Source organism: Rattus norvegicus, chromosome 17 (assembly GCF_036323735.1).
Source record: "Rattus norvegicus strain BN/NHsdMcwi chromosome 17, GRCr8, whole genome shotgun sequence".
In the NCBI taxonomy this organism is placed as follows: Eukaryota; Metazoa; Chordata; class Mammalia; order Rodentia; family Muridae; genus Rattus; species Rattus norvegicus.
Window position 1 is genome coordinate 80,435,272 of NC_086035.1, and position 144,179 is coordinate 80,579,450.

At 41.4% G+C, this 144,179-nt stretch overlaps 2 protein-coding genes and 2 long non-coding RNA genes across 14 annotated transcripts; 1 reads left to right on the forward strand and 3 right to left on the reverse strand.

The window, feature by feature from the left end:
- Positions 1-315: 315 nt before the first annotated feature.
- On the forward strand, positions 316-36,015 carry LOC103694135 (uncharacterized). Its single transcript, XR_005495819.2, has 5 exons — positions 316-535; positions 1,781-1,841; positions 21,765-21,824; positions 24,733-24,864; positions 25,968-36,015. It is a non-coding gene; the product is annotated as an uncharacterized LOC103694135 (long non-coding RNA).
- Positions 19,133-97,728, reverse strand: Mindy3 (MINDY lysine 48 deubiquitinase 3). 11 transcript variants are annotated; one of them, XR_010058840.1, is made up of 17 exons: positions 97,409-97,728; positions 88,660-88,739; positions 84,804-84,864; positions 82,945-83,115; positions 79,893-79,944; positions 78,885-78,999; positions 76,424-76,497; positions 75,168-75,247; positions 64,673-64,743; positions 60,420-60,500; positions 58,753-58,815; positions 39,238-39,310; positions 28,877-28,949; positions 27,199-27,286; positions 22,818-22,889; positions 21,594-21,729; positions 19,987-20,082 (listed from the first exon to the last, which is right to left on the reverse strand). XR_010058840.1 is itself a non-coding variant. In XM_017600495.2 (16 exons), exons 1-16 carry the CDS (start codon positions 97,500-97,502, stop codon positions 19,933-19,935), a joined length of 1,398 nt encoding a protein of 465 aa, XP_017455984.1. In that variant the 5' UTR covers positions 97,503-97,726; the 3' UTR covers positions 19,133-19,932. The 11 variants fall into 11 exon arrangements, 8 of the variants coding, with proteins under 8 accessions (XP_017455984.1, XP_063132316.1, XP_017455985.1 ...); XM_017600495.2 differs by lacking the exon at positions 21,594-21,729 and having other exon boundaries at positions 19,133-20,082; positions 97,409-97,726; XR_010058841.1 differs by lacking the exon at positions 58,753-58,815 and having other exon boundaries at positions 97,409-97,726.
- Positions 51,568-58,740, reverse strand: LOC134482608 (uncharacterized). Its single transcript, XR_010058992.1, has 2 exons — positions 58,612-58,740; positions 51,568-57,423 (listed from the first exon to the last, which is right to left on the reverse strand). It is a non-coding gene; the product is annotated as an uncharacterized LOC134482608 (long non-coding RNA).
- A 14,563-nt stretch (positions 97,729-112,291) lies between the features above and the next one.
- Positions 112,292-112,498, reverse strand: Sec61gl2 (Sec61 translocon subunit gamma like 2). The gene has a single exon (XM_039096455.1). It carries the CDS (start codon positions 112,496-112,498, stop codon positions 112,292-112,294), a length of 207 nt encoding a protein of 68 aa, XP_038952383.1.
- Positions 112,499-144,179: the final 31,681 nt, after the last annotated feature.

Genomic DNA, 144,179 nt, shown 5'->3' on the forward strand with positions numbered 1-144,179 from the left:
AACTCACTGTTAGCCATGTGGGCTGCATCCGTTCACACTCAGATGGTAACTTCAGAGTAACACCTCTTGAAAAAAAAAAAAGAAAAGAAAAGAAAAAAAAAAAAAACCATGGCAAATGCTCTATGTATTCACCAGAATTCAGTTGTGGTGAGTCACCGTCATTTCCTGGCCAGAACCCTCCCTTTGGTATTAATCAGTGTTCTGTTTCTGCTGGTCCTCTGCCATCCCTGGCACCGCTGTTACCATAACAGCTGGCTGGGATTAAGGAGGTTGTCACCGTATACATATATGGAGTTCAGTAACTTAGCGCTGGGCCCTACCAGGCTGCAGACATGGTCCGGGAAGGAATACAGTTGTGAGTCTGGGCTTGCCTCCAGACCTGATGTGCTGTTCACTCATGCCGGCTGCCAGAAGGTTACAGCTTCAGACATCGCAAGGATACAAGAGAGGCTACCTTCCAAGTCTTCACAGCCCAATATCTTACGAATGCTCCTTCGAAAACTTCAAGACTCTTCTCCTCCTTCTCCACCCCTGAGTATGTTTTGCAAAAGGTTCTGAGAACCCCATGGCATCAATGTTAGCCACTAGGAAGTACGTGGTTAGAAAATGTTCTAGGGAATATTAGGATCTGGCTCGAATAAGTCTAGAAGTTGCCAACCTTCCGTCCCTGGGGGGGAAAACAGTCTGACCTGGTAGGAGGTGGTGTCTGAGTTCAGGGAGCCCCTTTTATAATCCATACCCTTGCACCCAAGAGTAAAATTCCTTCCAGTAGAAGCTGCTTTAATTACCAGGGTTATATGCCTGACCCCCTACTAAGCCTTTCATTTCTTTGGGTTCTTTTGACGAGTGACCTCTTTTCAAAATATCTTCTGTCCATTTCTTTTCCCCCTTTCTCTGGTCCTAGCCATGAATATTGAGTGGATTTCTAACTGACCATTCTATAGGGATCTGATTGAAATTTCTCCTAGTGGTGATGACTTGTGGGTCTCTAGTGATCAAGTAACATCCCAGAATATCTTTCCAACTTTATTTGTAGAGCATCATAACTCAGACCGAACACCCAAGTCCCCATCGATCATTTTGGTAAAGGATTAGGTTCCAAATATTCAGCAAAATTCTGTTGGAAAACCTGACTCAAAACTTGGTTGCTTTTTTTGTTTGTTTGTTTTTTGTTTTTGGATTTTGTCATGTATGAAAAGAATCTACAGAATGATAATTACTGTTGCTGGGATTTCTCCCGTTGGTTCCTCTAAGCTATGAGCACTTGCTCTGAGTTCTTTCTTAACTGTCCTATTATTACTTAATTTATGACATTTTTGCCTAGAAGTTAATATTGTCGAGTATGTACTTTATTTCCTCAGAGTATCCGTGCGCTCTCATATTTTTACCAAAGTAAGTGGGACACTTGTCTAGAACCTTCATTTTCCAGGTCCTGGGTTTCATTTTGCCTCATCTGATGGGTTTTCCCTGAATAGCTCAGCCCAAAAGTCCACTACAGTCTTTGCTTATGTGATTGTCTCCAGTCCTTTCTTTAAGGGATGAATCTTTTTTCAGGAGATTTCTAGCAAAGACATTCCTTCTCTCAGAATGTTTTGCACGATCTAGTTAGCTGCTGTCAATCAGTGTTCATTTTAGCTGTATTTCAATGTTCTCTGCAGGTTTTATTTTCTGACAGGCAGTGAGGATCTCTTAGGCAGCTTGCTAATTCTGCACAGTTGTTTGGTGGAAGCCATCACTTCCTGCTGTAGTTTGAGCTAAAAGTAGCTCTCCTTTTGTGCAGCCATGACCCTCCATGTGGCACAGAATGAAAGCAGGCAGTATCACCATCCACTCACTTCAAGGTAAGTGACAGACATGAGGGAGGCGTGGTTAGTGGGAGGGCAGGGAGAAGGGGGCGGGGTTTCTGCTGCTCCTGTAGCTGGAAGTGAAGGCCATTTGATGTGCAGATCTCTGTTTTGGTACTGGGGGGGGGGGGGTGCAGCTCAGTTTGTTAAGCACTTGCCTAGCATGCATGAAGCCCAGGTTCAGTCCCCAGCCGCATATCCACAGAGTGACAGGGTTGCATGCATACACATGATCCCATCACTAGGAAGGTAGAGGCAGGAGGATTAGAAATTGAAGAATATCCTCAGTTACACAGTGCTTTCCAAACTACCTTAGGATGTATGAGACCCTATCTTAAATAAACAGGATTCCCCGATTTGATGAAAACAATGAATACATCTAACGTTAGGGCCTGTGATTGCATGTGAAGGGTGAGTGTGGGGTGTGAATAACATCAGAGTAAAGTGACATAGGAGGTGTCAGAAAGGTAAGAAAGAGCTCATGGCAGGAGGCCCTAAGGTCTAATAGCGGCAAGACTTGGTGGAAAGTAAACTCCTAGGCTTACATCACAGACTGAAAAGAAGGAGGGAAGAAAGATGAAGTAACTCGAAGCCTCCAAAGAATATCCATCCATGTCACTTTGGACCCTCGGGGAGGTCTAGGCGTGTAGAAGCTAGTTCTGAGTTAACGAAATTTCAGTGTTGATAATGTCCTTTTAACAGCAGGTCAGCTACCCATGTTCACTGGCTTAAGAGTGACCTAACCTTGGGTTTCTAAGTTAGCCTGATTGTAGTGTCTGGTGATTTCCTTTCAGATGCCCCCCACCCCCGCCGCCAGCTCTCACTCCCCACCCACCACCACCCATCACCCCTCTACCCCGCAACCCCACCGCCCTCAGCACCACTATATGGTAGAACAACTTTGTCTCTGAGTAGCTTCAAGAATGCACATGGTGTTCTTTCTGGTACAGCCCTGGGGCTATGAGATTGTATCTTCTGTATGGCGATATTCCATAAACATTTCAACTCGATTCTAGAATCGGGCAAAGAGATGGAAAGTAAGCTTACCTTGAATTCTTTGAAACGTGTACCTACGGTGTACCTACCTATGGCATTGTCTTTCAGTTTGCAGATGTGAGGGTAGGGTGGAGGAACGGGGACATTGAATAAGGAGTGAGGAGGGAGGGCAACCTGAGAGACACTCTAGAGGAAAGGGGAGAGGGTATTCTCTGGGGGTGCCGCTGGCTTTTGTTTTGTTTTTGAAAGCAGCCAAGCCCTAAGCTCAATTTGCTTTTGATTTGCTGCAATTGCTGAAGAAGCCCTTTGTCTCTGGCAAAGGCACCAAGGAGGTTTTACAGCAATAAAGCAATCCCTAGTGTGTGAGTTGGGCTCCCTAATGAAACCCTAACAGTGATAAAGGCAGGCGATCCTCTAAGGCTGGGGCGATAATGTATAAAGTGCAGAACAGGATCCTCCATTAAGATGCCTTTGAAAGTAGCTACAACACTGTTTTGTTCCAGTATAGGTGAGCTCTTTAAATCAGAACGTCTGCATTTCAGGGTAGCACTGAACATCTGAGTTCTCATGAGGCCCTGTGCTTTCTCCCACTTTCCTCCCCCTCCCCTCCTCCTCCCTCCTTCCCTCCTCCTCCCTCCTTCCCTCCTCCTCTCTCCTCCTCCCCCCTCTCTCTTCTCTCTCCTCTCTCTGTGGGCAAGAGATTCTTTGTGTGTTTATTGGTGGGGTGGGAGAGGGGCTCTAAGATGCAGGATTTGAGAAGCTGCCACAGTCTTTGGGTATCTGGAAAAAGTATGTTTTCCTCTGTACAACTCAGCCCCGTGTGGAAGCATTCAAAAATCCAATAATGGGGAAGACCTCAGTGAAGCGGTTAACAGCTTGCCAGCCCAGAAAACAGACTTGGGGAGGATCCGGCTGGCACTGGCGGACCTTTGTATGGATGGAAAAGCTTTTCCTAGTCACAAGGGAGGCTGCCCTCAGCATTTGTTCTCTTCTGTCACATCTGTGATCCATGCAGCTGGCAGCCCCCGTGAGACCTGGATATTGAAAGAACCATAAAATAATTCATTTTGTTTTCTGTCTTTCTCTCTCTCTCTCTCTGTCTCTCTCTCTGTCTCTCTGTCTCTCTCTCTCTCACACACACACACACACAGAGACATACACACATATTTTCTCTCTCTCTCTCTCACACACACACACACACACCCCACTCACTCCTTCTATGTATACGTTTAAGTTAGGACTACTCAAATAGTAAGTAAATTAAAGTTAAAATTTGACAGAGAGTGACCATAACCAAAATTCATTATATACAAGTATGAAAAAAAGACTTTAAAAAAATCATTAGAAAGAAAAAAAATAAACACGATTAAGGAGTAATTCCCCACTGCTGAAGTGATTGGATAGACGTTACAGAACTTGAATGCTTCCCTAACAGATGGAAAAAGAAAGACTTAGTTCAATAAATTCACATTTTGTTGCCGACTTTAGCACATGGTCTTGACAACCAGTGGACAAAGTCTAAAGGCCTAAGTCACAGCTTGATACCATGACACCGTGAATGTAGTTACTAAGTGAACCAGATACACAGACAGCCTTCGGTTTTTCTTGAGAGCACTAAAAATTTCACACGACAATATAACTGTATAATGTACCTTTTATTAAACCACCTGAATTTCCCAGAATGACAGTCAAATCCTAGAGAACAAACCCAGAGAGCATTTTTAAACATATGGCAACTTTTACCACCGTGTCCGAGAGCCAGAAGATTTCCTCATTGTATAGTTGACTCTGTCTGTATTTTGGGAAATCTTCCATATAGAACAATATTCTAGACCTATATGTATTTAAGGAATTTGAAGTGGAGTAAATGTGTTCTCATGAAAGGGATGTGTCTATTTGTGGAATATTTAGAATAGACAAACAAGAATAAAGAAAGAAAATATGGGAATCTAGAATTTTCCTTTCCAGAACTCATTACTGCAAATTTGTTACTATGGATGTGTGCATTCAACTGACAAAATAAATGTTCCAGCCTTCCTAGGTTAGGGCATGTTGTAGTAATTTTTAATCCCGACCCAGGGTTCCTACCCTGCCTTTGACCATTTGCTTCCTGGATAAAAGACACACAGAGGCTCTCTATTTATTTTATTTTTTAAAAGATTTATTTATTCATTTATTATATATAAGTACACTGTAGCTGTCTTCAGATACATTAGAAGAGGGCATCGGATCTCATTTTACAGATGGTTGTGAGCCACCATGTGGTTGCTGGGATTTGAACTCAGGACCTCTGGAAGAGCAGTCAGTGCTCTTAACCACTGAGCCATCTCTCCAGCCCGGCTCTCTATTTATAATAAGCCTTAAAGAGCAGCACAAGAAGGGCAGATACTATTTTCTATGTTGTTAGAATCTGTTTTTCTATCGATAATTCTGAGTTATTTTTTATGTATTCGAACTTCACCTGTGTCTCTACTGCCCAGCTATTGGATGTTGGCGTCTTTAACGACATGGGGGCAGGGTCATAAGTCTACACTCACACTCCAGGTCTTGGGGGCCGTCCTGAGCTTTACAATGCACAGTAAAAGACAAGACCTCAACAAGGACGTTTCCTGAGATACTGAGCTTTACTTGCACATTGGACAGTCCTGAGTAAACTGAGTGTTGGTTTGCATAAATGGACCCCTGTGTACCTGCATAGGAATACTTTCAGTCATCCACCCCCCATATTTTCATGTTTTTGCATGTGTGGCTTTTGTGTGCATGATCTACACATACGTGCATGCCTATTCATACACACAAGGAGCCTAGAGCAAGACAGCTGTCTTCTTCAGTCACTCTCCACTGTGTTGCCTTGAGACAGGGACTCTCATTGAAACCTCAGCCTTTTGGTTAGGCTGGCCAGTTGGTCAGCAAGTTCTCAGGGTCTGCCTGTCTATTTATCAATGCTGGGGTTATAGGCACATGCAGTCACACCGGGGTGAGGAGTGGGATTCAGGTCTTCGTGCTTAGAGAACAGCTTCCTTACCTAGTGAGTTATCATGTCCCCAACAGCAGTCAATATAATCACTCCTACTAAGGGCTGAAAGTGAGGGCTGACACCTCTTTACATCCACTATCATTGACCCTTTTCTTTCAAGAGGAAGGCTAGGCTTATAGTGGGTCTTGGAATAATGAATTCCGAGTTATGCTAAACTCTATTTTCCAGTCTGAGTCCAGATGTAAAATCTTCACTAGCCACCTGTGGTGGTTTGAATATGCTAGGCCCAGGGAGTGACAACGTTAGGTGTGGTCTTGTTAAAGTAGTTGTGGCCTTGTTGGAGGAAGTGTGTCACTGGGGGTGGGCATTGAGATCCTCCTCCTAGCTGCCTGGAAGCCAGTATCTTTCTGGCTGGCTTTGGATCAAGATGTAGAACACTGTCATGTATTTTTTCCTAGTTTGTCATTTCCTTTTAAATTTTTGTGATTTTTTTTATATATAAGTAATTATGAAAGTTTTTATACAGCAGTTCCATAATTTCCCTACTTATGTAACGTTTGGAAATCCACTCCCCCTCCTAAGGCCATATGAAAAGTATCTTGGAACTTTTAGCAGTACCCTTATTGTGTGTGTGTCCACTTGGCATCCATTTTGGTACGGGGTGTAAGGTAGGGACCTAATGATATATTTTTTCCTATGGATACAATGGAAAAGCAAATCATCCTTCTACTTTACTTGTGGAATCCATGAGAATAGACACAACTGTATACACATGCGTAAACTTGTGTGTGGTCCCGTACCTAGACCCCATCCTTTCCTTTTGCTTTCTGTTTCTGGAACTGTACCACACAACACTCATTGTTGGGATGTAGAATGTGGACAGGATGGACAGACGGAGTGCTAATTAATTTTAGTACCCATTTAGGTAATGGAAGAGCCAAGGTGGTCCTATAGATACTGGTGTAGGCAGACGTGGCTTCCTCCACATGACTGGTGAGCTTCAGTGTGGAGCGAGGTGTCTGTGTTATTGTTTTCCCGTTCCCATAGCAACACATGTGAAACTACAATGGGATTCAACCCTGTGATGCTTTTAATAGCAGTAGCAGACTGCTTTAGCCTTCACCCTTCTGCCTGTTGTTACACCCAACACAGAAGCCAAACCTTCGTTGTTTTTTATGTTGTAGGGCCTGAGCACGCCCCCCAGCCCCACCGCACCCCCACCCCCACCCCCAGCAGCTCTTTCTGTTTCCTGGATAAATGCTGAAGTTTGAAGGAAGATGGCAAGATTATAGAAATGAGATCACTGCCATTCGAAAGGCATCTTAAAATCTGGGATTCTGCTGGCACCATTTAATGGAATATTCCATGAATTTTTTGAAATTATGTCTAGTAGTTAAAGATGAAAATATATCAGTGGTACCGCTTTACCGCAATAGTACCTATTTTTATCTTGTTTAGTGATACTGCACAAAAGCCTTTAGGTGGTTAATCTTCTCAGGAAATGTAGCTTAAACCATTTCTTATTTTTACTAAAGCACCGTGATGAAAGACAAATGGGCTCTCGTTTTGCTGCTCACATCTTCGTGGTAGCAATCTGATGTCTTACTAAAAGTCTGTTTGCAGCTTGCTTTGGATGTAAGCTGGTGACTGTCGTCTGAAGAGTTTATGGAGCTCTGATAGACACGGCTATAGTTTTGCCACCAAGGTTTATGTTTCTCCTTTCAGATGCTGGGTCTCCATGAACAAGCAAGCAGCGGCACCCAAAATAGCCCACTGAAAGACAAAGCCTTGCTCGACTCAGGCTGTGCTGGGTTTTATAATCAGCTCCGTGCATGCTACAACTTAATTTGGTTCATAAAGATTGCATTAAACAAGTGAGCTTAAAAAGTCAAATATAAATCAAAGATACGGAGTCCACGTCAGGTTGGTCACGCAGCGCACAGTAATCAGAAGGGCCAGGAACTTCCTTAATCAGTAAAACGGTGGCAGGTGCCATTTGCTTTGTGGCAAAAGGGGACTAGGAAAAATGCCAGCAGCCTCTTTGTCTCAAATTCCCCCTTCTTTTCCACCATCACCTTCACATTCAGGAGGCTATGAGTGCATTTCTAACTTGTTGGCTAAACTTCAAATGCTTCAGCGGCAGATAACAGGTATTGAGAACTCACAGTAATATGCCCTGTCTCGTGAGGCCCACCTTCTAGAAGAGAGAGGTGGCCATTACACAGAAAATCTGCGTGGAAACCCTGAAGGACTTTGTAGGTGATAGCCTGATCATTGAGGGTGATTGGTATTTTTTTTTTAACTTTCTGTGTGAGTCAATGACCGAAACTGACAAGAGGGGGCAAGGAGTGGGTGACACAGGTATGGTGTGGGGTCATTTTGACCAAGTAAGGGTGTTCTTTTACCCTGACTGAGAGATAGAGAGCTTTGTGAGGATAATGAGTGACCTATGTTTGAATAGAATCTTTAACCTCTATATTAAGAATAAACCCCACGGGACTAAAGTGGAGCTGATAAGATAGGGGATGGACCAGTGAGGATGGGGCCGCTGGTTTGTTTCTGAGACAATGATGATTGCTGGAGAGTGTGAGATTAAAGCAGCCTCTCCAACTGAAGACGCTCCTGGACACTACAGCACATACATTATGACTAAAGAGTCTGTGTGATGCCTGCTCACCAGAGGCCATGTTACATTTGGACACACATTCGTGGTGGCACAGACTTTATATGAATGTGCGTACCTGTGAACCATAGTAGTCTCATACAGAATAATTTTCACCGTGCCTCAAATATCTCCTGTCAACTCATTCAGCACTCCCGTCTCCCAACCCTGACAGCCACTGATATTTTCTGTCTCCACAGTTTTTGTCTTTTCGAAACTGTCGTGTACTTGGAATCACATTGTCTGGCTTCTTTCTCTTGATGACATTCACTGAGGTTTCCGCCTTACCTTTTCATGGCTTGATCGCTAATTCATTTTACTTATTTCCTTTCAGTTTGCACATGTGTGTGTGCATGTCTATGTGTGTAGAGTATGTAAGTATGTGTGTGTGTGTTTGGGGATGTAATGTGCCTATGTATACACGGAGGCCCCCAAAAGGCATTGGAAGTCCTGCTCTATAACTGTTTTATTTGTTACTTTGAGCCAGGATCTTTCCCTGTATGGGAGATTCACTCTTATTCAGCCGGAGGCCAGCAAATCTCAGCAACACTGCTCTGCCCGCCCCCTGAGAGCTGAGGCTACAGCCCTTTGACTGCAGAGCCATTTCTCCAGCCCCTTAACTGATTTTTTAAACAGCGGAATAGTCACTGTCTGGACATATCGGTTCATGCACTTGTCTCTTGAAGGCATCATGGTTGCATTCAGGTTTTGATAATCACAAGTGAACCTGCTTAAAACCATCCTCTGTGGGTTATCTGAAGACACATAGTAGTGCTAAGAGTTGTGATTACTGGATCATGTGGTCATTCCAGATTTAGCTTGAAAAGGAAGATTCTGTCCTCTGAAATGGTTGTGACATTTGCGGTTCTATCAGTGTTAACTATGGGCTTCTGTGCTCCACACCCTGGTGCAATTGGTGGTGTCAGAGGTCTGGATTTCATCCACTCTAATAGTGTTTGGTGGAACCTCATGAAAAAAACAACAAAAAACAACAACAGCAGCAACAACAAACAAAACTCCAAGTGTGAAGAATGTAGAGCAAGGAGGCAGAGGATGAACTCACGGAGGCGGGTCTGCAGGCTTCGGTGCTAAATGCTAAAGAGTATTCTCTCCTTGTTAATTGGTTCAGTTTTCAGTGTTTTCCAGGAATTTCTAGAAGTTAATTTTCCCCATCCTTATCCCAGAGGTCCTTGGGATGCCCTCTTAGTTTTTAGAAACTCTCTTGGGCCTCAGCTTAGATAAACCCACAAAGTTTGTTGTTAGAAGCTCTCTGACACATGGTGTCTGTCTGTATACAGAGTCTCTCCCATGCCAACTGTTTCTCTCTGAAAAGTCCCTCTGGCTCTGCTTCGGCTTGCTAATTGCTAAACAACCTGCTATTTCCGTTCCATGGTTAGCTTTTCAAAAGAGTGCGTGAATATTCTGACCACCATTTTAGCATGGAAAAAAAAATAATCTCGAACTTAGAATGTTTGTATATCGTTAGGTTTCTGTGGCTGTGATAAAACACACGATCCGGGCAATTTATAGCAGGAAGGGGTTGTGTGGGCTTAAAGTTCCAGAGGGAAAGTCCACGATGGTGTAGTGGGCATGATGGCAGGCTGCTCAAGTCTGGAGATCACATTTCATGAGAAACCGGAAGGGGAGAGTAAACCGGAAGTGGGGTCGAAACAGGAAAAGGAGAAAGTGATCGGAAGTGGGCTCGGGATATTCTCAAAACATGTCTCTAGTGATGTTTTCCCTCTAAGAGGACCATACTACTTCCTCAAACAGGGCCACCAGATGGGGACCACGTGTTCAAATACCTGAGGCCATAGTAGAATTTCTTATTCAAACCAAGCACCGCAATGAACCCTTAACCCTTCGGTTGATTAGGGAGGATTCCTATCTTGAAAGGCTAGCTGGGGGCTGGGGATTTAGCTCAGTGGTAGAGCGCTTACCTAGGAAGCGCAAGGCCCTGGGTTCGGTCCCCAGCTCCGGAAAAAAAAAAAAAAAAAAAAGAAAGGCTAGCTGTTTCTTGGGTGTGTCAGGTTCACTTCTCTCAGTATCTCTTAATTTTCTCTTTGGACTTGCCAGGTTCCCGTCCTCATGGTTATTCTCTTCCTAAGATTACTACTTGAATCTATAAATTGGTGCTGTGGTCTTTTCCACTGAAGCAAACCCATGAGATGGATGGTTCTCGATGCCTCTGCTGCTGGTATCCACTCCTCATTCACAACTTGCAAAGAGAACCCCCTGATTTTCTTTCACTGCCTCTCTGCTATTTAACGGTTCAGATCCCATGGAGAAATTACTGTGGTTTTTCATCATCAGACCCTAACAAATTCTTACAGAACATCCTCTGATGGCATGCTATCTGTATAAGAATAAAGCACGGACTTGCCATCACGGTTGTATACTGATCTCCCCATAATCCCCCAAATGAACCCCTGTCCCCATGTATTTCATTCTAGCTTTCAAACCTATTAAATCTCACCTCAGGGCCTTTCCACTTGTTTTTTTAACACCTGCAATACCTTCTCACAAGATACCATCTAAGCTAGCTCAGTCTTAATAATTTTCTTTGTAAATTTTCATGTATTTATTTGCGTGTGTGTGTGTGTGTGTGTGTGTGTGTGTGTGTGTGTGTGTGTGTGTGTGTGCCTAAGGGGGGATGCCCATGCCACAAGGAGTATGTGGAGGTCATAGAATGACTTGTGGGAGTCAGTTCTCTCTTCCTACTAAGGAGCACTGGGGCTTGACCTCAGGTTTTCATGCTTATCAGCAAGTATCCTTAATTGCTGAGCCCTAAGATACCTCATTCTTATTGCTCTGGTCTCAGGGGCTTCTTTGATACTTACCCTCATCAAGGTAATATGTTGATCAGCCACCCTGTTGGCTCCATTCATTCTGTACCAGTGTCTTAATTTTCTTCTGAAATAGTATTTGCCTGTCATTGTCTCTATGACTGCACTTCTCTCTTCTGAACAGAGTATAACGTCCTCGAGGCCTTATTTGCCATGGGGTCCACAAGGCTCAGTGCAGTGCCTGCCACCTAAGAAGAACTTAAATACTCTGGTTAGTTATATATTTTAGAACTGTGCATGTCCTTCCATTTCATTCTAGATCATTCCTCCCTTTTCATTCTAGATTATTGTCTTTCTCGAGCTCCTTTTCCAGCCCTCTGAAGTAAAACGTTGGGACCGTCTCACTTCCTTTGTGCGTGTCTAACACCGCATCCAGCCAAGTCCTTAGAAGCTCTCCTCCATGTGCTTCAGCCATTCCTTTCCTCCTTCCCTAGTTATGGCTTCCTCATTTCTTAATATTATGTCATATGGTAACAGGCATCAGTTTGTATTGTATTTTCCCCTACTTAGGCCACACTTCTTCTAAGATTTAGAGACATACAAAAAGAAAAACAAAAGCATCACTCTCTATAGCATATTCTAGGAGGCATCAAGAGGGACATGTCATTAGTTATTTTGGGTAATTAACATGTATTATGTAAATATTTTGCTGCTAAAACCCAGTATCCTTGAAGCCACAAATTTAAACTAGTGAAAAATATGTCCTTGGTAACTTGGTGGTATTTAATTCTGAAAGAATAATTGCACAGACCTTTGTGAAGACTCCTACCCCACCCCAGTGCTGGGTTACCCTGAACTCTCTGCAGTCGACCCGGTTTGGTCTCTTTAAGTGTGCATCCCACTCAGTTCATATGAAGTATCTTTAAGAAGAGATTTAGGGGCCTGGGGACATGCATGACTGAGTAAAGTGCTTGTTCTGCAAGCATGGGGACTCAGGTTCAGATCCCCAGTCCTCCAGCCAGGCATAGCAGTGTGTGTCTCTAATCCTAGTTCTAGGAGGCAGAGAAAGGCAGATCCTTGTAGGTCACTGGCCAATCAATGTACATGAATCGGTGAGCTTCCTGTTTAGTGAGTCTATCTCAAAAATAAAATAAAATAATAAAATGGACAGCAATAAAGGAAGACCCTTGATTTGTTAATACCCATAGGCATCACACCCATGAATTGATCAAAAGACGCCATCTAGTCTTAACTATCTAGTATTGTGCTAGGTTCATGAAATTGCCTCTAGTGGGCTATTCCATGACTGAAAGGGGGTATTCTCTGACATGGAGAATGACATCAGGTCTTATTGCTTTGCTGTAAATGTTCTGAGAAGCCTCCTGCTTTCTGTTTGCTGATAGAGCAGCCTGCATTTGGCTTTCTATGTCCACTCCAGCTTTCATGATGATGTGGTATGCCCACTTACGGTACTGAGTTCTGATCTACTGTATTTCTCACAAAAAATTAAGAAATTGTCATTTCCATTTATCAATCATTCTGCACAGGCTGTTGAAGTGATTAATTCATACTTAGAAAGGTTGATTTGTTTGCGGTTTGGGATGCCAAGTTTGTACGTGGTACAAGTACTTCATGAGGTGGTTATAACCTTGGCTGGCCCAGGGGTCTGCGCTTCTTGGTGCTCAACTTTTGGTGTCAACTCAGAGCTTGGCCAACATGTCTAACATCAGCAAATGAGTCCATGCCACCATGACATACAGGTGGAGGCTACCTAACTCTTATCCTTTGGGCCACACCGAGAAGAATCGATAATTGTACCTCAGCTGGATGTCCAAACAGCAGCCAGGATCCACTACTAGCTATACGAGTGGGGTTAACTGGAACTTTCTGAAGGGACTCTTGAATGTGAATGAAATGATTCACAGTTCTGGGAGTTTGAAAGCATGGAACTATTAATAGCTTGTACCTGGTCCAGACAATGTGGCTTCAGGCATCAGGCACCACAATAGCATGGCAGAGAACCAGGGTGTAGAGGGCCAGGCTTGCTGTAGGATAACACCAAAGTCACCAAGATGTCGTAAGCACTACCTTAAGTTCTTTCGAGAGTGACAGACCCAAGATGTCCATCACCTTCTACTAGGTCACATGTTTTTTTTTTTTTTTTTTCCGGAGCTGGGGACCAAACCCAGGGCCTTGCGCTTCCTAGGCAAGCGCTCTACCACTGAGCTAAATCCCCAACCTAGGTCACATGTTTTTAAGGGCCCCTCCATCCCCCAATCACCATGCTTAGAAACAAGCTTTCAATGTACAAGGAAAAGCCACATCCAAATCGTAGCAGGGAGTGAGATAGACTATCTGGCAAAGCAGATACAAAGGGCCTGAGGTTCAAAATCCCACAGTGACCTTCAGAAGAACTTCAAGGAGGCTAGCTGCAGCGGGAAATTTTGAGTGCTTTGGGGTTTGTTACCAATCCTAGGTCAGAAATATGTGACTTCAGATTCTGGTGTGTAAATTCCAGGGCCTATGTTTGCCAGGCAAGCACCATGATTTAGGTATATCTACAGCCTGCTCTTATGATCTTCCTATACAAGCAGAAGAGACATGAGATGGTGGGACAATAGCTTGCGAAGCAGAGCTGAACTTGCTGGAATATTTGCAGACAGGTAGCAGGGTCCTGAATGTAGGAAGGGTGGTACCCTCCTGTCCTGTCCTTGAATATCATGGGCTGTTGGTTGGTCTAGTCAAGGATCCCTTTAAGGCTAGGCTGGTATCAGAATCTCTGCTGTGGGATGTGTGTATATGTGTGCACGCACACATGCACTTGCACGCAAACATATGACACATTGGCCTTGGTAGCAGGTGCTTTCTCCCCTGTATAGCAAAAGCACAGGTCATCTAAGTGCCACCCATCTCTTCCTGGATTATCCTATTCTCCTGCTGACTGATTGGAAGGCTCCCATTTTATTCTCTCTCTTTGGTGATGTCTGGTTTTGTCCACATACCCTGCCCCCCAAATAATGCTATTCTTGTCTTGGTTGTGATGCCTGTTTTAAATAGTTTACTGGAGGCAGACAGGCTTATGCTATTCAAGCTCCCTACTGCCATTACCTACCCTCCTGCACTATGCACGCATGGCTGCTACAGTACAAAACTTTACCCCATCCCTAAAGCTGCGGTCTCTGGTAGCTGGATGCAGGGTTAGGAGTGAGATGCTAGCCCTGTACTCAGAGCCTTCTTTCCTAGCTCTTCTTGGATCTTGCAACCAGCCTTGCCTTATATGTCACCAATGTCTCTTTGTCACACTCAACACGAGATGCTAATCAGCTGAGACTCATTGTGACACCTCTTCTCACATTCAGCTTATTCAGGGGTTACACTAGGTACTACCTTCCTTGTAGACAAAGGAGACTCTCAGAACCCTAGCATTTAAAAGAAAACCCGACTTACATAATTTACCTTGAGAAGAGGTTGATGATTATGATGGCCGACAAATGGGTTATTTGTCAGATATAACTCTGCTGTAGTGTGTGTGTGTGTGTGTGTGTGTGTGTGTGTGTGTGTTCAGTTCAACACACCCCCAGTTCTGTCCCATAAACTACCCGAACTATAGATGCAAGTAAGATCTGGCTTCGCCTCTGATGAGCTCCAAACTGACCAGTGATTAAGTCAGTGAGGTCAAAGCCCACTTCTAGACTTGACTATTGTCAATATTACATTGTTGTCTACCTTCATAGTACATATGCATATGACCTCTTACAAAAGTCACCCTCCCCACCATGTCACAGTTTCAGTGAGAAATACTTTGTTTGGTGAGAATATTGTTATTGATTGCCAGGCAAGGTGATTCTTAACTGAGTATTTACTTTGAGCCTGAATAATTCATCTTTACAGGTGGAGAGAACAGGTCAGAAAACAAGTGTATAGTCCCAGGATATGTGGGTGATGAATGGTGGCCTCCTTGAGGGTCCTACCCTCTCAGTGGATTCAGAGCCTGACTCTAAGCCATGCGATGGTGACAATCTGGGGACTCAGTTATGTGGGACAACACAATGTGAACGGGACCGTGTAAGAAGCGGTAGATTCCCCAGAGCGCAGTGGTTTTCACACAGTGTGTTTCCCTCATTAAAACTGTATGTGTATTTATAGGGAAAATTAATTTCACGAGGTGGCTGGAAATCACTCATATTTGCTTTGCCACTCAAAATATGTTTAGCCTTAATCAGTAGTTTAAATTTGTAACATCAGTTTAGTGTAACCAAGACAAGAAGGGCATTGGCAGGAAGGAAAACACTACTGCAGGGTGCAAACCCGCCCTGACAGGGCGAGATTCTTCAGTGGGAATTTTAAGTGTAGGGAAAACCCCATTTATCTTATACTGAGGCAAATTTCTATATCTATCTCTATCTCTATCTATCTGTCTGTCTGTCTATCTATCTATCTATCTATCTATCTATCTATCTATCTATCTATCTATCTATCATCTATCTATCAATCATCTATCTATCTATCTATCTATCTATCATCTATCTATGTATCATCTAACTATCTATCTATCTACCTACCTATCTATCTATCTATCATCTATCTATCTATTCAAATAAAACTTTACATTACTTACTGGACTCTGAGCTGATGTGACTGGTGTGTGGCTGGATGCATACATATGGAGCTCCATGCTTGCCCATGAGGAGGAGCAAGCAGGGGACAGACATCCTCTAATGAGCACTAGAAGGCTTCTTTTGGTACTTACCTAGTCTGTACAGCAAGTTCCATCAATTCTTGGGCCTGGATGGGATGCTATTTTCAACCACTTTACATATAAAGGAGGCTTATGGTAAGTCGATTGCTCATGGGGAGCAAGCAGTCAGAGGTGAGACAAGTCCTGTCTTTATTGTACTCAACTGTGGAGTCCTTGTGTTTTGGACAGTGTCTTAGTTCAGGTTACTATTGCTGTGATAAAATACCATGCCCAGAAGCAACTTTGGGAGGGAAGGGTTTATATACTCACAGGTCCATATATCAGTTCATCAACAAAAGCAGTGACGGCAGAAACCGAAGGCAGGCATTGATGCAGAGGACATGGAGGGGTACTGCTTACTGGCTTGCTCCTTGTGGCTTGCTCAGCTTGCTGTTTTATCGAACCCAGGACCAACCACAAGCACAGGAGGCATTACCCAAACAGACTGGGCCCTCCTACATCAATCACTAAGAAAATGACCTACAGGTTTGTCTACAGCATGATCTTATAGAGACATTTTCTTTTTTTTAAAATAATTTTTAATTGGATATTTTTTATATACATTTCAAATGTTATCCCCTTTCCTGGTTTCCCATCCATAACCCCCATCCCATCCCCTCTCCCTCTTCTATGAGGGTGTTTACCCACCAACCCACCTAGCTCTCCTTGCCTCTCTACCATAACATTCCCCTACACTAAGGGGTCCAGCCTTGGCAGGACCAAGGGCTTCTCCTTCCATTGGTGCTCAACAAGGCCATCCTCTGCTACATATGCAGCTGGAGCCATGGGTCTGTCCATGTGTACTCTTTGGGTGGTGGCTTAGTCCCTGGAGCTCTGGTTGGTTGGTATTATTGTTCTTATGGGGTTGCAAACACCTTCGGCTCCTTCAATCCTTTCTTTAACTTCTCCAATGGGGACCCTGTTCTTAGTTCAATGGTTGGCTGCAACCATTGGCCTCTGAATTTGTCAGGCTCTGGCAAAGCCTCTCAGGAGACAGCTATATCAGGTTCCTGTCAGCATGCACTTCTTGGCTTCATCAATATTGTCTAGGTTTGGTGGCTGTATGTATACGGGCTGGATCCCCAGGTTGAGCAGTCTCTGGATAGCATTTCCTTCCGTCTCTGCTCCAAACTTTGTCTCCATATCTCCTCCTATGAATATTTTTATTCCCCTTTTTAAGAAGGACTGAAGCATCACACTTTGGTTGTCCTTCTTGAGCTTCATGTGGATTGTATCTTGGGAGGCTCCCTCCTCTCTGATGCCTCTAGCTTGTGCCAAATTGACATAAAACTAGCCAGTAGTCAGCATGGGTAATGTTAACTGTTCTCAAGGCTTCGACTTCCATAGTTCAACGGAATTTAGTTCAAGGCTGACTAACATCTCTGCATAACTTTTTAACTTGGCTGCCCCTTTCTTTTGATCAGCATGTATTCTTTATTTGCACTAGATAAAGTGTTTACATATATGTATATATTCACATGTGAATATATATAACAAATGTGCTTAATTACTTATTAACCTTCTATAGCCAACATAGGGTTTCTGCTGTCAATTCTGTTATTTTGCATTTTTAAACAGTTAAGCATTTAATTTAAAGAAATTTTTTGCAGAGGATAACTTGTAATTTCCCTTTAATGAGTAATAGAACATAGCATTTATGTTCCCTCTTTTATTGTGTGTTTCTCATTTTTTAAAAAAAATCAGTCAACTTTTATAATTCTATTTTTTTAAGGAAAGCCGATGGATTTGCCCTCTTCTGCAATATCTATCTGATTTCATTGCCTTTTCTGCTTAGCCTCATAGCTCAGTGTTTTATGGCTGGCCACAATCTAATTTTAGGACATCTTGTCACCATCTAAATCAGCCCTATATCAATTAGCAGTCATCCAGTCCCCAATCCTGGTGAATACATTTTCATTATTTCTTTTGGGGACATACCGAGGGGGTTCCTGGGTCATATGCTGTCTCAGCATTTAGACTTTTGAGAAATGACAAAAACTGTTCATTCTCTAAGGTGGCTTTGAGATTTCTATCCCTAGGAGTCTATGGGGGTTTCTGTCTTTGCATCTTTGTCAAGTGTTGCTGTTGTCCGGGTTTCTGATTTAGCTTACTAAGTGAGTTTTGAGTGTATCTTGGTTTTGATATGTATTCCTTCAATACCTACTTTAGGTGAGATTGTTACATGTTTATCGGCCATCTGAACACCATCTTTGACAGAATATCTCTTCAAATCATCTACCCATTTGAAAACACCCAAGTTACAAGTTCTCTATGGATGCTATAAAAATTGAGTTATGATTTACAGACTTCCCTCACTCTATGGACCACCTTTTAACTGGCTTGATGGTGGTTCTGGATACATTTTAAATTTTAATGACTGTTAAACCTTTTCATTTTTACCAAATCCAGGGTCACTAAGGTTTATCCCTATGACTTCTTCTGTGACTTTCTTTAAGAGCTTTAGTTTGGAGAAGTAGACTTGTGGTTACATAAGGTTAACTTTCATGTGGGGTGTGCAATAGGGTTCAGATTCAATCCTTGCCCATTTTATTGCTTTACTTTCTGATAGTCCCTTTCGGTTTCCAATTACAAACGTTCTTCTTGTCTGTATTTATTGAAAACTGCGATTTCCTCCTGAGGGCGCAGACCCAGCTGTCACTGCACCAGCACCTCTACCCTATAGACGCTTCCAGCCAGGGCTCTGAAGCACCTCAGCCGAGCTTCCAGATGGAGCTGCCTCTCTGCACTATGTGGTTTCTTTCTAAAGCTCGGGTTTCATGTATCCCGAGGCCGGCCGATCTCACCCAGAGCTCCTGATCTTTCCTTCCATGTCTGAAGTGCTGAGGTTACAGGTGTGCAATCCCATGCCTGATGTTATGATTTTATAGCTATACTGTTTTATAGGAACACAGGGCCTCATGTGTGACAGGCACCTTACCTACTGAGCTACACCCTCAGCCCTCATTTAAAGTGTTGAGTACCAACGGTAAAAGTCATCTGGAGTATTATGCTGTACCATTTCATGCAGCAGCAGTAAGACCCAGGAGGAACACAGTGTTTGCAGAGTTGAAGGCAGAGGTCATTACAAGCATGTGCTGGTCATGAGCCACTAATGTAAAAGTGTAAGGATGTAGTTAAAGAAAAGTCTTTATTTATGGTATTAACTGGGGCCATAATAAATAATGCAATATGCTAATGTAACAGCAGATGTTTTCATGCATTACCACGCTTATAAACATACAAGAGAGCTGGCTTGTAGGAATGAAGGTGGAGAAGTGTATTGAGCGGTACAGTCACAGCGACAGTGTAAGACCACCCAGCCAACACATTCTTCCCCCATCACTGTAAAACCACATCCCTGTGCACCTGTGAACACAAAGAAGCTCCCACATATTATCCTTTCTTATTTGTTTGTAAACATGCTAGTGTCAAATTTGTTACCAAAGGATCAGGGCCAATAATTTGTGATTTATTAGTATTTGTGATGGAAAAACAGATTTAAGCAATGAAAAAAAAAATTAACAAAAATTAACCTTTGCATTTTGGTATGGAGGCTGCTAAAAATACTACAGTAAAATGAAATGAATGGAATGATACTCCAGGCAGGTTTTTGTGACTGATGTCATTATAAAAATGCTATAATATTGTGTTTATAATCTGGTAACGACCAATTACCTGACTGCAGAAGAGATGAACTTTAATTAAAGCTTAATTTTGTTAGTAAATTTCACAGAAAGGATTAAAATAGGATAACCTTTAACATAAAGCTTTAGAACAAATAATTTAAACATATCTTAAACACTGAAAATGTGTTTTTAATTGTTATTTACAGTTAATCAACAATACCAGCGTTTAGCTTCATGTAGCCAGTCATGAATCCCCCTTTCAACACCGGGTTTGACAATCTTCCTTACTAATACTCGGGCAACTCAGTTGAGTGAAGGAGAGCGGTCTGTGGTCCACAGTAACTCAATGTACGGCCATTTGGTTTGCAGACAGCGTTTAATAGGAGTGTCGTCTGTCTGTAGCATGGGGTCTTCAAAACCCATAACCACTGCAGTCCCTTCCACATACATTACCTGTTGAGAGGAAAAGCCAGAAGGTCAGTTAATGTCCCTGGCAAATTCTCGCGTGGGTACAGACAGCTTCCCAGGCAAGTCTGTTCCTAAGGCCTCGGAAAGTTATGTGGAGCTTTACATCTAACTGTTTTGATAAGAATTATGCCCAACTATAGCATCTGCAAAGTAAATTTGTGAATGAGATGGTGGCACAAATTTTAAGCATTAGTTAGCTGGTAAACTTGAGAATTCCAGATCAAGACAAAAAAAAAATACAAAGAAACCAGGTGAATCATAAGCACACTTTACGATGAAAGATAGTTCTTTAGATGATGAACCACAGGATGTGTCTCCCCCCACTGTCCACACAGCATGCTCTAGCTCCTCTGGCTGGGCTACCAAGGCAATCGGTTGCTCCTGCTACTCAACAGAGCAGAGCTCTGCACTCTGAGGTGCACTTGGGTGAAGAGGACGTACACGCATGTTAATGGGATCCGCTGTCTCTGGACGGAATGGTTTTTGAAATGCAGTTCTTGAGTATATTTTACACCGTATGAAAATCATGGAGAAAAAAAAAATCACAAAAGATGTGAGGACAGATACAGGAGTCATGGAAGGGTGACAGGGTAAACTACCTGTGGCAATAATCATATTTGATATAATTTGTCGGGAAGACACCAGAAAGCATTATTTTGCTTATTTTTTTTTTTAAGAAAATACTTGAAATTATTTGACATAGCAGTAGAACCCTAACTCACTATGAAGGACACAATGTGTATATGAAACACATAACTTCATGTTAACTTTGTATTAACTATGTGATTAAAAGGGGTGGCTATAGGACTGCCTTCTTCCAGAGGAAGTGTAGTTATTCACTCAGTGTTTGATACACATGATTGCAATTACGCTCTAACATAATAGCCATGAGCTATGTGACCAAGGAGCCAAAAGAAACAAGCTTCTCGGCCTTCAGCAAGAGTTCCCTCAAGAACACAGCTGACATAGGTAAAGGTTTTATTACTAGGTCATATAATTTGGTTTATAAATTTTACATTTTTAGGGAAGTCTAAAGGCATTAAGGTAAAATACATTTTTATATTAAAATTATAACTCACATTTTCCAACCACAGAACAAAAGTGCTACTCTCTAAATTGTTGTCTAAAAGGAATGTAAGTCAGGGCAGGACCTGTTTCTCCAGCTGCTCACAGCATCAGAGCAGGGAGCCCTCTGCAGAGCAGTGTGATCTACTCTGTGGTCTCCACAGTGTGTGCTGCCTTGCCTACCGGCTGCAGCCTCGACTAGCATTCTCCTGGTTTTTAAGTCTGGTATCTTGAATGGTACTTGACTGAGCTCTCAGCCCTGCTTCTAGCCCTTGCATAACTTCAGGACCTTACACTGTTGTATAAATGACATGCATGCGTTGCTTTTACGGTTGTTACATAGTATGTCATGTTAATACTCCATATGTCTTGATTTCTGATCTTGTGTTAGTATGTCAGACGCTTGTCACAAGCATGATTTGAAGACTTACTATATAGAGGTAGCGTGGCCAAGCAGACCAAGGACAGGATTGGGAATCAGGAACTCAGTTCCAATCCCTGCTCTGTCAATGACTTGCTGGGTGACTCTGGGTGAGTCACTTAATCTCCCTGTCTCAGAGGCCTCATCTGTAAAATATGGATAATATTTGACTACCTTGCAGGGACTGTGGCAGTGAATTACTATTTCGTGATGACGAAGCTAGGCAAACTTCAACAACCAGGTGAGCACTCATTAATACACGATAAGAAACAGCACCCGGGGGCTTGTACTGATTACACTCTATTATAGATAGCAATAAACTCATGAAAAGATTTTTGGGAATATGAAAGGTTTTGATTTATATATTGTTATGAAAATAAAAGTAAAATTTAGCCTTTTAGTTTGGTTTTACTAAAGTAATGTATCTATCATGATCTAGTTTCTGTAGCCATCCTCCAAACAACATGAGATCAAATTGGCAAGATGAAACTCTTCCAATATTGGCTATTCCGACCATGGCTTTTCCCAGAATAAATGTAAAGACAAGAGACTTGCCACAAGAACACAAAAACTGACATTTCATTCAAAAGAGTGAAGTGCTCAGACAAAATTTTTGCCTTGAATGAGGCTTGTATAGTCAGACACAAGGCATCTGTGTGCCTTGTTTTTGACTTAGCAAGGAGAGGTACAAAGAGAAGTGGCTAAAAGCACAGGCTCTGGCCTCCATTCCACAAGTTTCAGTCCCAGCTCTGCCATTTTCTGGCCCTGGACAAGCTGCTTACCTGGGCTGAGGGCCCTCTGCAAAGCAGCCATATAGACAACACTGACCTCAGAGGGTAAATACTCAATACCGCCATTTTGATAAATAAACAAAAACAAAACAAAACAAGTCAGTGTTATCTACTTCTGCATTTAAATGGATGAATAACAACCTTCTATGGATTATGCAGAACTGCTGACTTGGAAATAAATGCACAGTCCAGAGTAACATTGTATACAGAGTAAACAGCTATTTTGTCACAGTGAAATGAATACTCCATAGACCCACATAGAGCTTGCAGGCAGGTTACATCTTGGTAGAATTGAATACAGCCAGGTCTTAGACACGTGTCACCTCAGGGAGACTCCTGGAACAGCGTCTTGAAGTAGCAAATGCAGGGGACTCAGAGACAGTCACCCCTGCATACAGTTCACCAACCCAGCTGAAGACAAATTACTATGTGAATTCTCATACCTTTTCATTATAATTTGACTGCTTCAATCCATTGTAGTGGTAGACAGTAAAAGATTCTGGACCACTGGAGCCCTATTATAAATAAAGGACTATTAAAACTTTTCAGTTATATCTTTTTATAAAGCAATTTCTAATGAGCAATGGATATAAAGATGAAAATCTATTACTTTATTGTTATTGGAATCAGTTGATAAGGACAACGTGTATAGAGTTAGCTGCCAGAAAAGCTGAGAAAAGAAGCAGCTGCCTGTGGAAGCAGGGAAGCCCTGAGCAGCATAAGCTTCTGCACTTGCTCAAGTCTCTTAAGTAGATGTCTGTATTACATTAAAAAAAAGGACAAGTGCCTAGCAAATATCACCCATAATACATCTCTGCACAACATTTGCTCCTCAATGTAGAACAAAGCGACACCACCTCTATTTAAACCACAAATACACATTCACCAATGCCTTCAATTTGGCCCATAGTATTGAATCAGAAGCTTCCATTAAAAAATATCATTTCACAGAATCAAAACGAATCATGTCTAACAAGACTTCATTCCCACTCAAGTGTCCTGCTCCTGGTTGATTGCCTGTAGACCATTTCCTGCTGTGCGACTCATTTTCCTGGCCACTCCTGACATAAGGAAGGGTGGGTGTGGACCAAGCAGGGCCAGAATCCCTCCATGCTTCTTTCCTACTTGGTGGGAGGTGAGCTGCTGGAAACTCAGGCTTGAGGCTCTGGGGGCAGCTCCCCTCCCCAAGCTCAACTTTTCAGTACCTGTGAGCTATGCCTTCCCTTTGGGGGATGTTCGTTCTCTCTCTCTCTCTCTCTCTCTCTCTCTCTCTCTCTCTCTCTCTCTCTCTCTCTCCTCCTCCTCCTCCTCCTCCTCCTCCTCCCCCTCCTTCTTCTTCTCTTCCCCCTCCTTCTCCTTCTCTTCCCCCTCCTTCTCTTCCTCCTCCTCCTCCTCCTTCTTCTTGTTCTTCTTCTTCTTCTTCTTCTCTCTCTCTCTGTCTTTTTCCTCCTCCTCCTCTTCCCCCTCCTCCTTCTCTTCCCCCTCCTCCTTCTCTTCACCCTCCTTCTCCTTCTCTTCCTCCTCCTCCTTCTCTCTCTCTCTCTGTCTTTTTCCTCCTCCTCCTTCTCTTCCCCCTCCTTCTCTTTCCCCCTCCTCTTCCTCCTCCTCCTCCCTTTCTCTCTCCTCCTCCTTCTCTTCCCCCTCCTCCTCCTCCTTCTTCTTCTTCCCCTCTCTCTCTCTCTCTCTCTCTCTCTCTCTCTCTCTCTCTCTCTCTCTCTCTCTCTCTGCTAAGAGCAAGGAAGGACCTCCAAACAATGCAGACCACAACATTTTACATTTCATTTTCGCTTGTAACACTTCCTAACTAAAATCTAAGCTCTCAATTAGGTGACTGTTTTCTTAATCGTTCACATGATCACTGTGATTACTTAGATGACAGTGATGGGATTCTTGATTTTGACAGTTTATTTTAACTTAACAATTAAACATTTTCCTTCCTTGAATACTATTTCTGTTCTCTAGGGAATAACTCTTAGTTGGGGACCTGTGGACACAGCACAAAGGCAATGCAACTGCAGGAAGCACTTTCCCTCTGGGGTAGTTAGATCTATCATGGGCTCTTGGGTCAGCCAGGTACCAGTTGAGTGACATCAAACCATTTCACAAATTTTCTGATCTTCATTATCAAAAGTGAGGGGATAACTGCACTCTATTTATAAGGCATTTAGGATATGCTTAATGAAGAGAGCTGCTTCTGCTGTTCTCACTGTAAACCAGCTGCCCTGCGTGGCTTCTCTCTCCTAACACTGCAATGCCCTTCCACTGTAGTTAGCTAAGCATGAGTAAAGCTGACTGACTTAAGTGTTTTCCTTGTTTCCATTCTAACCTGTCTTTGTAATTGACTCCACTTACTCGTAGCTACCTGAACACATTTGCTGAGCTGCTCTGTCAAGTAGGAGGCCGGCTGAGGACGGCAGCAGCCATCGTGAGGAACAGTGCTGGAGTGCACTGAGTACAGATCGGCCAGCAGTGGTGTGGCTCATGTGGAAGGTAGGTGTGACACAGGGGTCTGAGTTCCCACAGGGTGGGAACAGGGAGCAATGGGTAAGTCTCCTGAGAGGGAGGCAGCTGTGCTAAGGTGGAGCTCCATCAGAGTCATCTCGAGGTGTTACAACTTGCTGGGCTGTCTCTGCAGCTCTCGATTCACTGTGCATGGAGAGACGTGAGGGTTCTGCATTTCTAACTCTCTCTTACACATGACATTTGAGACCATGCTGCTCCAAAGGAAAAAGACAGCAAGATCACATGTGTTGTCCAAGGAGAGAAAATGGGTTCCACAGGGGCAATGAGAAAATCCAGGCTCTGATGGAGACTCTGCTCAGAATAACAGGGAAGTAAGCAAGTAGTAAGATGGACTCAGGACACAGCACAACCAACCAGAAAGGAAAGTCCATTTCCTGTGGACTAGAGGGATCTAGAACATTCTTCTACCACCTCAAGGAACATTGCCACAAAGACAGTAACCCTTTTTGGAGTCCATGGGTTACTAAATAAAACGAAAAGGGACACACCATTGGGTGATGTGGGAGGAGTTATGGTGAAGCCCTGGGGTGGATATGATCACACACATTGTGTGAATCCTCAAAGAATTAACAAAATATAAAACTACCAATTCCGTGAGCTAATAAGTCATACTAATATAATCATCAACTTGTAATTAGCACACACATATGGCCGACAGAACTCGTAACTGCCTTACACTGCACAAGCAGTTTTCAACCTAACACAAACATGTTTCATATTTAAAACTAACAATCAATATTTCCAATATTGTCCTTCCTGTCAGCAGCTTTCTTGGATTAAATCCATAGCTTCAAATATTGCTTCAGAACCTTTACGATGCTTAACTGACCATCCACTGATACATCTAAAGTACGTCAGAGTCTAAAAAGGAACTTTCAGGGAAGCCCAATGCTAATATACGGATATTATAATCCAGCAGTGCGTGTTCAGTGTCAGAATAAAAAAGTTTGTTTGGTCTTGTTCCTAAATAATTTGCCAAAGTTTGAAAAGTTCAATTTCCTATGTGGTTAGAATACTGGTTGCTTTCTGAATTTTACCACTCACTTGCATTATTCATAATAAACCAACAGGAACTCCAAGTCTCCAAGTCTGAACTAACTGCTAAGTAAGACTGAATGCCACTAACGCCGATTACTCTGTTCAAGTCAGATTTGTACTCAAGATATCAAATTAGCAAGCTCATCAAAATTAAATAACTACATAGTTGGACACAATTGGCATTTCTATTGGAACAATTTGAATTGCTGATATGATATGACCATGATTATTATGCAAAATCGGTGGCAAAACAAATTTCACACAGACCAAAGAAAAAGGCCGTGAAAGTGGTGAAAGTGGTTCGCCACCAACGCAGGCACAACCAAGGGTGTGAGAGCAGAGCCCGGTTAACTGAGGCAACAAAGCCAGTGGAAGACCTGTCATCCTAAGAGGAGTCAGTGCTGGGCCATTACAAACAAAGCCATTCTGCTCTCCCCTTTCTTCTGGAACTCAGGCTCATTCCTAGGAGCCCCTGCCCCTCTCTTCTTTGGCAGTGTCCTAAGATGAACGCAGGTCCCGAGAGTGTGAGCGTGTGAGCGTGTGAGCGTGTGAGCACAGGCGTGGGAGGAAGCAGGGTGATGTCTCTCTCTTATATACATTTCTGGTCTGCCCTTCTTCTTTAATCTAATACTGCTCTCTGCTACCCATCAGAACTCCGAGTACTGTATAACGTATTGATACCCTCAGAGAATTCTATCACTGTAGTGGCATAAAGCCCTAAATTAAAGAAGCGCATGGCTCCATGAACACACGAACCACACATGTATCACTGTACCGACATGCATACTCTGAGGACACACAGTTGTGCCAGGACACAGACCCACTGTACAGCATACGCCCGATGAGAGGGGTATGTAGATAAAACAACAACACTCTCTCTCTCTCTCTCTCTCTCTCTCTCTCTCTCTGTGCATTGTACCACTGTGCCGACACACTCATCACCATACTGGCACGTGCCACGTCAGAGCACGGCAACACTGTCTCGGAATACAAACATACCCTCTGGGCATGGTGTCACTGTGCTGGCACATATGCTGTCAGAGCAGTGCATGGCTATACAGACACCCACCCCAGGCACGATAGCAGTGTACTGACACACATGGGCTTTCTGAGTCCTACATGGGCTCATACATGTCTTCCTGACCTCTGCACAGAAAGGCCTTTATGTAATAGTTTTGTCCTTTACACTTTAAGGAAAAATCCTGTTCACAGATGGTCATCTCAACAGAACAATGAGTCAATATACTCTGCTGAATATGTTACCTGGTCAGGAAAAAATTCTTGAAGAAATGGACCCAACAATATGATTCCTAATCCTTCTGGATCCAATTTGTTCTTCATGAGATTTATACTATAGGGAGAAGAAAAAGAGAAAGGAAAAGAAAAACACTGAACACCATAGGAGACAAAACCCCATAAAACTATTTTGTTCTTTCATGATTAAATTTCTGGAACCACACGTTTGGATGCCAAAATCCTAAGAGCTATTCTTTTTAGAACTTTAATGACAAATACGCAGGAATGACACTTAATTTGCCAAAACTTGGCTATTTTTAAATCAGAGTAATCTGTTACTATTTAAAATTTAAATTATGACGATGACTTTAGAATATTGTTCCTTATTAGGTAAAGTAATTTAAAAACCAAGGCTTATAAACTCAGGGTATAACTCCCAAAGGCAGATTCCCTTTCCTCCCTGGGTACTGAATTCAACAATCAAATGGAGCATTTACTTTAATAACAACTATTTTAGGCTCCAGGAGTTGGAAAGAAGTAGGCCAAGAGGCAATGGCAGATCAGATAATAAAAGCATGCCTTTCAAAATGTTACTTTAAGACCCAGATGAGGTAGATGCTTAACAACCCTGGACAATCTAACTTGAAGGCCACAGACGTAAAAGCCTGAGTCTAGGGAATTGCAGAGAATGTCATGGCCCTTGCTGGTCCTGCTGCGACCTGAAGTAAACAAGCTGTATGTTCAGCTCCTGCCATTCAGGTGTAACGGAGGCTGTTGGAGAATGTCATGGACGAGCAGGTCTAAGAGGTAGGGAAATGTAGGGTGAGGGTCAAAGGGTGAAACTGTCAATGGTTTATTTAGAGGTTTCTCCCCAGTGCTATTTCAAACTCTAAATGCCAAGTTAAACTTAGCCTATTATGTAACAAGCAAAGTGCCATATTTGGGGGCTAAGGGGCATTGTGGCTGATCAACTTCCCCGGGGTACTTCCCCAGTGCACAGGGGGAGTCTGTGGCTCAAGCTCTTTAGGGACAGACACTGGAGAAGGGCTGGAGCCGGAGCCAGACAAAAGGGTTTAACGATTCCCTTCCTAGGAAGGTCTCTGTTTGGACTAAGTGAGTTCTAGGCTTTTTGTTTGTTTTATTAGAAATGGAACTTGAGGGATGTGTTTGGGGATAAAACTTTTAAAATACGTTTTATGAAAAGTTACATCTTTGTGATCTCTAGCCAGGCTCAGTAACATGTGGTCTCAGCTCTAGCCAGGCTCAGTGACATGTGGGCTCAGCTCTAGGAGTTGCTAGAGCAGGACCATCACAGACCCAGGATCATCAGAGTGCTCTATGCAAGGAGGATGCAGAGGGGCTGAGGAAGGCCACTAAATTGTGATCTGAGACAAAGGCAAAGTCACTATTTTCAATATAAAATCTCAAGAACGAAGTCTTTTTAGATATAGAAAATTCAAATTATAGCGAAAAACTTATTTTAAAAAGCAAGACAACCAATGGTGAGTCAAGAAGCATCAGTATGTTTAATAGGTATGTTAACCTCTGTCTTCAGATTGGATTAGGCCGTTTCCCTAAACTTTTATTGTTTTGCTATTTAGATTTGTTTTTTTTTTTTTTGAAAATGGGTAAAAAATGTATGTAATGCTTCAACTTGATAGAATCTTTTTTGAGTGATCAAAATAAGATTTCCAGTTATACTCACTACTCGGGATCTGAAACAAGGTCCAAGGCTTTCATGACATCCTCTAGAAGTGTGTCGGCTATGAATCCATTATCTGGAACACATATTAAAGAGAAGTGGGAATAAGAACATTTCTGATCAGGTTCTGGGAGGAGAGAATCCCTTTACAGAAATCTGAGGAGTTGTCTGTTTTCCCAATAAGGCTCACTGCTCCTAGGTACTCACTCAGATGGATTTTCTTAGAAATACAGCCAGAGATTTATCTTCGAGGGAGGAAAAAAAATGACTTAAGAACTCCAATTAAACCTTAAAGTTAAACTATATTTTTTAATAAAGGAGCTTTACAAACCTGCAAATGGGTAAAATCTCTTTCCACTTAAATGATAGCATTATTCAGTAATTAGCTAAATCTTTAAATTGTCATGAAGAAATCAAAGTGAAAAGAATTCTTTATAACAAATTCTTTTGTTTGGTTGTTTATTTTCAAAACAGAGTTTCTGTGTGTATCCTTGGCTGTTCTAGAACATGTTCTGTAGACCAGGCTGGCCTCAAACTCATGCCTGTCTCTGCCTACAGAGTGATGGGATTAAAGTCATGAGTCACTACCACCCAGCACAAATTCTGTTTATAGTTACAGTTTCATTGTACTACATGTAGTGATCCAGTTCTATTTAGATAACTGATGGTGTAAAACTAAGAAAAAAAAATTGAAACAGGCTTCACATTAGCTAATAGCTACAGATTCAATTTAAAAACATTTCAACTGAACACAACAAAACAGCCAACACACCTCAGAAAAAAGCTAAAGCTGAATGCAGCTGAGGCAATGGGCTGTCTGAAAACTCCAGCCTCAGCATAGGAGCTTGTCGCCTGCTTAGAATCTGCAGGCTCCTTGCTCTCTGTACCTAACCTCTCTGTCCAGCCATTTACTATTCATCTTGTACCAGCATCTAGACAGGGACTCCATCTGATGGTCTGTCTGCTCCATTCACCTCTCCCAAAACCAGATCTGCCTTCACATTCAAGACATAGACCAGTCCCAATCACACTTCGTCCCAATCCCGCCCCCTTGGAGTTCATCTGACTTCATTCTACCTAAGCAAAATGCAACCATCAGTCACATCCTGTTAGAAAACTACTCTACTACTACTCTACTCCTAGCCTACTGTGTCCATATCAGACAGAGATTAGCATTAATTCATTATTATTATGTGGTTTCAACAAGCCACTTTAAGAGACTGATCTGGGGAAAAAAAAAACCAGAGAAACATTAAAATCAAATGATATCATACATCAAATGGTCTTTACAGTACAGAATATTCCACCCAAAGATCAAAGAATACATACCCTACCCAGCAGCCCTTAGACATTTCTCTGGGATACAAATGCTAAATTTAGAAAGTTTGAAATAATTGGCCATAATGCAACAAACTTAAGCTCAAGCCAGTCTCTAATAAGTATGCAAACTCACGGTGAATAAGTAACTGATTATTGAACGATACATGGGTCAAACAAGAAATCAAAGTAGGAATAAAAATGCTCCTGGAACAAAATGAAAGCACAAAACCTCCCAGACACATGGAGAGGAACACGGAGAACAAAAACAAAGCAAAACAACAACAAAAAAAGAGTACAAATAACTTAATGATGCATCTCAAAAATGTGAAAATCAAGGATAAATGAAACTAAAAACCAGTAAGCAACAAGAGAACATAAAAATTGTAGGGATTATAGGAATAGAAACATGGAAAACAACAAATCTAAAGTTGATTCTCTGAGATGATAACAAGACAGACCTTGGCTCAACCCATTGAAAGGAAGGGAGGAAAAAAGGAAGGAAAGAAGACAGATCCAAATTCACAGAAGCAGATGTGAAAAGGGAAATATTACAATAAACATCCAAAAAAATTCAGATCATAAGGGAATATTTTAAAAACATGAACTACATTATATTGGAAAGTCTTAAGAAAAAGAATTTCTAGATTCATCCAAATCACAAAAATTAAACCAAAAGGAGAAAAACAACCTAAAGAGACTCATAACAAATTATGAGATAGAAACAGAAACAAAAATCCTTTTAGACTAAAAACAGTGTAGGACCGGAGGAAGGATGAGAGATTCACAACATAATTCTACCAGACTGTCAAAGATCTACAACCAATCCTTCTTAAATTATTAAACAAATGAAAAAGGACAGAAAGAAAAAAGAATACACACACACACACACACACACACACACAGAGAGAGAGAGAGAGAGACAGACAGACAGACAGACAGAGACAGAGATAGACAGAGACAGAGAGAAAAGGAAACAGCAGGAGTATCCTATACTCCATCTGTGAAGCCACTGTCACTTGAATACCAAAATTAGATAAAACCCACACAAAAAGAAAACTATAAGCCATTATCTCTGGAAAAGACAGACTCAAGGATACTGGCAAACCAAATGCACAATCATAATCAGGTTGGCTTTATACTGAACAGGTAGGAATGGTTCAACACAAGCTAGTAAGTCATGTAAGTGGAATTAACAACAAAAATCACATGACCATCTCAGTAGATGCAGAAAAACTGTTTGACAAAAAATCCAATATGCTTTCATAATAAACGTTTAAAAAGAACAGGACTAGAGGAAACATACCTCAATGTTTGGCCCACTGTGGTGGTTTGAATATGTTTGGCCCAGTGAGTAGCACTATTGATAGCATGGCCTTGTTGGAGTAGGTGTTTTATAGTGGGAATGGGTTTTAAGACCCTCATCCTAACTGTCTGGAATCCAATCTTCTCCTAGCAGCCTTCAGATGAAGATGTAGAACTCTTAGCTCCCCTGGACCATGCCTGCCTTGACACTACCATGTTCCCACCTTGATAATAGTGGACTGAACCTCTGAACCTGTAAGCCAGCCCCAATTAAATGTTGCCCTTTAAAACCCTAACTAAGATAGAAGTTGGTACCAGGGATTGGAATATTGTTGTAATTTTTTTTTCGAAGACTATAGATTTTGGGACTTTGGACTAGGTGGAATGCTCTAAGTGGGGCTTAATGAGCTATCTTAGAAAGAATATGGAAGCCTTTGTTGCTGAGGGCAATTTGAACTGTGGAAGACTAGTTCTAAAAGTTTCAGAGGAAAAGAATTTTAATATGTGGCCAAGAGACTGTTCTTGTGATATTTTGGTGAAGAATGTGGTTGCTTTTTGCCTTTGTCTGAAGAGTCTACCTGAGTCTAAGGTAAAGAGATTTATAGTAATTGTATTGACAAAGGAAGTCTCAAGAAAACCCAACAGAGACTTCGGTCTCTGGTTAAGTCTCATGAAGAATATTTTTAACAAACATAACAAGCTTAAAAAGGAAAAATATAAGATGAATGGTTTAAGTAATAAACAGGTACCAGGAAGTGAAATGGAGCCGAATCCTGTGTTCAAAGAAACAGATTAAGGGAGTGGTGACTTTGTGGCAAGATCCCACCCAGCTAAGCTTATTGTTTGTGTGTTTGCCATTGAACAAGAAATAGTTATATCATGTTAAGTGTTATTATTACTTGTCTATTGTTTTCACTTAGATTTTAAATCTGGAATGAACTACAATCCAGAAATGAAAGATACAGGCTTTTGATTTGGATCTTGAGGCACAGTGACCATGAAAAGCTTAGGCACAGGCAAGGTGGTACACACCTTTAATTCCAGGAGACAGAGGCAAGCAGATCTCTGAATTCAAGGCCAGTCTGAGACACAGCAAATCCTAAATAGAGGAAAGTTTAAATCCAGGTGTGGTTAAGACCATAGCTTTAATCCTAGTACTTCGGAGACAGATATGCAGGCCTCTGAGTTCAAGGTCAATCTACAAAGCAAGTTCTAGGACAGCCTAGCTTACGAAGGGAAAGTTAGAAAACAGAAAGCTAAGGATAATATACAATATAAAAAGGGGGGCCATGTTCCAGCCCCAGCAAGCAGCAGAACTTGGCGGCTTCAGCCATGTGACTCTGGCTGTAGAGTCAAGAATAGAAGAGATTACTGGGAAAATTGATGCTCGTTAGCTGGAGCTAAGAAATCAGTGGTGATTAAGAGACTAGCATTACTCAGGTGAAATCTGGGAAGTGTTTTCTGAGAGCACAAAGAAGCTATGTTTCAGGTCAAGGTTATACCTCCTGCTGCAACTGGACTTGGCAATGTGTAAGAATCATTCAAGTGGTACCAGTTTTGAAAGCATGGAGGGATGGTAGAGAGCAGCTGAGACTTGGCACTGTGAGAGGCCTTGCCTTTGGTGAAGGAAGGTGAGCCTTAGTTGCAGTTGATTGATCAGGACTGAAGGGGCCATGCAAAGAAGTTGAAGTTTGACACCATGAAGAGAGACCATGAGAGGCTATTGGTGAAGCCTAGTTGTAACTGAAGAGCCCAGTGTATTGGAGATTCCAGTACCATGGGATGATCACCAGAACAGCAGCAGCAGAGAGAGTAAGTCAACCAGAGCCTAGAGTGCTACAGAGGGCAGAGCTGGAGAAGTGACGCCAGTCCTTTGGAGGAGCCCAGATGATCATGTGTGGATCCCAGACATTGGAACAAGAGGCTGTGAAGTTGAAGTTCACTTGGAGACCCCAAGATGTTTGAGATACCAGAGCTGTGGGATACCTGCTGAGGAAAGCTGCTAACAGGGAGTGGATCTAGCCCAGGAAATAGAAGTTTGTTGTAGTCAACAAAGATGAAAAAGGAGTGGAGATCTGAAGACGGCTTTGCAGTCAGACATGGAGACGCAGACTCTGGAGTGTGCCCGGCTGGTCTACTGAAGACTGCTTTGCAGTCAGACATGGAGACGCAGACTCTGGAGTGTGCCCGGCTGGTCTACTGAAGGCTGCTTTGCAGTCAGACATGGAGATGCAGACTCTGGAGTGTGCCCGGCTGGTCTACTGTCTTACTTTGGGGACTACAGTTAAGTGATTGGATGAATTTCAGAAGAGACTTTGAACTTTGGACTTTTAACATTGCTGAGACTGCTATAGACTATGGGGACTTTTGAAGTTGGACAATATGTATTTTGCATTATGCTGTGTTTAGGTATGGTCCCAATAGACTCGTGTTCGAAAAAGTCTATGGGGGCCAGGGAGTGGAATGTGGTGGTTTGAATGTTTGTCCCAAGGAGTGGCACTATTAGGTGTGGCTTTGTTGGAGTAGGTGTGTCACTGTGGGTGTGAGCTTTAAGACCCTCATCCTAACTGCCTGGAAGTCAGTCTTCTCCTAGCAGCCTTCAGATGAAGATGTAGAACTCTCAGCTCTGCCTGCACCATGCCTGCCTGGATGCTGCCATGATCTGACTTGATGATCATGGACTGAACCTCTGAACCAGTAAGCCAGCCCCAATTAAATAGTGTCCTTTTAAGTTTCTTGGCTAATGGTGTCTATTCACAGCAGTAAAGCCTTAACCAAGACACTCAGCACAATAAAAGTTATATATGAGAAACCTATGGCTAACTTTATCCTAAGATAACAAAAACTGGCAGCAATCCCACTGAAACCAGAAATGAGACAGGGCTGTCCACTATCCCCATTCCTTTTCAATATTGTACTTGAAGCACAATCTGAAGCAGTAAGGCAAGAGAGAAATTAAAGGAGTTTAAGCAGGAAAAGAAGTTAAACTATCCCTATTTGATGATGACATATTATATATAAGAGCTTCCAAACTGATCTCGGCAAGACAACTGTATGTAAGGCTCAGGGAACATCATGCAAGAGGGGACAGAAAAACTGTACAAGCCAGAGGACCAAAAGTCTGCTGTGAATGTTCACCTCCTAGAAATGTCAGGAAACTATACCCATGAAGTCCCAACAGCATGTCTACCTAAAGAAGCCCTGAATACAGGTAACAATGGGCATGCCAACACAAGTAACGATGGGCATGCCAACACAGGTAACGATGGGCATGCAAACATGGAAGGAAAGTGTGCTGAGAAGGGGAACATGGCCTTCTTTGGGGAAGAGCCCTTCAGTTCAGTACCCACAAATGGTCATTGCTGAGGTCACACACATACAAACAACTAATGGTACAGACTAGTCAGGCTGTATTTATAATTAGGGAATACATACACACACTGATATGTAACAATTGAAAAAAGAGGACAAGAATTTGAGAGAGCAAGAGAATGGCACATGGGAGACCTGGAGGGATGACAGGGAAATGATATTATTCATTTATGTTTTAAAAATTATGAAGAAGTTGAGTGTGGACAATAAAAATATACACAAAATAGCACAGAAAGTGACCCAAACTCTGCAGATGCCAAAATTAAAATGACACAAGCAAAGTCTTGGGAGGGCAGTCAGAAATGACAGAGGTTCTGAAGAGTCACAAGCTATTCCCGTGCACAATGCACAGTACTCATTCCGAGAGGCTGCCTCTATCTATGTTCCATTAGCAGTGAGCGAACAGCATGTCTTTTTCTTTTTCAAGGGTTAGATAATTTTCTACAGAATCTTGTCTAAGATTTCTACTCCTGTAACAAGGCACACACAGAACACAGGGAGCCTCATCTCACAGTCGTAGGCGGGTCAGGATGATACAAAGGCCTCTCCTATTTGTTATCGTTTTAAACACTATCTAAGACAGACTGACCTTGTTTCAAAGGCCCCAGATCACTTGTAATAATTAAAATCACACAGACTTAAACGTGAAGGGTTAGCCCAACCACAACTTGTCCAGTTACAAATAACTGGAGGTCTAAATAATAAAATAACGTGTTTGAAAGCATTTTCAAAGACCTTCAAGCCCATAAGCTTGCTTTGATGGATTGGAAAGATAGAGAAAACAAATTATGTTGTTTAGTTAGGTCACAGCTAACTAGAGCCTAGAGCCTCTAACTGTGAAACAGATTTTATTTGGCCACCAGCAGACAGGAGCAACCGTCTGGAAGTCTCCCTGCTTGCTGGCCGTCATGGATCTCTACCTGACGTTCAGCATCTTAGGGAGCATAGCAAAAATGTCTCTTCCTGTGTCGTTGTCTGCACACTCGTGCCAGGCTAGCTTCATTCTTTAAACTTTATTGCTACTCTAGAAAAATTCCCATTATAGCAATTACCTGAGAGCAAAGCCCAGATTCAAATACTTTTCTCCATGAAATGATCACCAGATAAAATTGTGGACTTGCTTAAAAGTTTCCCTAAGTGGGTTCAGCTCAAGGGGAGGCCTTGGGGCCTGACACCATTACTGACGCTGTGGGGCATTCACAAAAGGGACTATCATGACTGCTCTAGAAAAGACCAACAAGCAGCTGGAAGGGTCAGATGCAGATGTGTGCACCCAACCAGGGAGCAGAAGCTGCTGACCGCTCTGGCTGAATTAGGGAAAGGCTGGAAGAAGCTGAGGAGGAGGGCGATGCTATAGGAAGACCAGCGGTCTCAATTAACCTGGACCCCTGATATCGCTTAGACACTGATTCACAAATCAGGCCAGACTATTGTGAATGCCCCATAGCTTCAGTAATGGCGTCAGGTCTTGGGGCCTCCCCTTGAGCTGATCCCACTTTGGAAAACGTTTAAGCGACTCCACAGTTCTATCTGGTGACCACACCAGCTGACATGAGGCCTCCAATCATACACAGCAGATGACTCCCAGGTCGGGTTCAGAGAAGACGCATCTAACCCCACTGAGGTCTGGTGGGGTGGGTATGGTGGGATGGTGGGGATAGCCTTGTGGAGACGGGGCGGGGGGATGGGGTGGGGGAGAGGAGGTATGGGATGTGGAACCCTGGGGGACGGTGGACCAGGAGGGGAATAAAATCTGGAGCATAAAAATAAATAAATAAATAAATAAATAAATAGATAAATGAATGAATGAATGAATGAATGCATAAGGGTTCGCTGCCTGGTAAATTGTTCTGATTATGTTCTGAGCAGCTGTTTATTATTGTCATTTTTTAGTTTGTGATTTAATCATGAAACCCTGCCAAGTAATTAAAGTGGCATAATAAGGCATTGCTAAGATTAAAATTTTGATAATATTCCAAATGAGAAATTAGCAATTTAAAAATACACCTTTGATCATATAACTTTGTTTGACATCAAAATAAGTAGCAGGTTTCTAGAATCTTGAAGAATCTAAAATACAATTGCTCAAGCAAATGGCGAGTCAATACCAGATTATTAGCAGCAGTCTAATGCCAACTCGTTCAGAGCAGCTTGAGCGTCTCTAAGACTTCAGCTGTAAAACAGACATAGGTAATTGAGGGGTCAAGACTGGTTGGTCTAGAACATCTGGAAGCTACTCTTGGTTGTTATACACACAAACCTTTGACACATACAAAGTTAGAAGGTGATAGTATCCATCTCCTAGATTCAGGATGAAGGTTTCCTGTGTGCCACTGTAGGTGTATACCTGTATTCATAAGGGTGTGTGTGCACTCACGTGTATGTAGGTGAGAGGTGGATGTTGGGTGCTTTGCTCACTCCCTTTCCACCCTATTACTGAGGCAGGTCTCTCACTGAACCCAGAGCTCGATGACTTAGCTTGGCCAGCTGGCCAGAGATTCTCCTGCTCCTGTGTCCTCAGCAATGAGATCACAGGCACATACCAACATGGCTACCTTTATACCAACATGGCTACCTTTATACCAACATGGCTACCTTTATACCAATGTGGGTTCTGGGAAGCTAAATTTAATTCGTTATGCCAGCATAGCAAATGCTTCCCTAACTGACACATATTACCAGCCATATGCACATGGTTGTAATATTACACAACCATTAACTGACTAATGTCATTAATAGCAATATTAATTACTATTAATAATAAACTAGTCTATTAAATTAATATTACAATTAATATTACTATTGAATAATAAATATTATATTACATTTAATATTAAATTAAAAGTTTAATATTAAATTGAAGCATACCATGGCTTTAATATATTCATGGAGGTAAAATGTTTCCAAGTTGTGTTGTAATGTTCCACAAAAACACCAGCCACTGTTAGGGGCTGGAGAGACAGCTCAGTAGTTAAGAATACTTACTGCTTTTGCAGAAAATGTTGGGATTCAACCAGTTTTAATTCCAGCTTCAGGGTATCTGACACCTCCCTGGCCTCAGAGAGGCCATACACAGAAGTGCACACACATGGCATTACCCAGCCCCCATGCTTGGCACACACACATACACATATACAAAATAAAGCAAGTCTCAAAAACCCCAAGCCGGTGTAAGATGTGTCCTGGAAAAAGTACTACTGGTGGTGGCTGGCCTGCCAGTACAAGTCCATTCACTTATTGTCATGGTGAGGGATGTAATATAACTCATATCAAGCAATATAATTCATGTTTCTAGAGGGAAAAGGCATTAAGGAAAATTTTATTTTCATCTCCAAATTTGTATGTGTATTAATAAAGCAAGGCTATATAAAACAAAATATGAAATAAAAAGTAAGCAAGCAAAATGAGCTCTTCTCCCTGGACTATCATGGCTTCCTGCAGTGATTTACCTAAGCAGGGTCACCTCTCGCCAGCGCTCCTGGCTAAGCGAGTGTATGGCCGAGTACGGCCATGGAATTTCAGTTCCTGTCTTCTCTGTCACTCATCAACAAGGCATGAGGAAGGGCAGGTGTCCAGAGTAAAGAGCTTAATGCTGAAGACACAACTCCAAAGGCCCCCCTGACCTCACAGCTTGGTTTCTATGTGGTGATTTATGTGGGAATAAGTTGTCTTTAGGGGAGGCAGAGGCAGGGTTAAGGCATAATGTCTGACTCAGTACAGAAACGAAGGCCACAACTCCTCCGTGACATATAAATGACATACATGTGCAATATCCTAAACTCATGTCAGTAGAATAAGTGTGGGATCAGGAGGGATTAGGATGCTATTCTTCCACAGGAGGATTCTTGTTTCAGTGATTGTGTGTGTGTGTGTGTGTGTGTGTGTGTGTGTGTATGTGTGTGTGTGTCTGTCTGTCTGTCTGTAGGCCATAAGTGTCATGCCCTGGAGCTGGAGTTACAGGAGAGCCTACCTATGGGTGCTAGGAACCCTCCTTGGATCTTCTGGAAGAGCACAGCGCTCCATCCACCTGCTGAGCCATCTCTCTGGGCCCTAACTGGTCAGTCAGTGTTTATTCAGACCAGGAGCTAAGGAAGACTGTAAGGGAAGCCGGCGTCTAGTATAAGTAGACAGTCAGGATCTGAAGAAAGACAGCCACTCAGTGGTAAAATCTGATGGGAGCCACAATCTGCAGCTTTGCTGCTTGGCCTCTTTGATTTTCATTTTCACTGCTTTTTCTAAGGTTTTTTTTTTTTTTTTTTTTTTTAAGAACCGCCTATCTTCCATTGAATAATCCAACTCATCTTTTGAATAAAGCCCGAGTATCAGTATTTCAGACATAAAGATATACGATGTATTGACAGGATTTTTACCTTCTGGGTCATAGGTCTGAAAAACTCTTCTGGCTTGTTCCGAAGGCGCTTCAGGGGCAACTAAAGCCATATCCTAAAAATAGAATGAACAGTGTCAACGAGACGTGACATCGCGATATTAACAGTGAACATCCGCGTGGGAGGGAGGAATAATGGCATTCGTAATCAGAATAAACGCAGCATAGGCGAGTGGCCAGAGACAGCGCCGACTCTCTTTGGTGATCAATTTTACTTCTCGAGGATGGAAATGAGACTTAAGTCACAGAAAACTGAGAGGATTTCATGCCAACATTACTAAAGCAATTAATATAAAAAAATCAATATTCAGAGAACCCATAAGTAATGGGTTTATACTACTGTTTATGTAAAGAAATACATAGCTTCAACTATCTCCTAGTCCCAGTGAAGCAAAACTATGACAGGAAGTATAATAGAACAATGGCGCTGTTCTGACAGCAAAGACTCAACTGCAACCACACAGGACTGCAACACCAGTTACCATGGAGACAAGAGCAATGGGACACATCCATCACGTCTGCATGTCCAGTTTAGCTCCAAAGAGTCCTTACGGCAGGGTTACGCCTTCTCCCTCACAGTGAGCTTCCCCACGCAGTGGGCATCACTGCTCATCAGGACTGAGCAGAGACGCACAGTGCGTCATTATACGGCCGCATCGCACACATCTAAGCCACTGTGACATCCTACTTCTGCTGACAGGAATGCAGAGTTGAGGGCCCTGTTGATGACTGGTCATATCTTCCGTCTGAGCTTTCAGTTATATTTGTGTTCAATGAGATACAGCTCATCAGAGACAGGCATCCCACCGTACCATCGCAAACCCTCAACCAGGGCTACACAGCAAGATCATCTCAAACCAAATCAAACACAGAAAACAAAACATAGCAGTTTTGAGGTATCAGTGTTTAAATTTAAAATGTTTTATGGGCAAATTTTAAAGAAATTCACTCTTCCTTTTAGCCTCGCCCGCCCTTATCTCATTGATGAAGGAAGGAACTAAACCAGTGACGGGAAGTTTACTGATCTGGGGACTGCCCTCCTCAGGACGGAGCGGCATGTTCCCTTCTGAAGACAAACCGGGAATGTGATGACACAATGTAATCACACATGGACACGCACTTTTATGGACTCTAAGAGAAGAGTGAGGGGCCTTGCTGCTGTGTATGATCAGTTGTGCATGCCGTCTTTCATGCTTTTCACCCCAGGGCCCTTTCCTGCACAGTCAGTGCTATTCTGCACATGCCCAGCACTGTCGTCTTTGGTTTACCTTTCAATGCTGTTCTGAGTTCGTGATTCAGTCCATTATTTGCTGGACAGACGAGCTCTGTCTAATCCTTTGCCTTCATAAACAACGCATCAAACAATGCGAAGGAATAGTCTTATGCAGGCTTAATTGTATTTGTAGGTGAGATCTACTGTGCATTGCTGGATCATAGGAAGGATGATTTGTAATTCTGGCAGGCACTAGAGAGTTGCAAATCCTGTTTGCTTACTTATTTCCAGCATTGTTTTATTTTTGACAGAGTCTCACATACAGTAGGTTGGCCATGAACTCATTATGAAGCTAAGAATGATCTGAACATTGGATCATCTGGCGCCTGTCCACTGAGTGGTGGAATAATATATGTGCATCTCCCCGGGTTGTAAGATGCTGAGATAGAATCCAGGAGCTCCCCCATGCTAGGTAAGCCTTCTTCTAATGAAGGCCACCACAAGCCTCTCGAACAGTGCTGCTTAAAACTCACATCACCAATTGAGCCTTCAACGCATTTCTGGGTGAACATTAGGATTGTCTCCCAGGTCCCAAGATTCTTGGAGCAACGGTTAACACTGGAGTTAGTATCATTCCTTAGCTGTCTGTACTCCACATTTATTCTAATATAAGCATCAGCCCCTTTAACTAGTCAGGATTCTCCCTCCCTGCATCCTCTGTCCTTCAGTTCTCTTCTGTAGGAGGTCTGTGGGAACCAGTGGGTAACTAAGCGCTCCGGTGCTGGCTGGGAGCAGCTTGAGAGCAGAGATTTCCACTGTGGAAAGTGGATGCTCCTTTTCCCCGTTCGCCCGGCCAGCCAACCTTCTGTAGTATCAATTAGTGATGAGAAGATGAGTTTGATGCACTTTAAAAATTCCACATAGTTTCTAAACATTATTAATAAATAGAGGGGAAGAAAAATAAATCAGGCTTTGTTGTCTAAAACCCAAAACTCTTACTTTTCCCATTTCATGACGAAAGGCACTTCCCATGTATATGGTCCTTTAATTTCGGTCACTGATGGTTCACGGTTTTCAGAGTTGCTTTAGTTCTTCCTTGGTACTTTTTGGCAGCTATAGAAATGGAGGGTGACACGGTCTGTACGCTCACTCTGTCTGCTAGCTTCAGCAGTTTTTCCAAGCTGAAGCATTTCCTCTGTAAGATCCCACTCTTGTCAAGTGACTTTGTTTCTTCTACTCCAGGTTGGCCACCTTTTCTTTTCTTTTTTTCTTTTTTATTAACTTGAGGATTTCTTATATACATTTCGAGTGTTATTCCCTTTCCCGGTTTCCGGGCAAACATCCCCCTCCCCCCTCCCCTTTCTTATTGGTGTTCCCTTCCCCATCCTCCCCCCATTGTCGCCCTCCCCCCAACAATCTAGTTCACTGGGGGTTCAGTCTTAGCAGGACCCAGGGCTTCCCCTTCCACTGGTGCTCTTACTAGGATATTCATTGCTACCTATGAGGTCAGAGTCCAAGGTCAGTCCATGTATAGTCTTTAGGTAGTGGCTTAGTCCCTGGAAGCTCTGGTTGCTTGGCATAGTTGTTCATATGGGGTCTCGAGCCCCTTCAAGCTCTTCCAGTTCTTTCTCTGATTCCTTCAACGGGGGTCCTATTCTCAGTTCAGTGGTTTGCTGCTGGCATTCGCCTCTGTGTTTGCTGTATTCTGGCTGTGTCTCTCAGGAGCGATCTACATCCGGCTCCTGTCAGCCTGCACTTCTTTGCTTCATCCATCTTGTCTAATTGGGTGGCTGTATATGTATGGGCCACATGTGGGGCAGGCTCTGAATGGGTGTTCCTTCTGTGTCTGTTTTAATCTTTGCCTCTCTATTCCCTGCCAAGGGTATTCTTGTTCCCCTTTTAAAGAAGGGGTGAAGCATTCACATTTTGATCATCCTTCTTGAGTTTCATTTGTTCTAGGCATCTAGGGTAATTCAAGCATTTGGGCTAATAGCCACTTATCAATGAGTGCATACCATGTGTGTTTTTCTGTGATTGGGTTACCTCACTCAGGATGATATTTTCCAGTTCCAACCATTTGCCTATGAATTTCATAAAGTCATTGTTTTTGATAGCTGAGTAATATTCCATTGTGTAGATGTACCACATTTTCTGTATCCATTCCTCTGTTGAAGGGCATCTGGGTTCTTTCCAGCTTCTGGCTATTATAAATAAGGCTGCGATGAACATAGTGGAGCACGTGTCTTTTTTATATGTTGGGGCATCTTTTGGGTTATATACCCAAGAGAGGTATAGCTGGATCCTCAGGCAGTTCAAAGTCCAATTTTCTGAGGAACCTCCAGACTGATTTCCAGAATGGTTGTACCAGTCTGCAATCCCACCAACAATGGAGGAGTGTTCCTCTTTCTCCACATCCTCGCCAGCATCTGCTGTCACCTGAGTTTTTGATCTTAACCAGGCCACATTTTCTCTAGCCTGACAAGGACATTCAACACTGTGGCAAACCTAAGGACTGAGTATAGACATTTTCGCCCTCTTCCAGAGCTCAGAGAAAAAGGTCTCAGTATTTCACTGTTGAGAATCTTATACAGGAAGGCCTTTACTGTGCTGAGGTGAATGCCTTCTATGGAAATTTTGGTAAAAGGTTTTCTCATCTAAACATACTGAATTCTCTCATACACCCCTGCCCCCATCTAATAAGATAATCAATAAAGTTTGTATCCTTCGTCCTTTTGGTGTGACGTGTCACATTTATTGATTGGTATAGTTCAGAACATCCTCACAAGCCAGTAACACAGTCCTGGATGTGGATGATCTTGGTCTGGCGTTGCTACGTATTCAAATGTATTCAAATGCAAACTATTAGCCCAAGATCTGGTTGCCTCTGACAAGCAAATCCTCACACGTACCAAATGATGTTGTATAGACCTCATTCCCCAATTTAAAGCTACTGGTTAAATAAAAGTGTCTATAGCCAATTACTGGGGAGAATAGAAGTAGGCATGGCTTATGCTACTGGGCTGGGAGTTGCATGTAGGAACCCCCTAGAAAGAGGAAGAAGAAAGGAGAAAGGAGAAAGGGGAGAAGGAGAAATAAGATGGAGGAAACAGGAGGTCTTCATTAGATGTGATAGACCAGGGATGCATGGCCCAGTGAGATGCCACCAGGACAGACTGGCGGATGGAGCTGAACTAACCCAGGCAAGACTGAAACGGCAAGTACTTGGGGAGTGCAGCTGGAGATTAACAGTCTAGGGTACAGAAAGATAGATTAAGGGAGAGTCACCCAGTAATTATGCTAAAACTGATTAAAAATTCCATAGGACTCTACCTTGATAATTGGGGGCTTGCTGGGTGATATTAATAGCTAATAGTTATTAAATAACATTTAAAAATTCCATTTACACTATCTGTTTTATATGGTGTTGAATTCCATGTGCTCACGTATGTATCTATGTCCATCAAGTGTACTGGCTTCCCTTCTTTCCTCCCATTTTGCCTTCTGGTGTGGAACCCATGCTCCCCTCCTCCAGCCTCCTGTGTGCTGTAATCACAGGTGTGTATCAACCTAGTCTGACTTTCCTTGTGCAGTCACTGTCAGTACAGTCTGAGTTCTGTCAGTACAGTCTGAATTCAGAGTTGAAAGTACTCCTTCCTCTGATATATCTATTAATTGATTAATTATTACTTTTTAATACAATTATATAGTTGCACCTGTCAAGGGAATTCATTTTTCTTGGTTATTTTTTGATATGTAATTATTCACTGTAGTCTCATAACCACAGAGCAGAATTATCATTGTTAAAATGTTCATACTGCCCAGGATGATATGTAGATTCAATGCAATATCTACTAAAATTCTAATATCGTTTTTCATAGAAATAGAGAAAAGGATCTTAAAATTTCCACAAAAGAGCCATCAAAGGTCTTAAATGGTCAAGCACTCATGAGCACAAGAAAAATGGGTCCGAGAGGGTGATGCTGATAAAGCAGTGTGGCATGCTGACCCATAATACAGAACAGAGCCCAGAAATGCACCTGGCATGCAAAGTGAGCTTAGATAACACCATCAAGATGGCCCAGTGAGCAGGAGCTTGCTGCCAAGGCTGACAGCCTGAACCCAATCCTGTTCACCACATGGTGGGAGCAGAACTCCTGAAAGTCTTGCTCTGACTTCCTGAGTGCACACACAAAGTAATACATTATTAAAAATAGGCAGAGAAAGGTCTCTTTAACAGTGTAGGGAAGACTGGCTTTCCACATGAAAAACAGTGAAAGTGAACCCTTAGTTCACGTCAGATACAAACATCACTTCAAAATGGCTAAGAACTTCAGAACTCTAAAACTACTGGAAGAAAACAATAGGGAAAAACCACACGGCACTGACCAGGGCAGTGATTCCATGACCTCACCCCAAATCCCAGGACTGAAACCAACAACAGCCAAATTTAAGACTCGTATTTGCAAGCCACACATCTCATAAAGGATTATTACCTCAAATACATAAGGAGTCCACACTTAATAGTAAGATAACAATATTCCAATTTAAAAAGTGGGAAGGAACATGACTAGACATTTCTCAAGCCACACGAAAGGCCACATAATTAATTGAAAACAAACAAATGAGAAAAGCTCAGTATTGGAACTCATGGAAATGCAATTTATGGCAAAAATATGAAATTACCTTGCATTGTCAGAAAAGGCAAGTGTCAGCAAGAAAGTGAAAATGGCTGTCGCTATGGTGGTTAGGAATTAATGCAGGACGACCCAGCCATTGTGAAAAACTGGAAATTCTTTGAAAGAATGACTGTAAAATCTAGGAATCCAAAACTTTGGGATCACGCTAAAGATTTGAAGTCAGGTATACTGTCCGGTTACAGGAACAAGCAAATGTCTCATAACAGAGGAACACATTTTAAAAAACGTAGCACACAATGGAATGCTATTCAGTCTTAACAAAAAGAAATATGGTCATTTCCATTACCACACACAGAACTGCAAACTCTTAATTACACTGAGCCAGGCATGGGAGGGTAAGTCTTTCTTCTCCTCCTCATGTACAAACTCTAAAACAACTGAATCCAGAAACACAGATCAGAAGTTGGTTACATAAGCTGGGGCTAGGAGGAATAGAGGGACGTGAGATCCAAGAACAAAGAATCAGACTGAAGGCAGGTATCTCCTCCCTTTCAGCTCTAGTACATTCTATGAGGAGTACTGACAGTAGGTGACTGCACACTTCAAAACTGTTTAGACAGAGAATCTTAAATATTCTCCCAAAATATCATAAGGGTTGGAGATAATGGACACTAACTTACTCGATCTATGTTATTCCATAGTGAGTTCAAGAGTTATTATATTTCTTTGCATTCCACAAACTTATACCTGTACATTTATAATACCTGTGTAAGAACATAAGACAATCACTCCATTTAGGGGAGTGAGTGGGTTGATGACAGAAACAAAGCATTATGGTACTATTCTTTTTATGTGAAATTTGAGAAATGTACTATTGTTTGTAAAGTCGGGAAGAGACACTGAAGTTTTTACTGGTACAAAAAGGTTAGCCTAACTTTCCCAGCATTAGAAGTGACTCAAACGCAGACACACAAGAAAGAACTTAAAGGTGCCTTGTGTCTAAATTCCAAGCATCAAAAGATAAAAGCATATTCTATGCTAACCCAGCAAACAAGACATGAGTCTTCAACAGAAGAGCACATGGTTCTCTTGGTCCTGCTGGCCACCTTGTCCTGTCAGGACGCTGGGGAGAAGCAAAGTTCCTAGCACAAAGGGCCACGGCTGGGGGAATCTGCATGGCAAATTTGGCTGCATATTCAATGTATTTGTACACCAAATTTGACCAGAAATACAGACTCTTCCTTAATATGGAGGGTTTTATAATCCTAAAGCAGAATACTTCAGTGAGGGTGTCATAATTCTCAAGTTTCATATTTTACATCAAGGAAATAAACTAAAACTTTCATGAATAATTCTGTAAGTATGAGGAAGACTGTCTCCCTCAGATTTTCTACTTCTAAGACTACTATAGTAAGAGCTCTCAGACTTCACGTTTCCCGGGCTCTCAATACACACACCCATAGTTTCTCCTTCTCCTCCTCTACTCCCTCTCTCTTACTCTGGGCCATCTATTAGTTGTTAAAAAAAAAAAAAAGACGTAATCTTTGCACCTTATGTCATAGTCTAACAGATGAAAGAGAAAAACATGTTACTTAAAACATTTTAATTAACACAATTACCTTCTCATGTGAAGTTCAGAGAGACAGCACTAAGCCTCCCATCTCCCACCCACCCCTGGGTTCTGCTAAGCGAAGAGACTGTGATGGTGTCATTCTAAGTCACTCACATGATCAGAGTTACCTGCCTTTCCTTCATCTCTACTTTAACCAGTTAGGAAAGAGCTTCAGTAGGTAAAGCATCTGAAACTCAAATTCTCTTCAGGAGGAAAACATCTTCAACACAAGAGTAAAAAAGGTCAGCTACAGTTACCATCAAAATTGTTTTGTTCTAAATCGACCTCTGTGCACTCGCACGACATGATCAATGCTTTGGCCATGGCACTGATAGGGCGAGTAATCAATGCTTTGGCCATGGCACTGTTAGGGCGAGTCACCTGTGTCCAGCTCACTTACAGGTCAACAGGGACGCTGGCAAGCACACAGAGCTCCTAGACCATCCAGACTCATTCCAGTCAGCTCAACCCATGCTGTTCTGTAGCAGAGAAGCAGGAGCTAAGATATAAAGGGAATACCCAACATGCCACAGTCAGGAACGGGAGTATCTGTGTTTCACGCAGCACTCTGTACTAGCAGTGTAATTACCAGACTGCATTACGTCTTTTTAAAATGCTGTAACTTTACCTCTTCTTAATGTGCACTGAATGAAACAGAAGGCCTGCGCTGGCTGGGAACCAGTAGGGTAACTGAGGAGGTCTTTACAATGTACTCATCACAGCTTTCTTCAAAATCCAGAAGAATCTGTGGTTGTAATCAAAGAAGCTCCAGCAGGTTACCCAGTGTAACAAGTACAGCTAGAGAAATGCTATTTTAGCTTGCAGACATTTTCTATTGCCATTTAGAGTCCCTCCCAAAGCCATAGAATACAAATATAACTGACCTTTTGGTTTTCAGTAAAGTCTAAAGCCACTTCATAATCTACTTCATCCTGACTTGGTCTTATTAATTATACTAAAATCACTTGGGAACTATCAGGAAACACTTTTTAAAATAATCATTAAATGTTCTCGAAACACATAGTATCATTTAAAGACAGGTAGGTAGTGGTCTTTTCTTTTTAGTTTTCATTTTCAAAAACATGCAAAAGCCCCAGGCTCTCTCCGCAGCAAGCTTTCCTGTTGTGAGCCACAGTGGGTGCAGGAAGAGCCTTCGAGGTTGTTCCTCTGCACAACTCTAGGCTCTCCAAGCACAGTGGAAGCACACAGCAGTGGGAGACAATGCCTGTGGGGTATGGGGAACTCCAGAACTACAATCAGTAAAGTCACAAGAGTAGCCAGCAGTCCTGTCTCCAGTACTGCACTCGTGTAACCCACGGTAACTACCTTTTGAGTCAGGCCAGATGCTTCATCCCCAGTGCTCTAGGTACCTACTTCGTACTGATTCTCCTATGTATCGAGGAGTCTGCTACTATACTTGGTCTGCCTTTAGGGAACTTTAGAAAATACTCTTTCAAATTCCCCTATTTTACATAGATAATCCAGTTAAGAATTAAAAAAGAAAACAAGAGTTGGCAGTCACATTGTTAAAGACGGCAGCTAGACCAGAAATGTGGACTGAGATTTCAGCAAACACATTTAGGAATGGTCATACCGTAAGTATGTAAGAGTTACATAAAACAAAAGCTACTGCCAGTAATAAACTCTATTGACTACAGTCTCTTCCTCACTTAGCTAAATTGAGCTGTGGACTCAACTACTGACTAAAGGAAATCAGGCTTTACCAGGGCAGAGCAGCCTTCTCTCTCCCTCTGCCTGCCCAGGGTGCTTTATCTTCCTCAGGTGGATCCCTTGCCTTCTCTTAGGACCACAGAGGGGGTGGGGGTGGGAGTGGGGGTAGGGTGGGGGTGGGTAGGGACGCTTTTCTGAAGCAGGTACACTGAGATGGAGAAGGGTCACAGATATCCACATCAGCCAGCCCACTCAGCCAGAGTACAGCCAAGAGGGCAACCGTCCCAGGAATGCTGAAGCCCAGGCAGGACACTGACAGTCTACTGCAGAGTCCTGCCAAGGTCAGCTCGAACATAAAGCTTCCCTTGTTTTGTGGTGATGCAAAGCATTAACAGAATCTTAAAGTAATAAAATTAGCCTAAAATATGCTAAGCTTAGGAAAGCTTTTAGTTAAAACTTCAAGTTTTTAATTCCAAAATAATTGAAAGGGCTAATTTGTATAGACTTCTTATCAGACTTTCAAAATTTTAGTAAAATTATGTTATATTTATTTTGGAAAACGTGTTAAGTCACACAAATTATGATTTAATCTAAAATATAAATAATTTCTTAAATCTATTCTTTTTCTGTAATGGGTAAGTTATAAAATATAAACATTAGCAGAAATAGTAAAACCTTAGACAGATGGATGAGACGATTAACTTCATTAAAATACAGAAGTAAACTATTACAAAATGCTCATTATTTTAATTTTTAAGAATTTTATCCAATAATTAAAGATACATACAGTGAATTTTCCTCAGAACATTAAATATTAAAGACTATGATTACTTATTTTCCATTAGAACAGGACTGGGCAATTTTAAAAGCCCTAAAGACAGGATCTCCCTCCCGAGTACCTCACTGTGGTGTGACTGGAGCACCACACAGACAGCCCCTGCTCTGCACCCAATCCCAGAGACACAGTGCACTGGCTACCGTGCTTCTCCTTTACACGACGTTAGGCTTCTCTATGTAATTTCTGTTTAGATGGTGATGTGTATTCATATGCTCTTACCGGATAGGAAATGGACTTTATTATAGGAAAGATCAAAGATGACACTATACATACGTGTGCATACACACACGTACACGCACGCATACACACACACACACACACACACACACACACACACACACACACAGAGAGAGAGAGAGAGAGAGAGAGAGAGAGAGAATGAAAATAAGATTTTATAGTCCCAAAGCAGAACAAAATCAAGGCTACAATAATCACACCAACATCCAAAGGAAACTTGAAATGATTGTGACAAGAATTTAGACCCTGTTGTTTTGAAAACAGAACTCCCTGATTGTGTAGTTTACTAACATTTTTTAATGCTTGTTTAGCAATGATTAACCCAAGGTTGAAATGCACAATAAACAGATCATCTAATAATATCTAAAGTATTATTTTCAAATGTAAAGTTCTATTAATGCAAATTTACTCCATAATTAGTGCTCAAAGAAGAATCTGTTGCAAGTAATTCATTCCTAAACCCAATTAACAAAAATGCAGAGAACCACAGGTGAAAATAATGGTTGGGGAAGAGCAAGCTAGGAGGGCAAAGGCCAACCACCTTGCTTGTCACACTGCAGCCTTTAAGTGTGCAAGCACAACTCATGCAAAGACGCACACTGAACCGCAGGCACTCGTGGCTGAGAAATTCACTGATTACGGAAGTGTGGGTGCAGTTACTTCCACAAAGAAAACACACAACACATAACATCATCCAGAGTGCAGCCCTGCTTAGCAAGAACTGGCTTTATCTCCTGATATTAAAAAAGAGAAAGTGAGTTTAGGCCTGGGTGCTAACTCTTCAAGGATGACGTTAAAGGACCTAGTGCACAAGGACGCCCTGTGCAGTGACTTCGCAAGTTCTTAAAACAGCAGAGCAGCACAGAGGGAGTCCTGCAGACTCAGGCCCACAGGACAGAGTCCCCTCAGCAGAAAAAAGGTTGTGTTCTGCCAACGCTCAGAGAGCCACAGGAAACAGTCTCCATTCTACTGAATAGGAGCTCGGTTTCTTTCTAGAAAGGAAGAGTCCATTACTGAGTCTTGCCTGCCTACGTCCCCATCAGAACCCCGAGGGGGAGCTCTGCTGCCTGACTTGCTCTGCAGGGAGATTCTGTGACAGTCCCTTAAGTCCCTTAAGAACCAGCACAGGCAGCTTTTGTGCTTTTCTCTCCGGTCCTTAGGATACTGTGTCGCTGAGAGCAATACCACATTTGCTTTTAACACAAGCTCGTGTTTAGTTAGATCTTTAAAAAGACCAGTAGCATATCAGAAAAGATCTACAAAGCACAGTGAGAAGTTCAAATTCCATAAAATATGTAATACATTTTCAATATGGTTTTCTAATGTGTTCATAATATGGTAATATTCATTTTATTGATTTTTAAGAAAACCAGTGTAATAACATTTTCTTACAATCTTATAAAAATTATTTCTCTTTTGTGGGTCAGAAAGAGACAGCAACAGTTTAAAAAGGTTCAGCCTGGTCACTGGGCATCTCATACAACATGGTGAGTACTAGTTCAGCACCTACAGTGACATCACCGAGTGACATCACCGACTCCCAATGGAGTTCCTCATTAAAAGTTTCAATCAACCCAAAGGTCAGTTATTCTTACACAGGCACATGACAGGCTATTTCAAAAGGGAGAAACTTTTCCTACCTACCCTCAAATCACAACAGCAGGGGTTTTTTTTGTTTTTATTTTGTTTTTGTTTCTGTTTTTTTGTGGAGCTGAGGACCCAACCCAGAGCCTTGCCTTGAGCTTGCTAGGCAAGAGCTCTAGCACTGAGCTAAATCCCCAACCCCACATCAGCAGTCTTAACTCTGACAGACACTTTGATGCTGCTTATTTATAACTACTTGTTAGAGTCCCTTTATTCAGTAATACTGTTATTTATAAGTATTGGAATTGGTATTTAAAAGATACCACAGTAAGTTTAAGGAAATCTTAAACATGTAACAAACAGCGCTTGCTTTAGAATGGCCCAAGGCTTCACTAGGCAGAGTCGCTCCCAATTCTGCCACAGTTCCCAACTGAGACCCTGCACGCCTCAGGTCTTCTGGGCTCCAGTTAAAACTGAATGTGATCTGTTGCGTGGTGATCTTTTGCGGAAAGGTCTTTTACTTTATTTTATGTGTACCAGTGTTTGCATGTATGTAAGTATACCTCATGTGTGCTTGGTGCCTACTGAGGTCAGAGGAGGGTGCCAATCCCCACGAGCTGGAGTGTGACAAGTGTAGTGGGTGTTGGGGACCAAAGGTCCTCTCTTCTTAGCTGCTGAGCCATCTCCTCTTAACACTGCTAACAATTTATGTGATTCAATTACTACTACTCTATTCCTCATCTCATTTACTTAAAATTTGTAGTTTTTCTATGTATAACAAAATAGTACATGAAGCCAAGAAGTTTTTGGTAATCAGTGGATAAATACAACTTTGTCCAAGTGAGTAATAATTACCACTTGCGTAGTATGTTTCTACAAATATAAAATACAATAAAAATTAAAAAACAAAATCAAGAAACTAAAGTTCTAATTTAAAAGAGACAAATAGATATAAATAAACCACAATGCAGAAAGCTTAAATGGATTCTTGTTTGAGGTAAAAATTTGCAAAAATAAAACACTCTGTTGGGTTGCTCGGGAAACTTCTTATGTAGATGGTGAGATTTTAGGCTTCGGTTGGAACATTTCTCCGCACTGTAAAATTTACAGGAGAAATACACACCTGCTTTGCAATCAGAAAACAAAGACATACTATTATAGACTTTTGCTTATCTTTTTTTAAAACTTTGCTTATCTTATATGTAAATATGTAAATATATGAATGCTTATTTAAGAATATGTAAAAAAAGAAGCCAAAGTCATCAACAACTCGACACTGGTAGATTTTCAGTGCCATCCATCAAACTATGTATGTGAATTTTTAAAAACTGTTGTGGTTTTATTGGTACAAATTATTACAAAGGTTTTATACACACACATACACACACATACACACACATACACACACATATATATAACTTCACTGATTTAAATACTTTAAGACACTAACATGGAGGCTCGTGTTACCCCTGAGTGAAATGCCAGTCTGCCCGTCAGCTTGCTTCTAGCACGTGGATATAGTCTCTGCCTTCATTTTCAGAATGGAACATAGCATAGCTGCCACTTCTGTTTACATAAAGCTAATACATAAGCTTACATTTTCACAATAATTTAATAGCAGGTATCCAGAACATATAAGGAAATCTAAAAATTAAAATAAGCCTCTAATCAGATGTTTAAATCAAGCTTGCAAACTGCATCTGAATGACAATTATTTTCAGCAAAGCAAAATTTAATTCTACAGATTTCAATCTTTCACATTTTTAATAAAATTCTTTGAGTCATTTGTACATTCAATATTACTACCAATAACTTTTAAATTACCTGGCTTGATACATATCCTTTCACATCATAGAGAAGGCTAAGTTTAATAGGGTTCTACCTGATATTCAGGTAACTTACGTAAACTCGACTGTTTCTGCTTTTTCAGGCATGCAAAATTAAAATTGGCTTTTCTCTCTTAAACATATTTCTTTTGGAATAAAGAATGGGGCTTGAGTCAGTTGTTCTGATAGTTATTTCCTGTGCTTAATGTAAATTAAAATGAAAAATTTTACTCTCATGTACTATCTAAAATAGACTGCCGTGCACCAGCACTTTTGAAAGAATAGTCACTATGGGAGTGATATGGAAATTAGATATGGAAGAGCGGCTTTGAGCTTAGTTCTCTACATACTTGTCTCTCATTGCCTTAATCTCAAGATCACTGGGCTTGCAAGTATCACGTAAACCCTGAGTCACAAGCAAGTGCATTAGAATAGCGAAGCTACACCACCTGTACAACTCATTGAACTAATGTCGCGCTAAGGCCTGCACAGAGCCCTCACCCCTACGTTCTGGCATCTTCGGTAAAGGAAGGTACTCTGCACACTACCAAACCAGCCACAAACCTACAATGGTGTCCTGCCTGCAAGATACGCTAAGACAGTGGTGGCACCAAGCTTGTGCCGATAACTAATCAGTAATTGATTGGACTTAAGGATCCACTCCACAAGATAGAAACTACATTCAGCATTGCTTGGGTTGCCAAGAATCAGAGACTAGATAGCCCAGGGACCTAGCGTAAAGTCAAATAGTACTGATCTAACAAACACCCCCAAAACCCAAACAAACAAACAACAGAGAGCAACCCAACAACAAACTGATAAAATGACTCCTTACAATATTCTGCTGTACTCAGAGATCAGTGCCTTGTTCCACCACCATCAGAGAAGCTGCTTATCTCAGCTTGGGAACACAGATAGAGACTGACATGTACATAGTACCCAGGGAGTGAGAGACCTCGGAATGCTCAGTCCTAAATGGGATGTCTCCATCGAAGCCTTCCCTCAGAGCTCATAGAACCCACGGAAGAGAAGGCAGAAAGAGCCGGGGGGATGAAGCCACCACAGAAACAAGGTCCTTTAAGTCAGCAAGAGCAAAGCCCACATGAACTCAGAGAGGGACGCAGCATGCACCAGGTCTTCTGTGTATGCATTATGGCTTCCAGTTTAGTGCTATATTGGATTCCTGAGTGTGCAAATGAGGGGTCTCTGATTTTTGTGCCTTCTTTTGGGCTCTTTTCCTTCTGTTGGTTTGTCCTGTCCAACTCCCCAGTGAAAGTTTTGTTTTATATTATTTTATTTTGTTAAGGTTAAAATGAATAATGAATGAATGAATGACAATGTAGCCATGTAAAGGTTAACAACTAAGCCGTCGTTTATACCTGCTGAGGAGGGAAAATCCCTTCTTCTGATGGGTGGCACTGGGTTTATCAACTACTGCAGGGGGAGCCTTGTGTTCAGGAGTGCACTCCCCGGTTTCTGTGCGTATGCTTTGGTGTAGTTACAGTTTGGTGCTCTATTTTGTTCTCTTGGTTTTGCTGTTGAGTTGGGACTTTGTTATTTTTCTGCAAAAGAACTTGAGAGTTAGGTGTGCCTAGAATGCCTTGGGGTAGGGGATAGATATGATCAAATATATTTAAATGTAAAAATGGTGTAAATAATAGTTTAAAAAGAATAGCAAAACTGTCAAGCACGTATCTTTGAGTCCCTTGAAGTCTAATCATCGCACAAACATATCTCATTATACATTTCTACATTTTGTCTACAAAACCCAAAGCATCACCAAGTCCTGTCATTTTACCACAGGAAGCAAACCTCTCATTCATGCACTTTTCCTGACTCTATACTATCACTCTGAGACAATTCAGAAAGGGCCTGCTTTGGGGAAGGGAAAGAAAGATGGCAGGAGAGGAAGATAGGAGGAAGACAGATCTTAAAGGTAGAGGGGCATTTGAAAGGGGAATGATGGGGGAAGAGGTTAAGTCAGAAATGGAATGGCAGGGTGTGGGAACTCTGCCAGGGGTACTGTTCCATCCCTACAGGGCACAACCTGGCCGATGGCTGGGGCCCCAGAGAGGATAGCCAAAGCAAACAACAGGCAGTGGTAAAGTCTGTTTCTTCCCCAGACCAGGAGCAGGAAGGACTAGGCAGATTGCTGGCACAGCTGGACTGACACGGCGAAGTTAAATCCTCTGGGCAGGCTGACTACAAGTGGTCTCTGTCTGTCAACTCATCCGGATCACTCATCTGCAAACCTGAATCCTGGGGATGAAGGGTGGAGTTTTGCCTTTGCAGTCATTGCTTGGTACAACAGCAGCTCACCCAAAATTTAGCATTCTCATGCTTCTTTGTCTAAAAAAAAAATTGTTTAAATGTCTGCTTTTCCCTAGCAACAGGATTATCTAAAGAATGTTCAACTTTTAACCCCAAATTGTTTACAGATTATAAATGACGGTAATATGGACATTACTGCAATTCGTCTCTTTTTGTAAATTTATAATTTCACTTTGGATCTACCTCCCACGGGTCAAAGGAACTACCTTAACAACAATTACTTAATCTTCTATTGATGTCTACATAAGTCAATTTACTTTTCACAGACAAGCGGTTTTTGCTCATTTCACGTCCATAATTAACATGGAGTTTTCTTTACCTTAAGCGGATAGGATAAATAAATTCCAACCCTTCCCTCTGCTTTCCCTAGTGTAACTTCCCACTTCCAGGATTAAAATTCCTCTAACACCCATTAAACTGCTAACAGGTTTAGAGCAATGGATAACTATTGGGCTGCCAATCAAACTGTACAGGTTTAATGTGTGCATTAATGCGTGTAAAAAAAGAAAAAAAAGTATAACCCCTTGCACAGATATCCCACTGTCAGGTCTGCAGCCCTGTTATGATTATGCTGCAGGCTGACCCCTATGAAAGCAGCACTGTCTCGGCAGGTCAGACTCAGACCCACCATCTTCCTCGGACCTGCCTGAGGCCGGCAGCTGCCTTTCGTCCAGATACACTGGCTGACTGGAGAATTTGAGACAAGCAGGGTCTCTCCACCAATAGATGAAATCTCTTGCTGGAGCCTAATGGTGACTAAATTTAGTGGAGGGAGGGGGGCTTGCATAGTGCTGAGAAAAAAATGTTATGTCTATGTAAATGGATCAGATATTGTTTGAGAAAAATGCTTACACCCTCAAAAAACAAAACAAAACAAACAAACAAACAAACAAACAAAGCTGTGCAGACTTACTCTTGAGATTTCAATCCACTGAGCAATTAGGTTGGTTCAATAATCCCTTGTCCCCTGGCTCCTAGCCCTCACTTCTCCTCTGCTTATGTTGTGTTTGGTTTTGATGCTTACACCCTGCCTTGTCCAATTGTTAAACAACAGAGAGCAGCACTGCAATCATCAACAGAGAGCAGCAGGGCAAGCATCACTGCTAACTGGGCTCTGGTTCCGTGCCAAGCTGTCCCCAGTACAGGGGTGGAATACTTTAGTGACGTTTCTCCATTAAAAAATAAATCAGGGGGAGATGTGGGAAACTGCTAATTAAGGTCGAAGTCCTCCGTGATCGGATAGCCTCTGGGCTTGGCACAGAATGGGAGACTCCCTTCATTAGCAGGCTTCTCCTTTGAACTTGTCTGGGAAATTTTAAGTCCTGCATAAGCCTCTACCTGAGCAATGTCCCATAGCCTCAATCAGATTACAGGATCCATTTCCTTTCTCCTGATAAACCTCTTCAGGTAGCACCTGAGAGTCCTGAAATGCTTCCCCATGCTAATGAGGCAGTCCAGATACCCTAAGCCCTAGCCAATGACCTTTGCCCATCCTGGATGTTCCTACTCTCAGTCCCTCAAAACTTTATAAACCTCGAGTCACCCTAGTAAGGTTGATCTGCCTCCTGATAGCTGATCATGGTGTGGTTATTAACTGTACACACTCACAGGGCTTCCAACCCTCATCCCCACGCTCAGCATCTCTGCTTCCTTTGATCTACAAGGCCAAAGATCTACAAGAGTGGGGAGACCCACAGAAGGGTAGAGCAGAGGAGGCTACAGGAAGGGGAATAATTAGAAGCCTATGAAAGCCTATTTATAAGCCTCTCTCTCTCTCTCTCTCTCTCTCTCTCTCTCTCTCTCTCTCTCACACACACACACACACACACACACACACACACACACACACACACACACGATCAAATTGACATTACTCTACATAGGGGATAATGCTCTTCCCAGAAGCACTAGAGTACCCAATCAAAAGCTAATGCCAAATGAGGGGTGGCTCCCATCCAGTTGTGGTCGGAAGGGTCACAGAGCGCCCCAACCCCCGACTATACAGACCATGGCCTGCTCTAGGTCGCTTACCAGAATTTGAGGTGTATGATAGCCCGTTTCTGAGCACACCATGTACTTCGGGCACAGTGCAGGGAGAAATCAAGCTGGTAGTGAGAAAGACATTTCTTCCCTGATGGGAAGAGGTCTCAGGTGTCCTACAGTAATTTTCTGAAATCGAATTTCCACTTTAGAGGGAAGCTCCTTAATACCCAGGAGATTCTAAAGGGAGAATTGTTAAGATTCTGTAAACATCTTGAAGCTTCAGAAAGTCCCTAAAACTGACCATATGCGTAAGTCCCTTACCACCCAGTCTACGTAAGCAGCAAAGACGGCTAAAAGACACCTCCAGAACAGCTGGGCTGCCTGGAAGGGCGAGATCAGACAAGCTGTCGGTAAGAGGCAGAGACCAGCAGAGCTACCTGAAAATCAAATCAAATCAAACAAACCAAACACCACCCTATGGAGAGCTGCCTATGAGCTATACAGTAATTCCAAGTTCCAACTTTCACAAGTTGTCACTCAGGTCGGGGTGCTTTCAAAAGCAGTTGTTTTTGAGTCATTTCTGCTCCTATAAGTAACGAGATTCCTACTCCTGTACTTAATCCCATAAAACTGTCCTGGTTCACCCCTAGCTGAGAAGCTGCACAGAGCTGAAGACTGTGAGGAAGCGGTGGGTCGGTGTGGTCTGTAGTAGACACCCCCATTCACATGTGGGCAGCTCGAACTGCCTTCACTGAATTATTTAAAAAAAATGGGGGGGGGGTAGAGAGGCAAGGGATACATTAGGTAGAAGTTAGAGGACGGAATGGGGGTGTCTGATAATAAAGACACATTATATGCATGCATGAAATTATCAAAGGGTAATAAAAAATTACCCTGGACTGAATTATAGCAACTGCATCACTTACCATAAAAATGATAAAATCTGATTAACAGATCACCTGAGTTGGGTTCAACAAGTCTGATTTCTGCCATTAGCACAGTGAGCTGTTCACAGGGAGATTTAAGCCTGTTCTTCTCACAGCCCTGAACTGCATCCCCGGGATGTTTGCCGACTGCATGGCCCTGAGGACCCTCAGGCTAAGGAGTAACATGGTGCACTGTCTCCCCAACGTCACCTCACAGCCGCCTCCAGCTTTTGAGTGTCCAGCTCTTTTCTTTCCGTGGCTCTCCTAAGGATGCGGGTTTGCTTCAACTACTTCCTAAGTGGCAATGCTCTCCTCTCCTCTCTGGTTTAAGCCCACTGCTACCTCAGTGCTCACTTCAGATATCAATTCCTCTAGGGAACATTGGGCTTTTTCAAAACTCACAAGAATCCTCATGGTATTACAGACAAGCTTGTCAAGATCATCACTCTTGGAATTTCTGAGCGGTAATCGGCCATGGCCTCTTCCATCAGATACACACCTCTGCGAGAGCAGGAACAATGTCTACGTTTGTTTAACACTGTAGTCCCAGCATCTGGCATAATTCCAGGCACAAACTATCCCTAGAAGCCATCTGATAACCGAGCACGGGAATAGAGGAGCACAGCTGCGGCCCACGTACAGTGCATAAGGTGTCCAACCGTTTGCAGACAAGGAACAAGGCTTCCTCATAGGCTGCGAAAATCTGTGAGCAAAGAACAAAGGGGCCTAACTCCAACCAGTAAAAACCAAGATCATGACACACAGAGCCAGTCTATGGAAAGGACAATTTCATGTAATATTATAGTTTATTCTAATAAAACGTGGGGGATTAAATTCATGTGTCTTTGAAGCCATAGGTCATACAGAGTGAATAAATTAACCACAAAATAACTGACAAAAATCAAAACAAACAAAAGATAACAGTGAAAATATAAGTAAAAGTGAAGTATTTTACAAAGATCAAACTAAATGGTGAATAGTTCCTTTTATAATTCCAAGAACAGCAAAGCTTCTAGCATTTTCTATGTAGTGAAGAATATACGAATACTTTAGATTTTAGAATATTTTAAATTGAATCCAAATGAATGTTAATAGTTTCATTTACTATTTATGTAATTTTCCATTGAGGCAGAAAGACTGGGGTACAGCATCAGCCTTGGCTACATGATAAGAGCCTATCCCAAAAATTCAAGTCCCCCCCACACACCCACTTGTACAGTTTCATGTCAGCTTTCCCAATGTTAAAGACTAGGGCTGGAGATAAAGTAATTGTTTTACAAGCACACTATCATGTAAATTGAAACTGATTATCTTTTCTAGAAATATATACTAACGAACTGTTTGCTCAGAATTATAAGTGTTCTGTTTCTGGGTTTGATTTCACCCTTCCTGCCTTGAAAGGGAAACTAACAGCAACGCTCAGACGGAAAATAATGTATGGGGATGGCCTGTATTTTTGTACCATTTACAGGTTAAGAAAAAATAACGTGCACCTTATTCCGTACCTCTACGCTTGGCTAACACAAGAAAAGCAGGAAGAAAATAAAACATGAGATGACCAATTCAGTGAAATTTATACAATTTTTACAGAAGGAGACTTACACTGAAAAAAAAAAAAAAACATGCTACCAAGGTCTCTTGGAGTAATTAGAAAAGTACACTTGGAGTAAGGAACCAAGTATACTTCTCTTCTTAGTCCCACGTCCGACAGTTTTTGTTGGTAACAGTACCACAGACATCTGATAACTCTTTGCTGAGTAATGACTACGACCACAGTGCTAAGGAGTCCTTTGTGCTAGAGACTACCAAATAGCCCAGACTCAAGGCCCACAGCACTTCAAAACCTAGGTACTGTTATAAAGGCCCACTGTAAACAGACAGAAAAAGGCTAGCCCAAGAGATGTTGCAAAGAAGCTAGGGTTTAAATTGCCAAAGCTCTTACCACCCCACTGTGGAAAATACTATATCTTGTTAACGAGTAAGATTTAGAAACCATTTTGCATAAGAATCTAAAATAAAACTAAAGTGGTTTCTTCCATGTCTTGGCAACTTCTGAACAAAAGCAAAAGCCAGAGCTCGGAAGCCAGCAGAGGCAAAGCCACGTAATGGAGTGGAGAAGGAGTTCACTGAGGTGACTCCAGCCCCAGAGCAAGGCAACAGTGCGGTGTGAACTGCTAAGGTTTCTGGGAAACATTCCATTTATTACTGGTTCGATTGTCTCTGCACAAAGATCAAACTAAATATGGACTCACAGTGTTACTTGTTTGCCTAATATCATTGTGGGGAAAAAATCCCCGATAAGCATACCTTGGCAAAAAATACGGTGAGGTGAGTTTCGCTGCCAACAATCCAAATAGGGAATTTTGGAGATTTCAAGTAAGAACCAACCTAGAATAAATTCAGCAAAGTAAAACAAATAAATGAAAGATTTTACGCTGTCCCTTAAATACTTGTGCAGAAATACGTGAAGCATAACAAGCGACTCATTAACACTCCTTACCCACAGAGGTTAGATGCTGAGTACAGAAGGGGTCTGAACCTAAGCTTACACTGTGCCTTTAAAGCAGACACTGCGATGCAGGTCTTACACACACATGTCACAGCTGGAAATGAGGACTTTAGGTCAAGAAATCATTCTCAGCTTTTGCTATATTTACAGATAGAATAGTCACTTCAGGATCTCAATTTGGCACAAACTTAGAGGCATAAATTTATAATTACTTTATAAGGTTAAATAACTATATATGTGTATGTGTGTATATACATACATAATTATATATATGATTGTGCCATCCTAAAGGCTATATATCCATATATGAGGTTGTACCAAAAAACTTGTAAGCGTTTCATTTATGACTGAGATAAAAGTTAAATTCTGAGCACACAGTCCATCACGTTTCCATCAACCGATTCTACACTCTCATGAGGACACTCCTTTAAAAGCAACGAATCTTACCAATCCTGTTCGCTCTTTCTCCTCAGACTGGGAAACTGTAAGAAGCTACTTGCAGCACTCAGGGTACATCACCCCTTTTCTATTAGCCAGCAGCCCTTGTTTTAATGCCATCAGCCCCTTGGAATTTACTCTCAGCGTGAGGGAGGTGGCAAACAGGAACTCGTGTACTCACGGGCAGAAAACCCATTGCTTTGTCCTATGAGAGCAGGGATGAGTGAGACGTGCTAACATGCAACGGAAAACCCATCAATAGGCAGGCTCCTTTGAGGACAGCCGAGAAGGGGATGGGTGAGGAAGAGGTGAGCTGCTCAGTTAGTCCATGTGGCTGTGGAGGTGAGCAGAGAGGTGCGTGCATGGTGGCGGGCCTGGCTGAACTTGAGCACTAACTACAGAGCTAGAATCCCAAGCAGTTGTTCTGATGCCGAGACTGAGTCACACACGGGACATTCTAGATACTGCTTAATCTCTCTCAGAAAAAGCACGTGCACTTCACTTAAGGTAGAAGATTAAAAAAGGGGAGGGGTGTAAAATTTTATAGTAGGAACAAAGGGTAAATAAAATGCTGAACCAATGGTGCACTTTTTAATAAAATCAGTCACCAGAGCACACAACAATGCCCTTACTTTGGAAATCAAAACAACAGCCCTCTAGTAGCTGAACAGAATTACCACGTGGCCAGGTAATTTAATCCTGAGTACACTGTAATGTAAAAACATATGCTTACAAAAATAACATACGGACAAATGTCTCCAGTAGCAGTATTTATAAGGGCTAAAATTGTAAATAATCACTCTGAAATCTTAAATATGAACCATTAAGAATAAAGAAGACTCCTGTTACTTAATTATTCAAGACAGAAGTTAAATTTAAAGTTTCACAACATGAACAGTTTTTTAAAAAATATTTAAAACATCCATCAGTTAAAGGACGGAAACAAATTGATACACTATAAAGCAAGAGTGGTTTCAACATAAAAAGAAATAAAGTACTAATACATGGGTGGAGGAACCCAGGAAGCCAAAAAGTTGAATTGTGATGTCTGGTGTGAGGAAGAAGGTAGTGGCTGTCAGATTAGAGTTTAGAGGTAAACTTAGAGTCTCATGGGGGAGGGGAAGGATGAGGAACACCTTCCAGAATTAGACAAGGATGATGGCTACACAGCCTTATGAGTATAACAATATCCATGGAACTATATACATCCAAAATGGTGATCTTTATGATGCATAAGATATGCTTTCTTATTTTTAAATACACCATTAAAAGCATCATTCTTTATTGGTGTGTGTGTGTGTGTGTGTGTGTGTGTGTGTGTGTGTGTAGGAAGGTTATAAATACGTATTGCTTCATTTGTGTTCCTACCTATATATACTCAAAATAAATGATAATTTCATTATTAGGAACCAATCTGTTCCACAATCAAAGAATGGAGAAATGTTTAGATTTATAACATTTATCCCAACATAACTCATGTCCTTTGTGCCATTTCCCTAACTATCTGGTGAGTACGTGTTGACTGAGAACTTGCACACTGATGAACTTACATAGAGCACTTTAGGCCCTGACTGTGGGGTTGGTATCCTGTTCATACACTCGTCTTATTCTCTTCGACTCCTCCTACTCCAGAGTAGTCTATTTGCCCAGACGTCAGGTACCAGACAGTTACAGCCTATGGCACAGATCCTACTTGATTTATTCAAATTAGGACATCGAGACAGCCTAGGGAACCCTAGGGAACCAAGCTAACACCGCCCCTCTTGCCATGTACAATCTGTGCCTGCAGCTCCAATCTGCTGTTCCCCAGTCCCTATCGAAAGTCACTGGTGGCTTGATTGTCAGCTCTCTTTATCTCTAATTGATAAGAACCTTGCATTGGGGCATTAGAATAATCCTGTAAAAGTCTAATACCATTGCAGAAGAGAAGAGAAAAGTCAAGATTAAAAAAAATGAAGAATCACCATAGAGTTATGTCAGGAAATAATTCTGACGTAACTTAAAATCAATCCAAGGGAAAAGTCAGCCATTTATTTAAAGAGCTGGGGCACTGGGAAGTGGCAGGCCACCAGTGGCTGGAACGGAGCAATGGAGGGAACACTGACCATGATAACAGGATGCAGATGAAGACTGTACGCAGCATGGTGATGGGCTAAGTGAGAAATGCTCCCCTGAGTACGTGTGTTTGAACACTCTGCCCCCACCAGTGCTGCTGTTGGGGAGTTTATCAAACCTTAGGAGGGAGATCAAACACTGCTAAGAATGTTTATCACCGGAAGTGAGGCTTAGAGGCTATAGCCTTGGCTCACTTCCTGCTCTCTCTCTGCTTCCTGTTCCTCCCACCATGCTGTGTGTAGTCCCTAACATGATGGATGCTCACCCTCTGGAGCTATAAGTCAAGATAAATTCTTCTTTAGTTTCTTTGGTCAGGTTATTGTATGAGAGCAACAAAAAAAGGCCAACCAACCAACCAACCAACCAACAAAAAAAAACCCTTAAATCTCTATAACTTGGTGACATATAAGTGTGTGTGTGTGTGAGAGAGGGGGGGGGGGAGAGAGGGAGGGAGAGAGAGGGAGAGGGAGAGAGAGAGAGAGAGAGAGAGAGAGAGAGAGAGAGAGAGAGGGAGAGAGAGAGAGGGAGAGAGAGAGAGAAAGAGGGAGAGAGAGAGAGGGGGGAGAGAGAGAGAGAGAGAGAGAGAGAGAAAGGAGGGAGGGAGAGAGAGGGAGAGAGAGGGGGGGAGAGAGAGAGGGAGAGGGAGAGGGAGCGAGAGAGAGAATACTCACTATTTACAAGAAGGTCAGAAGAGACCTGACTTGTTCTTACATCTTTGTTTATGTGCTGTCCTGAAGAAGGAATGATGGCTGACAAACGGTGACAGAAACAGGAACGTGTGTGCATGTAGATGTGCATGTAGATGTGCATGTAGATGCCCCCCACACACACAGAAGAAAGAGAAGATACATCTTCCGGGTTTTTTGTTGTTTTTTGTTGTTTGTCTTTGTTTTGTTTTTGAGGTGGGGAGGGACATGGGAGGGAAGTTTCAAGGAAGGGTTTCCACTGGCTCTGCAGACCAGGCTGGCCTTGAACTCAAAGATCCTCCTGCCTCTGCTGGAATGAAAGTTGTGAGCCGCCGCCCAGCTAAGACAGTGTTAATGTTACTAAAAACTTTCACTGTCACCAGAACCACTGTGTGATATAAACATTTTAAAATGGGGAAAAACCACAAATCTACATCATCTTTTGTCTAAGAATATGGAGTCTTTTAAGTGAGAAAACTGATGTGATATTTATATGCAATATTTAAGGGTTATTGAGGACTGCACAGGTAGGCGCCTCAATTTCAACAATGAAGGTTCAAGGTGAAATAGCTTAAAGCATATTGATAGAGAGCCATGTATTGCCACCTTACAGACTATCTGTCCTTTGCTGTCACCCAGTCCCTTCACAGGAAGGTAGGACGACCAGCCACCTTAATTCCTTAACACTTGGTTTGGGTTGGGAGTCCAGCAAGGAAGTAAGACAGCGATGAGTGGGGAAAGCCAGGAGTTAAGTTAATGACCATAAGAGTGAAAATACTGCCCACAGCATGGACATATGCAAGACAGTTTACCTTACAATAGCGTAAAGCTTCCATTAGTGTTAAGAATCCTACAGTTGCTTGTTCATGGATACCGAGAAGTTCTGCAAGAAATAAACAAAACCAAATTTAACACTGCATTAGTATATGCAAGTCTAAGTAGCAAGTGTGTATATATATGTGCATAAATATATTTACATTCAAACCATGCCAAAATGTTTTCTTTCACCTAAAACTATCTCTAATCCTCTGCACATATTTACTAAGATGTCAAATCAATGATAGTGTGTGCCTGGTCTTACTGTAGTTTGTCATGCTGTGTTTGGTTGATGTCCCTGGGAGGCCTGCTCTTTTCTGAGAGAAGGTGGAAGGGGGGAGAGGGAGAGGGGAGAGACTGAGGGGGTAGGGAGGGAGAGGAAACTGTGGTTAGGATGTAATAAATAAAAAAAGAATAAAAAATTAAATTATACTATATCAAATAATCATGTTATGACTATCATTATAAAATGATACCAGGTAACTTTGTACTGGATAAATGTAGTGATTCAAATGCACATTAAAGCTATTTATGAAACTGTTTAATATAAACTTTTTAGTTAAAAAATTCACTCAGTAACCCAAAGGAATTATTGGAATACACATATATAAATGTGTGTTTGTGTGTATGTGTGTGTATACATATGGATATATACCCATGACATACATATATACACATATATATGTATATGTGTGTGTATGTGTGTGTGTGTGAAGATATATATATATATATATATATATATATATATATATCTCTTGAGTGACCCTGATTTTGTGAAAATGAGCACATTAAGGCATAAGTATTAGTATTTATTATGGGATGATGGTGACCATAACTACACAGCACTTAAAACATGGACATTTCTCCTTCCTTTCTCTTTTCTTTCTTTTTTCCTTCCTTCCTTCCTTCCTTCCTTCCTTCCTTCCTTTCTTTCTTTCTTTCTTTCTTTCTTTCTTTCTTTCTTTCTTTCTTTCTTTCGTTTTTGTGTATTTGTTTTTCAACACAGGATTTTTCTGTGTAGTCCTGGCTGTTCTCGAACCTGCTCTGTAGAATAGTCTGGCCTCAAACTCAGAGACCCACCTGTCTCTTCCTTCCAGTGCTGGGACTGAAGGTGTACATGACACCAGGCCACATGCTTAAGGTTGTGAACCAGTGAGGACTGAGAAACAATCTCTGCCTCGTGAAGGCTAAGAGCTCACTCGGGCAAAGGGAAATGAGGCCAGCTCTCTACATACGTACACACATGAGCACATACTCTCTACACATGTACACACACACGTACACACACACACACACACACACACACACACACACACACACACACACACACAGACTGTCAGGACCTGTTTCCAAGTCGGGACGGTCCTAGAAGAATGGCAATATCTGAATTGAATCTGATGGCATATGCCAAAAATTTTCCAGCCAGAAAAGATCAAATTTTCAACTAAAAGATAAGAAGAATGAAAATTAATGTACTCAGGTAAGAAATGAAAATCTGCCAGAGCTTCCTGGTTTTCGATATGGAGTCTTACAATGTTGTACAGCACAGTTCCAAACCCTTGGTCTTGGGTCCTTCCGTGTTAGGCTCCTCTGTACCTGAACCACATTCAGTTCCTTACACATATAAACGTGGCAAGCCAGCCAGACAGTGGACGGAAGACAGCAAGAAGCACGTTGTGGATTTGTGTGAAGACAGAGCATGACTTTACTTCTACACAACTGTGGTCGAGCCTGGCTAAACACTGACCGGCCACCAGCAGACAGACGGCTAAACTCGTTGGTATAAGGTCAAGGAAGTGGTAAGCCAGGAGAGCTGAAGCACCAAAGATTCTGTGTGAGATGCTACTCACATACAGGTGGACCTGCAGTGGTGACAAGGCTGTCACAGACTAACACTTAAAGCTAATGCACAGTAAGTAGGACCATAAACAAGATTAAAAGAGCTTTTCTCCAGTACAATTCCAAATAGGAAAAATATTACTATCACAAGCGTATCTACTATCTACAAGTAAAATCTCTTTGGAATTGTCAATAAACTTTAGGAATATTAATAGTATAAATAAAAATGTTAGTCTTTGGGTTGCAGGAAGTAGGGAATAGGAGAACAGCGAACAGCAGAGAGGGTAGAAATGAGAGTCTACAGTTAGCGCACAGGCTGCTTCCTTTCTTCTAAAAGGCAAACAGTGGCAACATCTTCCTCTTCAAAGAAAAACACTTTATGTAGAGAACTAGGGTCTACAATTTTATTTCTAAAATCAATTACTACCACCTAGTGTTACAGCTAGATACTACACCATCTATTTCCTTGGCTTTAGTCAAATGTCTACAATGATTCATTTAAAATACCATTTAAAATACAGAAAGTTAGGCCTCTGTCTATCTTGGGGATGAAGTATTTATATCTGGTCAGGAATCACATGCTCAGGTATCAGGTTTAGATGTTACGTTTTTCTTTTCTTCCCTCCTGACTTTTTGAGAAAATGTCTCACATACTACGAGCTGCCTCAGTGTACTACACAGCTGAGCACGGGCCTCGAACGGGCCTCGAACTCCTGACCTTCCGCCTCTACCTTCCATGTGGAGAATCCTACGATGACTAGCACCATTCTCAGGCCCTTGAGCAGAATACAAACTTAATATTATTGTCGTCTTAGACTTAGCACATCAGTCAAACTAAATCTAAAAAGTTTTATACCAAGTTGTGAAAAGTATTTGCATAGCATTTACTGAACCTACCTGCATTGGCTTTTCTTTAAAATGCTCAGAGTCCTTACCTTTCGCTTACAGGAAACTGGTGATTGCATGGCCATTTTGCCACTGCCTATGGTATCTCGTAAGCATCTCAATTCCTGACTGATCTTTCAAAACTGCTATTTGGCTTGATGGTAAAGAAATAGGACTAATTTTTGGCCCAAAGGTAAGATTCAATTTTATAACTGAAAATAAAGGTTGTCTATACTATACAACATATCCTGAAATATGTATTCATTATAGATTGGTTAAATTAAGCTAATTAAAACACACACACACACACACACACACACACACTCACACACACACACACTCACACACACACACACACACACACACCTTTCTTTAAAAAAAAAAAAACAAACAGGAGAAAAAAAAGAGAAAGAAATATCATCTAAGCCAGATACCTGAGCATGTGATTCTTGACCAGATCTGAATAATTCATCACCAAGATAGATGGAGGCCTAATTTCCTGAGCATGGTATTTTAAATGGACCACATTTGAAAACTTCCTGCCTCATATACATATTTTGAGAGACAACAATACTTAAAGTCTACTCTGGGTAATTTCCAAGCAGAGACTAGTCCTTACCTACAGTCAGCATGCTTTACCACAGACCTCGTAAACTTACTATGTGTAGCAGCAAATTCCTATTCTCTCACATCTGCCCAATCCCTTCCCTCTCTCCCCACCACATTTTACACTCTATTCTGTCAGCTCACCTTCTGGGGAGCCTAACTGGGTCTGCCAGTGCTCAGGCTGCTATCTTCTGTTTGCCAACTGTCACCTCTCCCCACTATTTAGGAACTTATAGGAGCCCTGCTACAGTTTTTAAAATTTGATGCTATGTTGGAAAACAAGTAATCACCCTACATGTAGCAAACACACCCTGAGTGTCAAGCACTGTTAAAAGAAAGAAAGGAAGAAAGAAAGAAAGAAAGGAAGAAAGAAAGAAGGAAAGAAAGAAAGAAAGAAGGAAAGAAAATAAGGAAACAAAGGCAAACCGCAGAGGTGAAGATGACCGATTACCTCAGGGGCAGTTTGGTTTGGGAAGCAAAGGACTAGATAGAAGTGCCAAGTGCCCAGAAAGTAAAACTCTCGGGGCTGAGGCCCTGGTCCCTTTCAGCAGTGAGAACTAGAAGGTCTCCTTCAACAGCTGACATATGAAGTGAGCGCAGAAGGAAGGACTAGACAGGCAGAGGTAGGAAAGACACAGGCCTCAGACACAGAGGAAAACACAGCGAACTGCAGTATTTTGTTCAAGCACAGGTTTATGATTGTGGAAAAATGAGCTGGAAGAGGTTACACAGGATCTTAAGTAAGGTTAAAAAAATCTATAATATAGAAAACAAAGGGGGCTTTTATAAAACAAAAGCAATAGTTAAAAAAATAAAGCAATTAAAAAGCCTGATATTTTATTTTAGGAAAGTTACTTACAATTTCAATTTAAAATCTATGTTTTAAAAAAGATCATAATGGTGTTTTTCCCCCAAAATACAGTTATGTATTAAATTTTGTGCTTAAAGAATAAATAACTAAGACTCAGTTTAAATTAAATGAGAAAAAAAGTGAAGATCCTTTTTAATCCACTGACGGCTCCCTGGGGGTTCCTTCCTGAGAGCTACTCTGCCTTCACACTGAGGAGCCTGCTCTCTTAGCTTACACTCATGTGGCAGTGCTAAAGCATTCTGTTAAGAGCAATACAGGGCAGGAAAAGGGGTTGTTTGATCCATAGTTCCAGGTCACAATCTATTATTATGTGAAGACAGGCTGAACTCAAGCAGAAACCACAGGAGAAAGCCGCTTGCTGCCTTACCACTGAGCACACTCCCAGGCTTCCGGCTGGCTAGCTTTCTTAAACACAGCCCACGCCCTCCTGTCAAGGGATGGTACAGCCATAGCAATCCTCAGTCAGCCACAGCCACAGCCACAGCCACAGCCACAGCCACAGCCACGGCCACGGCCACGGCCACGGCCACAGCCACGGCCACGGCCACGGCCACGGCCACAGCCACAGCCACAGCCACAGCCACAGCCACAGCCACAGCCACAGCCACAGGATGTCTCAGTCATTGTTCTGTTGCTATGAAGACACCACAACCAAGGCAACTCTTATAAAAGAAAGCATTAATTGGAGGCTGGCTTACAGTTTTAGAAGGTCAGTTCTTTATGAGTACAGTAGAGAGCAAACAGGGATGGTGCTGGGGCACTAGCTGAGAGCTTTGCATCCTGATTAAGAGGCAGCAGGAGGAGAGAGAGAGAGAGAGAGAGAGAGAGAGAGAGAGAGAGAGAGAGAGAGAGAGAAACAGACAAAGACAAAGAGACAGACAGACAGACAGACAGAGACAGACACTGAGCCTTAGCCTGAGACTCAAAGCCCACCCTCAGTGACACACTTCCTCCAAGGCCACACCTACTCCAACAAGGCCACACCTCCTAATCCTTCTACTCCCTCTCAGCCAGGTCACCCACTGGTAGCTAAACAAGCAAATATATGAGCCTGTGAGTGGGTGGGGGCTTTCTCATGTAAACATCACACAAGCCACGCTGATTTGGGCTGCTCCTTAATGAACAGGCATTGTGTCTTCCTAGGTGGTTCTAGGTTGTGTCTGTGGTAGCGCTGACAATGAAAAGTAGCCAGCACATCATTTACATTTACTCTCTGAACACTGAAATACGCAATCCCAGTCGAGTTAGACATGCATGCAGACTTGCACTATAAAATGCCTGACTATCTCAAATGTGCATTTAACTACAATATCTAACTTCATCTAGCAATCTGGCTCCAGCTAATAAACCATGTGGTTGAAAGTAATACAATTTCAGGATAGCAGCACTTCTGATCTATTAATCCTGATAAATCATAATTGAAAATGATATTACTTAATTGTAGAAATGATAATATTCCTTAGAGTTTACACTTCCCTATTTTCCATTTATCTTTAAGTTAACTATTGCTTATACTTAACCATCAAATAAATGTATAAAAATGATGAATGGATAAGACATAAGAAAGTGAAACATTTGAAGAAAATATTGGTTTATTTGGGGAATTGATATGGAAGAACAACAACCAAATCCTAACTGAAACAGGAAGCCTCGAACGATTCAATCTTACAGAAGTGAAACCCTGGGGAAGAAAAGATATAACTAAACAGAATTTACCTAAGAAAAGGTTGGGAGAGACTCCCTGCGCTATGAAGAACTAATGGACTTCCAGAGCCTCAGAAACTGTGGTAAGCAACCCCTCCCCCTACAAAAGCGGATGACAAGCAGAAGAAATTCCCAGAGGGCAACATGGCTACAAGCTTACATATGAACAAAGGACCGAGCTCAGGTTCATCAGGAAGCAGAACAAACGTCAACTAAAATGTGTAATCACTTGTCAAAATCTGACCAAATTTTAAAGATGGACAATGTTCAGTTATCCACCAGGATACAGAAAAACCAGAAATCTACAGTCAGAAAGATATACTTTATTAGCTGTGAGGCACATTTTAGAGACAAAGTTGCCATTAATTGTTACACAGATATTCCTCAAAAGAGTAAATCTTCTGAGTATTATCCAGGATTTCGAGTTTAAAGAAAGCTTGAAAACACGCGCTCTCACGCACACTCCGGCATGGACGCCCTGACGGCGTTAGTCCTGAGGCTCAGGTAGCCACTTCAGATGCCCAGCAGTCCATGGTGAATAGACTCACCACACAGTGCAGTGCTGCTCACCAATGTAAGGGAAGCGCTGGTGTAGGGAACACGGTTCAAAGGGAAAGGAATTCGTCACAAACACCAGACACCACACAATTCTATTTATGAGTTGTCAGTGTGCAGTGGACGGATGGAAATATGGGGAGCTGATGAGACCGGGATTGCTTTATAAAGTTATTTCAGTTTTGATTTATTCTACATTTTGACTGCGTGGCGTGCATAGTACAAAAGAAAAAGTCAACCTGTGAGTAAATCCTTGAAACCCATCTAGTTTAGCAAGTCAGTCTTGCAGGAACGTTGACTAGGACTGCCTCACACAGCGTTTCTCACAGATCTGTCTAGAGTTGTCAAACTGGAAACCACAGGCTTAGCAAGGTAAAATGCTTGAGGCAAAAGACACACATGACAGTTCAGACAAGTAACCTTAATAAATAAAGGTAAAAATTTCTTTCTCCATCCTCCACTGAACATTCCCAGGTCACACCTAAAATCCTCCACCACCAGGGGGGATTGCTGCTAGTTAGATAAAACAGAAGACACAGCAACAACCCCCAACCCAAGAGCTTACAAGTGGAATCTGCTCCAGACCCCTCCTCATCGGAACTCAAGGAAGCTGTGTTTCTAGAGCAGTGACTCCCATCTCTCCTCTCCTTTACTTCTGCACATTACTACACTTCTGAGACCACCAGTAAACCTCGGTGTCTTGAATGCCCTCAGGTGAATGAAACCTGTTGCTTTTTCTCCCTTGCATATCATTTCTTCTAAGGAACGTCTACTGCCAAGACTGCTTCACTCATGCCCTGTTTCCCGTGGCTCCTATAAAACTGGCTCCTTTCCTGTGTGCAGCCGAGGCAACTCCCAGTCAGTAAAACGAGAACTGTGCAGCCCATCAAAGGCCTCGGTTCTACAAGCAAAGTCCTCGCCACAATGCTGCAGAGCAGCTCCCTTAAAAGGTAAGTGGTTTGCATCTCAGTCGTCTTATTAAAGAATTACTCTTCTTCCCCCATTCTGCTAGAATGAGATGTTACACAGCTCTCTTTCAACTCTATACTGTGGACAGGGACCTGTGGATTAACTTCTTTCACGTGGGCGAACACCCCCTTTCAGGATGCCTAGCACTGAAGTACATATGTACAGTACATAATGGCAGTATATTGGAAGGATTAAGCATAGCGTCAAAACATACACACCTGTGAGGGCTTTCCCATGCTCTACGTGTTAATGCGGTATTAAAGCAGTTTAAAATCCTGCTAATTCTCCTCACTTCACCTTCATCTCTAACATGAAAAGTCCTACAAGCTCTATGTCCCGTAGACCCTACCACAGAAGGTGTTCTACACAGAACAAGCAGATGCTTCACCATGGACAGAAATCCGGGTGCTTTAGTTCCTGTTGTTTCACTTTGGGCAAATTAATAATCACCCAAGTCTTAGTTTCTTAACCAAACTGGGGTTAAAAACACAGATCCAAAGTATATTGCTTATAGGAAGGAAATAAATAGGCCATTCTCTTTCCCCCTTGTGCCATTGCCTGTCTCTCATTGTCTAAGCTGTGTGCCATAGCTAACAAATTGTCATTCCTGTCTAGTAAGGCTGCCGCTGACAGAGTCCTTCCTCCCTTGTGCCATTTCTCTAAGCAGTGCTTACACAGGTACAGCACTGAGCAGCCTGCATGCTCCCATCCAAGCCTATGCTGTCAGTCTTCTTCCTTACCAGTGATCATCACACACGAACTGCTTCTCAAACCTAGCTGCACACTGGCCATGTCCCAATACCTAAAAACTCTACCCTTAACTGTGCTCAGCTGGGGCCTGCATATTCATGACTTTAAGGTCATAGAATAATGTACACTACTCCATTCCATCTGTCTGTCTCCCTGTCTAAACATATAACGTGTATGTTTCCCCAAAGCCCTCTTGTACATACCACCTGTCCACATTAAAATTCCTGTGTCTACTTACGCCAACGTAAACACAGTGCAAAAAGCTTCCTTCTTGCTCAGCATGTCTACGGTTCTCATTTCAACATGTCTCATTTCACCACGCATCAAATCATCTATGTGCACTTGACAGAACATTGAGCTCTTCCTATGCGCCCTTGCAGACATTACAGAACTCTTAGTATTTGCAGTAGCCGTCTGAAGAAGGCGTTACTTCCAAATAAAAGGATCTTAAGGCAAGAGAAGTCACGCCTCCTTGTTTGAAATCACTACGTACCTTTGCCATTTATGTCCACACTTCCTGCCATCTTTTCTAAACCAGAGATATGCACAGCAAATGCTGAAAAAAGTCTGGATTTTATTTTATGCTTGAACATCTGGACACAGAATTAAGTTCAAGTAACATTCCAAAAGACAGAAGGGAAAATTTAAATACACTCAGGCAGTTCTTTCTGAAGATAACTCTATCTTCTAGCCACTATTTAGTCTTAATCCTTAAACTGTAAACTATCCATCGCAAAATGAAAGTCTTAGCCTTGAATGGCGGTACTTTGAGAGTCAGAAATGAGTGAACTTGCATATACCAGGAACCTTGGCTTATACAAGTGGTGAACCAATTCTGTAAACTGAGATAAGACCTCCCTCACAGATGGTAAGAGCTTATGCACCTAGGGCAGGAGTGCTGGGTTTTATCACAGGATAACCTGAGAGAGATTGTGCAGTGCACAGGCAACTGGGCTGAGAACCTTACAAAGGAACAAGAGACGAACAGTTGTGGGCACAGCAACCAGCAGGAAGGAGCAGTGTCAGCAGCCAGGGGACAGTGAGCTGAAGCTGCAGTTTCCTCTCTGGCTACTTGAACCTGCGGCAGATTTCTCAGAGACCGGGAGGCTTTGGGAGGAGGGGAAGGTGAGAGGGAGCAATCAAAGACACTCCACCCTGCACAGTACATTAGCGCTTTAGCTAGTGGGGCCACCCGCTTTCACATCTACATCCGAATGCAGAGTCCTTAGGCTGTGCTTGAACACAGAGAGCAAACACAAGACAGAGCACTCGGGACATCTTTATCCTTGCAGTGAGCAAAGCCAGCCTCTTACTAAGTCAATTACACTGTACTCTAGTGCAGAAGTCAGGCTCTCATTTCCAAAGTGCACAGTGGAAGGCTGTATGGTATTGTATTGTGTTCTGTAAATTCTGGAGTTTTGGAATTTTAACCCAAAAATTTTCTAACATTGGATCTTTCTGTGAATTAGCTATACATATTTCTAAAATCTGAGGAAAATTCAAATTAAAAGTTGAGAATCATTCATTTGGCAATGGGAAATAGCATTAGTGACATTTTCCCAAACATAGTATGTTCTCTGTTGTTTGGTAACAATGCTGTCAGACATCAAATCAAAGGGAAACAGCATAAACTTGCCTTTGAAGAGAAACTACGAAGCTTCGTATCCTATGATAGACATTATTGCACTTACCCCGCAAAAGGCACATGACTAAACAAAGGAATTTAGAGTCCCCAGTAACAAACGAGGGGATTTCACCCACAGCCACACCGCAGCTGTTTAAGCAAATGTCCTGACAGCGTCCCAGACATGGCGATGCTGGTTGAAGGTGAGTGGATGTAAAGCCCCAGAAAACATCACATCTGCATAGCACCTATGTAACATGTAGATTAAAAGTAATAATAAAAGCCGGGATCTTGTCAGAACGAGTAATTACTTACTTTACAGTTCCCTCTGACTGGCTGCGCTGCGTGCAGTTCTGTCTCTGGACAAGCACCCTGTGCTACACCCACTGAGAGACAGATTACCATCTCTAAAGTTAGCTCCACCATGGTAACAACCAGAGAAAACCAAAACCTTGACCATTGAGCCTGCCGAAGCTCATAGATTTGAGACCCAAGATGGCTTCCAAAAACCTGCACTTAACGTTATGGCGTCTTAGAAACCATAAAGGGTTCTTGTAATCGAAAGCACTTATCTTAGCAACCACATAATGTAGGGCCATTACATAGAGATAAATCTCTCATACTTCACTAAATCACTGGTTGTGCGGGAACACAGCGGAGGAGCGAACACAGCGAAGGAGCTACTTACGCATTCCTGAGCACTCTCTATCGCCATCCCACACGTTAGAGACCGCGTGCCCCGTCAGGAGGAGGTTTATTAAGCTTTGGCTATCAATAAAAATTAAATATCAGTTAAAATAGGCACAAAGCTAGTTCTTCAAGCAATTCCTACAGTTTAAAATGACTTCTTACATTAAATTGTGTTAAAACAAAAAGGAGCGGAGCCCTCCCTCGGCTTCCCTTTCCACGTCCAGCCTTAGCAAGAGCGTCACATCCGTGGGAGCTCAGAAGCCTCCCAGCTTTAAGATACTTTATTTAAATGAATAAAACTCATTTCTCTTACTATTACATTTATTTTTATATGTAATCATTTTGGAATTTGTGATTATATTATTTTTCCTCTCCCCTTCCCTCTCTTTAACCCTTCCCGTGTACCCCTTGCTCTTAAATTAATTGACTATTTTCCTTTAATTGTTGTTATATACACTTACATATAGACACACATACACACATATATATACATACATATATACACACATACATATACACCCATACATACTCTTGAATAAATATAACTGCTCAGCCTACATGATACTACTTGTATGAACATAATTTTAGGACTTAGTACTGGAGAACCAACTGGCAGTGGAAACCTTATTGTGAAGTCATGGGTCTTGGAGAGAAATCTACAAAGACCACTTTACTAAATCAGCATAATCCTTGACTGCACTTGTCCTTACACACCCAATTCTCACCCCTCACCAATGACACTTCTCTTTGCACCAGATGGAGACCATTACAGTTATATTTCACATGCAGTCTTTGATGGAAGATAGGTGAATCTTAACAGCTGAGGCAGACACATGTAGAAGGAAGGACTTGTGTGAGAATAGATTAATTTCACTATTCTACTGATTTGGATAAAATAAGATAAAAAGGAAAAAAAACTAGAAAAGAATTGTTTCAATTCATGAAAAAGCTAACACAGTTAAGAAAATATTTGTTTCAATATTAATGTGGGTAAATTTAGATTTTTTAAAAGGCCATAAATGGATATGTAAAAACACTTTGTTAAAATATATTGGCACTAGTAATGTAAACAAGTTAATTGTCATCGTAAGAGTCATGTGTAAACACCCTGAAACTGGATGTCAACACCGGGCAAACACTGGCACAGGGCCAGTCAAGACTGTAGACCTCTGCTCCCAAAGAGTCCTCAGAGCCTGTCCTGCCCGCAATGTGTAAACAACGTAGGACCAAAACAGTGTTGACCGCAGCCCTTACCTGCCATGCCCGTACACAGGGTCTATCAAAGGCTCGTTTGCATCTTCAATTGAATTCTTTATGTTTTCAATGCCCTAAAAGAAACCAAGAGTTTATTAACTTCATTTAACACAAAGCATGACCAGTTTGGATTATCATGTTAATAAAATACTGTCCACATTACCCAGCCTTGTATTTGAGATGGTAAGAAGTAACTTCCGGAAGATTACTTTCCATTTTCTTTCGTGGGCTCTATGAAGGGCGCTAAGGGACTCAGGGGTTTATATTTAATGTTGGTTAAAGGGACAGAGATAACAATTTTCAAGAGAGAAGAGGAACTCATTTAATACAATGAAGTTAGTATTTATTTATCTTCAAGTTAAATTAAATTAAAACCTAATATACCTACTGAGAATCTAAATTTCTTTAGGTCATTAAAAAAGTTTTATAATGAAGTCACAGACTTTGGAGTTTAGATAGAGATTATGATTAAATACACCAGAGGTACATAGGGAAGAAAATGGGAAGTTTTCATAGGACGATACTTTCTCCCCCGGATTGGTAATTCAAATATAAACGAAATAAAGTATCAGTGATGAGAACAGGCAGTTTGTCATTTCCTAAACACAAGCTCCCGAGACCTTTTCAGTCTTAGAGACGAGAGGCTAGAAGCACAGAAGGAGTGGGAAAGTAACTCCACAGCCACGTTCACCCAGTCTGAGCCGCTGTTCTACTAGAGGCCACAGCTGAGGGTGAAACAGACCACCAGCAATCAAAGTGTTAAAAGGTTGTCTAAGACCCTTTACCACAGGGGAAACAGAGAGCTAGGTGAACCTGACTTGTCATCCTACAGAACGAAACAAAGCAGGCTATGACAATGTCAAAATGCACAGTGGGAAAAAGAGGGCAGTCAGTGGGCAGAAGGGGAAACCACTTTAGAGAGCAAGGGTTCAAAGGTATCCCAGGGAACAGCTGACACAACGGCTGGGATACAGGTCAAAGGTCAAAGGTCAGGGATACAGGGAGCATCCGATTTTGCAGCATAAACACTGGTGGAAAATGAACAGTGAAGAAAAGCTCATGAGGGTGCAATACCTCAGCCCCTACCACTGCTGACACTCTGACTTCCTGACCTCATTCAAGTGTTTGGTCGATTTCTCTTGTAAGTTATTCTTGATTCTACATTCTTGTTCCATTTCTCTTCCATTGTATGGTCACCATCCTGCTTCATTTAGGCTTCTACTACCTTTTCAGGTTCCTTGACTCTAGTATTCCACTTACCACACCTCTTCACCGCAAACGCTCATTCAACTCAGGCATCCTTCTACCCACACAAGAAGACTGTGGCACTGCCATATTTAACAGTATATTGTGTTCCAATTCTGGTGATAAAAACCTTAAGTATTTTTTGCACAATTCACGAGAGCCCTCTTATATAAAAGGTGTGGATATAATTTTTCACAGTTGTACCCACTGCAGTAGGCTTGAAGTATTATGAACCCCGAATCTGTGTTACACCCCTATCTCTTTCTTCCTTAGGCTTGCTTCTCCTACTGTCTGTAAAACTTTTCTCATCTATAAAGGCCCTACACACACCAAATGGTCCTTACTACCCAGAGTTTGTTCTTGAGTCCTGTCAATAAACTTAAGTCATATCTTCTATTTTTCCAAAATGTCTTTTGCATGTAATAAATAAAAGAAATCTAAAAACTAATGCCCCAAACCAACACCATAATAGAATTATTAATATTCCATTTTTATAATGAAAAAATAGAAAATCTTTATTAAAAAAAAAGATGTCACATACCTATCATACAGAGTCAATGCTCAAAAAAGTAAGAAAAAAAAAAAGCTGATTCAGACAAGGTATAACCAGGAGATATTCCAAGTAAGTTTGCAAGGCCACAAGCAATTAAAATGGACATTTGCAAAGAAGACAGGAGTGGAGTTAGGTGCAGAGAGGTGAGCTGAGAGAAATAGCTACCCACAGAAGAAAAAGAAGAACAATTACACAGGACCCAGGAAAAGACTCTTCTGGAATTCTAAATTTCAGAAGGAGAAAACTGAGTAAGAGAACACATAAAGAAGAAAACAAAATAATGAAAGAAAATGCTTTAAAAAAAAAATGAGACACTGTATGAGAAACTAGCATAACAATTAACAAATAAATCCAGAAAAAGGAGGGGTCAGAAAGTCTCTGCAGGGGCTAAAAGGTCAAGTGCTAGATACTGCTAAGATCAAAGAAACCAAAATCAAGAAGACCTGACAACATTCTGTGACGGAACATCATCAGTCACCTCTGCGGTCTGTAAGGGCAGAGGGGAGGAGAGTGTAGAAGTGGTTAAGGAACGAGTGTAGGCAGGAACAAAGTCCTTACGAGCCATAAGATTCTTACCCTGGATGTACAAACATCGGCCACACAGGTTCTAACAGCAAACAGGAAAAGAGCACTGAGCTAAGAAATAAATCGTCTTAAACAAACCTTTGTCAGTAATACAGAATAGAGAAAAAGCAAGACTCCAAATTTGTTTCCCCACATTGAATACTGGTCCAAGACAGCATCTTTTAATTCTGATACAGTTCTGAATGATCTTTTTCTGGGGGGGGAAGAAGAATTAAGTATTAATATCCTGACTATTCCATTTGTAAATGGAAAAAAGTTTCAAATTCTTACTCATTACTATATACAAACAGGAGATTTTTATTAAGTATCTTCAAGTTCTAAAAACAAAAATTTAGCCATGGAAAACAAAAACTAGTGCTGACAGACAGCTCCTACCACACATAACCCGGTCTCCTGAGACGGTCTGAGCATCGTCAGGGAGCTCCAGCTCTCCTGGGTGCATGCAGTACCTGGCCCAGTTCTTCAGTCTATGCCATTATTTAGACAAAAATTATTGGCCCTCTTCAAAGAGGTGTTTAACAACCAGAAACTATGATTAAAGCATGAAAGCTCTTCAACAAACATCTGAGGGCTAAAACTACAGTAAGCATTTGAGGCTTCTTTTAAAAGAAATTAATGTTAAATTTCAAAATACCACCTATAATTCTGTCAACACAGCGGCCTCCCTCTGGTTTTATAATAAAAACTTTAAATGTTCTGATGAAATATGGGTGCTTTTAATAAACATTACAAGAAACATATTTTGGCAAAAAAAATAATCCTAGTCCTTAGCTCACGACAAATGGGTTTACATTCATTCAGAACAGAAAAGTATGATAAAATGATTTTTCCCACTGATAATGATGAAGACATATTTGATTCAGTGTTTTGAAAAAAATGTACTTAGTTACTTTAGAACTTAGAATCATACACATGTGTATATTATTTTTAAATCTGAAAGCAAATCAATGTTCAAACAAGGTATTTAAGCTCATGCCTAAGTTAAGAAGTGCTATGTATATATAAGGGCCTTTCCACAGTATGAACATACTTAAAATGGCAATGTGTCCACAAGGTAGGTATTTTAAATGTTTCAATGTTACTTACTGAATTAATGCATGAAATCGCTCAAAGCCAAGCTCTTCGACAGCCAAGGCAGCTATACATAAAAGACACTTTTCAGCACTACACATGGCAAATAAATGACACAAGATACACACAGCAGGCTGTAAAGACTTTCAAGCAATCAAAACAGTCCCTGTTCTTATTCCCTTATAATTCTCAGTTTACTCTGAACTTTATAACAACATCAATTTATAGTTCATCATCTTAGTTACTATGGTTATAACTAAAATGGATATAGTACTGAGAACGCAGAAGGGTTACTAAGTAACAAGCATCTCTGTACAGTTCAGTCACAGCTAGGAGAACATGCAAAATAGGAGGGACTACTGCCTGTTTGTCACACATTGTCATGTGTCCTGAACTTAAATAATGCCCTAGTTCACGGGTAGCAGTAACCATTGGGGCTCATCTTTCTCGACATAAAATCCTTAGGCGTGGTGCTCACTAACTGGATGCATATCCTAGGCATAGCACTGAAACCACAGGTTCAAGGACAGATTTAAGTTTGTTTCCTCATTCATTCATGCAATCGGTAACTGTTAAGACTGTATTAATAAGCTACAAGTGTTATATTTTTTTAGTCAGTGAAAGCGTTTAAGGGAAAGCAGTAGTAAGGTTTACTAAGTGCTGGGCACTCTTGAGAGCACAGGCTTCCCTCACTTAATGGTCATGGCCGCATCCTCTCTACTTGTAGAAGAGGGATCTGAGGTCCACAGAGGAATCCTAAGAGCACCAAGCTCTAACCAGCACTGAAATGTAGTCTTGGCTTCCAGAAGATAATGTCTTTAAAAATGGCTAATCAAAATGACTACTTTCTCACAATGAACAATTTCATGAAGCAAATCATAGTAAGTCACACATATACATTTTCACTAGTGACTAAAAAATGATTATGAGATCAGAGTTAAAATTTTTATTTACAATTTAAATTTTTACATTATATAGCTTTATATAGCCTGATTTTAACTTTTCAATGTTTCAAATGACTTTCTAAAATCTTTAGAAGTCCAAATGGCTTAATTTTTCTTTTGGTTTATGTGGGAAACAAACTGAAATTGAACCCAAGAATTCACTACTGCAAACAAGTGTGCATTACTAATAAGCAAAAAATATATACACCACAAAAGCCAATGGAGGTAATGCATACACAATGTGTGATACCAATGAGAAGGGAAGGATTTCACAGTTAAATTTTGAGGAGGAAACACTTCTATCTAACCTCATCCAGTCACACTGTTTTGTACACTGTGCTGCACTGTGATGCTAGACATAGAGGGTACTTTCAAGAGGCAAAACCTATGGCTTAGCAGTCAGAGATGGTGGGAATAAAGACAAGAGAGGAACAGAGCTGGGAATAAAGAAAAACAGGTAAAACAGATTGTTACATGGAATAAATATTTCAATGTAAGTTCAGTTCAACTGTCAGCATCTAAGGTCAATTCTCAAAATTCTCAGTTAATAATATTCTAAAAGTATATGATGTTAAAAACGTATTTCATGGTTTTGTGTCCTGTTCACTTTTAAAATGCGGCACTAAATGAACTGGAGAATCCCTCATCACACATCTAACTGGCCCATCTAAGTTAGTGACCAGGTGACCAATGGTGCGCTCTGCCGCCTTCACTGGAGAGCGTGCCCACGTGTTAGCGTGGGAATGCACCACCACTCTGGAGTACGGTATGCATGTTCTACTGCAATGTAAATACAACGCTCACATAAAATGCTAAACGAGCTAAACCCTCCCAATGCTTTGTGTCCCTTTCTCAATATTTAGTATCTCAAATAGAATTATTAACATGCTTACATGCCGCACAGTAAAATTTACAAAACATTTAAAAATGAGTCTAAATGATGTTTTACTGTCGTCCTTTTGAATGGTTTCCGTTTGCCTTTAAATGTCATTATCAATTCCAAAAGAAATACTTTTTGAAAGGCAATGTTTTAAAGGTCTGAAAAGAAACATTACACAACTGTTTAAATTTTTAAAATTAGTTCTTGCAAATGTGTTATTAAAATTTGCCAAGCACAAGCTGTTCTAATCATAGAGGGAGGGAAAAAGTGGATAGTGAAACCACGGGCATTTCAGCTCAGCGAGGCAACAGTCTGTAGACAATTCTATATGGAGAGTGAGACCCATCACAAACAATCAAATATTTACTTCCTAATGCCTGGAATCTAGAGTTTACCAATCATTTTTATATAGAAGGCAGTGAGTATGTTGCAGTATATACAGAATAAAGTACTTACTCAGTCTATGTATTTGGGAACTACCAATTATCAAAAATCACCTACTCGCAAGATTATTCCTCCAAAGCACACCGAAAACCAACTTCTATCTATCTTCCCTACCATCAGGAGTCTCTAATTTACTACCTCATGTGGCCATATTTAGGCCACTTTTAGGAATGTTTGAGTATGTAATTTTTATGAATGAGAGTAGATATTATTTGTAATTTTTATGAATGAGAGTAAGTATTATTTGTATTATTTAAAATAAAGAAACTACAGTCAAGATGTAGAAAACTTTAGACATAAGTAAAACAAAACTAAAATTACCTTAGTCCAAATATATAACAACGTTCAAAAGGTTCAAGAGCAAAGTGGCAGAGTTTAATTAAGAGAGTATCTCCATCTTTGCTCCAGAAAGTGGCTAAGGAGACTTAAGCATGTAATGGTGTAGAAAGCTCCTCTTGTCTAAAGAACACTGTGCACCTGAACCTACGGCATACACATGGATTCTTTAGATTCTTAAAATCAAAGTTCTATACTCAAAGGAGAGTTCATCAAGCAGAAATTAGCTAGAATTATTATTTTTTAAATGCTTAAGAGACAGATGTAACTCCTTTTGCAAAAATGCACTGTCTTACACCAAATGAAATAATGGAAAAGAAAATAGAAAATATTTAAGATTCCTAATTAAACTTAGATAGAGAAAGTGTTATAGAAATTTAAAATATTTTCTCTTCAAAATTCTAATAGACTTATTAAAACAAAAGAACAAGAAATTACTTCATGAAATAAAAACATATCTTACAAGAATGTCCCACTTGGCAACTAGACTGTGCAGGACTCCCAGAAATCCTAGCGGCGTCCTCAGTCGTCCTTCCTCTCAACCATGAAACCATGCAGTATGATCCAGAGCTGTCACAAGCACTTTCTAAAATATCACACAAGGTATGACAAAGGAGCTCCTTCTGCTCGTCCTCTAAAAATAACCAAAGCGCAAGTTACAATGGTTTGTCTGGAAAAGAAAATCGAGTCATGAGAAACAGTAAGAATGCCTCAGCTTAGTAATGAAAATCAAGTTTTCTAAGGATAAGGAAAATCCATATAATCAGAAGACTGTAACTTACTCTTCAGAAGAGCAATGTGTCTGAAGATTAAAATATCATCACTTTAAATAATGGCATCAGTTAGAAGAAGACTGAAGAGTGCAGAACTCAGCACCATGAGGAATACTAAGCTAGTCACCGCTGTCAAGCACCTCAGCACTCAGCTTCCTTTCCTGCAGAAGGAGCAGCAGGACCCTGGGGACCTTGGCTCTCCAATTCTGAATTCTGCCTGACCCATTTACAGGAATAAAAGCAAGGCCATAAGACACCATCAGTACACAAAACCACAATCCATTACTGTAGCAGAAGCAACCACGATGCTGCGGAAAGCAGAGGCCATTCACCCTCCCACAGCAAGCTGAGCTCTGGTGTTTTGTTGAAAGGCACAAACAAGGCTGTTTCCTCCAGAACCTGGGCAGTCCCTCCCTCTTTCAAGCGGTGAGTGTCCCCTCTCCAAAGCACTACCATACTCAGACTTCCAAATGCAGCCTGGGTAACTGCAGCCCACATGACAATTTATGATAAAAGAGCTCTTTGCTTCTAATGGACAGTAATGGTTCCATTCACTTCCCATCATAGCCTTCATGATGTGATGATGATGATGATGTTTGTCAAATGTGTCAGAGACTGTAGCTTTGAGGAAGAAATGTTTTCAGCAATTAAAAGTCATAGTGATAACTGACTGGCTCTCAGAGTTTCTTTACTGAGATTGTGCACTTCATATTCACACTAAATATGTGACCAGGACACCTTTAACTCCTCAGTTCAGAGTCGTGAGGAGATGCTGCAGTCACGGGTTCGAGCGAAAGCTGTTATGTTCTTACACACAAAGCTGGCACTCTAATACCCTGCCTTCTTCCAGAGCCCGAGAGGCTCACACGGAATTCTGCGACTGAGGGGAGATCTTTGTAAACTGCCAAGTGGAGTGCAAATGTTTGTCATCAGGAGGTGTCCTGTATCACAAGCAGCAGAAACTCTGATTGCGTCATCTGCAATATAATGACTTTCAGGGTTCCCACTTAAGAATGCATTATAACAAAGGGGAAAGAATGAGAGTCCACTCTTCATCAGAGCTCAGTCAGGCAACAGGAAAACAGGAGGGAAGCCACCGCCAACACACAGGCGTGGTGGTGCAAGAATTGTAAGCCTAAGGACAAGTAGTTACAGTGGGAGGAGACAGTAGTTACAGTAGGAGGACCACAAGTCTGAGGACAGCCTGGCCTACAGCGCGAGTCCAGGCTAGCCTTGTTATACAGCGAGACCCTGTTAGACAAACACCAGAGCACATGGGTATTGAGTATGGGTACATCATCATCTAAAGGTTGAGACAAGCAGCCATGTAAGCAAGAGGCCTTATTGCTCATAATACCCTGTCTTCTGTCTCTTATTAAGAAAAATCTGAAAATAAACATTTTAAAATAAAGTCACTGTTTATGAAACTTTTTGAAACATCTGAGAAATAATATTCCATCAATTGTTTCCTACCGAAGACAGACTTCTTCAAACGATGTAGAGCGGTTTAGAAGAGAAGGAGGAGAGACTTTAAAGCCAGCTAGCGTACCTGAGCAATCCCGCCAGGACGACTTCTCGGAGGAAAACAGAAGCTTCTTCAAAAGAAATGCCTTTACACAAGTAAAGCGACAGTTAGAATGCACGGTAGTCACAGCTCATGCAGCTCTTTTATTTTAAAAACAGAAAAACTTAAACAATCTTTCTGATCTTTTGAGTAGTTTATTCAGTCTTCCCCCACAGTCAAGTCAGGGCGTAAGTATATTCTAAGTATATAGAATATACTAATATAAACTTTGAACATACTAATATACTTAGTATATACTAATATAAACTTAGAATATACTAATATAAACTTTGCCCCAGATTCACTGGTTACCCATCTCAGATACATACTTTCTAACAAGTAGAGAATCAATTCACGTAATAGATAGGTAACTGGAAATTATAGAAACCTAGAAATCTGTTCACCTAGTGAAAGTTTACAGGAATACCTCCACATTTCTCTTGGATTTCTGGGAAAAGAGACATCTAAATACAGCAATGGTCTGTTCTTTCCTGTAGCTCTCGGCTGTTACACAAAGAATACTACTCCTGGCCCTCTGCAGAAACCTAGCAAGGCCCTGTCTTAAACTAAAATACAAAAGCACTGTGGACGAAAGGGTAGTAAAGCACTCGCCTACCGTGGTAAGATTATGTGCCCAGTACCATGAAGAGAGAGATGGGAGATGGGGGGGTAAAAGTCCACTAGTAATCACTGTCTCACAATAACTCAGAACTTCATGAAGTGAGTCATCAAGCTATATGGTTTGAAAGAAAAATGAGTTGATGTGTAATCTAATACTGGCTACGTCATAGAAAACTGCGGGACCCGGGACACGGCCTCCTTCAGGCGCAGTGCAGTTGAGTTGCCTAAATGTGGTTTCTGGGGCTCCACCTCTTGAACATGAATCCCTGTGCGGCAAGTGTAAGAAATGGGGAACTATGGACTTCTTATATGCTACTAGAAAGGAGGATGGAGATGGCTTGAGTCTTGATTTACTAATCAATTAATCAAAATTGATAGGACAAACTCAGAATGATTTCAATCAGTATTGTACGTGAAAATGTATGCAAAGCACTCAGCATACTGCCTGGCACGAACAGGCCACCAATTCAAAGAATGTGACCACCCCAACAGTAAAGTCCTACTGTCCTACACAGAGACAGAACTTATAATTAAGTCTATGCCATCAGCAACAATCAATGTGGATTAACTACCCTGTGTGACTCCGTACAGTACAATCTCTGAAGGTAAGCGAGGGTATTTACCCCACCACTAACACTACTGCTGTTGGCATATACACTGCCTTCATCATATATATATATATACATATACATACATACATACATACATATACATATATATATATAAAACACTGCCTTTATCCCTTCTTCATAACTACTTTTGGAAGAAGGAATTATAATGCATACATTAAGCATCATATTTTCTGTTTTTCCCAGAAATCAATAGCCATAATCAATACTTCTATGAAGTTCCAAGATTTACCTGTTATATCCACATTTAAATTTTGCTGTAATACATTAGGTTGGTTGCAACTTCTGCTATTATAAATGAGTTTCTTCATGAAGAAGACTTTATCCACGTGAAGGACTATTTTTAAAGAGTTTCTCAGAAGTACATTATTGCATTAAGAAACTGTATTATTACAACTCTCACCACAGTCTACAATACTTTCACAGAATCTTAGCTAGATCTGAACTAGGCAGCAATATTCAAGAGTGCTGGTATCACTCCCCCAACATATGCCTTGACAATTTTATATTTAGAGAGTTTAGGGGGAAAAAAGGAAAGAGAATCAAGCTGAAGCTTGATTTTTACTGGCCTGCGCTCAGCAAACGTCTTTATTCTTTTCTTGTCTAGCACCAGTGTGCCTGTTAACAACTACTCTGTGATGCCCATTTGACCTGTGGGGATGGAGTGTTTTTCTTACCCAATTTGTACTAATTTATGGTTAAAGACAGATAATATCCCTTAATAGTAATATTTATTGAATTTTTTGAGCTTAAAGTAATCCTTTTTCTTAGAACACTGGTACATTAATGTTTTGGTTTCTTAGGTATATATTTGGCCCATGGTAAAAGATGACCTAAAATCGTTTGCCCCTCAATCTGCTTGTCATATTGGTAGTATTTATAAAATTTCATAACTGATTAGAGTTCTTTTATCATGGTATTAATAAACCTCGGTAAATTCTTATTTAATAAATGAGTTATCTGTTTAATGCTATTCCTATGTACATTTTCTAGAGGTATCATAATTTAAACTGCATGGTTCAAATGTTACTGTTAATATTTTGACTAAGTGCTCTCATTACTCTTAATGATTTAAGCAGAAACATTTATATGTGTACATATATAAGGTTATTGATTGAAAATATTGGCATGTTTCTCAAAGGTCTGTAACAAGGCAGTGAAAATTTTAATGTTAAAGTTATCCTCTGTTTATTTTTGATATTGCCTGTAATCTGTCTTCTGTCTAACTATATTCACAGACCTCCAACCCTATAGCTGACCACAGAGGCTACTTCTAAACATAATACACATGACAGGGCAAAGGTCTTCAAACCCAGGCAAGATTCCTCTTGGTACCTGAAAGTTGCCTCAGTAGACTCAAGAAAATAGACATAATAATTAGTATTAGTATATTATCATATAAATATACGTAATCACAAGACTATAAAAATGTTCTATAATTACTGTTACATTTAAACTTTCACTCTATATACTTAACCACTTTGAACAGAGATTTGGACACTCTCGTTTTTCTTAATAATTTTACCAATGTGAAACCAATTAGCTTTATTCTTTGCAGAAATAAAATAAGGTAGAGGTGTACTTTGGAATAACTCAGACTGCTTTTCATTTTTTAGTTATGTTTTTAGATTTACTCTATGGGTGGAAAGTTTTGTCTGCATTTCTGTCTGTACATCACATGCGTCTGAGTCCTCTGCAAGAACAAGTGTGCTAACCACTGAGCCGTCTGCACATTCCTGAGATGGCTCTCCTTTTAGAGAAAGGAAAAGCGACTGCCTTTTACTGAGTGATGTAAGCACATGGAGGCTAATGTTAGGAACTAATACATTATGTAACCAAGAGTTTAGAATGTATCCTTGTGTCCAGTGGGTAATCTGCACCATTTCTATTAAATAGACATTTTAAGTATGAACAGCTTTGAGGTTACACTGAAGTCACACTTATGACAGGAAACCAGAAGCTGCTAATTCCAGCAATTTAACAGTTTATGGCACTATTCAGTTCTGAAATTCAAACACATTAAGATTTAAAACAAGGCCAGTCTGAAAACAAAACAAAACTCTTTTGTACAAAGAAAAATATCCTTTAAAGTGCGTTTGTAGTTGGTTGCAACTTACGTAGAAAGGTCAATCTGTCACCTAAAATAATGTATAGAGCTAATGTGTGTTAAACCCTTAAAAGGTTAGGACATGAAAACATGCTCTCATCTTCAACTTTGTAGAAATATCTTTGTAGACAGAATAAATGGAAAGGCCTCATTGCTATGATTATAACCTTTAAATGTATAGATCTTATAGGGCCAACAGGCTCATTACATTACAGAAGCAATCTTCATCTCTAATACTAATCTAAAAATCAGGGTATACCTCTTACTTTTCCTTGAAAACTGTCAAAATGTTTTAAGGACTCACTCATGCTCTAAAATAAATAATTCATCTTTACTTCGGAGAGTTAGACCTCTATGTGTAAGAGTTGTAAGACAGCCATATCTGGTCGTTCTATAGAGTACAGACATCAGAAAACAAAGGCAAGTGCTACACTTTTGAATGCGACGCCCCTGATCTGAGGAGTTGGTAAATAGTCTGTGTTACCTGAACAGGTGCAATAACAGCACAGGGGCCACCTTCAAACTGCTCTAATGCAGATCCCTCTGAGTCACTAAACACAAACCCTAAAAACGAAAGCAAGCAGCAAGGGTTAAAAATAATTCCAGTAACATCTATAAAAGAACTGTTCGTGCACTTTGCTTTGAGATCATGTTTCACAATAGCCAAATATCTAGTTATTGGAGAGAATGTTCGGTCTTTCAAAAGACCAAGAGGACTCTGAAATCGTTACACAACTATTGCCTCTTTTCCAAAATAGTTATACAAAATCTCTCTCTCTCTCTCTCTCTCTCTCTCTCTCTCTCTCTCTCTCTCTCTCTCACACACACACACACACACACACACACACACACACACACACACACACAATTTCACACCCAGGAGAGGTAAAGTAGACTTATTGAAAGGATGGACATTAGGTCTGACTTTTATTTAATTCTTGGTCTGATGAATGAAATTAGCTCATGCATGGCAGGCGCACACTTGGTGCTAAGCTACACCTCCAACCTCTTAAACCTTACTCTTGCATACTTCAGTTTGCTTGAAGGAAGACTAAAAGCCAAACACTCTTTTCCAGACAGTGTCTTTGATGTTCACTTCAGCCCCCTCCCCTTTAGACATTACTGAGAACACGCACTGAAAGGGAGCGGTGGCCTAGGTGGATTTCCATCTTCGAGTCACATTCTGTACTGAAGAGGAAGGCCAGGGTGGACAGTGAGTGTTCACAGGTTGGCTCTAACAGTTTAGATACTCCGAATCAGCACTAACTGACAGCAGCTAAAGTTATGCAGGTGGCCTTGGGACAGAAGTCAGGAGAATCTCCTTCTAGGGGGAAAGATCACATTATCTCCCTGAGCTTCAGTGGTCTTATTTTTCAAATGTTCACTTTCAATTCCAATATGGTAGGGCTCTCCTGAATTTCAGTACTGTTTAAATTCAGTAGTAACACGATGTTTGCTTATATCTCATAAATACCAGATCTTATAGGTGCAATTCAGAATATAGACACGACTCCTACAGTCTGGTCTACAGGAGCGGATAATCCAGTTGAGGAGACAGGTAAATAGGTAATACTAAAGCATATGTCAATGTTACAGGAGAATGAAGGGTGTCCTGGGTGCAGAAAGGAACGACTTACTCTGCTGCGCAAGTTAGACACTAACAGGCGAGCAGAGGCTGCTTATGGCAGAGGGTTTGGCTGGGAAACAAGGGCAGGCAAATAGTGTTCGGGTGGACGCAGTATCGGTAGTAAAGGGTAAAGGGCTGTAAGAGCAGAAAATGTTGACAGATCAAAGAGAAACGCAGTGCAGCTGAAGGGCAGGTCAGAGGTAGACAGGAGCGCGAAGAGGCGAAAGGAAGGGGAGGAGATACACACCACAGACCAGTGAGCCGGAGGAAGCTCTGGTTCTTGCAGGACTACATTTGCTTCTTTTGTAAAGGCTGGAGGAGACAGGAAGGCTCTTTTAAGAGCGCATTAGAGATGTAACTGACCTAATAAAAGCTGTTCTCCTATGGAGACGAGGGGCTGTTTTCAAATGGTGTTGCTAAAGTAAAATTGAAGTTTGATCACTGCATGTAAATGGAGCATGCCTGGTTCACAGAAATGAGAGCGGCCTCTGACGTTTCTACAGACAGAAAACAAACACAAAAAGCTAGAGACTCAGAGCTTCCTCACCCTGTCTCTCCTCTAACCTCTCTTCCAGACAGCATTTAAATGTTTCACATAGTTTTTTAAAAAGTCAGTGATTCCACCAAGAAATCCTCCTCTCATTTTCCAGAGAGCCAACTAAAATCATGAGCCTAAACCTGAAGAGACCTGGCCTCTTGCGTTCTGGTCTTTTGTTGCAGGTCAGCCTGTTTATTCTGGATCTCGCCTTTTGCATGCTGGTGCTCCCCAGGCCCTGGCCTTGGGATTAGGCTTTTTCTTGTCTGTGTGTTCTCTGTGGTAACATGCAGAATTTTATCTACCCCTAACAATTTCATCTACTCCCTCAATTTCCATTACTGACTGTAACTGAGAAATCCCCAGATACAGACCAGACGCTGCATCTGAAGTCCACGTGATCCCGCAGTGACTCCAGTCTCCCTGGTGAGGTTCTTCCAGGTCTTCAGACGTTCCTGTCTCTACCCCTCAAGGGTTGGGATCACAGGTATGTTCTACCAAGCCTTTGCACATAATGCTCCTTCTGCCTGAAACATATGCTTGCCCTTTCTGAAGAAACTGACTCATCTTTTAGGCTTCTTCTTTCCTTTTGGCTCAAGGCTCCAAGACACATCTCCAATGTGTCCTGTATCTCATCCACTTATAGTTCAGACAACTTGCCCTCTCCCCCAGAGAACAGATAAAAGCTTCCAACCACAGCTCCCAAACCCCCCTAGTCTTCTGTATGGCCTGGAGAGGGTTTCAGAGACGGAAAACAGATCTGGTCACGAGCTGCTGGAAATATTTCTATTGACTTTTACTGCAAGTAAAGTAAGACCTTAACTCCCCTTTCTGGTTACAGACATGGTAAGATCGGCCAGTTCAATGGACCTCCATTTTACTTTCACTTTGCTTGGCTATCAAGGCCTTATGCTCTTCTTCTCTCTCAATGAAATGCTTCCTCCTGCTCTGGTCTTCACATTCTTCAGGAGCTATTTAGGTGTGAACTCCTTAGAGAGACTTCCTGGCAAACCTGAGTATTCGCACATGCCTCCCAGAGCCAGCATTTATCATAATCTATGTTTATGTTAATTTACTATACAGGTGTCCCTGGCTGGTTTCACCATATGCTCTATACTCACTGCTTGTTAATGTTTGCTGAAGTTCTGAAAGGGAGGACAATCAGGGGTGTTTCTTTCTGCGATGTAAAACAGTTCAGTTAGAAACACGTAGAGGAGCCATCACTACCGTCTAGAAGTGGGGACACTGGACCTCGGGGCAAGCTTTGGGACACAGAGAGTCACTGCAATTATCTGGGACAGTTCAGTACAGTGAATGCCAACACGCGCTGCAAAGACGGTGAAGCTGAGGACATTAAAGAGAGAGAGGCTAGGTCAGCAAGGTAGGACGTCAGCTTAGAAAAGCAGGCAAGACAGAAATACAGTAGCAAAGGCTCCGGAAAAGATCAATTAGACGCAAGAGCAGTCAGCTGCGACATGTGCTAAGACAAGTGCTGAATCAAGGGTGCCACCAGATTACTGCAAAGGAAACTCAGACCCAGAGAGCAGCCAGACTCCAAACGACAGGAGAAATAGCAAAAGCAAACTTTGTGTTGTACAAGGTTCAGAGAAGGAAAAGGGAGGGCAGGATGAAGGATTATTTTGACACTTGATGACTGAGCTAAAAGAATGAAGGTTGTGAGGGGAAAAAGGCATATGCTTTGAATCCCAGCTCTCAGGAGGCAGAGCCAGGTGAAGTCTGAGTTTGAGCCCAACCTGGGTCTACTTAGGGAGTTCCAGGGAACTAGGGCTACAAAGTGAGACCCTGTCTCAAAACAAACAAACAGAGTGAATGAATAGGTGACAGACAGACAGACAGACAGACAGACAGACAGAGAAAAGTGGGGCTTGATGCAGCAACAGATATGGGAAAAAGGAAACTCAAGACCTGTCTTACAAGAGAGCTGAGACAGTGCAGCACAGCAGAGTGAGGACCCACCAGACAGAGGGTGTCAGATGCGCCCTCCCAACCCCTCTACACTACAGAATACAGTGCTGGAGACTGGGGCGAGGGACCTACCTCAAGTTAAAGTACCTCTCACAGCACTATCCAGACGTTATCTGCCTTCATGTTAAGTTCATTAATTTTTAAGGGTGTAATGGGATCCTGAGCTGAGAAAACATGAAAGCTGGTGGCCTAACAAATATAAATCTTAGAACATTTCTAAGACAAAGAAAAGCAAGGCCACTGGCTGGAATCAAGAGAATGAAGAAGGCGAGAACTGAAGACCTGTGTGGATGCTAATTCTGGGATGTACAAGGACAGCTTGTTGGGGGCTGGTCTGGTGCTGCTATGTATTCAAATGTTAAGCTCTGTACCCCAAGACCTGGTTGCCCGAGCTGAGCGAATTCTCATGTACAGCAGCCTTTGTTATATGAGCCCTGCTCCCCACTTTAACGTCAATGGGATGAACAGGCTGGACCTGTGACTGGGAGGTAGAAGGGGAGGTGGGATCCCAGGAGAGACTGGGGAAGAAGGAGAAAGGAGGCAGGGAAGAGAGGCTGCCAGGAGAGGCGATGGACCATTAGCACAGGGATGAAGACTGGAAGCTGGGGGGACTCAGCTAAGGTGTAACTACTGTCTGCTGAGGCCAGATAGCTTTATCGACCACACGCTGGAGCTCCTGGTAACAGTAAACAGGGAGCTGGACGTAGTTAAGATGGATGGAAAAACCACGGAAAGTGACAACCAAAAGTGCTTGTTATCACAAGACAATCAAATGTCAGGTCCCAACTAGGACTGAGAAACGAGGCCAAGAATCTGTGGCCACACCGTCCAAATCTATCTGTCCCCATACCTTCTCTTCTGCTAAGCTGGGCTGGGCCTGGTCAGCACTTGGAAAGAGAGAGACCTTCAGTGTTTGTCCAAGGAGACTAAGGAAGGAGTCCCGTACTGCATGTGAGTATGGAGGAGGAGTGAGGTTCTACAGAATTCAGTTCATGTAATAAACATCAAATTAGGGGTGAATCTTAGCCTTCCCTAAAGAGTCTAATATTCAAAGAAGAAGCAAAAACATTATTAAAAATCCTACTACTATAATTTACCTATCAAGATCTAGGGGAGGTGCTTACAGTCACAATCACACTGAGTTGTTTTATTTTTACCCTTGAACATGAGTTTGTTAATGTACAGCTACTTTTCTTGTCAAATGCTTTTTCATTCAAATTATCTCCTAGATTTAAAAAGAAATTTGCTTATTACAGAAAGAACAATTTCTGATTAAATCTAAAGTGACTCATTTAATAACTGATTTGACATACAGAGTTTTGTAACACACTGTGGCACAGTGAAGATAGTGACCATGTCCTCAGTTTCACATTTTATAGCACTAATTTAAATGTGGGCCATGAACCATTTTGTGAATGTTCAGTGTTTATTCTCAAGTCTTGACTGTACATACACACATCCCTCTAACCAACTGGACAAGTAAGGGTTCTAAAGTCTTAGTAACCAGGTAAACCAGCGGCACAGACTTGATTAGATGGCCATATGGTTTGGGCTAAGTCAAATATCTGAATGGGGTCCCATTTTCCTTAGGTAATAGTGTCAGAATAGAGACACTTATCTTCTGCTGTCTTTCAGGGTTGTAAACCCTGTAAAACATAACATCATATTACAGATGTTTAAATCTTGAATTAACAAAACTATATTACATATTTAAAGTACTAAATAATTAACCCTCTCCTGTGCTTGCACATTGTGGCTTTTAAAAAATTGCTTGTTAGCTGAATTATAATTTAGTTAAGTTTAATGAAAGGAAAACCTAAGTTCAAACTTTGAACCACATAATCTAGGAATGAATGGTATGTGTGTGTGTGTGTGTGTGTATGCCACTGTGAGAGGACAACTTGCAGAAGTTATCTTCCTCCTTCAAGCCTGTTAAGTTCTGAAGGTTAAACTCAGGTGGCCAGGTTCGTTGACAAGTACCTTTCCTCACTGAGCTATCTTGCTGGCCATTCTATATTTTAAAATGACACCTCACTCTTCATTCAGATAGAAATCTTGTTTTTCATATTATATGATAAACACTGTCCCTTATGCATGAAAATCTCAAAATCTAATTTTAACCAAATATGGTCCTGCCCCATCACAAAAAAGATATCCCCATGTTAAGCTATAGATAGTAACCTCTGTTTCCACCACAGCTGCGGGTGAAACAATGAAACAAGAGGTTTGGAGGAAAGGGCAGTGTGCTTCCTGAGCTCCTGAGAAGAGCTAAGCTAAGGCCAGGAAAACACTGTCCCCGAATGCTTCTTTAAAAATGTTTTGGAAAAGTTGTGCCTACGCTACCGATGACAGCTTTTGCACAGCACCAGAGGAACAGCGAGGAGGAGAAAAGTCCCTGGTCCTTTGCAGGGAATCTACCAAACAAGTTGCACAATCAGCACTGAAAACTGAGCTCCTAATATGTCAAATGTCCCCATCGGTATGATCAATACTGCTGCTGTCAGACAGAAGACACCAATTTGGGTTCTGCTGGGGCATGGTCAATATGACCACTTCCTACTGTCTCCAATGCTGATATTCTTATCTGCTCCACCTTCCCTCCTGGGCTACAACAGGGACCATCTTAATTACTGTCTCACAAGTCTACTGTCAACTAAGGCAACCAAATCAACCGAATACAGAACCCCTGTCTCCTACACTCCAAACCTTCCAGTGACTCCTATTTCACTCAGAATGTGGGCCCATGTCCTTTTAATGGCTTATGTGACTATATTACTTTTAGAATGTTTATTACCCTCCCCTCCTCACTGCCCCCTCTAGCCACACTCCAGGGACTCAAGTGTTTCCAGGTCTCTACGTCCCTTCAACTAATAACCACTGCAGGTGCTTGACGTTTGCTCTGCCATCCCAGGCTTCTGAGGCCAGGGCTCAGGACACCAGGGAGAGAAAAGAGCGAGTGCTGCCAATAAACTAAAAAAGTAGAAAACTTGTTTTCACAAGGTAGGCAAAAGACCAGGAGAAAACGGAAACAAAAAAACAAATTGTCAAACTGAAAAAAGCCAGTTTGGAGACGTGGCACTGTCTTTTATCCCAGCACCCAGGAGGACAAGGCAGGTGGATCTCTGTGAGTTCAAGGCCAGACAAAGCTACATGGTAAGGCCCTGTTTCAAGAACGAAAGTAACTTCAATTCAAGCCTTTTGTTAAAAGGCTTATTGACTTTGAATAAAATTGGGCATCTGGAGAGATGGCACAGCAGCTAAAAGCACTGGCTGCTTGTGAAGTAAACCCTGGTTCAGTTCTCAACATCCAAATGTAGGCTCACAACCATACATAACTTCAGTGCCAGGGAATCCAATGCCCTCTTCTGGCCTCTGTGGTGCCCATGCACACAAAGAAGCAAAACACTCATACACATATATGTATAAGTATAAAATGAAAGCAAGTAAATCTTTAAATAGGGATTGCTCAGAAAGAAATAACCCAAAACTCGTACTTCTTTAAGTGAAATGGCTTTCCGAAGAGTTAACTGAAATTGTCACATCAATTAAAAACTGACAACTGTGTGCTACTCCCTTGGCTTATTTTAACAAGCGAAGCAAAGCAACATAGTAGCTTCACAAATGTAACTTCACAAACTGTAATCTCTCCCAGTGTAACTTTGCTCTAAGCTAGCCATTTTATACCTATATCTTACTTTCCGAAGACCGAGGTTACAGCTGTCAATTCAATGCAGTTATCGACCACAAAAATCAAGCCACATTACTAATGCAGGAAGTCAGTGCCCTATGACTACTCCCACAATCCCAAAAGACTACCACAGCAACATTTATCAGTGCCCTCTAAGAGTAACTCTGAGCACCATTAGACTAGCAGAGGAAGTGCAGCGACCCACATGTCTTTAAAGAATGTAACAACAATATCAGACACCGTCTCAAAAGTAGGGCTAAGGGGGACCAAGTGAACAATGTTGCAGCAAGCAATACTGTTTCCATTCAGAGCGCCACACCTAACTACATTAATTACAACACGAAACTGCTTTCTGGCATTAGTCACCTGGATCTCCACCCTCCCAAAAACCACACCAAACACTGATAACTTAAAGCTCACTGGGAGGCTGGAGGTGTAGTGATCCTGACAATGGCACTCTCTGGTGTCACATATTGCAGTCCATCAGGGCCCAGGGCTCATCCCCCCCATCACCCCTCCCTGAAGCAGATCAGCCCAGAGTAGCAGAGGCACTTGGGATCTTTGGTGAACTCTCTCACCCAAGCTCTCCCCATCAAAATCTATTTAGAGCAGTGGTTCTCAACCAGTGGGTCGCGACCCCTTTGGGGGTCGCATCTCAGGTATTTATAATCACAAGTTATGACAGTAGCAAAATTACATTTATGGGGTAGCAGCAAAATAATTTTATAATTCGGGGTTATCACAGCACGAGGAGCTGTATAAAAGGGTCTCAACGTTAGGAAAGCTGAGAACCACTAATTGGAGCTCAGGGTATCCGACAGCCCAGAGCGATGGTAATAGATCCTAACGCGGGGTACCCGAGATGCCCGAGCTGGGTTATTGGAACTAAGTCCGGGATCTAGAACTGATCGCAGTCCCAATGGTGATCAGAGCAGGGGTACTGGGATCAAACTCTATAGGAAAGAGTGCGAGGACCCGAAGAGTAAGAGTTGTACTAGGACCAAGCGCCGGTACCGGGAAAGAATGAGAGTGCGGGAAGCCGAGAAGCCGGAGCTGGGGCACTGGGACCGAGGGCTGGTACAGGGAAAGAGTGCGGATACTACAGGGACTGAAGCCGTGATACTAAGCGCGAGCACAGGGAAAAGTGAGGGCATCAGAGCTAAAGTGCCAAGCCCAAACGGGGATACTGGGACAGAACGCGGTGCCTAAAGCGTGGTTACTGGAACCCAGCACTGGTGCTGGTGAAGAATAGGGCATTGGGGCCAAGCGCCAGGTCCCCGGGGTGATGGGGCCGGGGAGAAGTGGTGGAGCGGGGGTACTGGGACCGAGTGAGGCGTCCTGGCCCGACTCCCAGAGCCCTAGCTGAGCGGCTGGAACGGTGAGCCCTGCCCTGGTACCTTGCGTCCAGCGGCAGAAGATGGTGTCCGACAGTCCGGGACTGCTCTTGGTGCCCCACACCAGCTCCAGCAGCTCTTTGGTCACTTCGGACATGATGGGGACTGGACAAGAGGGTCTTTGCTTCCCGTACTCCGGTCCCGGAACATAGGGAAGGGAAGGCTTGAGAAAAGGGCAGCGGGACGGCGGCGGCCGAGGCGCGATTGGGAGGCCGAGCGGGATGAGTGTAGCTCGGTGCCCGCAGAGACAGCGCCTGTCAAGCCGGGCGAAGCCGCAACTAGGAGTTTCCCCTGCCGGAAGCGGCTTGACTTCCGGCTTCCTTTAGCCCCGCCCCCGCGGAGGGCTGGGGGGAGGGGAGAGACTCTTCCCCGGAAGCGGAAGTGGGGAGAAGCTAATAGGAGTCTCCGGCTTGTTTTGGGAGTTGTCCAGTTTGCGGGTGGTTGGACTTTTTACTGCCCTACCCGGGGGCTAAGAGAGCCTCTCTTCTCCTGGACTCTGACTCCTTTTTTATTTCCTCTTTTAAAAATTAATTTCTGATCACTTTTGTAGCAGGCTTTGAGGTTCTCACTCTATTACCCGGTCCTTAAAATCTAGGATAATACACAAAACTAAAATTTTAAGAGAATAGGCTATACTCTTGAGTTGGAAGTTGCCTTCCACAGTGCCCTTGATAAGCCATGAAAAATCCAACCAAGTCATTACCTGGCTGCTCCTGTAAATACATTTTTGTATTTAAAATATCTCTAAAGGGGTAACATGTATTACAAAGCTAGATGGAGCTAAGCTGACCTAAACCAACCAGGTGATAAATGGCACAGATTTCATCTCTTAAATTTTAAGACCCTATGTTGGCAAAACTTGGGATTAAAGACCCAAGTTTTATTCAAGGATTAGCATTCCATTTTATTTAATATGGAAACTATTTGTGGCATTTAAAATAGTTTGTTGGCTTTGACAATTGGGAATGGAAAGGGCAAATGTGCATTTTAAGAGTTTGTGGGCATTGGGGTGTTTGTTTGTTTGTTTGTTTGTTTGTTTCTGGAATGCATATTTCATAGTTATTTGGAAGTCGGGTTCCAAGTAATGAGAACCCCGAATTCTTCCATGCTGATTTTTCAGTTAGCTTCACTCCACCTTCGATTGCTGTTCCCTAAACTAGGAATAGTCTTACACTTCACATACTGAAAAGTATAAAAGAAAAAAAGTGTGTAAAGATTCAGGTACTTCCTGGCCTTTGGAATGGATTCACAAAACAATGTTTCAATCTTCATAATTTAAGATATGTTGTGGTGATTTGTTGCAATACCAATGTTTTTGTACTTCTTGACTCACATTTTAGGCAGTTTGCTATTTAACAATGATTTTTTTCAAGACACCTAGCTTGCCGATTTCAAAATGCAGATATCTTCTAGAACATTGTTCCTGTGTTAAGAGTTAAGACAAATAAGCTCTTACTTTAAATCACCCAGTTTGAAAACGGGGTTGCCTAATTTACACTTTCTTCCTTACTTAAGCATTCTCCCCTGTAGTATTAGGGGATTGCTAAAAATACCTGTCATGACCATTGCCTTCCTCATGACTTTTTAAAAATTGTCTTTCATATTCCCTTTATCTTCTTTTTAAAAAATCACATTCATTTACTTGTGTGTGTGCATGTAAACACACATGCACTTAGGAGTTTATGCATAGTATGGCACACGTGTGGAGTTCGAGGAAAACCTGTGGCAATGGGTGCTTTCATTCAACCATGTGTCCCAGGGATGGGAGGCATGTTTCAGGCTTGGCAGCAAACTCATCAATCCATTTTAGGTTCAATTCAACTAATGTGCTATTTTGAGGGTTCTAGAGTTTTCTTTAACCTAATTTTATACATAGAATCTTAGCTATTTTATAAGATAGAACATACATGTGATTTTACATAAAGCTTTCTTCAGCCGTTACAATCTAAAACGGTAATTGTGAAATTTTGTAGTACTCCATCTGTAACGCTCTATGATCAAAGCTGTTCCTTACAATTGCAGAGAGTTATTAATTTTTTTCCTAAACTTCAGGTGCATGAAGTATTATAAATATTATAAATATTGTAATTATAATTATTAATCAAATGAATGAAACTTATTACTGAAAGTTAGAACTCAAATTTTCTTTCTGTGACAAACCAACATGCCAGCTTTGCCAACCCTTAAGACATACATATCTCAAAAGGAAGCGTAACTTAAATCCAAATTTCTCTTAAAACTATACATTTTAAATATATATGTAATATATAATTCAAGATCATATTAGTTTTTTCCCAATAGAATAGAGATGGTTATTTATAAATCCAGTCGTATATCTACCAATACAGAGAGAAAAGGCTATATTTTAAAAGCATGCTCTTGTTCAACTTAAATATATATATATATATATCTTAAATTTCATCCACGAATACTGTATGTCTTCGTTGCTTTTCTATTGCTGTGATAAAGTACCATGACTAAGACATCACATAGAGGACTGTGTTTGACTGGGCTGACACTTCCAGGGGGTTAGAACCCCTCACGGTGTAGGAAAACAGTGGCAGCAGGAACACCTGAGAGATCACATCTCACAATACAGGCAGGAAGCAGAAAGAACACTGAGAAGGGCGTGTGTTTTGTAAACCTTCAAAGCCCTCCTTTTGCATCACACTTCTTCTAACAAGGCCATACCCCCTAAGCCTTTTCCAAAATTTTCCACCATTTGAGTGGACCCTGTGGAAGCCATTCTCAGATAAACCAACACACTATATTTAAATCTTTTCTGCTACTCCCTCTCTCAGCTCCCCATGGCCTCTTGATTTCCCCTAGAATTCATGACTACTTCTTTGTTCTTGTTATACACAGCCCCCCCCCCATGAGTCTATTTGGTGTTGTGCTTATATACATGTATTTAGAGCTGAGTACATGGGATTGGAGAATTCACCCCTGGAGAAAGCTGATTCTCTCTCTCTCTCTCTCTCTCTCTCTCAGCAGACATTAGTTGGCCTGTGGGTATCCATGTAAGGACTGGACCTGATGAAACTTCCCCAGTCTCCATCACCTGGTGGTGTCACTGTGCAGATTTTTTTGTAGGCAGCCATACTGCTGTGATTTCATGGGCACAGCTTCTCTGCTGTGTCTATAGAACACCATCTGTGATTTTCCATGAGCCTGAAGAACATAGGGTCTGATCGCATATGTGGCTACGGTAGCTGGGCACTCTATGGTCACTTATTCTCTGTATTTTGATCTGCTGTTGGACTTTTCATGTGTCTCAAAAGGATCTTCTTTGATAAGCCACTAAGAGCTATACTTATTTGAGGGTATAAGGGTAAATATTTAAAATGAAATAAAGCAGTTAAAGGTTCTCTTCTAGTCTATGATCTCTCCATGGATGGTTGGTTGTGCTTATAGCACCGGGCATAAATTCCCTCCGATGGAGGGAACCTTATGTCTAGTCCTTCTGCTGTTATTTACCCTCAAGATGAAAGTGCCACTAATGGTCGTATTGGGGTAACTTGTCAGGCTAGTCAGGTTTGGAGGTGTTGCAGGACGATTGATAGGACGATTGGTTGCTTCATTGTCTGATACGGTGAGAGCTGGTCCTCAGGGAGTCAGTTCCACTCAGTTCTTCCCAGTCCAGCATCTGAGATGTGTTGTGTTTTCAGGAGCATGGTCTTACTTTCAGGAGGCAAAGCCAAGGAACCATAGTTGATATGATTTGGGGAGTCTCTTGGACTCCAGTGACCAACAATGGGAGGCTTCCCATGCTTGGCATTTGGGTTTTTGTTAGATGGTCTATGGCTCTGAGGAGAGCATTAGCACCCTGTGGGAAATAGATCCTTTTCACACACACACACACACACACACACACACACACACACACACACACACACCTTGTAAAGTACTACCGATTTTTTTCTCTAGCACTTCTAATGTAAAAAGCGTGTTTTAAGAAAAGGAAAATCTTGATCTCTGTGTTTTTTTTTTCTGAATTTTAATCTATACTTAAGGAGGCATACCTCAAGCAGACACTGATTAATGTCCTTGTCACTTCTTTTAGAGTCTATTTATTATTTTTATCTTTTACATTTTAATTAGCAGTACATATTTTATCAAGTAATATGTAATTAGTGTTAAATTATTTATTGGCTTGCTTATTTAAATTATAACATCTAAATTGTGAACTTCTACAATGGAAATACAAATTATTATTTATTCAAAAATTTCCTCTTCAAATACTTTTATAATACCATGTACTATCTCACGGCAAGGGAATTATTCATTATAATTCCCTCACCCTATTAAATTGCTTTTCTTGTCTTCCTCCCAAGTCTCTTTTCAAATGAAAGAAGCACATTTTCGCTTTCTATTTGTTCACAAATGACCACGAGAAGAACAAATCTCCAGTCAGAGGGCTTACGCCCTAAGTTAGTGTATTTTCATTACACTAAAATACACTTTTAAAAACCCTTGAAAACCCTACCCTGCAATGAGATTAATAAATCCTATACAGGTCCTATCCTCCATTCACTGATAAAACTTACACACAATGCTGTGTCCTTTCTGGTAAAACCAGAAATCTTAACAAGGTAATGAATTTTATTTTGCATAATCCTAACCTCTGCTCAGCTGGATTTTCAAGCCGAGTCCGTGAGACCCTTTCAAATCCTCCATGGTCACACTCAGGTATGGTGTTGTTATGCCAGCATTTCCTAGCAATGTGAATACGTGGTAGAAAAGGAATGAAGCCATTTGCTAATGAACAATGAGGTTTAGCCAGTTGTTGAATTGCAGTGCTCCAGGAGTGGCAGCAATAAAGGCACTCTCTGGCATAGTGTGTGTTCTGGAAAGGCCTGTGAGGGAGTCAGTGGACTAGCAGAATAAACTTAAGAGTGGAAGTAGATAAGTCTAAATGCTTGGGCTGTGCTGTTTTCTATGTCGTCTTACCGCCTCCCTTCTTTGTCTGCAAAGCAAAGCCTACGTTTCGATGATTTTTCAAGTTCTCATCCCCTCAAGACCTTAAAACTTACACGACTTTAAAAATCTGTCTGCCTTCAGCTTAAAGTGTCTGGAATGTTGAGAAATAAAACGGGGCAGGCAAAGTACTGTGCTAGGTAATTGTGAACACTGGGTGTAAAAATATGAAGAGTGAGAATACCCTTATTTATACAAGCTACTGATTGAGAAGACCAACGTCAAGGAAAGGAACAAAGGTGGAATAAAACTTAGTTCTTCATCTCAGTCAGAGGAAGCTAGAACTTTTCAAGCTGGAGAGGATTTTGACTAAAGAAAGGGAAAGGGCTGCTGAGATTGGCTGAAGAGTGGCCATCCTGCCTGCAACTACGATGAATTTCGCTCATTCCCTGGACCTTGTGTGAAGAAGAGAACCGACTCCATGTATACGCTGTGGCACAGCCACCTTTACACACATCATATATACACTAATGTTTGTAAAAAGGAGAAGTTATATATGTGTGTATATATGTGTGCATATGTGCCCGTATATCTATAATGGGATAGTGTATATGCCTTTAAGGTATGAAATACTATTGTGGAAAAATTCTGATTTTTCTGTAACTGAAAGACACAAGTAGGAGCTGATACGTTTCTCTCTGAATGCCAAGTTTAAAGCCTAGACACAAAGGCACTAGGAGATGGGACCTTTTATAGATAATTCCAGTCCAATGAAGTCACAGGATTGGGCCTTAGTTAGCAGGACCAGCGTCCTATTTGCTGTAAGTACATTCCAGAATACATATATTCATTTATTTATTCTCTCACTCCTTTCCCCCTTTTTCTTCCCTCCTCTCTCTCCCCATCCACAGAGAGAAAGCCTTGTAACTACATAATGCAATCAGCCACCAATGACCCAGCAGGGACGTCTCATTCAACCTATGGGCCGTGACCACTTTACAGAGGTCGCTTGAGACTATCAGGAAGCACATATTTTACGTTACAATTCATAAAAGTATCAAAATTATAGTCATGAATAATTTTGTGGTTATGTATTGAGGGTGGCAGCAGTAGGAAGACCGAGAACCAATGCTCTAAACCAATCCCTAGAGACATTTGATGTTAGAAATCTAGTTTCCAGAACTATAAAAAGAAAAAGAAAATGACATCTACATAAACCATGCATTCAGAAATATTTCATTAGGTCATCAGTAGGCTATCATTACAGGGGTTACAATTTAAAAGCAAAGTAGTAGTAGTAGTAGTAGTAGTAGTAGTAGTAGTAGTAGTAGTAGTAATAGTAGTAGTAGTAGTAGTAATACAATAATGGGATAGTGTCTTAAGTAAGAATACCAGCTACTAATGTTTATCACCTTAGTATTATGCAGGTCAGGACTAAGCCTTTATATATATTACAGTGAATAACTCTCACACCCTGTGATGTAGATTACTAGATCCCTTTGAAAGGATAAGTACTTTGTTTTGCATCAGGCAATAAATGAAAAAGAAAAAAAAAATCAGGATATAAACCCAGGACTTACCATGGGCTAGTTTAGGTTTGAGAGTCGGTTTCAGAGTCAATTCCCTTAATCTTTTTGTTTAACACTGCCTGGTTTTTAATATATACTTTTGTATGTTTTATATAAAGCTGTTATGTTTTAATATAACAGGAACCGCCCCATGATCCCCTGCATAAACAAGCCCCGAGCAAGGATGACACAATAGAGACACTAACAGCGCTTGTTTGTTAATATAAACTTTATTTTAAAAGATAACAAGAGCTTGAAAAGAGTTTTGATCTGTGGTATGAGAAGATTGTATCTGTATTTTATAATGCCAGGTAAGGGGAAGAAATGGAGACAGTGAAAGCTCACATTCCCTAGACAAGGAAGGAAGGAAGGAATGCAGACAGAAGAAGAAATCGTCCTCCACAGAGAAAGCCCTGCAAAGGTTATTCAGTCCCGACGGTCAGCCCTGAGATAATATATACAGAAATAACCTGATATGGACTGAGCAGGTTGTATTTATGTCTTGAGGAATATATATGTATGTATGTATGTATGTATATATCCCTCCCCATGCAATGATGACATTAGAAGGTGGAGTTTGGAGGAGGTGTTTTAGTGATGAGAGTGGTACCCTCATGAAAGAGGGCCCAGGAACTTGCTCTCTTTTTCAACCAATCACATATGACTATGTCACTTACACATCAGAAACTGGCCTTAATAATCACACCAAACCTCTAGTGTCTTGATCTTGTTCTTTCCAGTTGCCAAAGCCACTTTGTTTTAGGGATTTTATTACAGCAGCCACCAGAATCCACAAAGACGGCTCGAAAAGCGAGCGGAGACCTTTTACGTTCCCATTCTTCTAGCGTTTGCTGCTGTTCTCCATTACATTCTAAGGACTCTTGATGACACTGACCCACCTCAGAGGGAGGCTATTCTGGGATGCTCTCAGACTATGAGAAATATGCTCTACCAATGGGATGGAGGTCCAGGCAGGAATATTTAGCTCTTCTTCGAGGAGTGACCCTTAAGGATACTTATCCATGCTGTATCTGGTTTTGAAAATTAAATTAAAACTGACACATTAATAGCACAAGATGCTTGGGATACTTGGGCAGTGGACTAATATGTTTCTCAACATTAGGGACTTGAATAATTAAAGGTATTCAGCCTCCAGGTTGTATGTTAATTACCCATACCTTTGACAGTTATTCCCTTTACAACACTGAGTGGTGTGACCAGGGCCAATACTGAAGAATCAATAGAGAGAACAGATTTCTTAAAAAAGGATCATTACAGATGTGGCCACTTCTGCCTGGCAGTTTGGATATTTTGCTCTGCTGGAGTCCAAATGCCATACAGTAAGGTTGTTGCTGTAAAATTAAAAAAAAAATGGCTTTCTTTTATCTAGCTCTAGGTCCGGCACCGCAGTGCACCAAGATATCTGGTAGATATTGTCATCTCAGTCAGCAAGGCCTCTCACCCTCTTTGCTCCATCCAATATCACACTGCCGATGGTTTCTCACTGAGCCCGGCAGCAATCTTTCTACATCTAGTTCCTGAGGCAGGTTGCCACCATGCCAGACATACATATCCCAATTCCGTGGTGGGCTAGCGTGTCTAGCCACCACACACTCTCTTGAACATAAATCGCCACATGAAAGAACACACAACACAATGACCTCTGATCCAATTGATAAGACATAATTTGCTCATCTAGACATACAAAGCCCTGTACACATCCATCCTTTAAGAATATTCATAACAACCTGTAAATGTGCAGAGAGAAATCTTAACAGCCTCCTCCATGTTCTCGCCACTGCTTCTCTCTCCTTGCTCCAGTCTCCTCCCCTCTCTAAAACTTTTCTCCCACCCATCCTTCCTTCTTGTCCAATGACAGGCCTCGATCTATCTTGTACCTGCCTTCACCTGTATAATGACATCATCCTACATAAGGTCACTTGAGTAAGAAGAGTACTTAACTAATGGAGTCTGATGTAGGCGATGACAGTTCAGTTTTCTCTGATAGTTTTCCAGCCTGAAAAGTAAGTTCTGGCTGACTTTCTGTTTTATATGGTCCTGTTTTGGTTGCAAGACAAAAATTTAAAGATTTTTCTCATTTTTTACTAGGTGCTACCAGGGAGATTTTTTTTTAAATCGCACGCTTTGTCTTAGAATGCTAAACACTAAGGATGAGCTCCTCATTTTCCTTCTGCCAACATCTCCTTGGACCTGGTGAAGCCGATGGGCTTTGTTATACACCTTAGCTTCTATCAACCGGTTGCCTCCCCCACCATGATTTTGTTACTTTGCCACAAGCTGCAAACTAATAGGAATGGTCAATAAGGAACTGAGATGTCGAGAGCATTCAGCTGTAACTTGTTCAATGGCAACTCTTTGTAGAAAGGGACGACTGTTAACTTAACTGTCAATAACTTACAATAGTCTGGGGTGGATAGACTATTATATTATATTATAGGAATATAAGCAATGAGTTGTACCTTCTATCGAAGGTGTCAAGGAATGTTTTATAAAACACTATTGGCAAAGGCACATTTAATGAGGAACTTAGAAGATTTTTAACTTTAAATCACACTTTATGTTTTAAATAGGGTCTCACCGCATATCCCCGGGTGATCTAACCAATGGATGTGCAAACCAGGCTAGACTCAGACTCACAGAGATCTGCCTGCCTCTGCTCTCTAGGTTCTGGAGTTAAAGGCACACAACACCACATCTCATGTCTCCCTTTTGAGCACCAACAAAATGAAGAGGTCCATTAATTCAATCACTTAGACTTAACATTGTGAAAGAGGTCCTACTCAGTAAGGCTAGATGTTGGGAAGAAGGCAAAGTTGTAGAAGATGAAGAAGACTAAGAAGACAAGGAAGGAGGAGGAGGGGAAGAAATTGAGGAGGTGGGAGGAGGAGAAAGTGGAGGGGAAGGAGGAGGAGGAGCTCTTGGGTCTTCCTCTCCCATGGCTTCTCATACCCCTCCTCCCCCGAAGTTGTCTGTCTATAACTCTCTCACACCTCATCCTCTTTGGACAGGTTAAAGGTTGAGTAAATGCACATGCAAGTAGGCTGCGTGATAACGCAGCCTTCCACAGTCTGGAGGAGGAATACCGAATTCGGCTGGGCAGTCCCTGAATCTGGATAGACTTGGACAGCTGGAAGATAATGTTCTTCGAGCTTTGAGCTAAGTCAACAACGGTACACATGGAAACAAATACTGGTTTTCCACCTGAGAGGCTTTCCCAAATCTGTCTGTCCATGTGCCTCGGTCCTATTAAGTAGGAGCTGACTAATGTCCGGACTTTAAATGTCCCAGTGGTTAACACGTTAGATGATTGGTCATCAATATGGTGTATTAGGGATAGAGTGGAACCTTTAGGAAGACTGGAACCTTTAGGAAACAGACTTAATAGGACATTTTTAGGTCATTGGGACACTGTATTCCTAAAAAAAGACTGTAAGACCCCAGACCCTCCCTACCCTCTTTTCCTCCCATCCCCCCTTTTTTTTCACTTTTATTTTATTTTATTTTATTTTATTTTTTTTTATTATTAACTTGAGTATTTCTTATATACATTTCGAGTGTTATTCCCTTTCCCAGTTTCCGGGCAAACATCCCCCTCCCCCCTCCCCTTTCTTATCGGTGTTCCCCTCCCCACCATCCCCCCATTGTCCCCCTCCCCCCAACAGTCTAGTTCACTGGGGGTTCAGTCTTAGCAGGACCCAGGGCTTCCCCTTCCACTGGTGCTCTTACTAGGATATTCATTGCTACCTATGAGGTCAGAGTCCAGGGTCAGTCCATGTATAGTCTTTAGGTAGTGGCTTAGTCCCTGGAAGCTCTGGTTGCTTGGCATTGTTGTACATATGGGGTCTCGAGCCCCTTCAAGCTCTTCCAGTTCTTTCTCTGATTCCTTCAACGGGGGTCCTATTCTCAGTTCAGTGGTTTGCTGCTGGTATTCGCCTCTGTATTTGCTGTATTCTGGATGTGTCTCTCAGGAGCGATCTACATCCGGCTCCTGTCGGTCTGCACTTCTTTGCTTCATCCATCTTGTCTAATTGGATGGCTGTATATGCATGGGCCACATGTGGGGCAGACTCTGAATGGGTGTTCCTTCAGTCTCTGTTTTAATCTTTGCCTCTCTCTTCCCTGCCAAGGGTATTCTTGTTCCCCTTTTAAAGAAGGAGTGAACCATTCACATTTTGATCATCTGTCTTGAGTTTCATTTGTTCTAGGCATTTAGGGTAATTCAAGCATTTGGGCTAATAGCCACTTATCAGTGAGTGCATACCATGTATGTCTTTCTGTGTTTGGGTTAGCTCACTCAGGATGATATTTTCCAGTTCCAGCCATTTGCTTACGAATTTCATAAAGTCGTTTTTGATAGCTGAGTAATATTCCATTGTGTAGATGTACCACATTTTCTGTATCCATTCCTCTGTTGAAGGGCATCTGTGTTCTTTCCAGCTTCTGGCTATTATAAATAAGGCTGCGATGAACATAGTGGAGCACGTGTCTCTTTTATATGTTGGGGCATCTTTTGGGTATATGCCCAAGAGAGGTATAGCTGGATCCTCAGGCAGTTCAATGTCCAATTTTCTGAGGATCCTCCAGACTGATTTCCAGAATGGTTGTACCAGTTTGCAATCCCACCAACAATGGAGGAGTGTTCCTCTTTCTCCACATCCTCGCCAACATCTGTTGTCCCCTGAGTTTTTGATCTTAGCCATTCTCACTGGTGTGAGGTGAAATCTCAGGGTTGTTTTGATTTGCATTTCCCTTATGACTAAAGATGTTGAACATTTCTTTAGGTGTTTCTCCGCCATTCGGCATTCCTCAGCTGTGAATTCTTTGTTTAGCTCTGAGCCCCATTTTTTAATAGGGTTATTTGTTTCCCTGTGGTCTAACTTCTTGAGTTCTTTGTATATTTTGGATATAAGGCCTCTATCTGTTGTAGGATTGGTAAAGATCCCCCTTTCTACTTCTCTTTCCCTCTCTTAAACAGTCAGCTAAAACAGTTTCTCTCTTTAAGGTGATCTCTCACGTATTTGTTGGTGCAGTGAAAAGCTAACATGAGACCATGAAAACTTTCTTGGCTCAAAGTTGATGCTGGTCTACTGCCGGTAAAACTAGAGGAGGAAGAGGTATGTGATCATTAACTTTCTGGTTCAGCGGAGGTCATTTTCACCACCATGGCCTTTGATCAAGAATGCCATGTTTGCCAGAGGATGAGTGCCCTCTGCACTTGGGCCCTCTCCTTCACACATTCTACAGCAACCAAGAAGAGAAGCTTTAAACAAGATTGGAGCCAGGACAGTTGGATGTAGGCCCAGCTCATGTTAAGTGTCATTTTAAACCAGCAGTAGTAAGGCACAAAGGCTGCTGCTGTTCTTTAATGCTTTTAGGTTGGAAATATGTTAGTTTTGCTCACTTTAGATGACCTTGACAGACACTGTGGAGTAAACAACTTAAAATGGGGGAGGATTTGCGTTGGCCAGTTTACAAGCTTCTGGCCAGTATCCCAGCTTAGCTGTATTGTTTGAGGCCTGCAGTGAGGCAGCAGGAAGCAGATAGATAGATAGATAGATAGATAGATAGATAGATAGATAGATAGATAGATAGAAACAGAGACAGAGACAGAGACAGAGACACAGAGAGAGACAGAGACCAAGAAAGACACAGACACAGACAGAGACAGAGAGGGACAGAGATAGAGGGAGAGAGAGACAGCGAGAGACAGTAAGAGAAGAAAGAAAGGACATGGCATTTTTGCATTTTCAATGACAAGATTCATGGTTTTTGTCAGCTGGGGGGGAAATCAGTCATATCATTGTCCCTCAATCGTACAATTTACTGTCTATTTTATAAATAGGACGGTTTATCACATTTATTCATTCTGTCTTCCATGTATCAATTTCATTCATACCTCCTATTTCTTTGTCTGTTCTTTTTATCATCTCCCTTTAAGCCTCTGCCCACTTTTTTATTCCCACTTTTGACAAGCTCACAGAGTTTCAAATCCCAACACATTTTTAGATGATACAAGTTTCATCTAATTGTGTTTTGACTGGAACTGAAAATTTATGATGGTTTCTGACTTACTCTTTATAGAAATTCATCCTTGTTACCCTTGTAAATATTTTTAGACATACACTCATCTTCAGTAGAACTTTCTTCGGGGTTCCATCGTAGCTGTGTGGAGTTTTAATTGGCAATATCCCGTGGAAAGCTGAGGAAAATTCCACCTAGTGATTCACTGCCCTGTCATTTGTTTTTAGTGTGTCTCTGTGTTCCGCACTCGTGTGTGTGTGTGTGTGTGTGTGTGTATGTGGGTGTGTGCACATGCCTGTGTGTCTGTGGGTCTGTTTATGGCCGTGTGTGTTTCTGTGTGTAGGCACACACAGAGTCCTACACTCAACCTCAGGCATCTTTTCTCTGCAGGACTCCCTTGTTTTCGGAGACAAGGTCTCTCACTGGAACCTAGGGTCACCAATTTAACTAGGCTGGCCTGCAAGATACAGGAATCATGTCTGTATCTCCTCAGTGCTGGAATCATAAGACTATGTTACCACACCCAGCTTGGGTCAAATTAGGGGCCTCACGCTTTAGCGGCAAGCACTTTAAGGACCATCTCCCTGGCCTTACCGCCCTTCTTCTGCAGTCCTTCAATGACTTCACCTGTGAGGATATGAATGTATGTATGTATTCATTATTTTATAAAAAATTAATTTTAAATGCATTTACTGGTCACTTACTCGGTCTATCATGTTTCCAATAACAAATAAATGAATGCTTCCAAGCTCGTGATCTGCAGAACTTTATGTTCAATGCAATCCGATTTATGTCGTATTAAAATCGATGTTGATGTTGACGAGATAGGTCAGCCACTAAAGTGCCTGCCACAGAACTATGAGAGCCTGAGTCAGATTCCCCAGAAACCCAGATGCCCACGACCCTCTCACAGTGAGGGACTGGGGGGACACAGATGGATCCCAGAGCTCACTAAGGATAAAGGTGCAAAGTGATAAAGAATGTGTCCTGATATCAGCCTCAGGCTTCTACATGTGTGTGTGCATGCATGTACAGGTATACACACACACACACACACACACACACACACACACACACCACACACCACACACACACCACACCACACACACACACACACACACAGACACATACACACACACACCACACACACACCACACCACACCACACACCACACCACACCACACCACACACCACACACACACACACACACACACACACACCACACACCACACACACACCACACCACACCACACCACACACCACACACACACACACACACACACACACACACAATGTTATCGGTATCTATAGTTTACACTTAAATACATGAGGAAAGCTAATCTTAATCATATATTCTCTAATGGTCATTCAATGACGGGTCCTAAGACATCCTGTGCGTTTCTACAAAAGGCCATGGTCAGAGTAGCATCTGAACAAGTCTATCACCATGTAACTGTCTCACGTCATCTGCCCAGCAGGTAAAGGCCTGTGCTAGGTCTTTCGGCTTTGAATTTCAGTTTGTGATCTTGTCATTTAGGTCAATTCTGCCATCTCGACAACAGGTGGTGCCATTGGATTACAATTTGAATTTAGTAGAGAAAAAAAAATAGCAGCAGTTGGCTCTATAAACACCTCACCCTTAAAGAGGGTCCAGTTACTGCCTTTGCTCTGTAACAAGATTAGATTTGGGGGTTTGAAAATGTATTTGGTTAAATTATATTATAAAATAATTGTATCCTTCCAATGCAAAATTCTGGAAACCGGAGGGCACGCAAATGTTCTTTTGTCTAAAGAGCAATGAATAGCCCCCAAACAAAACAAGACAAAACAAACAAACAAAACACGGATTTTAGTAGGCTGCTAAATAGCCTGATATTTGCTTTAATATTTTTTAGGTCATGATAAATCTAATTTTTTTCTTTTAATGATTTTTAAAATATCGCTGTGTGCTAGAAAAAAAATCAAACTATTTTTTTTCCATTCTGAGGAAACAAAGATCTATCCAATGTGTACTTAACGTTTCTTCTTTTACAAATGTGATTAACTGTAATATTGGTCTCCGCTCTGCCGGAGGACTCTTTGTAGTCACGTGTTCCCAGGACTAGCACTGTGGAGATGGTTTTCATGGTGCTGCAAGACAGACACGCACACTTGGGACCGGACTGTTTACCCCATCTTCCTGACCAAAAAGAGAACACAGAGAAAAGTACACTAGCTCTATCCTGCTCAGACCCCTGCCCTCCATCCACACAAACAGAAAATAAAGTTTGTTTAAGGAGTTTTCGTTTTTCAGGCAAAGTTTTACTTGATGAGCTTGTCACCCCCTCTTTGGTTCAGTAGTGCTGTGATGAGAAAGGACTCAGCCACCCACAATGATGTTATTAATAGGGATGTGGATCAGTTTCACAAAGAAGCCAATGAATCCCATGATAGCGAATCCTATGGCCGTGGCCACAGCGATCTTCTGGAATTTTTTCCTATCGGGTTTGCTGCATCCTTTAACCAGCAGAATTGAGGCTTTAACGAACTGCCGACTTGGCTCAACGAACAGCATCACCTGATCCATGTTTGTGGGATGGCGGTTTGAGGGTAGAGACGCGTAGCTGTTTTCAAAGCCACAGTGTGAACACAGAAGGCGGTGAGAAGGAGCTGGCACGAGTCAGAGAGAGATTAGCTTGAAGCATCTTGCGATGATTCTTGGGTATTTTGGAAACTACTAGATCTTCCAAGTAAATTAGCCTTGGGTTGTTGATTTGAGTGATTTGAAAATGGTAATTGAGAACCATGTAGTTTTTTAGCAAGCCCGGAACTGTCAACAGTACCAATACCAAGGCATGATCCAAAATAATTTTAGAAGCATTTGGATCAATTAGATGAACAGGTAAACATCTAGGAAATTCAGTTCAAAACAGATGAACAAGTTATATTTAGGATCAGTGACCTGAACTACGGGCTACACATTATAAAATGCAATCAACACATTGGACACATTTTATTAACAAAGTGTGCGATAATCTTAAAGTCACCATCTTCACCTTTGCTAGGTTAGGATTTTATTTTCAAATTTTCTTGTTACCGAGCTCTTTGAAAGTTCTCATTTAACAACTGAGTTTTCAGAAGTTACACTCAAAAAACAAACTGAACACCCACTAAACATCTTCCCAAGTCATGTGCTCTCTCTTGCTACACAATGTGTAGGGGCAGATTGAATTTTAACTGCAACTAACTATGCTTACTTCCTGTTAGAGTTGGGGAGGGAATTTAGAGAGACATAGATGGAATCATTCAACTATCACTTTTATTATGAAAGGGCACCGGAGATTGTCTATTGCTCTCTATGAGGCAGGCCATAATACTTCACTATCTTCAGTGGAGTGACGTACAGGAGCAAGAAGCTCTTTGGCGTTCAGATCTGGATGTTTTTTTTCCTAATTGAATTGACATATAAGAAATGGGAAATACACTTTTGCCTGAAGAGAATGAAAGAAAATTCCAGATGACTTTTGTTAACATCCCTATGTGCCGCTGTACAATCAGTCCCGAATCCAACTTGTTCATGGTGATAGACTGTACATTCACCCATCCAGGGTTGGAGAGATGGCTCACTGGGTATGGCTACTCATTCTGAATGCATGGGGGGATCTGAGTTAGAAACCCCAGAACCCATATAAAACGACAGACTTAGCTGCATGAGCCTGTAACTCCTGCAGTGATCCCCTGAGGTGGATTGATCCTGAAAAAAAACATGCCATGGCTAGGCTCCCTGTGTGAAACAAGAGACTTTGCTTCAGCAAGAGACTCTGTCTCAAGGCAACAAGTCAGAGAGTGACAAAGGAAGACACTCAATGTCCTCCAGTGGCCTCTCTATGGTTATGCACTCCAATGGCCTCTCTATGACTACGCACAGGCATATGCACCAAACACTTATTTTTATGCAACACACACACACACACACACACACACACACACACACACACACTCCAGTGTTCCTTTCATGTAAGGAAGTGAATAATTATTTTAAATTAGGTCAAACCTTTATGTCTTTTGACTTCTTTGGTAGCACAAAGCATCCTTTTTCATTCACGAAATAATGTATGAAGTCAGGTTTGAAGCAATCAATACTATAAGGACACGCCAGTTTTAAACGTAGGCATACATTTGTAATACATAATCTAGTGTTGAGGTGTGTTTCTTCTCTTTTATTTTTCAGGACTTTTATTTATATATTTATTATGTATACAATGTTCTGCCTTCATGTATGTCTACTGACCAGAAGAGGGCACCAGATCTCATTTTAGATGGTTATGAGCCACCATGAGGTTGCTGGGAATTGAACTGGGGACCTCTGGAAGAGCAGTCAGTGCTCTTAGTCACTAAGCTGTCTCTCCAGTCCCCTTTCAGGACTTTTATAATGAAGGGTGGGGGTTTGAACTTTATAAAACATAAGCTTAGATATTTTTCTTTTGAAGAAAGGTTTGTACACACAAAAGAGAAGGGTGTTAACAATTATACAGTTTTCCAATCAACTTAAACTGTCTGCTTGGCTGTAAAACTGTATGGGACACAGCAGTTCTCTCAGGCTCCACCTTTGATTAGCTGACTGACTAACTAATAGTTTTTTGTGTGTGTGTGTGTGTGTGTGTGTGTGTGTGTGCATGTCTGTGAGTGTATGAGTGCACGTGTGCCTTGGGAGCTCAAGGATGACTTTGAGGAATCTTTCTCAATTGCTTTCCACCTTGTTCTCAAGGCAGGGTCTTACAGTGAACTAATACTGCTAGTAGCCAGCTTTCAGTGTGGCTCTTCTGTCTCCACAGATCTTGTCTCCACCTTCTCATCACTCAGAATACATATGTGTGACTTTTATTAAAAAATAAAACAAACACACAACAAGCAGGTACAAGAATATGAACTCAGGTTCTCCTGTTTACATATCAAGCATTCAACCGACCAAGCCATATTCCCAGACTGTACAAGACACATTTTTAACTAAGGCACAAAATACAGACTAATAACATTATGAATAAAAACTGACTGATTAAAACACTTATTTCTATAACTTCTAAGATAAGCTGCAGACACTAACAATCGGGAAACATTGGCTTTGGAATTTATTACTAAACAAGAAGGTACAAGCAGAAGTCAACTAAAAATAACATCCAAGTTCTAATGAACTCATATAATTGTTATGGAGAGAATTATGAAGAGAAATGGAAAGCAAGAGAACTAAAAGCTGTGAATAGAAAATATGATCTGTTTTGAAGGAACATATAAAGCATGTGGTAAGAACTCTCACAGATTGGTGACCAAAAGAGAAATGAGAAAAGTGTGTTGGAGGAGTGATCTCAGATTTTTGACTAAGATGTATGAGAATTTCTGCCAAGTGTTCTAAGCACAGACTGGTGGATCTACATCAGTAGGACACAATCGGGTATACTCCGGATGGTGGTATGGCCATAAACTCTATATCAGGTAAGATGCTCTCCTCGAAGGAACTCTTTCAGCATAAATATCATACTTGGATCTTATTGCAATATTTAGAAATGCTTTCTAAAATATCACAATTAAGTGACATATTTGGCATTTAATTTTTCCTAAAACAAGTCAGTTAAAAGAGAGCTGATATATTGAAAACTAGATTGTTTAAAAGTACCATACATATTTGGTCTATAATGCTGTCCTCTGTAGAGAAATTTTAATCCAGCAACATGGCTTTCCTAGCAAGGAAATATATCCAAAGACATTCTAGGTCTGTTTGATCCAACTGGAATCACACACCTTTAATCCCTCTGGCAGGAATAGAGACATGCCCTTAGTTCACACCTTTAACCCCAAACAATGAAGGTAAAGTTAGTTTGTAGAAAGAAACAACCTGTTTGAAAGTGACATCTAATAGAGAGGCAGACAAAGTGATGAATCAGAGAAAGATTTGACACAATGTGTCAGAGATAGGATACACCTATATTCTCATGAGAATAGACAAGAAAGAGACACTACTTAAGGGCAACACAGAGCAAGTCAGGATGGGAGGGAAGTTCAGTGAATACGGTTCAGTTGAGTTCAGGCCATGCAGTGGAGTTCAGTTGAGTAGAGTCTGTGAAGTTCATGCTGTTTATTTCAGTTCTGGTAGGTCAGTTGAGTTCAGTTCTGAGGCAGTTTTACTGGGACAGTTTTATAGAGACAGGTTACAGAGAGAACAAGTCAGAGACAGAACAAGCCAGAGAATGAGAAGGAGCCAAAAGGTTAGAACAAATTGCAAGAGTTAGTTTGAAGCCAAGCAGCGCAATTCAGTGAGAGGCCAAGAGAAACTATTTTGAATCAGACAGCTTAGAGGAAGTTTTGAACCAGAAAAGCTGAGTTGAACCAGCCAGCCAGAATTCAGAAAGAACTAGAAAGGGGGAACTTATCCAGCAGTAAGTCTCCAAGATCACAATTACATCTGGCAGATAAAAGTTACATTTACAGTTCTGCTTGCAAAATATGCCAGGGCAATGGTGGCACATTGGCTGTGGGAGTAACCAACCAATGTCTGATTTGACTTACGGCCCACTCCTTGAGGTAGAACCCTTATCCAACAGTGCTTGAGTGATCAAGAATCAGCATCTAAATAGCTGAGGGACCTAGGGTAGAGTCAAATAGGGTGACTTTTATAGTTGTAATTGCATTTTGTAGTGTAATTGTTTTTTAAAGTGGTGATAATAGGATACCTAATGATATTTCCTCAGAGCTCAGGGAACCCCATGGAAGAGGACACAGGAGGAGTGTAAGAGTCAGAGGAGAAGGAGGAAACCAGGAGAACAAGGCATTCTAAATCAACTGAGCAAAGCTTGTATAAACTTACTCAAACAGGCCTTCGTGGGTCTGTACCAGGCCCTCTGTGTGTGTATTATGGAACTCAGTTCAGTGTTTTTATGGGATTCCAGAGTGTATGAATGATAGGGTTTCTGATTCTGGTGCCTTCTGTCAGGGATCTTTGCCTTTGGTTAGTTTGTCTTATCCAACTTTGATGTGACAGTTTTCGTTTTAACTTATTATATTTTATTTGGTTATGTTTTTTTTTTTGGTTCTTTTTTTCAGAGCTGGGGACCGAACCCAGGGCCTTGAGCTTGCTAGGCAAGCACTCTACCACTGAGCTAAATCCCCAACCCCTTGGTTATGTTTTATTGTTGCCTCTCAGAAGCCTATTCTTTTCTAATGAGAGACAGAAAGGGAGCAGAACTGGGTGGGAAGGGAGATGAGGAGGAACTGGTATGAGTGGAAGAAGGGAAAATTCAGGATATACTGTATAAGAAAAGAATAGGTTTTCAATTAAAGGGATAAAAGAATGGTCGTTCTTGAAGTTTCAACTAAATAAGGGGCTCAGGGTGTTTAGTTTTGATTTTTTTTTTACATTTTCTGTATGTTTAAAATTTCCAGTATTAAAAGAGTAAAACAGATTTTTAAATGAAAAGAAAAACACTTCCCACCATAAAAACCACAAGGCTAAGAAAACAAGAGGGGCGATTTCTATCACCAGAGAGTGGATAACTAGTGTACCAGAACTCCACTCATGTTATTAGATGTAGGAAATTATGTGTGTGAAATTTTCTTGTAGCTAGCTTATCTATAACCCTGAAAAGCAATCATACAAAACACTAGAAACCGAAGCACAATATCATTTATTAATGTAGATCTTAGTGCTTTTAAAAATGATAATACATATTAGATTTATCACTGTATTTTGACAATGATAAAATATCAGAAAATCAATTAATATAATTCATCTCATTGGTATGTTCATGAATAAAAAATAGAACTACAGATATGCTGTATTAGTCAGCTTGAAAAGGCAAATGATGGGTTGGACTCACCATTCTTGAGTCTATAATAGAATGGCTCTGCTGCTTTGGGGCCTGAGGTGATACAGCACATCAAAGGCCTGTGAGGAAGAGCAAACTCATTTGCCTCAGGAATGAGAAGAAAACAGGGACACCATGATGTGCTCCCATTCTTTACTTGGAGGACAAACTCCATATCCCAAAGTTTTCTGCTAGGGCCTTCTTAAAGCTCTCACCACCTCTGGGCAGAACCATGCTGCGGGTCAAGCTACTGGGGAACATACTAAAGGAAAAGTCAACCTTCTATTCCACATTAAATAACCTTGGACAAAATAGTCACTTTGTTGTCATAAACAGTGTGGTCTAAATGTCCAACAATATTTTCCTAAACAGATAAGACTATTCATTGGATAACTGTATACTCTTAAAACTAATGGGGGAAATTGTGGCAGGGGAAGCTAGAGGTCAAACAGAGGTCTGGCCTCTCAGAGGCCATTCACTTTGTTTTTTTGGAGTCAGAATCTCTCACTAAGACCAGGTGTCTGCTGATTTGCCTACTCTGGCTAGCCGGTAAGCCAGAGTCCTTCCATCTCTGCGTCCTCCAGCACTGGGACTGTAGAGCAGGCTACGGTAGCTGGCTTTTTAAGTGGGTTCTTTGGACAACACTTGGGTCCTCATGGCAAATACTTTATAGACTGACCTATTCTTCAGCCAAGAAGAATTTCTAAATCTATGACCAGAGGCAGAAATGTACAAGTAAAAATTGATCCATTATAGCAACAAAAAATGTAAAACAAATGTCACTAAATCAGTTTACTAAAAACTGTCCAGCAAATAACGCACCAGGAAGTGTATGCTCAACACCTAAGCAGAGCAAGCGAGCAACATTTTTATATTGAGAATAACATTTGCAATAAAGATGAAAAAGGTGTCCTCATAAAAAGTTAGTTCAGATATGTAATTACAACTACAAAAGAATCAAAGTAACTCACGAGTGAACAGGTACTGCCCTGCTCTAGCCCCTAGTACACCAAACCTTAAAGCAAGATACTTATCTGAACCTCTACTGAGCTATTAAATATATGTGCCTATTTCTGATAATTTGCTGCATATGTGAGGGGCAAGTTGGCAACGCGTTTCAAAAGCCTTAAAAAATGTACATACTCTCTGATCCAGCATATGGGATGCTATAAATTTATCCTGAGGAGAGATTACAAATAAGCATGCAGATATATGTGCAAAGATTGTTTATGAGAACAGGAAGAACACAAGAATGGTGGTTCTTTAAATAAATTATGGGGCATTTATCAATGTAGAATAAATTATTAGGATAATTAATGTAGATGGTATAGGATTAATTTATGACTATGAAATAGTTAATATATATTCTGTATATATTACAGAATGGTAAAATGCAGTTTACTAAACATGTGCATGATAGCTCCGCATGCATGCATGTATGTGTGTGTGTGTGTGTGTGTGTGTGTGTGTGAGAGAGAGAGAGAGAGAGAGAGAGAGAGAGGGAGGGAGAGGGAAGGAAAGGAGGAGAGGGAGAGGCACAGGGAGAGGGAGGAAGAGGGGAGAGGGGGAGAGGGGGAGAGAGAGGGAGAGAGACACAGAGAGAGAGACAGAGAGAGAGAGAGAGAGAGAGACTGTGTGTTTGTAAATGATGATGCTAATTGAACTAGGCAAATCAAGGAAAAAATCAAAACCAACAGGTATTTGTCGTAAAGATCAAGAATACCTCAATTTCAACACCACACGAAAAATATTTTTTTAATAAAGACTCAACGCTATTAAAGAATTGTCCACATTCTTCATCTTTCATCTCTCTTTCTCTCTTTAATGCCATGATCCATGTCCCGGATTATGTTGACACCATACTTGCTTTATATATTATAGCGAGCTATATCTAGAAACCACTTGGCGTTCTGTAAATCATAGTTCTAAATGCCTGGAGAGATCTGGGCCAAGGAAAAACAAATATACGCCTGCCCTCAGGAATAGAGTTTTGCATTGCAAACGTGGTCACTAGAGGCCCACTAGATTTGGGGAGTTTATGCTGTTACCAATAAAAGGAAGGCTGGCCTTGGCTGGACACAGGTCTTACACACATGCAGACCCATTAACATATAGTTGAACTGACCGGTTGTGTTTATTCAAAAGGAGGGTGGCATTGGAATGCTTATTGCAATACGTTTCCTTAACATTTTATTTGGGGGTGTTAGGTGGGGTGGGACCCTATGAAGTTCAGAGCGGTCTAGGAACACGATAGCAACTCACCTGGTGTCCTAGTTTGCGTTTGATGACTGTGATAAACAACATGACCAACATTGGCTTGCAAGGGAAGAGTTTATTTGGTTTCCAGGTTACAGTCCACCATCTTCCCAAGGCAAGAACTCCAGGCAGAAACCTGGAGTCAGGAGCTGAAGCACAGAGCAGAGAGGAATGCTGCTTACTGCCTTGCTCTCCACTGGCTTGCTCAGACTGTTTTCTTATACCACCTGACTAGGCATGGGCCCAGCCACACCAACACACTTGCACATAGGCCAAACTGGTAAAGGCATTTTCTCAACTGAGGTCCCCTCTTCTGAGCTTATATCAGGTTAAACAAGGACTATGCACATAGCTGGCCTTGAACTTGCAATCCTTCTGTCTTAGACTCCAAGTGCCGGGATGGAAGGCATGTGTCATTATGCTGAAAAAAAATACAGAAATTTTTCTCCTTTTTTCTTTTCTTTTATTGGATATTTTCTTTATGTGCATTTCAAAGGTTATCCCCTTTCCTGGTTTCTCCTTTGGAAACTCATCCCCCTGCCCACTGCCTCCATGAGGGTGCTCACCCATCCACCTACCCACTCCCTCTTGATTCCCATCCTGGCATTCCTGTGAAGGCTCAATGCCCCAGAAAATTTTCTTCTCTCCCTGTCTCTGTCTCTCTTTCTGCCTCTGTGTCTCTCTCTATCTCTGTGTCTCTGTGTCTGTGTCTGTCTCTCTGTGTCTCTGTGCCTCTCTCTCTCTTTCTCTCTCTCTCTCTCTCCCTCTCTCTCTCCCATACGCCTATTTTCTCTCTAACCTAGTTCCATTCTGTTACTGTAATAAAACATGGACCGAAATCGACTTGGAGAAGGAGGAAAGGGTCTGTTTGCTTTATACATCCTGGTCACAGTCCATCATGGAAGGAAGTCAGGGCCAGAAACCGAGGAATACACCTGGAGACAGACGGACTAGAAAAGGTTGCTTGCTGGTTCACACTCATGCGTCTTATACATCTCAACTTGCCATCTTATGCAGCCCTGGCCCAACTGCCAGGAGCTGGTGCCACCCACAACAGGCTCAGCCCTCCCATAACAAACCTCATCATGGCCACCGGCCGCAGTCCCCCAGCTGACCTGAGGTGGGCCAAACTGTCAGCTAAGGCCGACACCTCATCTCGACGATCAGCACCCCCGTTACAGTTTTCCCACTCTATTCCATACCTCGATCTATTTATTCTTTTATTGACCCTCCCTATACAAACCATTCAAGCTATTTTTGTCCTGACTCCCCATTTCTTAGTATATCATCAGTACAGTAAGCACCGAGACATTCTGCGGACAGATGTTGTATTTGTCTCAACCCTGTATGATTCACGTACACATATGTGAAACAAAGGGGGAACGACGAAAAAACAGTATCTTAATATTGCTTCTCAGCAGAAGGTGCAAGATGGAGCGTTTTAAAATCTACGACTGAGGACTGAGGGGCTGGGGATTTAGCTCAGCGGTAGAGCGCTTGCCTAGCTAGCGCAAGGCCCTGGGTTCGGTCCCCAGCTCCGAAAAAAATCTACGACTGAGCTCATTGTTTTTCCTCGTTTTTGTCTTCACATCACTCCTTTCGAAAATTTCATATTAATTACTCATTTCTTAAACGACACAAAATTATACCCATTTTTGGGAGTTATGTGCTTTTTTCCCCCTCTTCATTATTAACATTGTTAGCTTGTTTGGGAAAAAAATGAAGTGGATGGTGTTGTGAAATTCTGTACAGGCTTTGCTTTCTCAGTCTGTAGGTTATTTCAACACAAGGATTCATTAGGATGAGTAGGTCCATCTGCCCAAATTAAAAAAAATCTTTGTGAAAAAAAAAACACTCAAAAGCCTTTCTTCTATCCTTTGTAAAGGACACTGTACATCGCGAGACTCTATTGGCACGCTATTGTACATTTCAACCCCAGAAATTATTAATCCTATATTTAAATATCTATGTATGTATGTTAAAAACTATATATGGTATAGAGAATAAACATTTACTTTTCTTGTGCAAATCATTCTCATTGATCTTGATAACACATAGTTCTTTCATCCCAAGGATAGTAAAGACTCTAAACAACAGCTTCATTTCTGTGATGTCTTAGCAAATCACTCTACACACAGTCGTGGTTTGTAAATAATTATGGTAGAAGAGCAACAGAAACCACACAATACACAGAACAAAATTAGTGCTGTGGTTTACATGGAAAGCAAAACCAGAAAGGCCTGTAACTGTCAAGTAACCAAGCCTCATTATTGTCTCCAATTACAGAAAAGACCAGTAAAATTGCTTTCTTTCTTTCCTTCTTTCCTTCTTTCCTTCTTTCTTTCTTTCTTTCTTTCTTTCTTTCTTTCTTCCTTCCTTCCTTCCTTCCTTCCTTCCTTCCCCCTCTCTCTTTCTCTTTTTTTCTTTTAATTAAAAACGTGGTTATGTGTGGGGTGTTTTGGATCAGGGAGGAGAATATATGCATATGCAGTTTCCCCTGGAAGCCAGACACATCTAATTCTCTCCTGTAGCTGGAGTTACAGGTGGTTATGAGCCACCCATTGTTGGTCCTGGGAATTGAACCTGTGTCCTCTGCAGGAGTATTATGTGCTTGTAATTACTGAACTGTCTCTCTAGCCCACAAAATTTATTTCAACCAGGAAGTATTTCTATCATTGCACAAAATTTTGGGACAATCAGTGGGGAGTTGAATAAAAGTGTAACAAAATGTACTGTGTTATTATATAATGAACTATGATGTACTTTGCACTATACATACATATTAGCTAATCTGAATATATATATATATATATATGCGAGTGCATATAAACACATGCACATACGTATATAAACATGGGTCATATATGTGATACACAATATTAGAGTGGCAAAAAACACTGAAACACAGACTTTTGTGGACTCTTGCTTCTTGCATTTGTGATCACATCCTAAAAGGCACATTTGTCCAAGACTTAGTTCTTAGCTTGGTGCCTTTGGGAGGGAGGCTGAACTTTCAGAATTTGAGTCTAGTGGGTGGTATTCTGGTTATTGGGAGCAGGGGGATTTCAATCTCTCCCTCTCTTACCTGCTAGTCATGAGGTAAGGGGTTTTCAACAAGACATTCTTGCTACTGTGTGCTGTTTAGTCACAGTCCAAAAGTAAAGGAGCCCGTGATCATAGACTAACACCTTCATAACTGTGAGCCAAGGTAACCCTTTCTTCTTTAAGGTGGACAGTTCTGTTATTTGTCACAGTAATGAAGGACTTACACGCGTGTTGTTAAAGGCTGATTTCAGTGTTTCATTTCAACTTTATGTATACTAACTGATATGGGAAACATTTGGACTTGGCTGTATTCCAAGGAGAAGTACTTTTCTTTATCCTGGACAGCTGTGTCCCCTTGTTTCTTTCCTGTCGTTTTTAGCTAACAACAGCTCCTCTCCACTCTTCCTCAAGTCAAGTTGTCAAACAACGGCTACTAAGACACAGAACGGCAACCAACAGATTGGTGAAAGATCTTTACCAATCCTACATCTGATAGAGGGCTAATATCCAAAATATACAAAGAGCTAAAGAAGTTAGACTCCAGAGAGCCAAATAACCCTATTAAAAATGGGGTACAGAGCTGAACAAAACATTCTCAGCTGAGGATTATCGAATGGCCAAAAGGCACCTAAAGAAATGTTCAACATCTTTAGTCATCAGGGAAATGCAAATCAAAACAACCCTGAGATTCCACCTCACACCAGTGAGAATGGCTAAGATAAAAAATTCAGGTGACAGCAGATGCTGGTGAGGATGTGGAGAAAGAGAATCACTCCTCCATTGTTGGTGGGATTGCAAACTGGTACAACCACTCTGGAAATCAGTCTGGAGGTTCCTCAGAAAATTGGACATTGAACTACCTGAAGATCCAGCTATACCTCTCTTGGGCATATATCCAAAAGATGCCCCAACATATAAAAAAGACACGTGCTCCACTATGTTCATAGCAGCCTTATTTATAATAGCCAGAAGCTGGAAAGAACCCAGATGCCCTTCAACAGAGGAATGGATACAGAAAATGTGGTACATCTACACAATGGAATATTACTCAGCTATCAAAAACAATGACTTTATGAAATTCGTAGGCAAATGGTCAGAACTGGAAAATATCATCCTGAGTGAGGTAACCCAATCACAGAAAAACACACATGGTATGCACTCATTGATAAGTGGCTATTAGCCCAAATGCTTAAATTACCCTAGATGCCTAGAACAAATGAAACTCAAGATGGATGATCAAAATGTGAATGCTTCACTCCTTCTTTAAAAGGGGAACAAGAATACCCTTGGCAGGGAATAGAGAGGCAAAGATTAAAACAGACACAGAAGGAACACCCATTCAGAGCCTGCCCCACATGTGGCCCATGCATATACAGCCATCCAATTAGACAAGATGGATGAAGCAAAGAAGTGCAGGCCGACAGGAGCCGGATGTAGATCTCTCCCGAGAGACACAGCCAGAATACAGCAAACACAGAGGCATATGCCAGCAGCAAACCACTGAATTGAGAATAGGACCCCCGTTGAAGGAATCAGAGAAAGAACTGGAAGAGCTTGAAGGGGCTCGAGACCCCATATGTACAATAATGCCGAGCAACCAGAGCTTCCAGGGACTAAGCCACTACCTAAAGACTATACATGGACTGACCCTGGACTCTGACCTCATAGGTAGCAATGAATATCCTAGTAAGAGCACCAGTGGAAGGGGAAGCCCTGGGTCCTGCTAAGACTGAACCCCCAGTGAACTAGATTGTTGGGGGGAGGGCGGCAATGGGGGGAGGGTTGGGAGGGGAACACCCATAAGGAAGGGGAGGGGGAGGGGCAGGGGGAGGGGGGAGGGGGATGTTTGCCCGGAAACCGGGAAAGGGAATAACACTTGAAATGTATACTCAAGTTAATAAAAAAAAAAAAAAGCTATCAAAAGTCAGCTCCCACATAAAAAAGTTGTAAGGAACACAGGGAAGGAAACAATTGGGTCATGGAAGCTGAACTTCTTCAAATGTATCTTGTGTTCTAGATTTTCCTTTGGAACACATTATTATTGTTAAAATTTAAATTTAATCTTTCAAAAAAAAAGAAAATATCATCCTGAGTGAGATTACTCAATCACAGAAAAACACACTTGTATGCACTCATTGATGAGTGGATATTAGCCAAAAAGCTCAAATTACCCAAGATGCAATCCACAGACCACAGGAAGCTCAAGAAGAAGGATCACCAAAATGTGGATGCTCCCACTCCTTCTTAAAAGGGGGAAAATACTCATAGGAGGGGATATGGAAGCAAAATTTAGAGCAGTGACCAAAGGAATGGCCACTGCTCAGAGCCTGACCCACATGTGTCCCATTTATATACAACCACCAAAACTAGATAAGATTGATGAAGCTAGAAAATGCATGCTGAAAGGGGCCGGATATAGATCTCTCCTGAGGGACACATTCAGAGCATGTCCAATACAGAGGTCAATTCTAGCAGCAAACCACTGAACTGAGAACAGGAACCCCTTGGGGGGAATTAGAGGAAGTATTGAAAGAGTTGAAGGAGCTTGCAACCCCATAAAAACAACAATGCCAAGCAACCAGAGCTTCCAGGGACTAAACCACTACCAAAAGACTACACATGGACTGACCCAGGGCTCCAACTGCATATGTAGCAGAGAATAGCCTTGTTGGGGCACCAGGGGAAGGGGAAACCCTTGGTCCTGCCAAGGTTGAACCCCAAGTGCAGGGGAATATGGGGGGGCAATAAGGGGGATGTATGGGGGAATACCTGTATGGGGGAGGGGCAGGGGAGAGGATGGGGGCTTATGGACAGGAAACCGGGAAGGGGAATAACATCTGAAATGTAAGTAAAGAAATATATCTAATAAAGTTTTTTTTAAAAAAGCATAAAAGCAATGCTAATTTAAATGAAATTTGCCTAAGTCAAAAAAAAAAAGACACAAGAATAGTTTTTCTACTTTATTCACACATTCCATATGCATGTGGCTAGGGCATGCGTGAGCATGTATGCATGTTTTGTACATAAGTGCATGGGTGAACATGGAATTGGAGGCTGGTGGTTGATATGGGGGATCATCCTCAATCGTTCTCCCAGCTGTATTCTTGGAGGCAGGGGCTCTCAGGCAAAGGAGAGCTTCCTGCTATGGCTAGTCTTACTAGCCAGCTTGCTCTGGAAATCCTGTGTCTCTGCCTTCTGAAGCTGGAATTACGAGCAACTCGCTGTGCTTGCTTTAACTTTACATAGGTTCTGGAGATCTCGACACCTTCCGTCCCCACATTTGCACAAGAGTTTAACCACGGAGCCATCTCCCTAGCCCTAATACTCCTACTCTTGACACTAGCTGGCTCTCAGGAAGCCATCCTGTCAGAGCTCTAGGATATATAGTTTGCCTTATTTTCCAAGAAGAAGCATCAGCCCCTAGGCATTGGTGAATTGAGTTTTTGTTTCGGACTGCTCTGTAGGTTTTCTTCTAAATTATGGATAATAATTAATAATAAGGGAATAAAATAAAAATAGAACATTGTTAACAAGCTTAGTGGATGTAATGAGAACTATGACACAGCACAATGATATAGTATGGTTGACCATGGTAATTATCTGTTATTTTTCTTCTAATATTAAAAATAGATTTTAATATAATATACTCTGATGACAGTTTTCTCTCTTCTAACTCTTCTGATAGCCTCCATAACTCTCCTCACATCAGAATCCACACCCTTCCTTTGTCTTGTTTGAAAATAAATAGGCATCTGGAGAAGAAGAATAAAATAAGATAAAACAATCAAGCAAGGCAAAATAGGACAATAGCAACAGAAGGAGGAAAGCCACAGAAAAGCACAAGAAACACATAAGACATACAGAGACACAGATATTCGTTCACTTGGGAATCCCATAAAGACACAGAACTGGAAACCATAATGCACTTGCAAAGGATACGTTCAGTATGTCCAAATTTTATGTGTGGAATGCAAGATAGGGCCATATAACCGAGGGGAGCATTCACAGGCCAGCTCACATGGCTCTTGATGGGAGAAGGAAAAGCTGATTGTCCAGTAGTAGGATTTCCACCAAGCTCAGGCGAATACATCTGGACTTTGTTGGCAGACTAAACTAATCGATTTCTGATCTTGAGAACTAGTATTTAATTCTTCAGAGTCCCAGAAAGCATTTTATTTATTAATTAACCCGATTTTCCACCAGATCTAATATTCTCACTGTTATAGTGAAATTTAGACTTACAATATTCTTACGCGTGTTGATCAAAATGATCTAAATATTGTATCTGTAGGATAAGGAGGAGTCAGCTTTTCAACTTGCAAACACCGAACATGGGATTTCATTGCAGAGAAATTGGTTGGCATTTCTGAATGGCAGCTGATGGAAGAGGGATTCTTGGAACAAGGAAGCCAGCCCTTAAATTGTGGAAAATCCATTTTATAATATGTTAGCAGAACATATCATTGCTGTTTCGCACAATTCAATGGGCTTTATGTTTGGGGGAAAGTTTGGAAAAGCAGAAGTAGTAGATTGTCCCATGACTCTACAAGGTCATTGTAACCAGTGTCTGAGACTCAGCGAAGAACCTAAGTACCTTGCCTCTTCCCCAACATCATGCCCTTGGGATCATCACCATGTCTTGGCACTTATGAACAGTTGAATGTAATTGACAGAAACATTTCAGGTTGACAAGCGCCCAGTCACAAGTGAGAAAACATCTGTGTTCTAAAAGCTGGTGAGGATGTGGAGAAAGAGTAACACTCCTCCATTTTTGGTGGGATTGCAGACTGGTACAACCATTCTGGAAATCAGTCTGGAGGTTCCTCAGAAAATTGGACATTGAACTACCTGAGGACCCAGCTATACCTCTCTTGGGCATAGACCCAAAAGATGCCCCAGGATATAACAAAGACACGTGCTCCACTATGTTCATAGCAGCCTTATTTATAATAGCCAGAAGCTGGAAAGAACCCAGATGCCCTTCAACAGAGGAATGAATACAGAAAATGTGGTACATCTACACAATGGAATATTACTCAGCTATCAAAAACAATGACTTTGTGAAATTCATAGGCAAATGGATGGAACTGGAAAATATCATCCTGAGTGAGGTAACCCAATCACAGAAAAACACACATGGTACATACTCATTGATAAATGGCTATTAGCTCAAATGCTTGAATTACCCTAGATGCACAGAACACATGAAACTCAAGAAGGATGACCAAAATGTGAATGCTTCATTCCTTCTTTAAAAGGGGAACAAGAATACCCTTGCTAGGGAATAGGGAGGCAAAGTTTAGAACAGAGGCAGAAGGAACACCCATTCAGGGCCTGCCCCACATGTGGCCCATACCTATACAGCCACCCAATTAGATAAGATGGATGAAGCAAAGAAGTGCTGGCCGACAGGAACCGGATGTAGATCTCTCCTGAGAGACACAGCCAGAATACAGCAAATACATAGGCGAATGCCAGCAGCAAACCACTGAACTGAGAACGGGACCCCCGTTGAAGGAATCAGAGAAAGGACTGGAAGAGCTTGAAGGGGCTCGAGACCCCATATGAACAACAATGCCAACCAACCAGAGCTTCCAGGACTAAGCCACTACCCAACGACTAAACATGGTCTGACCCTGGGTTTCAACAAGGCACCAATGGAAGGGGAAGCCCTTGGTCCTGCCAAGACTGAACCCCCAGTGAATGTGAATGTTGGGGGGAGGGCGGTAATGGGGGAAGGATGGGGGGAACACCCATATAGAAGGGGAGGGGGAGGGGTTGGGGGGGATGTTGGCCTGGAAACCAGGAAGGGGAATAACAATCGAAATGTAAATAAGAAATACTCGAGTTAATAAAGATGGAGGGAAAAAAAGCTGCAGAAACAGTCTTTATCATGGGCTTTAGAGCCCATGGAGTTTGAACGTAAACATAGTAAATACTGTTGGGCCAACGATGGTTTCAGCAAGAGACACTCACCTTTAAAATTTTTGAATATAAAGGGAAATAAGCAAATGGGCTTCAAGGAGACAAAAGTAAATTTGATTATTCACCATAAGACACCACAATATGTTGGAAACATTACCAAAGTTCCCACATGAGGATTGGGCTTGTATTTGAAGACTGGAGACAGTGCAGGTTGATAACACACTCTATGGTTCAAGTAGAATCCACAAAGGTGCCTTGTCACCATCTTATCACTGAGGTCTACTACAGCTTATGCACATAGTAGGCACTCAAATTAAAATTCTTTTGCAGAAATTCAGATGTTTCGTGGACTAATTGATAGGTTTAAATTTCCCCTTATTTGGTAGTAGCATGTGGCTGTAAGTTATTAACCATATTTTGATCATTGCTCCATATGATTGGCCTATCCTCTCAACAGCGGGGAACGGTGAAAGCTCACATGCCTTCTTTCCCTTCTCCCATGGATTTTGACAGAAAACTCTAGTCTGTGAGGAGATCCATTGAGATAAAGCTTTGGATTGCATCCCCTGAGTCACTCGTGGGTCCGAGCACAGAAAGAACAGGAAAGATATACAAAGTAGGAACGGAATGGAGACGGTCACTTGGTCTTCTCCTCACCTTAATCAGGAAATAATTTTTCATGTACGTGTTTACATTTTAAAGCAATATATTCCCTTGGTAAGACGTAGCTTAATGATGAGGCTACTACTAGGAGAGAGAGAGAGAGAGAGAGAGAGAGAGAGAGAGAGAGAGATTGAGTTTTCTAAATGCTTGGCGCTTTGCTTTGTACTTAGCTCAGATCCAGCACTGACATTTAAAAATCATTCCGAGCTCCTCTTTAATGCGAGAGGACTATGCATGTGGAATGGTGTACATCTACATGATAATTCATGTCAACCATGCACTTTCTTCAGAATCTCAAATGCTTCCCCACATAAATCAGCTCTGAGGACTTAGAAACTCACTCATTAAAATTTACTTGCAGTTCCTGTAACCTTTTCTCAGGAAGCAACAGCAGGCATAAAAGGTGCAGGATTTTTTTTTTTTAAATGTGTGCAAAGCTTCAACTCTGGGTCTGTAAAGGAAATTCTTTGTGAGGAGTTGAAAAGTCTGGCAGAGGGTGGGTGGGAGACTCTCAGGATTTTGGAAGTGTGACACAGTGGATTATGACAAATTAGAAAGTTGTCACAGTGGACTGATGGAAGAGATACCAGACTGGCTTGGATTTTCTAACGCCCATGGGATGGCAAAATCGTATTAACATGCTTAGCCACCAGGTTTATCAAATTCTTACCTCCCAACGCAGGGCCAATAACCGCCTGCGGATGCGGTAGGTGCCATGGCACGGCTTATTGCTACTGACAACGCTACATCTCGCTTTCTGATGTTTGCGGAACTCTTGTGTCTTTCTTCTGCTGACTAATAAACACATATTATCAGTTACAGAATAAAGTAAAAGCCCAGCATGACGTGCAAGGCCACTGCCATTTGAATCTTGTCATCTCCCGTTTCTGCCATGTTTAGACTCAAAGCCATTTCTCCGTCCTTCATGTCACTATCGTGTTTGCACATCTGTATTACAGCAATCACCACAGTAAGCGTGATTAGTTACCTGAGTGCCTATGATTTATAATGTTTCCAAAAACGTCATCGGTACATACTTTGGAGCTGTTAGTTAAAGAATAGATGCTCAGCCTTTTTTTTTTTTTAAGATTTATTTATTATATATAAGTACACTGTAGCTGTCTTCAGACACACCAGAAGAGGGCATCAGACCTCATCATAGATGGTTGTGAGCCACCATGTGGTTGCTGGGATTTGAACTCAGGACCTCTGGAAGAGCAGTTAGTGCTCTTAGCCGCTGAGCCATCTCTCCAGCCCGATGCTCAGCCTTTTAAGTAAACAATAAGCATCGACTAAATAATCTGCTTAACATGTGCAACATGAAAAATTCTATGAAAGATCACACCAACTCTCACCTTTGTTCCACCTGCTTCTCTTTGGACGTGGGAAAGTCTCTACAGAGGCTTAAATGTCTTTCCCACTATATGGATAGAGAGATAAGTATAGATTATGTTATATAGACTAGGTAAGATTGGCTGTGTGGGTATGATCTTTTATAGGAGTTGAAGAGAGAACCTCTTGTGCAATGTATCGCCTGTCAATAAAATGCTGTTGGCCTATTAGCTTAGGCAGGAAATAAGGAGGCAGAAGTTCTGATAAAGAGGGAATTCTGGGATAGAATTAGGCGGGAAAGATTTACCTCAAGCTCTGAGGAAAAGGGATGCAGGAAACTCAGAAGAGGTAACCAGCTATGTGGCATTCGTTGAATAGAATAAACAGATTAATTGAGTTACGAGCTAGTCAGGGAACGAGGGAAAAAACTTTTGGCTTAATCATTTATTCATAAAAAATCCAGTTCCCGAGTCATTATTTCTGGAACCTGCTCATGGTGGATAAAGCCTGCGATTAGAAGGAGCATCTTGCAAGCCGCATTTAGCTGGTGATAAGGAGTCAGAGAAAAGAAGCTGAGGGAGTGGGCATGGATGTTCTTCTGCTGTTTTCCAGACGGTAAGGTTACTATCAGAGTCAAGGCTCTCTCCTGACAACCAGCAAAGAACTGCTAACTTCTGGAACTGGGTTTTCTGCTAACTTGCACGGGTTTCGGCCTGGATCCTTCCAGATCCTCTAAATAACAACAGAGATGTTCACACCTTGACGTTAGTCGTTGGTGATCAGAAGCCTCCTCAGCCTCGTTACTCCAGACTTCTGACCCACCAGTAAGTGAAGAAACAGAGTGTTTAAAGTGTGTAAAGCCGCTGTTTGTAGTAACTTGCTTAACAGGAGTGGATGGCTTCTACAGTTCGCCTTCAATGACGTTAAATAAGTCCCATGAACGTGACTCTCCCTCCTTTCGGTAATTTACTTGACTATTTAATTTATAATTGCTCCTAAGTCAAACCGATGCTTGTTAACCAGATTAGAACAGTCATTTCAAATCAGATCACGAATTGTTACTGTATCGTGCTCTGTGGTGGGTTCAGGCTGACATCCAGTCCTCAGTGTATCTTATCATAAATAGCAAAGGCATAGTAACAGAGATAAATATATGTCAAAAATAATAGCTTTAAAGTCAAAATGCTATAAAGTCACAGTGGGGAGTAGGTGCATCTTAAATTAATATCCTGCTTGGCTCTGGGTTAAATATGTCCTAAAGTTTGAATTTTTTAAGACAACAGATTTTTTTCTCTTCTGTGCATACACGTCCTATTTGTTGCATTTTAAGAATGTTTGGTAATGTTTACTTATCTTTTCTAATGCTTTATCCTGCTATTATTAGGTTAACAAGTCAATCATAAGGCTAGAAATGTAACTATTAAGAATTTTATAGCATCCAAATCTCTAAGAAAACATTCATAAGACATGTTTTTGTTGAAGTGATGATATGTTTTGAAAGGAATTACATACCAGCATCTTGATAACCTAAATACATTGCTGAGTCTGTTACATTTTAAAGCCTCTGAACTAGATATATCAGATAAACCGATAGTGGCTATGTACAATGATAGTGAATTCTCTAAGTACTGCACAATGACTTGTGAGAGTGAAGGGGTTGGTCAGAATGTGTGGATTTCAGGTGACAGCTAAGACCTTGTAACGTGTAGAGAGCTGACCATGGAGTAGGGTAGACAAGTAACTATGCTGTCACCAGATAAGGATTTTGCTAAACATCAATCAAAAAGCAAGACCAAGAAGATATCTTCCCTAACAACTTTCCTGATGATTGTGCACGTTGTGTAGTTGCCAAGAATATTTTATGTAGATTCTTAATCAGAAAGGGATGATGACATCTTTAGAGGACACACTGTAGGTATGTCATCAGGGAATGGATGTATTAGGAGAGTTTGGGGAATTGTGAGGTAGTCACTGATCTCTGTGGTTCTTCTGTGGTCTTCTTCCTACTTTTCAACCTGTCTTATCCATGCCCTTTGAACTAACAGTGAACCAGGATGCTTGGAAGGGTGGCCAATGGTCAGCCCTCCAGTTATGTGAACACATTATCAGTCTACAAATTAAGAAGACTCAAGCAAGTACTATATAGAGCTAATAGGAGCAAAGCCCAAAATACCAAGAACACACAGGACATAGCAAGAAAGATCATGGCCAGCCAGAGAAGTTCATATGGTAGGCGCTGAAACTTGAGACAGGTATTGGAAAAGAGGAAATCACATTTATTTTTTTAATGCAAGGAGAAAGAGCCAATGAGAGGGACACATTTCTGAAATCAGGACCGCGTGTAGGGATGTGAGCTCAGAGAAAGCCCAGCTGGTGAAGAGAATAAAATTCTAACAGGGGTTTTGAGAGTTGCTCTAATAGACAACAGGGAACAATTTCCATTTGTCAAGCAGGTTGAACTAATGAACTGAGGGTACTTAGGAGTCAGTCAAAGGCTCGGCAACAAGTTGGCAGCTAAGGAGCTCTAATTTATTAAGGAGCGCTTGAGTTGGAGAAGCGCTCCCCAAATGGGCTTGATAACAGCTTCACAGAGGCAACTGCGGCAAGTGAAGATCACTAAGCCTTTCCTGTGATGCTTATCTTCTTCAGGTTTGAGATTAGAAATAGTTTTTGTTTTTTTTTTCAAGCTCACAGGATGAATCTTATTTATGTGTACATAGCTCTATTCTAGGTAGTTAGAAAATGTACTCAACAACAGATTTTGCATTTTCTCCATGGGGAATTTCAGTTGGGTTATGCAGGGGGTGGGGGCGGATACACAGCCTTGGGGAGAAAAATCCAGGACTCTAATGAGCTTTGTTTAGGCAACTCGGCAGGTAGCGTGTGACAACTTTAAAGGTATCACCCAATTTATTGCATATTTTCTCTCACTAATTAACTTCTGGGTTGTGGTGTCTATAAAGATGAGCATTTTTACAGATTAAAACACCATATTCTAAGAAAAATTTGGATAATAACGAATGTTTTAAAAATGAAAATGTCCATCTGTCTTTCCTCTCACTGGAGGCATTTCCTCCTTATCACCAGCAGAGGGAGAAGTAACCCTTACTATAAATAGATCTTCCATCAGAAATAGCATTGCATCTAACATAGTTACCATTATACCCTTGGGCTTGTAATTAGTACCCAAGAAGTGTAATGTTGTGTGTTTTTCTTTCACAAGTTTAACTCGAGGACTAAATAGTCTATGCTATGCTTTGTTATAAACTTCCTCATGTGTGTTACTTTCCCGGCACAATGCCTTTCTTTGCAGGTTAGATGAGGCCCTTTGAGACCAGCCGTGACTACCATCTATCTGAGTGTTATCCTCCTTGTTTGTTTGGGACTCTCTGGTCTTCTGCCCTTCTATATAGCATGCTTAGGCTCATTGCTCGATACTGGTGTCTTATATCCATTAGAAAAATAAATGAATTTCAACACTCTATTAGATACTTCATCTGGAACTTCCAGATGAAATGTAGCATTCCAAATGGTTGATTTTTAAGTATGGTAATATGCCTTGAAATAGTTGAGACGTGCTTTCGGGAACGTTTGTTAGACTTCATGTTTAACTGGACATTTGCACCTTGTTTGATAAACTTGGTAACTAATTTTAAACATACTGACGGCAGAGTCTTGTTTTTTCTCATGTTCATGATCATAGAACGATGTGTCAATTCACTATGGATGCTCAATAAATCAAAGGGTCAGACTGTGACAGGGGACTATGTTTTTTTTTGAATGCAGTATTTTCTTTTGAATCATTGGCATTAGTATTGTCTTAATGTATTGATAGTGAATTTTTATTTCTTCTAAAAAAAGGAAATCCTTGTAAGAAAGAATGCATTCTGTACTAAGTAGAAATTTAAGGATTTAAATATAAAAATTGGAGGGAACATCAAAATATATTTAAGTGCCTTAAAATATCTCCCTGAGTTGTTAAGAAATATTATGCGGGTTAAGAAACTTCTCTTGCAAAATGATTATGAATCTTCTACAAGAAAAAAATGTGTGGTTATAAAAAGTGTTTCATAAAAAAGATGTTTCACACATGAAATTAAGACAAAAATTATAAAAAGATGCTACCAATACTATTCATTGTTAAGAATAATGAGTTTAGTCTGTTTTGAAAATATTGCCCAAGTAGTGCCCTGTTTAAATAAATACATCCCAAGTACTTAATTTTAAATGTTTGTAAGTCCAATTACAGTAAGAGCACAGTAGAGATCCACGATGGTTTTTAATTTGCAGGATCAGGGATTGAACCTACGGTCTTGAGATTGCAAGACAAGAGAGTTCTATCACTGTCTTAGGTACTGTTTTATTGCTGTAAAGAGACAAGACCAGAACAACTCTTAAAAAAAAGAAAGAAAGAAAGGAAGGAAGGAAGGAAGAAAGAAAGAAAGAAAGAGAAGGAAAGAAAAAAGAAAGAAAGAAAGGTTGTGGGCATGCTTATGGTTTCAGAGAGTCAATTATCATCATGGCAGGGAGTGGGGTGGCATGCAGGCAGGCATAGTGCTGGAGAAATAGCTAAGAGCTTTACATCTGCAGTAGGCAGAGAGAGAGAGAGAGAGAGAGAGAGAGAGAGAGACAGACAGACAGACAGACAGACAGACAGACAGACTATATCTGTGTGGGCTGTTGAAACGTCAAAGCCCACTACCTACAGAGACACACCTCTTCCAACAAGGACACACTTACTCCAATAAGACCACACCTCCTTATCCTTTCCAAACAGTTCACCAGCCAGGAGGAAGTAAGCCAACATGCCTATGGGGGCCATTCTTATTAAGCCATCACAGTCAGTAAGCAATAGCCTCGGGTTTCTCCACACATTTATTAAGCTTCTTAACTTATTTGTCTAGAACAAATACAGCTACCATCATAATTTCCCCTATCAGCCTGCGCTCACTACACTATTTCCCCCTTTCTTTGGCAGTAGGAGGAAGTCTTAGGTCACACAGTTTCATGGCCACATTCCATCGTTTTCATCATGACATGACATTGATATTAAGAGAGAGATGAAAATATACCAGTCGAGACAAATTTAAAGAGCTACAGACAAGGTTCAGTAGTTAAGAGGTCTTTGCTGCTATTCCCTAGGACCTGGATTTTGTTTTCAGAACACGTGATATGGCTCAAAACTTCATGTAACTTCAAGTCTGGGGGATCTGATGCTCTTTTCTTGCCTCTGTGGGCACCCATAGTTGCATGTGTTCCTCCCACACTAGTTTTTTAATTAAAATAAATGAACACAAATAAATAAATAGAAGTAAAAGAACAACAGCCTATGATGGACGACACACACATAAGTAAGTGACTATAATCTCAAAACAACTTGGACCTCACTTTTGACAAAGACATACAATGTATACAGTAGGTAGTGCTATTTTTACAAATTACATAAGAATTTTGAAAGTGTAGAGTACTTGGTGTTGATGGTACGTCATAGACCATTGGGACACCCAATCTAGAAAATATCTTGGTGATAGTTATCTAAGTTGGTTGAGACCTGTCTCTTCTACTGTGCCCTACCCTCTTCTGCAAATGGTCTCCTGGCCCATAGTCCTCTGTGAGGAGACCAGCACTTATCATGTCCCGTGGCCTGGCAAGACAGATTCTGTTCCACTATGTATTTCCAAGTAAGAGTAGAGGTAGATAGAAAGTTTAGAGGTTACAACAGACATGTCTGTCTCCACTGATCCCCCGGTGGACCCAGTGAAACAACAATGGGTGTGTAGAGAGGCAGCCTTCTGTGAGGCATTTCACAGGCATCGGAACTGCTAGCAATGACAAATTCAACATGGTCCTACCCATTGAGTTTTATGGGCTGAGGAAATTAATTACTACAGATTTTTAATAGATATATTTTGCTTTCAGAGAATGAGGTCCATCCTAACAATTTCTTAACCATGTTTCTTGTGTATTATCTACCTGACACATATTTAAACATGCACTTTCAAAAAAATAATTCTAAATGAATAAAATTTCTATATAAACAAAAATTAGGACTTCTGATCCAAAATTGAACATATCCCATCATGGCTGCTCCCCCATCCTTAATTAATCATGTGTAATTTTGTAGACCTTTGGACTTTCCAACTACTTCCCATGTTTTTTTGTACTTTGTTACAATAGGATAATGTATTTCGACATTATTCCTTGTGGTCATTAAATATTTAAAATATCAGGTATCTGGTTCTTACCTGTTCAAAATGAACCCAGCTGTTCACCTGCTGAAAAGGTGCCAGGTTTCTTCTTTCATAGATTTAACTTAGAAGAATAAATTTGAAACAATCCTGTAGGGACTGTTGGTCACAGATGGCTGAGTGGTAATAAATTCTCAGGTGGAGATGGAACCCTTCTGGCTTGCAACACCTGAACTGATTTTTAATAATTTAAAATACTCTACCTGCACCACACAATTAAAGAAAAGGTATTTCTTATTTTTATTTAAGATAAACAATTAGTTTATGATACTTTAATATTTTAGGAAATAGTCAATATGGAGCTCCGGCTGGCCTTGAACTTGTCACCCTCGTGCTTCATTTCCACAGCTCTGGAATTACAGGTGTGATCACTAAGATGGTCTTTTGATACTCATATTGCTTTTACTTTATACCTTAGCATGTCTTCCAGGAATTCACCCTTTCCCCCTAAATTATGACAGGTCTGAGTATCATCCATCTTTAAAACAGTTCTGATGGAGCATTAATCCATCAGATTAATGCTGGTGTGAGTGATTCATAAAGGGAGCATATAAAAGATGGTGCCAGGGCATATAGAATATAGACATTGCTAGTGGAAAGGAGAGAAGGGAGGGAAAGAGAGAAAAGGAGGAGGAGGAGGAGGAAGGGGAAGGGGAAGGGGAAGGGGAAGGGGAAGGGGAAGAAGAAGAAGAAGAAGAAGAAGAAGAAGAAGAAGAAGAAGAAGAAGAAGAAGAAGAGGAAGAGGAGGAGGAAGGGGAAGGGGAAGGAGAAGGGGGGGAAGAAGAAGAAGAAGAAGAAGAAGAAGAAGAAGAAGGAGAAGGAGAAGGAGAAGGAGAAGGAGAAGGAGAAGGAGAAGGAGAAGAAGAAGAAGAAGAAGAAGAAGAAGAAGAAGAAGAAGAAGAAGAAGAAGAAGAAGAAGAAGAAGAAGAAGAAGAAATATCGTCATTCCAGAGCTAATGGGAAAAGTAGAAATGCTGTGTTGGGAACAGAATGGAGAAAACATGCTTTGAAAACTGTCATCATCTATGAAAGAGTGTGACATTCTTGAAGCAACCCAATGTCACTCTTCTGCCTTCCACTGGGCAGGAACCAACTTCATGGGAAGCAGGAGATATCCTGTCCTATGGTCCTTTTTCTTTACCCCACCCCCACCCCAAGACAAAACACAGACTGTCAAGTAATCTGGAAGGGAATTGAGGAGGCTGGTCATGTTAAGGAAGGTACTTTATGAGATGTTCATGCAGCTGAAACAGAGCCTTAGGTCAACAAACAAATGCCCACTGTAACTGGACTTTTATTTTTAACTGAAAGAAAAGCAAAACTAGTTTTCAGGACATACATGCAATGGCAAGATATGGAAGACCCATGGGAGCTTTTAACTATACACTATTAGCTCAATTGACGCTGAATTGGGTACCCTAGATTGCACTGTATTTGACCCCATGTCTGCCTTCATATGAGAGTCTAGAATCCCATTCACATTAATGGAATCTTTCATCTCATAAGGGAGTGCATTTCTCAATGCACTAAAATCTTCTTGCATTAGTCTTTCTCTTTCTTTCTTTTTAATAATGTGGAAGGACTGCTCCAACTGAGTTTATTGTGGCCTGTCTGCAATGTGCATGTTTTTCAAAAGCTGTATCATCTTAAGCCTACCACCTTCAATTTAAATTTGAGTAAATCGTGTTTTTAGTTCTATGGAAATTCTCTTTATCACCTATATTTGACTTAAATAGATAACAAATTTTCACATGTCTGGCTAAAGAAAATATTGATGTCTAAATAAATTTGAGAATAGAAGATTTTATATACATTGATTTTTATCACACCACAGATATGAAGTATACTTTTGACTCCTAAAATTGGCACACTAGCATAGCATATGGGTGTCATAAAAAAAGTGTGGATAGAATAGGAAGTGTTGCTTTGTTTTCTGACAAAGACACAATGCTCATCAAACAGGATAGTCTAGTCAGTGGAAGGGCTCTTGACTGAAACTAATAGCTTACAAATCAGTTGACCTGGAGCTGGAGAGGTGGCTCAACAATTAAGAACACTGGCTGCCCTTTCAGGGGACCAGGGTTCTCTAGCTCCAGCATCCAAAATCCTGGTTGGGGTCCTGAGCAGCCTGCTAGCCTGAGTGTGCTAGGCTCACATACAGTGCACGTGTATGTAGGCAACACCCTCATGCACATAGATGAATTTTCAAAAGGAAGTAGACCATGCACAAAAATGACAGAGCTCAATGATTACATCACCCCAAGCAACATTCACATCTTTGCATAATATAGGATATTAAACTTGAAAATGTGGAGTTACATGAGGAATAATTGTGTGGCCAGCTAACGTGTTTTATATGAATAAATGAATAGCTTTCAGTGAAAAGGCATATTGTCATTTCAGTAGTTTGTGTCACAGTTGGGTTAAGTTTTGTCACAGGTGGGACTACAGTGAGAATTTTGTTGTCTTCAAAAAAACCAAGTTATATGATTATGTTTTTGTTTTAATCCCAAGTGTGAGCTATGGGGCTGCTTCAGATTGTCCACAGCCACCAACTGCAATTTGTCTCATGCTCTAGTATGGGTGTGATCTTTTTTCCACACCTAGGTAGTTTACACTTGGAATTCTGGGAACTCTTGAGAGGGTATAAATGTTAGAACTGAAGAGGGCATGGGGAAACTGTTGTTTCCCCTGCTGCTACCCTCCCCTCCCCACTGTTGCTGGTCTCTGTTGCTGTTGGTACCTGTTGGTGGCAGTCCCGGCTGCCGTGCTGGTACTGGTCATAGTGGTCTCTGTTGCTGGTCTCTGCTGTTGAATTTGTGGCTTTTGCTATTGCTAGATTGCTGATTTCTGGTTGGGAGATCTAACAACTTCCCCAGTGAGCAAGAGGACTCTGATCAGCAATAGTAGTCTAAAGTGTTCTACACCTCTTTCTTCCTCTAACCTTCTTTATTGCCTGCCTAGTGTTAGGGTGTTGGAAGGGTTTTGGGTAGAGAAAGGTGGAATGTATAAGAGCCTAATAAAGTAACCAAAAAAATAAGCCTATATACACCCTACTAGATTCCACTAAAATACAAAACAACACAAAAGAAAACCAACCAAAAAAGAGTAATAATAACAACTAAACCAAACCAAACCAAACCAAACCTCTCATCGACATCCATAGACTTAGAACATCAACTTATACATAGTCAAAAAGTTAACAGACTAAATGTTTTAACTAAGTAGCTATGAAAACTAATTTAAAATGAAAAGATGAGACTTTTTAAAAGAGAGTAAGAACGAAGGGAGCATACAAACTGGTTGTGTTTCAGGGAGTAAACCATATCCCAACGAAACATTTCTGAGAAGAGAGGGTTAAAAACAGCATCCACAATTTCCCACTTACTCAGAGGTAATGGTCAAAAGCATGGGCTCTGGAACCCGAATCTCCTACATTGGGTTGAAGTGGAAATTTCTGTTTTCTTTGGAGACTCAGTTGTGTCATGTGATGTTTTTCTGGAAACCGCCTTATGAGAGGATGTTTTTGCTGAAGCAGACACTTGGGAGGATGTTTTCCTGCGAGCAGACATGTGATGTTTTTCTAGAAGCAGCCTGGACAATGGGCAAGTGATGTTTTTCTAGGGCAGGTAGGTGCTTGAGAGAGCATGTGATGTTTGGAAAGTGTATAAATATAACCCAACAGACAGTGGGTGGTGCTGTGTGGTACTGGTTCGCCTTGCCACTCTTTGCTGGTCTTCACTGGTCATGACTCTGTAGAGAGAAAACAGAGAACTTCTGGCGGTGCTCCAGGGGCTTCTTGCTGCTTCCACTGACCTGGGCCATTGGTGAAGCCTTGTAGTTTCTTCTGGATCTATCTGCCCTTGCTGATTAGTGAATGGTGTTTGTGAGTGGATCGAGCTGCTGCTGCTGCTGACTCACGTGAACTGAGCTGCTGACTTCCTGACAGATTTGCTCCAAAGAACTAGTTCTAAATAGATCCACATCCTCCTTTGCCCTATTAACCTTTCCTTTCCACTGCTTCTGGTGGGTGGTAGGCTAGAAGGGAGGTTAAAGCTTTTATATACCCTTATTAAAAGTAGGTTTGGAAAAATGTAAGCCTACATTGTGCAGTTAATTTTCTCCTTCCACCATGCGAGTTCCAGGGATCATAGTCAGGCCATCAAGCTTTCTGGAAATTTACAAGTAACTTTAAGGGCAAATTAGAGCTTTCAAACTCTGTATATTCTTTGAATAGCATGTTATAATGCTCCATTAGCTATTTTTAAAAAAAGATTTATTTATATATATATATGTATATATATATATGTATATATATATATATATATATATATATATATATGTACACTGTAGCTGTCTTCAGACACACCAGAAGAGGGCATCATATCCCAATACAGATGGTTGTGAGCCACCATGTAGTTGCTGAGAATTGAACTCGGGATCTCTGAAAGAGCAATCAGTGCTCTTAACCGCTGAGCCATCTCTCCAGCTGTACGTTAGCTATTTTTCATTTTTAATTGAATACCACTTTATTCACCAACTTACGTGACTATGTACCTTATACACTGTCAATATATTTTGGTTTAACACCAAAATATATTCAGCATTTCACCTAAATCAGAATGATTAATGAATATATTTGTCCAATAACTATTTGTTTTACCTCTAGACAATATTTGGCATTGTGATAACTAGGGGAAAGAAGCATACTAACAGAGACATTGCAGCAGGTACAGTGAAGCTTTAGTTCAGGCAAAAGATTGATCCTCCAACACAGACTCCATGGTAATAGAGTTGGTTCTGAATGCTATAAACAGTCAGTCTGTAGCACAAACCAAGCTCTAAGGCTGTAAGCCTTCTGTCTAGACTGCTAATCACGCCTGTCTTATTCTTAGAGAGTCCTGTAAAATGATAAAACTCTGGGTCAGTATCTATGAATTGTGCATAAAGGAAAATAAAAAATACCAGGTACATGAGAGCTGTGTTATTTAAAATGTGTGGGCAGTGTAAGATTCTAAACATTCTCCTTCTCTGTTCCTACTGAAATGCCTGGATCTCACCATGTTCTTGGTAGGCTTGGTGATGGAGCAGGACTTGAAGATGAAGCATATCTAGATTGCTACATCACTTCTACCCACTTCTCTCATGATCCCTTCTAAGTCAATTTACTGCAGACAGTCTCTGTGAATGGAAATAAGATTTGATTGTTTGTTTTCACTTAAATGATCTGCCTGCTCACACGGATAAATGGCGCTCTCTTGGCTGTACCATATTCTGTAAGCATCCCCTTGTCATCTCTCATGTGCCAGGCCTTCACGGATCTTAGATATTATTTAGTGGGTGGGTTTCAGAGACTGCAGGACTGTTTTCAAAAACAATTGTTGAGAATAAGATATCATCTTTCTATATTTCGTTATTTGTTTTTTGTCTTATTAGGCGGGCAGTGGCAGTGCAGTGCAGGCGCTCGCGTGCCATGGCATTTGTGCGGAGGTCAGATAACAACCTTTGGGAGTTGGCTCTCCCTTCCCATTTGGTTGAGCCAGGGTCTTTCTAGTTTTTCTGCCATACTGTGTACTACTGGACTGGCCGTCCAGCTCCCAGGACTTCTGTCTCCATCTCCCATCTCCCTGCAGCAGTCTGTGGACTACACACATCTGTCATGGTGACAGACTTTTTTCTGTAGGTCCCAAAGATCACACTCTGCTCACTTGTGTGGTAATCGACTCCACTTGGCCATCTCTCCATCCCCTCAGAGCACTCTGGGCGGGCTTTTCCAGGTCCCTAGGATCTACCATTGGTGAGCATCTCAGACAAGTGTCAGAGTTTGACATACTGTCAAGGTAGACTGGACTTTCTAGCAGGGTCTGCCTGTCCCAGGCTGACCCTCAGCCCTGATACAAACGTTCCCCAAAGCAATTCCTTTCTCCCCAGGAAGATGATCTACCCTCCCTTTTGTTAAACTCCTTCTCCCCAGTGTGCCTGTACTCACTCTTTCTCCCATGGTCCAGCTGGGTTATTCAGTTTTACAGAGTCTTTGTTCTTTCCAAGGGAGACGTGTGCTTAAAATAGAGGAGGAGGGGGAAGAGGAGGAGGAAGAGGATGAGGACGAGGACAGATGGGAGCAAAGATGAGTGAGAAAATTTGCAGGACAAATTTCTATCATTCAAGAAGTCCAGGGCCCCTGTGAAAACCATGTTTCAGAATCCCGGCCGGGAGGGGGGTGGTCCTGAACACTGAGGGAAGGTGAGGGCTTGCATTGATGAGAAGCTCTTTAGGGATACTTAACTGTGTCCCTTCTCTATTGAGTAACCTGCACAGAAAGCCTGTGTCCAGTGCCTGGACCGCGGTCCTGTGAACTGATAGCAATCTCTGCCAACCCGGAGATGAAGGTCAAAGGAGTAGATATCTCCTCAGAACAGAGGAAGAGGAAAGGGAATTTGACAACGTGGAAAATTGACACTATTTTTGGCTTAGTTTCAGATTTTGCTGTGATCTGAACATGTCTCTCTGAAGTTCAATGATTCCCAAACTCTACTATTGGGGCTATTAGGAGGCGGGCCCTGGGAAGTGATTACCTCATGCCATCATGCCGACTCTGTGGCATCGGTGGGATAAACAGACCTTTCGACCATGCAGAAGGGAGCACACTGGCTCCCAGTGTGAACACAGTTGTTGGTTTGTTCTTTCATGTGAGTCTGTATTTGAAGACAGAAAGGGACATTTTCCGTCAAACACCGAATCTGATGTTGCTTCCGGATGGGCAAGAAACAAAATTCTATTGTTTATAAATTACCCAGTCTGTTCTCTTACCAGGGCAAAACAAAAGTGGAGGAGGGGAGGTAGCCTAGATGAAAACTCCAATTGCTGTTTCCTGATTTAGAACCTGGAAAGCAGGCGCTGTTCTGATCTCTAAAAGCCGATGCAGCGCTCTTACAGCACCAAC

Bases quoted from the DNA above. Each gene is read 5' to 3' on its own strand.
- Sec61gl2 (XM_039096455.1), bottom strand. From the start codon at position 112,498: ATGGATCAGGTGATGCTGTTCGTTGAGCCAAGTCGGCAGTTCGTTAAA.
- Mindy3 (XM_017600495.2), bottom strand. From the start codon at position 97,502: ATGTCCGAAGTGACCAAAGAGCTGCTGGAGCTGGTGTGGGGCACCAAG. The intron at 84,865-88,659 runs GTAACACAGACT...ACTTGTGTAAAG, and splicing joins CTGTTATTGCACCTGTTCAG to GCATTTCTTTTGAAGAAGCT. The intron at 83,116-84,803 runs GTACGCTAGCTG...GGTTATTTTTAG, and splicing joins GTCCTGGCGGGATTGCTCAG to AGGACGAGCAGAAGGAGCTC.